Raw genomic sequence first — 120,660 nt, forward strand, 5'->3', positions numbered from 1 at the left:
CAGGTGTCCAGAGAGCAGTTTTTATCAAGTATAACTATCTCCAATTTATTTTTCAGCTGCTAGGAGACAGGTTCTTAAAAAAAAAAATCCTAGAAATACAAAAATGCTTAAAAACTGTATGCTTCACTGGCTCTAGAATGGGTGGCACGTGGAGTGGTTGTCCTCGCTGGCAGTGAGGCTCACATTTTAAAGTAGTTCGTGTGAGTTCTCTCCACTTGGTGTCAGGATAGAGACTGCTCTGACATGCATTCACCCAGAGGAGTGTCTTAACAGGGAGCGGGCATAAAGCCAAGAGCCTTCCTTTGGCTGCCTCATTCATTACCTGATTGTGGTTAAAACATGTCAAATAACTTTAAAATGCATTTTCTGTGACAGAACTTACACCAGCTCCTTTTATCCTCTTGGTGTTCCTTCTCTTATTCCTTGAACAGAGTCTTTCCTCAATGGCATGTGCCCACTTCTTCTAACTTTGGCAAACCCTCTAGATCTTAGAATTTAGTGATAAAGATAAAAGCTCCCTTTCCCAAATAACAAGTTGTAGTCAATTTTAGGAGGAACTGCTCAGACACCACTTTCCTCTGCCCAAATGTTTAGACATCCCTCAGTCTGGAAAAGATTATCCAAACCAGGGCTTATATCACCTTACAATTCCACTCTGCTTTCCAAACATAGCACAAGACATGATTACTCTATCCAAGGTAGACTAGACAGACAAAGGATATGAGATAGCAGAACAAGTAATGGAAATATGATTTCTTCTCTTGCCTTGCTCCCAGCTGGTGAGTTTTCACCTGGATCAGTCCCCTGGCCTAAGTCAGGCCCGGCTGTCTGGTTTGCAGTGCCAGGTAAGGCAGGTGGTAAGACCAAGCACAGGCTGGAGAGGTGGAGGACAAGGCCATCCCAGTAGCACCTTGGATTTATGCTGTGAAGTGATTGTTAACCAAAGAATACCAGGTCAAAAATACAAAGCCCTAGTCAAACCAGCCACCTGAACAGCAGGAGTTATTAGTAGAGGAGCAGCAGATAAAGGAATATTATAATAAGAACATGCTGTGACAAAACATCAATATTGTAATAAAGCATCATAAGGATAAAAATCACAGAAAGGCAGGTCTGAGCAGGACTTCAGGAAGACAGATACATCTCACTTCTGCCTGGAGGCAGGGATAGTGGCTCCTGTTCACACATCACCCTGTGTGCAGGACCAACTCACCCTAGCAGCCTTCCCAGGCAACTCACCCCAGTGCTCTGCTGCCCTGGAGGGGTTTCCACAGTGTCTAATTAGATTTCCATAATTTAAGCCAAAGGCAGGCATAAGCAGATAAAGGGCCTTCCAAGGGTCAGACTGAGAGTTTCTTGCCCACTCTGCAGGGGCTGAAGGGGGCATCCAATGGAGGATCAGTGGAGTTTATCTCTTTTTCCCTGCTCATCATGTCTTCCTTGCCCTCTAGTCCTGTGTCCAGCTTTCCGCCAGCTTGCCCCAGCTTGCTGTCCACTGCAAATGTAAAAAACTGTCCTTGGACTTTGCATTATTTATGGAAATGCTGTTTGGGACAGACTCATGAGAGGTTTTTTGCATCACATCATACCGTGAGTAACTAAGAAAAGTTTTGAGCAGACACACATCCATCTTTTCATATTTTATTGTAGCCCAGGTGTTCCTATCTTGTGTATAGTGACACCACATGACACAGTACCCGAAGTCACACTTATACACCAACACATACAGCATCTGCACCTTCTCTCTTGTTCATCTACCAGGTTTATCACCTCATTGCAGCAGGTCAGATGAGTCTGACAGCTCTGTTCTTTGCTGAGTCTCTGCTGGATGTTTCTCATACTCCTTCTCTACATGTTTGCAAAAATTTTGGTGATTCCAAAGCTTCCAATGATAGAATTAACAATGAATGGAAAATTTCTTCCTAGCTCTTCTTTCTCTCTTTGTCTTAAAGATTTGTGCTCTGCTTTGCCTTGCCTAACCTTTGAAAACCTCTCTGTGGTCTGCTGCTGTGTAAATCAGTGATTCACCTGTACCTTGTGCATTTCTGACGTTCCTTGGTGAAGTACCCAGCAAGGGAGGCAAAAGTGACTGAGGGAGAGAGCAGCTTCCATGAAAGCAGGCTCTGAGTAAATTACAGCTGAATTAGGTGGAAAAGAGATGCTTGAAGGAAGGTACAGTAGCAGTACAAGAATTATGAATGGCATAGAAATAAATAAGTGCAAGAGAGACATGGGCATAGTGGATGTAGTCCAGCAAAGAGCAACAAGGATGATGAAGGAACCGTGGCACTTCTGTGAGCAAAGACTGAGAGAGCTGGGTCTCATCAATGTGTAAAAATACCCACAGGAATGTTGTAAAGAGGTTATAATCAGACTTTTTTAGTGGTGCCCAGTGCCAGGACCAGGGGCAGTGGGCACAAACAGAAACACAGGAGGTTCCCTCTGAATATCAGGAAACAGTTTTTTTCTCAGGGAGGTTGTGGACTTTCCATCCTTGGAGTAATTCCAAAGCCATCTAGACATGGTCCTGGGAAACAGGCTCTAGGTGGTCCTGCCTGAGCAGGGTGGTTAGAGCAGATGACCTGCAGAGCCCCTTCTGGCCTCAACCAGTCTGAGATTCTGTGAAAGAGGGAAAGGCTTAAAACAGCCCAAAGGAAGTATGTCTTCACTCAGCATACAATTCCATTGTGCAGCTTGCTGCCACAGAATGTCCAGGGTGCCAAAAGTATGAATGGGCTCAAAAAGTGATTAGAAAACATCATGGGAGAAAGGTCTATGAAGGGCTCTCAAACTTGATGATGCAGATAAACCTTCTGGCTCACAAAGGGAAATGGGATCATGTACTAGAGGGAACAGCAGTTGTAATTGTCTATGTATTTTCTTTACAGTCATCTACTGGAGAGGACACTAGGAGCTCTTAAACTTTGCAATAATCCAATGTGGTCCTCCTTGTCTTAGGTCAACAGTGACTAACCAGAAGAAAAAAAAACCAAACCACCCTTTCCTTTCTTCATCTCCTCTCCCACAGCTTTAGCTGCTGGATTTCAGCAGATATGAATCAGATGGTGACTGTTGTGTTCCTTTTGTTCTGTAAATTATTAAAACAGAACATTTCACACTTGCTTTGTGGCCCAGCAGAGAAATGCTACATTTTCCCATTGGCAAATCCTAAGGTGGAATTTCTGGCTATGGAGAAAGTGAGATCAGGGAGAGAAAAACTATCCCAACAGAGGAACATATGCAGACTACTTTTCTGTCTCTCCCGTGCTTGGCATATCTTCTCCCCATTTTCCATTTCCTCATCTTTCCTCTCTTTTCCACCTCCTCCCCACCCCACTGGCATTTTTTTCTGCCTGCTGCTTAAAGATGATTTAATTGAATATCAGAAAAAAAGGAAGCAGACAGAATAAAAAATGCGAGGTGAAAGCCCCCAGCACAGAAAGCCCTGGGCAGAGTAATGAGAATGTGATGAAATGGAAAAATAACGTGGGAGTGGGGGGTATGAACCTCACTCTGCCAAAACTGAGATGAATATGTACAGGAGATGCAATATATCAGTGGAAACCCCTAGGACCTCACATTCCCTGACAGCCGACCAGAGGAGGATTTAGCTGGTGTGCTATTTATAAGTGCACCCTGGGCATGGTCAGCTGCTGGAGGAGGTTCCCCACAACAGCAGCTTGCAGGAAATACTGCTTTGGTGATACTGTCTGCCTGGGGAATAAACACGCCCAGAAATGAAATCCCATTGGATATAAAAGGGAAGGAAAGAAAAAGCCCTGGTCCCTGCCCTGTTTCTTCCCACTGCTTCAGAACCATCCAGCTGTTTTTTCTTTCTTGTCCTGACCTCATCTCATACTGGAGCAAATCCAGGGAGCGAGTACTCTGCTTAGCTGTCTTCTGCCAGAAACCAAAGAGGTCAAGTTATTAGAGAAAAATGAAAGCTCTTTGGCAGAACTGGAAAAACAGATGTGCAGAGATATTTCTGCTGCCTCCAAATACAATGCTGCCTATGAAATGTGTATCAGAGGCGATCTGATAAATGTGCGCAGTTGTCAGGGTAGAAATCTTAACAGTGGCTAATTATTTAGCAGGATGGGTTCCTTTGGGGCTCCAAGTTTACTGGAGCTGAGTTTACTGGCTGCCAGTTTACAAGATTACTTGAAAACTTCCTGCAGATGTGATTTAGAAAGTGGTGCTCCAATGCTACAAGAGGTTCTACCTCTGCCTAGTAGCTAGAAGTCTCTGCAGGGCAGGAAAAGCCTGTAGCTATCAAGAAGAGAGAGGGTATTCTCCACCTGAGATATGGTAAGAACATCTTTTATGTCAAAGGCTTTGTGGCTTTTATTTACTAAATTTGCCTGGGTGGAAGTTTCTATGCAGTATATTCATATTTCTTGATTCAGCTCTTCCTGTGGTCTCCGCATTGCAGGGCAGCTATTTGTGCCATCCCCAGAGGTGGTGTTAAAGGGGCTGGACCCCTCAGTCTGCCCATCAGCCACTGTTAAAAGCAGCAGAGGCTGCAAGAAGTGGAATTGTGTGCAGGCATTTGGGGTTGCAGTGTCAGGCAGAGCGGGACAATTATTTGTTTGCTTGCAGCATTTGGAATCTGTGGGATTACACGCATGGATGGCTGCAAATGTAATGGGCATCAATGCCCGTGTGCGCTCGGGGTTTGGGATGGCTGCATCCCTGCTGCAGGGCCTCAGGGGTCCAGCCCCAGGTCTGTCAGTAGCAATTGCTCACAGCTCCCCAGCCAGCAGGTGTTTGGGATGCAGCAGGGATGCTGAGCAACGCAGGGGGCTGTTAAGGACCAAGCTATGGTGGCACTGGAAATGCTTCTCCCTTCCCATGTAGCTCACCAAAATGCTTGGGATATCCATGAGAGGTGTTTGTTTTCCCTAGCAGGGTATAAGAGACATGAGATGTGGATAATGCATGTGTCCTGGGTCCATGGCTACCAGGGAGAAGCAGGAGGGAGGCAGTAAAAAGAGATGGTACTGTCTTATCCTGAAAAGAGATATCGCTGTCATATCATATCTGCTGACCTTACAACTGGAGTTCTGAAGGCACTTGGTCCTGGAGCAGGTTAGAACCAAAAGGGGTGAAAAACGAACTTCTTTCCTGCCCCAAATTCCTCAGAATGACATAAAGCAAACAAACAAACACACAAAGTATTAAAATACTGGAGCTATTCCCAAATTGACCAAACAATAAATTTTAATAAAATATATAAACAAATTACTAAGTACATATGAAATTTATTAAAATATTGGAGCTGCAAAGAGAGAAGCTTGGGTGGCAGTTGCCTTGCCCTCCTGGGCCGACACAGCTCCCCAGAAGTTATCAGATGTATCAAATCACAAGGGGTTAGAGAACTCCCTCTCCAATCGGCCATCCTTTGTGGCCACTTAACAGTTTATCAAATCAAAATGGAATTGAACAGGAAAAAGGATTTTGAAAATCACGTGGAAATGCACACCAGAAAATGAATAACATGAGAGAAAATTGAAACCATACTTCAGGAGAAAAAAGGAGTCTTTTCCTTGGGAATCTAACAGCATGGTTCAGCAGGTCTTTGCAAGTCTACTGAAAGACAGGCTGGCAGATAATTTTTTTTCTTGATATATTTGTTCTTCTAGCACAAAAATCACCACTGATCACTTTCACTGGGTGAAAGGGGAGCACAAACCCTGGGGCCAGAATGAGAAACAAAAATAAGCCCTTGAAGAGGCTGGATCTGCTGGGCCAAGGGCAGTACAGCCAGATTGCGCCCAGGCCCCCATAACACAGACTGGGAAGCAGAATAACCAAAATAATGTGTCTCATTTTGCCCAACCAAATGATCCAGTTGGAACATGAAAAAATGTAGTGCTTGAATTGCCACTTTGAAGTGGACTCAGTGGGCTCACTGGACAGCAGTGCCCTCATCCCACTTCATGTGGCACAGCGAACAGGCACTGAACAAGCAAGGGCAAAATTTCACCTTCATTTTAAAATTGAACTGGTTTGTGCTTCACCTGTGCTCATAAGCAATGCTAACCTCTCTGTGGGAGGTAGGAAAATCTGAAAAATCCAAGGCAAATTCCTCTTGGGGACTGAGGTGTCTAACACTATTGTCAAGATTCTCCATGACTTTGCAGAGGATTTAGACATTCAAAAACCTGAATTTGGGCTTAATCTTCTCCCACACACTCAGGGCATATGCAGATGACAAAGGAACAGAAAATCTATGTCTAATCCAAGTCTGGTACTCTAAGCCTGTAGTTTTTCTCCTGAAGTGGTCAATAATGTGATGGCTCCCCTTCCCCCACCTCAAAAAGCAGCATATTTGCAATTCAGTGCTCCCCTGTTTGAGCATAACCCCAGCCTGTATTAGGTGACTTCATGGAGACAGGTAAAAGATGTTTACTTTCAAAGCTTCAGAGAGACATTGCAGCATCTGACTGGCACCTCGCCTTGCACACAGGCATGGAGGGAAGGGCACCTCTGAGGATGCCCAGCTCACATGGCAAACGTCATTCTGGGGTAACTTCTGTCATGGGAGATCCTCAGATGCAGGAAATGCTCAGATGCAAGAACTGAGGAACCTGATTTCACCACCAAATATTTTATCCTTCTTTGCCTGTTCCCATATCCTATAGCTTCCCTCTGTCTTGCATCTGAGCAAAACTCAAACTCTGAGCAAAGCTGGGTTTTGTGATGCAAAAAAGTAATGCCTCAGGCTGCTGTGAACCCCAGCACTCTTTCGGTGCCTGGAGCTGCTGGGAGCCCTCTCTGCATCCATCCAGTCCTGTGGCCGTGGCACTGGGCCAGGTCCTCTCTTGCTGTGCCCCTTTATGGGGCTGTGGTGACAGTGAGTGGTTTCTTCAGCCTGTTGCTGCATTTCTTCCTACCTGTCTTTATCCATTTGGCACAGTATTGAGGAGGAAGAAGTCACCTATCAGTCCCTGGGAGAAAGAAGTACAAATACAATAGACAATCCTGGCATCACTGGGCAGCTTGCTGGACTGAAAGAGATTGAAGCACTGAGATGGGGAAACCCAAGCAGTGTCCTGGCAGTGCCACTCATCCCAAAAGATGCTTACCCTATGGGGCAGTGCTGGGAATAGAGTGTGCTGGGACTGCTCAACCCAGCCTGTGCCCACATCATGGCTGCAGGGATGTGAATGAAGTGCTGTGCAAACACCAGAGCAGCTCTTCTGCCATGTCCCCTCTGCCAAACCCTTGGCAGGAGGGCTGGAGTGGTCTGGGGAGATGGAGCAGTGGGTCACTCCAGCCCTAATGAACGCTCATCCCGTGGAGCTGGTGTGCCAAACCACAAAGACGTGTGATGGAGCAGGTGGGCAGCAGGGCAAGGGGCCGCGCTCAGGAATGTGGCGCTGTGTTTAGGAACGAAATGATATCCCTAGTCAGTCCCCGACGGCCATCGACTCCTCCATGCTCAAGGAGAAGCTAGAGCTCCGGGAGACGAGGAGGATGCCCAGGGTTAATTCACGGGCTTGGGACGCGGCGTAACCCCCACCAACTGTCCCGCAAGGGACCAGGGAGTCTGTGGCGGTCTCTAGGTCGGGATTTAGATGCCCAGCATCCCCAGACATGAAGCGGGGCAGCCGTGCTGCCACACAGGTTCACCCCGGGCGTACCCTGGTGCCTTCAGTGGCTCCAACCTGGGGTGCGAGGCTTCCCAGAACGTGCCTCCCCCTATCCCCGGCAGGAGGGGCGAGAGGGGCGGGCAGCGGCCGCCCCACGCCGGGAGGTGCCTGGACCGCCCCGGACCCGCCCCGTCGGCTGCCCCCGCCCCCGGCTGTGCCCGCCCCGGCCCGGCCCGCGGCGGCCGGCGGAGCGCGCCCGGCGGCGGCGGGGAGCGGCGCGGATGGCAGCCGTGCTGCCGGGGACGGCGGGGCGCGGAGCCGGAGGTAATGGCGGGGGAGGGAGACGGTGGCCGTGTGTCCCCGCTCGGCTGCGTGTCCGTGCGTACATGTGCGCGCACACGTCTGTCTGTCTGTCTGTCTGTGCATGGGGGTGCGGGTGCCCGTGTCCACGTGTGTGCGGGGGATCGCGCCGGGGTGTGCGGGGGTGCCGCGGCGGGATGTCGCTTCTCATGCCCACCCGTGAGTGCTGCCGTGCCCCGCCGTCCTCCCGGCAGGATGCGGGGAGGCCTGGGCAGCCTTCCGCCGGCTCCCGGACCCGGCGCGCCCCGCTGCTGCCCCTGGCTGCCCCGCAGGCGGTGCGGGAGCGGGGCCGGGGCCGCGCTGAGCCGCCCGACGCTCCGGCAGACCCGAGCCGCCGGCCCGGCGGGCGCCGCTGCTCCCGCTCCTCCGCTCCCGGAGTCCTCCCCGGGAGTCTTCCCCGCTCCGGGAGGGCAGAGCAGCGCGGGGCGCGCCCCGAAACAGCCCCGGTGGGAGCGGGGTGTCCGCAGTGTATTCTGACGGAGGAACACGCCGGGGTCCGGCGCTCCCGGGAAGAGCGAAGCGCCGGCCGGGAGCGCGGGGAATGTTTCCAGCGGCGCTCGGAGCGGCCGCTGCCGTTTCCGCAGCAGCGATCGCAGCGTCCCCGCGGTCCCCAGCGCCGGGCTGTCACTCGGAGCGGCCCCGGAGCACCCACCGGGGACACCGGCCCCGTCCCGTCCCGTCCCGTCCCGCGGGTACGTGGGGCGGCAGCGCCGGCCGCAGGGGACACGCAGGAGGGGCCTCCCACGCCGGGAGAGCGCTTTCTCACGTTGTTGTTGCAGGAGGATGGTGAGGGGGAACTTTTTTTATATTTAACCTTCCTACCCATGCAGGGAACAAAGATAAACTCTGGTTAAAAAAAAAAAAAAAATCAGCATTGAAAGCAAAAAAAACCCCAAAACCCACGACGTGAATTTAACCCGAATCCTTCTGCCAGGTTTTGTGATTCATAGCTTTAAGTACAGGAAGGTCGCTGCTTGGGCTTTTTCCTCTTTCGATGGAAAGAGTTTTTTTTCTCTTTCCTGGTGCTGTGCGAGCATCCCGGGAGCTGTGGGCAGCTGCCGCCAGAGACAAGGATCTGGTGGCTTAGGGTCTGCAAGGCCCTTCTTGTGCATCCACTGAGTTCAGGTTATGCCTTTTTATGTATAGAAATAAGCCTAAAAGCTCCCAGAGAGAAGAGTGGCAGTGAGCATGAGTGCTGTGAATTTTCCTGAGCACAGCTAGCTGGCAGTGCCATTCCTGCTAACAGGTGTGCATGTATATAGCTATATATATAGATACTAAATATATGTACAGGTGTGTTTATGTATTTTTATGTATTTACATAGCTATAGACATATATGGCTGCATATATTGTATATAAATAAAATACAGACCATGTGTATATATTTACTTTTATACATATATATGTCTATATATATGCAGTCATTTCTAATGGCCAGAAAAGCTTTTCCAAGGATTCTATAAATACCTTATGAAAAATGTCCAAGTGGTGAGGGCAGGGAATATTGGGTTGGCAAGAGCCTGTAGTAAAACCCCCTCTGAGGCTGTGCTGAGTGCATGGCATGGCCCTGCATGAAGGGTCTGTGTCCTGCCCAGCCTTCCTCATCCCCAGCCACAACTGGAGCAGTGGTGTGAGGGAATGAATTCAGGAAGGCTGGTTTTGGGTTGTTAAATGGGGGAGGTATGTGCCCCACAGTGCTGCTGGGGCTGGCCTTCCTAGTTTCCCCAGGCTGTGTGGGGCCACTGGGACACCGCCAATCACCTGCATGTCCGTTCTCATTTGTCCTGATGTCCTGTTCTCCCTGTCAATGTTTGGCAGGGGAAACTTTGCTTTCCCTCTTCTTTTGGAAAGCAGTCAGCTGCTGGAGGAGGGCAGCTTCAATCCAAAGAGGCATGTGTGGCCTCTCCTAAGTCCAGATATCTGCAGGATTGGTGACAGGCCTGAGGGCAGTTTCCAAGTCCTGGCCTCCCACAGCGATCTGGACCAAGCCCTCTGCGCATCAGTGCCTGGATGGAGGGATGGATGCGTGCATACAACTCTGGTGCTCCTTGCAAGAGCTCCTCTATGAAGAAACGCCAGCACAGAGCCAAAGGCTTTGCATTTCTCCTGCAAAGACACACCTAAGGGGGTTGGAAGGGATCCCAGCAGCAGCCTGGGGAGGGTCAGGCGCAACCAGACTCTTCTGGTTTCAGGATTATGCGGAGATGTTACTGCTGACCATTGCAGCTTTCCTTCAGGAAAGAGTCCACGGTGCCTTTTTTTCTCACTGATAGGCATGTAACTTGCTTTAAAGGCCAGGTCTGGTATAAATGTTATTTGGTGCTAAGGCAGGAGTGTGTGCCCTGTGCAGCCTTCTTGTCCTGGAAACCATTAGGAGGACAGCTGCATACTTGGATTTTCACACACAGACTATCTGCTAATGTAATAGTCCCAGTGGAAAGTTTAGTGCTCGGGAATATTTTGTGGATTTGAGAAAAATCCCAGGAGGATTTTTGGCTTCATATAGCAATTGCTTTTTGGCAGCTTTGGGATAGATGTAATCTGGTCCTCATTTGTGTCCTGAATTTTTAAATGGAACGGCCTGCCTTCCACTCAGGGCAGAAGTAGAAATAGATGGAAGTAGAAAATAATAGTAACAAGAACAGCATTACCTCTAAAAAAAATTCTTCGGGCAAGTTTTCTGTCCAAATGCTGCATTTAGGAAATGTATGTGTCCATTTTTGGTCATTTTAGTGACTTTTTGAGTAGGTGAGATGCTACTGTGGGTGTAAATTTCAGGTGGATCTGTAGAAGCCAGTGAAACTGCCCAAGGTTTGGATTGGTGCATGCGAGAGCAGAGTTTGGCCACACAGTCAGGTGTATCCCATTAGCAGCAGGAGGTCCTGCAGCATTTGCTGGCTTCCAGTGGCCTTGTCCAGGTCAGATGTGTCCCACCACGGTGTGTGGCTGTGGTTTTCCTGCTTCATGTCTGTCCCATATCTTGAAGTTGTAGCATGTCATGTTTGTGCAAAGCAGGCAATGGCAGCCAGCGTGTGTCAAGGCAGCACCAGCTGAGGAGAGGGGCCATCTACAGGGGCATGCCCCATCTCAAGGACACGTAGCATGGGGTTAAATAATTGGGCAGCACTTGGGATTATCTTCTCTGACCATGTTGGTTAACACAAATATAAATGTGCTTCAGACAACAGTAACTCCAGTGATCAAGTCTCAGGCTGGAAAATAATGACATTGTTAATTTCATTTCATGAATGATTTAAGGATTTTAAATGCTTTTAGTGAAATTCCTCCCTGTGACGGCTACCTGGGACAGACAGAAGGTCCCTGCTAGTGACATGTCCCATTCCCTGGGATGTGTCCTGCTTGTGACCAGCAACATTTTGAAGCTGGCTTTGGTATGATGATGGCTCCACACCAGTGGCTGTTGCTGTGATTTTCCCTGTTTTAAATCTGAGCTGAGCCATCTGGGAGCAAGAACTACAGGCAATTATCTTGTTAGCACTTCTACGTATAATACCTTTATTAAATTTCTGCATTTTAAAAGTGGCTGAATATAAATTGCATGTAATGTTTTAATAATGGAAGGATCATAATTGTAATATAAATTCTGGTGGGAAGAAGGTTTAATTTCTTTTTGCTTTAATATATGACACTTAAGAGTTGGGCAAAGACTCTGCTTAGTGTAGGGTTATCTTAGTGAAGAACGAGCAGTTCTTCACACAGATCAAGTGAAGAACTGTAGATCCCTAGGATTGTTTGTTGCTTGTGTTAAAAAAATGGAAACACTCTAGAAATCCATACGATAGAGTTCAATGCCCGCCTTTTCAGTTAGAGAGTACTGTACAGCCTTTGTACTATTTTTGTTCTGTCCTTATCCCAGGCTCCTTTGTACACTGCAAGCTTGTGGGAATGACTCAGGGAGAAAGCTATTTAACCTAAAGGACACCACTGGCAAAAAAAAACAACATAGATGGATAAAGAGCAATGTCTGTGACTGTGAGTGGGAACCAAGAGGAATATTTGTGTGTGTCTGAGGAAGAGAGATCCCAAAACCTCCTCCAAATGGGATGAAAAAAAATTCCTCTTCTTCAGGATGCTGTTCTTTCAGTTCAAGAGAGGAATTTTATAACTTAGTTGCTTGAAGTAATAAGGAACTACGACTGAATGATCCACAGACCTAGGTCCTATTTCACTTCTGGTTAATTAATGGAAGGGCTTAAATATCGGAGTGACACGGATCATGCCAGTGCTTTTCTGTAATGTGATCATTTTTAAAGGCAGTAAGTACAGCAAAATTTATCATGGCTTAAACTCCTGCTCTACAAGTGTCTTGTCTGTAAGTTGTAGCTGATTGATGATTTTGCTTTTTTCCCCCAGTGGGAAAAGATTTCCTTACCTAAGAATTTATGTGATGCATTTTTATCTTGGAGGGTTTTTTATTGCTTGGAAATCAGAATTTATAGTGTAGTGAAAATGTCTGCAGACAGTTGCTGGGCTGACAAGTTGTGTGGCTGTAGCAGAAGTGTTGTCTCACTTGCAAGCTCCATGTCAGCCTTTGTATTTCATTCTTTTACTGGGAGTTTCTTCCCCTACTTTCAGCTCTGAATAATACTTACCCTTTCATCTCAGAGCAGCGATGCTGACATGAGCTGTCATTGTGCCACTGGCACTTTGATCAAAGCAGGAGTTTCAATTATTGATTCAATTCTTCGAATAAATTTGGGCTGGATGTATTTGTAGACTCAGTGTTATAGCTGCAAAGGCAAATGTGTCACTTATATATGGAGAGACCTTAAAAATGCACATATTTTTGCAAAGCCTAGCACAGCTTCCTAAGGAATATGCATCTTTTCCTTCATCAGGTTAATGCCCAGGTAATGTTTGGCACCTGGAGGTGTGATGAGAATACTCTGCCTGTATTCTGCCTGTCTTCTGGGGTGTGCCTGGGTCAGGGAGGAAAAACTAGCGTGTTATTCTAGCATTATAAAACCTGTTACCATCTGAGATGAAAGAGTGGTGATGGGCACTGTTTGCCCCTACATGCCACACACCTGATTTCCATCGGGAAGGCGGGGAAGTGCGGGCATCCGAGGGGATCTCCCGGGGAGGCAGGCTTGGCTCCACTCTTGCCTGTATATCCATCTGATCTCATGCCAGGTTTGGGAGCTGCTTTCCAAGCACATTTGCTTTGCTTCTCTCATAGGCTTTATTCTCCCCTGCTTTGGTTTTTGCTGAAGGGAAGCGTATATGAAAATAAGCATGTGAGGCTGAAGTTTCATGGAGAATGTTCATCCTTGTAGGCAGTTAAATTTGGACGTGTTAGCACAATTCTTTGGGAGAGACGGGGTTTGGCTGGCTTCATTGCCTAGTCCCATTAGTCTTGCTTGTGCTTTTTTGGACAATGCACTTTCTGGAGAGTGAAATGACAGTACCAAGAATGGGTGACTCCAGAAACTCTTCTTGAGCAGGGGAATAGCACAGCGTGGGTCCTGGAGCTGATACTGGGATGATGATCTCTTTCCCCAGAGCGATGAGTTGAGGAGGCGTAGCTCGGTCTGATAATCCTGCCAGGCACAGGGGTGCAGCTTCTCTCGCTTTCATGTGGGAAATGAGAGGTGCTGCTCACTCACATCTGGTGTGCATTATGCATGTTGGATTTTTGTCCTGCAAGATATTGCTCTGCTCCAGTGGAAATGATACTAGTGATGCTTGTTCAGTCCTCGCAGGGCTCAGGAGCCCTGGCAGTGGATGCAAGGTTCCCAGGCAGAATTATGGGGTGTGAGGATGAGTCAGCCACCCCCGAAGTGACCTAGAAAACTTGTGCATTGACTGGGGAGCTGCTGATGGGAAACAATCACCAGTGGCTGCCTGAGACTCTGCACTTCCTTGGAGCTGTGGCTGCAAAAGAATCCCAGTGCTGTTGTAGGTACCAAAATCATCCCTTGTGACATTGTTAGGAGTCCAATTTTTACACTTAAACCAATAAGCGAGACATGCGAGTTATTTTTTTCTGTGCCAAAGGAAACTCAAATCTTCCTCCCAGCTTTGGGAGAGTGGCATGGCTGTGTGGCTGGGGTATGGCAATCCCTGCTCTCAAGACCGGGCTAATGCTTAGGGGAGAAAGTAGGGTTCACAGGTCAGGATGCACATGGAGGGGTGTCCAGCCTTGCAGAGGGTCCCTGTCACCCACTGTGGGGACCGATTGGTGCACCCTGGGCTATTCATGGCACAGCCTTTGTGTAGCCCCCCGGACCATGGAGTGCTTTACTTGTTCTATTGTTATTTCCCTTAAATTATTCTCTACCTTTTTGACCTGAAATTTTTATGCAGCGGCAGGGCAGAGAAAATATTTTAAATGTCAAATAAGGTATTTATCCTCCTTTTTGGCACAGCTGTGATACAGAAGGACAGATGTGGTCTTGGAAATGATGTAATTTTTCTCCTGTCATTTCTTAACTTCCCTTACATACTGTTGCAGGGTTTATAGGAGAGTGTAAAGCCTCCTTACTTTTTAATTTCAGATGATTGCTTAGGATCATATTTGAAACACCTCAGTCTCCTTTGAACCACTCGGTCAGTAGAGTACAGATTGAAAGAGAAATTTTTGAAAGTCAGCTCTGTGGTTTTGTTTGGCTGGGTGGCTTTTGGGTGGTAGAAGAGGAGTCATACATGCCAGCAGCATGGGCTGTGCTGCAGGCAGCCACATTATGTTACCTGGGTGGCCAGTGGGTGTGATGCAGAAACTCATTACCTGGGCTCTGCCTTGAGGTGTTGCCTCTAAATAACAGCAAGCTGTGTTTTCACAACTGGCATCTTCCAGTGTTTTGCTGAAGATGAGAGTAGTATTACAGTTTGGCTGTAAGAAAACCATCTTCTCTGACTGTTTTTGTAAATTTGTTTCTTGGGGATGCTCTTACTGCTTTAAAAACATGGCTTTCCTCTCATGTCCCAGCAATGAGCTTCCTATGTGGTTTGCTTTAGATCCTTTTCAAAACCAAACTGAAGCCACATCAGAAACAGGAAATATTTAAGTGTTGCTCCACTGTCTCTGGGTCCTGGCTGACTGTCTGGTGTTAATCTTAGCAACTGATTCATTTGAATAGTTCTGAATCTACGAATGAATTGCACTGCTGTGCAGTAACCTCCAGGATAATACATCTGCTTCTGTACAGTGGAATGCATGCTTATCTAAAAATAAAGGAAAACAAATGAATTGGTGTCAGGCAGTCCCTTAGATGTAGGAGAGTTGGTAGAGATGCAGAAATGAAGGTCTGGAGCAGCTGCCCAATTTTGCAAGGACTGAACTGGGCCAGAAATATGCTCTTGTCTTATAGAGATGGCTGTAAGAGACACTAGATACATGGCAACTGAAGGCATGATGTCTGTGGACTGGGTTGCATCCTGGCATTCTGGGCCTGGCTTTGAGAGGGCGAGAGCAGAGGGCACAGCACAGCTGGCAGCTGCCTGCAGGCACCTACAGGCATGATGAGGTCAGTTCTTCTTGGCAGTGGCTGTCACAAAACATGGGGCAGCAGCTGCAGCACCTGTGGTTTGTGGCTTGTTTGGGCTAGATATGGGTAAAAAGCCATTCCCCAGGGACGCGCCCCTGGCAGGGTGATGATCTTCATTCTAGGTTGCTCTCAACTGGCTTCTTAACTCCTGGCTGCTGGGCACCACTGCTCTGGCACTAGGAATCATTATTGGGATGAAAATTGCTCTTTTGGTGACCACTGTAGAGGAATGAGGAGGTCTAGGAAAGGAGCAAGTCCCTAACCATTGGATGGGTGCCTTGCACCATGTCAGAGCTGGATGTAATAAAGCCTTTCCCTGCAGAGAGGAGAGCTGGGATTTGGAAGGGTCCCGTGACAGCAAGTGGAGAAAGAAATGCGACTTGTGCCTTGCTCCAAATGGCTTGTGAGGTTCCACTAAGCTTTCAAGTAGTGCCTTATTGCCCATGATCTGGATTGTGGCTGTGTGCCAAGCACTGATCTATTGGCAGCTGTTTTCTGTGTTACACAGAAACTGATTTTCTGTGTCAGTTACAGCTGACATTTTATTAAAACCTACTGTGAATGAACATAAAATATTATTACATCATTTTTAATATCATAAAACATCATGACATCATTTTATGATGATAAAACATCAACATGGCTACAGCACAGTCCAGTAGTTTCTGCCTGGATTGGGGCTACTTGATTTTGACTGTGATTAACGGAGATCAGAAACTGAGCAGTTTGGCAGATGCTGGCATTTACCAGTCCTGATTTTAGTAGAGTATTGCTCTGCCACAACAACCAGGGACAAGTTGTTAGGTGAGAATTTCTGCTCCTGTTAAAGAAAAAAACATGTCTTTGTTCTCCATCTTGCAAAATTTGAAACCATGACCCAAGGGTGCCTACAGACTCGAAATGCAATTTTACTAACAGTTTATTTCTTTTGAATTCTCTTTGGTGAGTGGTGGGGCCAAGCCAGTATCTGCTGGCTGCCCATGTTGCCTGTAATGCTTGAAAGCTGCTTGTCTTATTCTTTGGGTGTGCAGGTTTTCTTTGCTTCACCCCAATCTACTTTTTATTCATAGAATAAGCTTGGGTTTGAAGTGCACTGGTTGCATACAGGATTCCAAATTCCAAGGCAGGACTGTGTGTGTGGAGGAGCAACGAAGGGTGTTTTTAATCCTATTCTCTACCAGAATAGGCCAATAATTTTGGAAATTAGTGTACTTGAGATTTTTCTTGGGTCTGTGTCAGCATCAGCACAATTTATAGACCAGTCTCCTATGCTTGTTTTCACGTACATATATGGCTTAGATCTACTCAAGCAAGCAATCTTTCCCTCTTGCTTTCTAAATATAGATAACTGCCATACACATTCATGCATAATATGAATGGTAAAGTGATGAATTCATTAACATTTTGCAGAAATGCCTATTTCCTCTCCTCTTGGCACAGAAGAAAATAGTATCTTCGTGCCTGTAGAAATGACAGGCTGGATCCTACCCCCCCTTGTCATCCCCCTGCTGCCTTGCTCCATGCAGTTGCATGGGGCTGGTGATGACCTGTGTAATATATGCAGGAAGCATGCAGTTAACTGAGCACAAACCAGGCAGTCAGGATTAATAAATCCAGGTCATTCATGGATGGCTGTTTTTCCTGCAGAGTGGGGTGCTGTGGATCCCTGTTCTTGTGGGCTTCCTGCCCCACAAGGATGGCCAGATGCGTCACCAATGCCATTTTGAGCAGTCTGCCTCCTGCTCAAGCAAGTCCTGGGCAGTGGCTGGAGGTTGATGACCATTTCCTTAGCCCAAAACCTGTGACAGCTAGTGGGGTGAGTGGAGAGTGAGCCTGCTGCGTGCCTGTTGTGCCAGGGTACTTGCAGCCAGAAGATGCTCATTTCCAAAGTTTGAATCTCAAGAAGCCTCTCTTTACAAAATTAGTAAATTCTCAGAAAAATGAGAAAGTAAAAATCACAAAGGCATAGAACAATCCAGGTTGGAAGGGATCTCACAGAACATCTGGTCTAACCTTTTGAGGGAAGGAGACATTGTAGATGAGATTATCTAGGACAGTGTCTAATCGCATACTGAAAACCTCCAGTGATGGGGAGGATGCCACATCCCTGGGGAAGTTGTTCAGTGAGTGATTGTTTGCAGTGTAAAAAGTTTCATCCTTATGTCAAGATAAAACATCTCTTAGTGCAACTTGTGCTTGCTGCCCCTTCTCACTGTAGCTCCTTGTGAAAAGAGACCCTTTTTCCTCTCTGTAGCCCCCCTTTAAAAGCTGCAAGACTGTACTGAGAGGTCCCTCACAGCCTTCTCTTCTCTGGGGAAAAAGGACCAAATTCCTTCAGCCTTTTCTCTCAGAACAAGTTCTACAGCCCACTAATAATTTTGCAGCCCTCCTTTGGACCCTGTACAGTCTGTGTCTTCCTTGAATTGTAGGATTATGCCAATGTCATTTGTGGCTTGAAATATAGGGTCAAGCCAATGTCATTCCTAGTTTAACACTGCTGTGATGCGTTTTGTATCAGTTTGTTAGAACAAGCACCCCTGAGAACAGATTTAGGATGAGCCTTGTTTGCCAAGTTGCAAGCAGAAAAGGCCTTAATGCTGTGTAAGTGCTGCTTGGCAGAGACTAAAACATCCCTGTATTATCAACAATGTTTCCAGCACAAATCCAAAACATAGCCCCGCAGTAGCTACTGAGAAGAAAATTAACTCTGTCCTAGCCAAAACCAGTGCAGTGCAGCCATCAGTGTCTGTGGGATGCTGGGGGATGCAGCTCCTGTGCAGTTGGTCTGCAGCACAAATTCCCGTGGCCCTCCAGCTACATCCACTCCTTACCGTATTAAGAACATCTGGACAAAGTGATTTATAAACTCTCTCCCTTGATAGCACTGGTTGTATTTTCTGTCTCAGCAATTTTCTGTATTGCTGAACTATTACTCATGAGCAGATTTTGTGGTAAGACCTTTTCCAGACTATAGTCCTATTTAATGTGTGGCCGTGTCCTCACCTTTCCTTCTTTTTACCCACTCCCTTGTTCAGTTTTACTATGGCTCTGTTGATTTCATGTCTTGGGGCTATGCCTTGATTTGTGAGCTTGTGACTTTTCACTGTTAGCTCCTGCAAAACTTTCTTTGTACCTGGACTGAGCACCTTGTAGGCCAGGCTGGGTCAATGCATGAAACAGCACTGGTGACTTGGTGTTTTGCCTCTTGTTCCCCAGAGCTAATGTATTATTTGGGAAGTGCAGACTGAAGAGTTGGTTTGCTCACTGGCCTCAGAAGGGCTTCTCAGCACCTAGCCATGCTCAAGACTTTTTTTTGGACTACTGTCATAAGTCATGGCTTCACATTTTGTCATTCATGCAGTTTCTTTACTGGTATTCCGTTCTTCTTTCTTACAGGCTCCACATCTGTTTGTTACAAGCCTACCAGCCCAGTCCAGGTACTGGAAGACTCTGGCTTTCTCTACCAGGATCACCAGTTGTTTGCTGGCAGGCATGAAGTGTCCCCACTAACAGCTGAAGTGATCAGTGCCAAAGAAAAAGCTGGTAAGTGCATGGCCACACTTCTGTATGAAAGCGCTGCCTTTTCTTCCAGGTTTTTCCCAAAGTATAAATTGAGCAGTTTAAACCATTTACAAGTAATATTTAGAGAGTTGAGGGCCAGCTTTTCATTCTTCATAGAGTCAAAGTTACCTTTGACTTGTGTATTATGACCCACCATCACTTGTCACCTGTATTTGTGGAGGGTGCATCATTTCTGCTAGTGTTTTCAGGACATGGTTGCTTTTCAGTGTGCAGCTGGACCAATTTCCACGGCTCTTTTGCTGATGGAGCAAGACCATAGGCACTGTGGAAAGCTCACTGTGGTCAATCCTTCTGGACTTCAATAATAGGCAGTTTAAAGTACACCTCCCAGATAAAAGGATGATAACATGACTAGCATGGAAGTGGAAATCCTGATGTATTATAAAGAACTGCCTGGACTGTGTGATGTTGGCTTTATCCCCTTTCCTCAGGCTTTTCTCAGGCATTGTCTAACAGCCTAAACTGTATGCTTTCTGGTGTGTTAGGGAGACATTATTGCTTGTCTGTGAAAATGTCCAGTGTGATGAGGCTTCTGTGTGCTGTGATAACATGAACAAGGCAGCAAGAGTTTGCTGTAACTGCAGGGACATTTAAAGCAGCTGGATACTTGGCTGTTGAGCAGACAGGTAGATGGAAATGCACTGTGTGTCTGTGCATCTTCCTGCCTCAAACACCATCCCCAGGAGCTGACAGACTCTCTGAGAGCTGGTGGGCAGACTGCAACCCCAGTGAGTGAGGCTGGCAGGCAGATAACATTGTTTCAGGGAAAGCAGGAGAGGTGTATCTGCTAGGGCAGGTGTGGAATGAAACAGTCTGGGAATCTTCTCTCTCTCTTGAGCCACACAATCATCTTTAAGGCTTTGCCACAGAAATGTTAGCGGAAATGACCTCTTATCATTGTTAAGAGTCAAAGGCTTTTCTTTCCCTCTGGCATCTGGGTTGTATATAAGTTATCCCACAGCATGTGTAGTAACTGGTGAAACCTCAGGGAAATGACCAGACCTCAAGAGAAAGCTTGCTTTTAAACTGCTTTCAAATGTCAGGAAACATATGTAAGTCCTGACAAACTCCTCTGAACATTGGGAAAAGCAGGAGAGAGAAAGTTGCCAAGAGTGACCTCAAGAAACCAAACTGCAGAAAGCACCTCCTTCTTGCCTAGGGACATTGGAAGACTCTTCTCACTTTTGTCTGCACTGGAGTCTTTCAGAAACATTCCTCTGAGTTCAGACAGTGTTCAGATACACATCTTATAGCACTTTTGGGATGGAAGGAGGGCTCCAGGGGTCTCAGCCATGGTTAAATCACAGAATATGCTGAGTTGAAAGAGACCCTTTGGGATTATGAAGTCCAACTCCTGGCCCTGTGCAGGACAGCCCAAGAATCACACCATGTGCCTGAGAGCTTTGTCCAAATGCTTCTAGATGCTTAGCTCCAGGCAAGCTCCACTGCATATATAGTGCAAACATGGTGCCATTGACTCAAAATAACTTCGGTAGCCTGTGTTAGGGTTGTGTAGCTAATCTGTCTGTGCTTTTTTTTTAAATGCTGGCATTACATCTATAACCATAATATCTTCCTTGTAAAATCACAACAGCTATTATTGACTCCCTTAGAAATAGTGTTTTCATCCAGAAGGGAAATTGCCGTTTTAGAGGAAGATGCCAGAGCACAGATTATTCCCTGACCTTTAGGACCATTTCATTTTCAGTTCCATTTCACAGTTTTTCTGTGGCACATCTTACATTTTATTTTGTCATGGCACACATTTCCCTTACACCTTTGGCCATCAAAAATACAGCAGTTAGTGTTGCCCTGCAGGCTGCCTCTGTAAGTTGTGCAAGCCATCTCCAGGGAGAGGTCAAACACTGAAACAGGCTTCCTAGAGAAGTGGTCAATGCTCCAAGCCTGTCAGTGTTTAAAGAGGCATTTGGACAAGGCCCTTAATAAAATGCTTTATCTTATTGTGATGCTCTGAATTGGCCAAGCAGTGGGATGAGATAGCCATTGTAGGATCCTATCCTATCCTATCCTAACCTAACCATGTTAGAAAATACCAAATTTCCCTGTGACATGGAATGTCCCTTTTTGACTTAGAGGCAGATTCAGAGCTGTGGGCACTGGATGCATGGAATATTATGGAGGGGAAGGCCAGGGAGGGGACTGGAATGTGTTCCTAGGGGTCACTGCCAGACAGAATTAGGGTGTAGGGGTGGAGGATGAGCAGGGAGCAGTGTTCTACCTCCTTCGTTGGCTTCCAGCCACGTCCCCTGTACTGCCAGGGGAATCCTGGCAGAACACTGCCCATGGGCGTGCATCCTGGGCACGGGGTCACCGTTGTGGGATGTAGGAAGGGAAGAAACAGCAGGGGGAATTCGAGCTCCTGGACAGCTGAGCTAATGGGTGCCTTTCTCTCCCTGGCCAGCCGAGGAGACCCTCTGCACCCTGCGCCCGCCCAGCTTCCGCCGTGTGCCAGAGGCGGAGATGCGAGGGGCGGAGGAGGTGGCAGCCGGCACCGTCCTGCAGCGCCTGATCCAGGAGCGGCTGAGGTATGGCAACCCCAGCGAGAACATGAACCTGCTGGCCATCCAGCACCAGGCGACGGGCAGCGCCGGCCCCTCCAACAGCACTGCCAGCACTCTCTCTTCCGCAGAAAACCTTGCTCCCGAAGACCTGCCAATGGTCCAGCCGTCAGGGCGGCAGGAACCACAGGGGCAGGAGCACCAGGGGGACGGTGCTGCCATGGAGAAGCAGCCTCGGGCCCCGCAGCCCCCGCACAGCACCGAGGAGCTCCCCACCTACGAGGAGGCCAAGGCTCAGTCCCAGTTTTTCCGTGGCCAGCCCGCACCACCAGCCACTGCCGCCACACCGGGTTTTTATGGCTCCTCCAGCCAAAAGTCCAGGACGGAGGGGAGGCCTACGGTGAACCGGGCCAACAGCGGGCAGGCGCATAAGGATGAGGCGCTGAAGGAGCTGAAGCAGGGCCACGTCCGGTCGCTGAGCGAGAGGATCATGCAGCTCTCGCTGGAGAGGAACGGGGCCAAGCAGCACCCCCCAGCCCCAGGAGGTGGGAAGGGTTTCAAGGCAGCCCCACAACCCAGCAAGGCCGCGGACCCACGGGGCCCGCCTCCCGAGTACCCCTACAAAGGCAAGGCAGCAGCTCCAGGCAGCAAGGCGCAGGAGCACGGGCTCTTCTACGGCGAGCAATCGTCACAAGATGTCCTCAAGGCTGCCTACGCCGCCCCCCAGCCCGCCCGGGCAGAGCTGGCCCTCGTGCGCTACCAGCCGCCGCCAGAGTATGGGCTCAGCAGGTAATGGCCATTGGGGGGATCTGCGGGGTCACCAGGTCCTGCCCGGGTGTCAGGGGGGCTTGGGCCTCGTGTAGACACGGCCAGAGTGAGCTGTGGCCCCAGGCACACGGTGGGGACATCGCACCCTGCAGTGGGGACATAACGTCCTGTGGCCGGGATGGCAGGCCCGGCTGGTGGAGGCATCTGCATCTCCCAGAGGACTCTATAGAGCTTATATTCCACTATGTGCTACTTACATCTCCCCACAGAACTCACGTGGGGCTTTCACGGTACTGGGCCCCTCATGCCAGCCTCCCTGTGAGCACAAGTTTATTCCAAGCGCATTAAAAATAATCCAGTGTTTGCTGGCTGTGCGCTGAGCCCTGCGAGTGGTGCAGGTCCTACCTTCAGAGATGAGGTTGTGTGTTAAGGGCTCTTTTTCCATGTTGTACCTCAATGCAAGTGTTTGTCTGTGTCATCCCTGTCTCTTTGACCTCTCAGGCAGTTATTTTGTTGGGTTTGGAAGTCTGACGTTGTTTGGTGTGAATGTGAGCAGTTTCCATTTTGCAAGCTGCCTCATTGGGTCTTTACTGATCTCAGAATCCCCAGAGGTTTTGTTGGCGTCACTTTAAGTTGCACAGTTATTTTACCATAGCACAGGCACAAAGAAAAGGTGGTGCAACTGACCTGGCTCTTTCTGTCCAAAATGTGTAAGGCATGAAATGCAGGAGGGAATGCTCTGCTTTTCCATGTTTGCAGCAAAGATGGGTTTTGTGTTAAGACAGGTAGAAACTCAAAGTGTAGTTTCAGTGGCAGAGGCGAGGTGGCTGTGACAAGTGGCAGGCCTGCGCTGAGTCCTTCTACAGCTACATGTATGGCCATTGTGCAGAATTTATGCAATTTTTTCAGAGCAAGATGGTATTTTTAAGACCTCAGCAAAAATGCCTGTTTACGCAGAGAAAGACCTATGGAGATGTGAGGGCAACTGGGGCCATACTTTCCTGCAGTTGTTTGTGATGCTAACAAGCATCTCCAGCACCAAGCAGATTGATCCCCACAGAAAAGGAGCTGGTTTGGGTATTTTTATCACTCTTGGAAAATGCTGGTTCAATAGCCACAGAGTGTTCTGAGTCTGTGCAAGTGAGTGGAGCTGGATGCTGCATGCACTGCTTCAGCTAACTGGGAACATCAGTGGAGTCAAGTAGAAAACCCTTGGGGGCCACTTCCAAAGCTTTTCCCAGTTGCCTGATCAGCAAGGTTAATGCTGAGAAACCTCCTTGATCCAGTGCAGATTTCCATACCAGTCCTCAGCAAAGGCTGGATCACCCCAGCAGCTGTGGGGAGAAATCCACTGGCTCGTGATGGTGGTCACTGCTCGCTCCTGGTAAGGCAGCATCATTTACCCCCAAATCGCACTGCAGAGAGGATATCTACTACCCCTGTGTGCTTTCTTTGCATGGTGCTGGAGAAATCTCCCTCTTGTCAGGTCCTGGGGCACCAGGGGAAGGGATATGCTGTGCAGCAGAGGACTGGCAGCGTGACAGAGCAGAGCAGAGCCAAGTTTTGCACACTTACTAAAAAAATCTTCAGTGGTATCTTTCTTGCAACTCAGCAAGGGCCTTAATACTTGTCAGTCTGCTATCCCTGGCTATGCCAGCAAACTTGTACAGATGTAGGTTAGGGGGTTGGCATGGCTGGGCTTGTTTCACCAAATCAGGGTTTGCTCTAAGGTGTGTGGTGTTTCTTGAGCTTTATTTAAGGCAGTTCTGGATCCTTATGTACAGGTGGTCATTTGCAGGTCCTTCTTGGCTTCCTTCATATGCTGCTTGGATTTTGGGGAGGTTTTCTGTCAGTGAATGGGGGAACATCTGACTGTTTTCAGATGTCAGACAGTGAGCCTCTGGGTCTCAGCAAAGTGGTGGTCTTCATCCTCATCTCAGGCTTCTCTGTATTTTTTAACACAAGGATGTCAACTTTTCACTTTCCTTCGGCACACTGAAATATTCATTACCTTTTCTCAATTATTATGAACAGCTCTCACTAAAAACCAGGAAATAAACTCACTTGGTTTATTCTGTGCTTATCCCAGTTTATAACTGGTCCCAGGTCCTGTATGGTCCTGTCACCCAGGAAGATTTGGTTGACAAAAGCATTTTGGAGGTGACTTTAGTTCCTATGTGGTTATTCATCACTTGTCATTTCTCTATCTCAGCAGCTGTGCTCCAGTGCATCCTTGCATGCATCTTGGGCTGCATGACAGGATGGGCTTGCCCATGTCTGCGCTGCTTAAAATGCAATTTCATAAAGTGGTCTCTATGCCAAGTATTTCAGTCTTTGGAGAGGATAAAGACAGGTTACCTGTTCAGGAATGTCAGTCAGCCCTGTCTTTACTGGAGGATTTGCCTGGGCAGCAGTCACTGTCTGAGCCCTGCTGGAGGAGTTGGGTGCAGGGGGAGCACTGTGTTGCACTCCTGGGTTGTTCCCAAGCATAAACCTTCCTGTGAACCCTGCACTTGATCACTGCTTCTCCCCTTACCTGGGCTCTGGGGATGCTCACTGCCAGGCATCTGGCTGGCATGTTGGACTGTGACAAAAGAAGTTGAGATAGGGGACTGCCTGGTTTCATAAGGTTAACTAACAGTAGGGGTAGGGTTTGGAGAGGCTGGTTTTTCTGTTAGAGAAACAAGTGAGGTAAGGAATTTCAGCTTTCGTCTTATCAGGAGTGTCTTGGAAAGAAGCTGATGGAAACAGAACTTTGCTCATGGTCAGATGGGGATCTCATGTACCCCAGCATCTCCTTCGCTCTGTCTTGGTCATATCAGTTCCCCAGCCCATCCATCAGTGCAGGTTCATCCTCTGGACAGGGACCATGCGAGAGTCTTCTGTGTTCCACAAAAGAGGAGAAACACAGAGAGCATCGATCAGAAAAAGCACTCACAGGTACCAGGGATGGAAAAGACTTAAAGGGTCACTGAACCCCCACTTCCCCACTGTCCTTTGACAAGGGAAATTTGGCTGGAAATGGACTAATGCTGGCCAGGAGCTGTTGAAGGAAAATGGAATAACTATAGCTGCTGCTTAATTTCCTTTTTTGGTTTGACTTTTTGTTTTGCACAGAACTGGTTTTAAAGGAGACATTGCCTTTATAATCATTGGGGTGAAATCTTGAAATTTATTGTAAATTTCAAGATTATTAATTGGTGTTGTACTGAAGAAATCCTAGAGTCATATGATGTTGTAGTCTCAGCATTTTTATAAATTAGATTAGTGACTTCTGTTTTATGGACATCACAGTTGCAGACCAGAATTTGAACCTTGAAGCTTAAAGGACAAAACAACTGGAAGGCAAATAAAAATGAACCAGTATTTTTGTCTTTTAAAATGTCAGTATTTTTAAGCCAGTTGCTTGATGCTTGGGGCCCTGACTCACAACTTCTGAATGCTTTAAGTTAGCCAAGTATAATAATCTTTAGAAAACGTTTCCTTTCCTAGATGTGCAGCCATTATTGAATGGTGTCTTTGCTAACTTTCCTTAGGTGTAGGTTCAGAAAGTCACAGCTTGTTAGGTAAAAGGGCTTGGAACTAACCTAATTCAGTTTTTTGCACGATGCCATGAATTAATTCCAGTTTGTGAAACATTCAGTCCTGGTGAGTATAACAATTCCATCTGGAGAATCCATCACGGATTTTATAGCCTTGTTCCTCTAGCTAATTGCCATCACTGGCAAAGATCTCCATTTTAGTTTCAGCCTGTGTTTTCTAGTTTCCAGGGATTTTGCAAAATCTTTGTCAAATACAGTGAAGAGACCTGTGCTATCAGTTCTTTAATACATTTAACAGATGGAGCCCGGAGCCCTGTACTTATTTCACTATTGTCAAAATTCCTTTTTTTCACTGTGGAAAGCCAACCTGAACACTGGTTCAGTACCAGCTGGACCAGAGGCTAATCAGGTGTAGTAACACCTCTGATTTGACTCGTGTTCCTTGTTTACATAGCTCATTAACACTGGCAGTTGGCACCCTGGGATCTCCCCATACAGCTTGTTACCCAGTCAGGCATGTGAGAGTTGTCACAGCCCAGGATAGTATTTTCCACCCTTTCACTTTAGCTTGCTGTATTTATTCCTGGATGGATGAACTTGGACCAGCTCAAGTCAATATTGTATCTCCATGTCGTGCTTAAGCTGTGATCCAGATCACTCGGTGCAATGAATCCACTTCATTGATCCCACTGGCTCTTGTCAGATCCTGGTGTCTTTTATTCAGAATGATTTCTTTATCTGCACTATTAATAAAAAGTGTGTATAATGCAAATGAAGCCTTGAACTGGAAACTCTGCTTCTTACTGAGGGGAATTAATTTGTGGTACGTGCAGAAGACAATCATTTTCATTCTGATTTAATCCATGCATTTTCAAAATCAGCATGCAGAATCAATGAAAAGAATAAATCTGGGCTGTTTTTAAATACATCCCATTTTTTATGTGCCTCATAAAATTCCACCCTGCCAGGATGTAGAAGTCTATCATTAACTGCCGAAATAGTCTGCTGCTTTTCCAGTATTTGCGTATTTATTCCCTCACACATATTACTGCTGTTTTCAGACAACCTGTTGATAGTTACCGATTCAGCCATGTCTGTGGCTGCTGTCACGACACAAGGAGCTCGTTTTCTTCCCTGAGACAGCCCAGACAGGCGGGTTTGCTGGCACTGTGGATAAGCTGAAGGATGTTACACCCAAACTGACTTGTCCTGGCTTTTCTCTGGCAAGGATAGCCCAAGCATGAGCGTGGGTTGGAGGTTACACTTCCATCTGACAGTCCTGCAGAAGAGCTTTGCTTTGTATCCTTTCCTTCTGGTCTAATATGCCTTACATTAAAATAAATGAAAGTGAAATTAGGCTGTTTCCACAGCTTGGATGATGCCCTGTCATTTCTCCCTACCTTTCTCTATTATTATCCCAGCTGGTTCCTCTAGAAGTGCAGAGGTTCAGGAAGGTACCTTTTCTTTATGCTGAGAATCTGTTCTGAGTGTGGATCTGTTCTGAGTGTGGATCTCTGTGAGGAAATACAATATCCTGTCCCTCTCTACTATCAAGGGTATGTTTGATACAGCATATGTCTTTTTAGATTATCATTTTGCCCTGAGAATCTTCACACAATCGTGCCAAAGAAGCTGGGCCAAGTCTTTCCAGAACTAACAAATGTCACCAACAAAACAGTGAATTCAAGAGATGTGAGTCCAAGTCCACAGAGTGTTTTTTGAAACAAACACTGCAACTATTGCTGCAACTATTGCTGATTCCATCTATGAGGGCCATGTCTGGGCTTTGGCAAATGTTCTCCCATTTCTTTCTGTATCACCATTTAGTGATGGATCTATAATTGTGTTTCCTTGCACCATGACCATCAGACTGGGCTTCCTGACTTTGCCATGATCCTGTTTTCTTCTTGCATGGTCATAATACTGTTTCTTCCATGTTATTCCCAGTGAGACAGAATAGTGTTTGAAGTCTACTTCATGACTGCAGAAATCATAATGAAGTCAAGTAGACACCTGGTCTGAGGTGTATCCTGACTGAAGGCTCCCAGTCAATGGGCAGGAATAAGCACATTTGACACACTTTTTTACTCTCATTGTAAGGTAGAAGCCTAAGGCAACTTCAAAGAACTGCACCCCGGAAATGCCTTATTCTCATCGCTGACTCATCCAGAGCATCCACAGAAGATGCATGAAGTTGTGAGATAAAGTTCCTTGGGAGAGTCTTTGAAAGATGAAATAGGTCAGTCTGCCCTAGAGGCAAAGGAAGGCAGATCATTCAGAGAAAGATGAGCTAAATAGGTTAGAGGAGGGCATTTTAATTATGAATGTAAATGCCAGGGTGTGTTGGAAACAAAGTCCTTCCTCTACTGGCCCCTTTCCATCCCTGAAGAGAGGACAGCTTCACTGTACCTGTAGCAAGGCTGAGATGGAATTTCCTTTCCAGAACATTTACAGGCATTTTCATTTACTAATACTGCACTGCTTTATCCAACAACAACTCTGTTGTATTTATGATTTCCTGGTCATCAACAGCAAGTGGACTTTATCATTAATTTTCCTTTCCAGGTTTTTTATTTCTACATAAAGTTACAAATTCTCCCCAAATTTCTCTGTCTTGGTAATTCTTGCTCCCAGGTGGTCCAGTATCAGAGGACTATTAAGAACCATGCCTAAATTTGGGGGCTTGGGCAGCCCCAACATCTTGAGGAGTTTCTTATGAAAGTGAGGTCCATTGTCAAGTATTTTGCTGAAGACATTGTATTGCAAGCTATAGGTAGTAAGATATTATGCATGCTATATCTCTGAAAAGAAAGAGAGTGCTTGGTGACCTCAGCACAGTAGCCCTTGAAAGCCTCATGGCCTGCTGGTGCTTTTTATTCAAAAAGCTGTTTTCCTTAATTTTTTCTTCTCTTTTCCCTTCTTTACAATACATTGCAGAAGCTTATGGGGGCCCTATATCTACAATAATGCCAACAAAAAATATGTTTTCAATAGAAACGTAGCTGAAATATTGCAGCGATAGCCAAAACTCATAATGTTCCACTGTTGCATGCTTTTAAGAAGGATGATTGTTGACTAGAATGTTTGGCTGAAAGATTTTAACCTGCTCTAATGCAGAGTAAGAGCAACATTTAGAATACAGTAAAAGCATTGTGAGAATGTCATTCTTAACTAAGCCCAAAGGACCTCAGGATAATCCTGATTGCTGCGTTTCTTTGGAGCTTTACATGAGAATTTGGATAGTAGCTAAGCTGCTGTTATAACATTCCTATTTTTGCAAATGCTGATTTGTTAATGTGAATTGCTGTGTTTATTTTATTACGTATGTAATAAAATAGAGATTTTGCAGAGATTTTGCAGTTGGCTAAGTCAGAACTAAATTGGGACAGATTAAACAAGTAAAAAGAAAGTTAGAAACATTAATTTTATTGAATAGCTGTGCTTCAAGAGATATAAAGTCAGTTGTACCTGTTCAGTTTCTGAGCTGGAAAACGCTGGAGAATCTCTCCTGTGACCATGGCTGCTGAGACTCTGGTGGCTGGCAGCTGCTATAGGATATAAATCTTTAGGAGCTCAGAAAATAATTTGCAGTTCAAGAAAATAGAGATCTCTGTGGTCTTTCCTTCCTCTGTAGTGTAAAGCTAGACAGACTAAAGTGACAAGAAAAGATGAAATTGAGGAAAGGCTGAGATTTCCCAAAAGTACTGTGTCAAAAGTTCATGCAAGGGTCTAAAGGGTGTATCTATGGACAAAGATTGCTGTGCTTCATCATGAAAAAGAAAGATTGCTGTATCTCCACTGGTTTAGATTCAGAGATCAATTTAATTCCATTGCTCTACCCTATTCCCATAAAGAAGTGAGAAAATCTGTATCTGCAGCAAATCTTCCAAAATTTCTGCTTTCTACTAAGTGTATTTGTAGGAGTGTAACTGTATCCAGACAGTTGGGCTTTTACTTTCACAAAACCAGTGGTGTCTTTTCTTTTGGTAAAGACAAACAAGCTCACACTTAACTGAATTAACTGCTGTGGTAATATGTGTGAGCACGGACTGGCTGTCAGCAGCATTGAGGAGGTGTGGCGTGCTTGTCTTGAGTTCACATTCACTTGTGGAGCATCTTTTGCACTGTGTGACATCCCTCACTCATGATGTTATTTATTGTTTAGATTTTTGAGCAAAAGAATATTCAAGTCCCATGATGGGCATCAGGTCCCTTGCCAGGTTTGCACACTGGAGCACCAGAAGGAAAGGGGGATTGTGGGGATGGTGAGAACTATGTGATGGTGGGGATGGTGAGATCTATGCCCATGATCAGAGGGCTGGAGCACCTCTTCTGTGAAGACAGACTGAGAGTTGGAGTTGTTCAGCCTGGAGAAGAGAAGGCTCCAGAGAGATCTTACTGTAGCCTTCTAAAACTTAATGGGAACTTAAAGAAAGCTGGAGCAGGACAGTTCTACCAAGGCCTTTAGAGACGGGATAAAAGGAGATAGCTTTGAACTGGAAGAGGGTAGATTTAGATTAGACATAAGGAAGAAAGTTTTTATGCTGAGGGTGGTGAGGCACTGCAAGAGGTTGCCCAGAGAAGTTCTGGATGCTCTGTCACGGGAAGTGTTCAAGGCCAGGTTGTTTGGAGCCCCGAGAAGTCTCATATAGTGGAAGGTGTCTGAGCCTGTGGCAGGGTGGTTGGACTAGATGATTTTTAAAGATCATTTCCCACCCAAGCCATTCTGTGATTCTATTCATTCCTGTGTGTTTTGTTGTGAAGTGTCATACAGCACCTCCCTGGCTTCCTGTCTTTTATCCTCTTTCAGTAGACATTTAGCTCCTTAGTTATTAGCCTGCACCTCTGCCAGAGAACTAATATGCCTGGGACTGAGAGCAAACCCTTCTGGCCCTGGGAGCTGCCAGGGGGAATGGCCCCTCTCCTGTGCTCGTGAGCCGCACCCGTGGATGTTTAATTTCCAGGAGAGACACAGCCTTAGAGCATGTCTATGGTAGGCAGGTCAAAGCCATCTCAGTGTCAGACTGACCTCAGCACAGCTTTCCTCACTGCTGGCTGCATGAAGCTCTGCTGGGATCTTCTTCCCAGGAACACTGGTCTGTACTTCTGACCAAGTTAGCAGAGTACTTGTGTTCGGTTTTTCCTCCATTTCAGTACCTTTCTGTGCCAGAGTGGATGCATTGAACAAAGCTGGGATAAGAGTGTGGGACTGAGTGTGTGCTGTGTTGGGAGCCTGGAGATTTGCTTTCACTCTAGTTTGGACAGAAGATTAAGGCTGAATTGCTGGCTTTCTTTGCTGTCGTGTGGCTTGGCAGGGACAAGTTTGTTAGAGCAGTGCTGTTCATTTTCTAGGGCAGGATTTTAAAATTACCTTCACTTTTCAGCTTTGTTCTGCTGCAGTCAAACAAAGTGGTGGGTTATTGTCAGTAGAATTAGGCCAACACTGAAGGCTTTTGAAAGTCCTATTTTGAGAAGCTGTGTAGGTGCTAAAGACAACAGTAACCATAATTACTGTGTATTTATATAGCACAAAATTGTCTGTCTAAGAAAAAGCATTCATGGTTCTTTGAGGCCCAGTGGGGTAAATATGTGCATTCATTATGTCTTGTGCTGTGTGTAGGGTAAAGAAATAAAGGTAATGGTATCCACAGCAAGCCTAATAGCTTGTGGTTACATTAAAATACAAATCCAGAAGGTGCTTGATTGCAGACTTCAGGTGGGGTCCAGCAGCAAACTTATTTTCCAGCCAGACTGGGCCCTGACCCTGAGGTACCACATGGTGTGGGTTGAATCTCTTTAGCAAGATCAGTGTAGAAATTTCAGAACTTTGGCATCAGGGCTGAGAAGTGGCTCAGCCTGTGCACAGTGAGATTTTGCCTGGGACTGCTTCCCCTGGCTGAGGCTTTGAGGGCTGCCTGTGCAGTGGAGGGAGGGATGGAGATGGGTCGGGTGAGGGACTCTGATCCCAGCTGGCTGTCAGCTCCAGCCTTACCCTCACTGCTGAGACATCCTCCTGGATTATCTTCCAGCCACTGCAAATTATGATTTGAGTGTATTAAAAAGCTGCCTGCTGACAGCAAGCCTAGCTCACAAGCAGATCCACTACCAGCTCACTGCTTATTCTTCCGTGATACGAGTCCGGTGAGTGATAGATGCCCTTAATCGGGGAGTGACACAATGAGGTCTGCCACTGGAGGATGGCTTTCATGGCTCACTGTGATTGAATGGGGCTGTGCCTCCAGCAGTTCTGCAGCAGCACTTCCTCTTCTGCTTGCTAGAGCCACTCAGGGCTGCTGCTTTGCTCACATCACTTCCTCTTGCCTCCCAACTCAGCTGATCCACTGGTCTTGCTCTGGGCAGGGAGTGGTGTTCGAAGGGTGAGTAATACATCCCTTGTGTTTTCTTCAAGCCTGCCAGCTTATGCTTCTCAGCCATAGTGTTTGTGGGAAGGGGAGGCAGGAAAGGCTGGTGGCTGCTGAAGTATTAGCTGCACACCTAGGCAAAAACGCTGGTTTTGAGTCAGTGCTTCCTTTATGCACTCATAGCAGACATGTACGCCACTGTCAAGAGCAGGCAAGGAGACAATTTACCCAGTGTCTGCTGCAATTGTTGGCATTTAGGAGTCGTGACTGTCCAGTTAGAACACTATTAATGAACCAGGCAGTCACTAGGTGAAAGCCCCCGTACGCATTTCGAGGGCGTGCGGCTCTAACGCTTCCCCCATGTGTGCTTTCCCACAGCCGACAATGCCAGCCGCCCTTCCCGCCGCCGCCAGCCCAGCAGCACAGCCCCATGTCCTCGCAGGCCACTGCTGGCCCTCTGCTCCCAGGCTCCTTGCCCCCACTGCCGGCCCCCGTGGCTGCCCAGACCCCAACGCTGCCGGGCCAGCAGCTGACACCCGACGCCTTTGCCATCGTGGAGCGGGCGCAGCAGATGGTGGAGATGCTCTCCGAGGAGAACCACGTGCTGCGGCAGGAGCTGGAGGGCCACTACGAGAAGGCAGACAAGCTGCAGAAGGTAGGTGTAGAGATTGGGATGGTTATCCCTGGCCAGGATAACCATCTTGGTGCGTCTGTCTTTGGGCAGCTGTTTTTCATAGTTGCGTCACTGCAGTGGGGATGCACCAGTGGCCACTTCTAACCACTGCCTCTCCATGGTGGTTTCACAGTAGAGCCTTGTGGGCTCTACTGCCTTTAGGATGAAACAGAGCAGTCCATCAGATATCTCTCAAATAGGTATTTTCCCCTTCCATCTTCCATGCTGGCCTCACTGGAGCTTTCCCTGGAAGTCTCCCATGGGCAGTATGTTCCTGGTGCAGCAGGGTCCTGCACCATCTGCACAGGGGTTAGAGATGCAGGTGAGAACCATATGAAGAGCACGTTCTTATTTGTCCCAGGCAGTCTCGTCCACCACAATAAGCTCATGTGGTGCTCCACACTCTTTGGAAGTGTGACAGCCACCAGTGGGGTTGTCCATTGTTATGAAATTCATGAACTGGGTTGTCTTAAATGCTTTCAGTTACTGCTCCTTGAGTTTCTAAGAACTGATGTTAGACATCCATTTGAACATGTTGGTTCTAAAAGCACTGTCCCCTTATCTGAAAGAGCCATGTGATAAAGATTTTGCTTGAAACCCATTTTTCTAAGAGATCCTGCATGCTCTTTTCTATGAAAAATGCAGGTTTTTCCAGCGGAGAAGGGTGATGTCTTGCACACTGCCTGGGGTGAGAAGATGAAGAGTTGTTTCTAATGAAGTAGAAGTTGCTTAAAACTGAGGCTCACTGAAGGCAAATCAGAGATGCTCCCCAGATCTGCTGGCTTTGGGTCCTAAGAGCTCAGACCAAATAACTTACTTAGGACCCTGTACTACTATTTCATTTATGTCTTCCTACCACTTATACACAAATGAGCTTAGACTGCAGGTCTTTTCTCTCTGAATTTAGGAGTCTATATAGGAGCTCAATTTTTTTTGTATGCTGTGTGGATCAGGGAGACACCCTTCAGAGCAGAAGAAGCAGCTCTCAGAGACCATGTCCCAGCTTAGGGAGAAGCTTCTCCTTAGCTTTGGGAGAAATTTGTGACAATCTGTTCCAACAGATTAGGAAAAAAAAACAGATTAGGAAAAAGACCAAGTGTTTTGTGGCTGCTGTCCTTTCTGCCTCCTCTGCAACAAGATGAGTTGAGTTTATTCCCAGAATTTCCTAAACTTAGTTAAAAAAATTTCGCAGCAACGCTAACTATTCATGAAGAAATCTGCAATAACTTTATTACTGACTTCCTGTGGCCTTTGTGGGCAAAAAGAAATATTCCAGCTATTAATTTTACAAAAGCTGCATTGTTCAGTAAAAGGTATTTAAGTGTAATGCCCTATAAATATTCTGCTTTCTTTCACCCTCGGAAATGGTTCTCTCTTTATCTTGGATGCCCTGCAAGTCTATTGCATCAGGCACCCACAGAAAGGTATTCAAGCATGGGCTGAAGTCTTACTTCAGTCAATAAAGTGTGGACTTGAGTCCCATTGACTTTGGGGGAATGTAAGCGGAGTATTAAAGTGAAACACATACTCAAGTGCATTCTTTCTTCAGGAAACCAAATCTCTAACACATGCTATCCCTCCCATGCTGCTTTTGCTGTGTTTGAACACAAGGTCAGGGCAGGTCTTCCTCAGTTCCCACAAACATTACCTCTGAAAATGTGATTGAGTTAAATTATGTACTTTGGATGTGAAAACTCTTCCCTCTTGTTGCAAGTGGAAAGGTCAGGAATGAGTACTTCTTGTTTGTGGATAACAATTTTATTCTAGGTAGGATGACCTTCCCATCACTTTTATTCATTACAGAATAGGGGAAGAAGTTAGAGAAAGTCAGCCTGGGCATTTGTACAAACAGCTCAGTTCTGAGGGTTGTCACATTCTCAGTTGTGTGTGAACAGACTTTTTTCTAGAGAGGTACAAGGTGCTGATGAGTCTCTCTGCTGTTTGATGAGTTGCCTTTTTTTTTACCTAAAAAAATTGGAAGAGGAATTGTGTGCATTTAATTTTGAGCTTTTTGGATGATTTTCCCTTTTCTGAGTAGTGTTACCTGCTGAAGTTTAATTGCTAGGCTGGGCTGGCTCTTCCCCATGCCACATGTGTGGGTTGTTTGAGTGGGTTGGCTCCAGGAACTACCAGGCAGAGAAAAGGCTGAATTGTTTTTTTTTCCTCCATGGAAGAAGGAGAAGGAAATCCCAGAGCTGTTGAGAAACGCCAACACAATTTATGGCTGTTCTTCTGCTCTCCTTTAATTTTGTTCAGTGCTGATGGAGCACTTGCTACAGGAAGTTTTTGCCTCCAGGGCTGTAGGCGGTGTGGTGATGTGTTTTGGGAAATACCAGCATATAGAGGGCCAAGCAGAGTCCTTGTGGTAACCAGCTGCATTGGGCCAGACTGTTAGGCTGTGGAAAGCCACTTTTGTGCTGGCAAATCCGCTCTGCTGTGGTAGGAGCTGTCTGGAGAAAGCATCTTCTCCTGCAGATAGTGGCTCACCAGCTCCCTGAACAATTCAGAGAGAACCAAATTAAAGCATCTTGCTCAGGGCATTGTTCATATGCCTCTAAAGCACTGAAAGGCTGGAGGCATCAACCACCTCTCTAGAGAAAACTGTTCCAGGGTTTGACCACCCACTCAGTAAAGAAAGGCTTTCTCATGGCTAGTCTGAATCTCCCCACTTGTTTCAGCTTTTGTGCTTGTGAACAAGCTGGAAGCAGAAATTGGGGAAGGTAATCAGGTTTCCCCTTCATGGCTCTGCCAGGCTTTCTTGGTGCGTCGTTTGGAGGTGCTGCCTGCCCACAGGCTGTATCTTGACAGAGTGGCTCCAGCATTGTAGGAGGTGCAGGTCCAGGCTGCTGGAGCCTCACTGTGGGTTCCTACACACCCAGTGGGGTGACAGCTCCAGTGTCCCTGGAGCTTTCATTCTGCAAGTGCTGCAGCTGGAAAATCATGCCTGAAGCTTACTGAGAGGAACCTAGCTCTTTGGCAAGTGGCGGTGAGCTTGCACCCTGGCTTCAAAAATCATGAATCTGTCCCACCCATGACTCAAAAGACCAAAAAAGCACCAGATTTAGAAAGGTAAGTGGGAGGCCATGTGTGTCTTTTGGTTTTCCAGCCTGTGCACATTATCAAGCCTTTCTCCATAAACACAAGGGCCAGGCATGCAGGAACAGATTCCCACATCAGCATTGATCATCTCTGCAGCAATAATTTAACCAAAACTGTATCACTTAACATGATATTATCTTATTAAAAGAGTTGGATGGATTGAGCTAAACAGCAAAACTCTACTCAGGACTGTTCTTCTGTCAGTCTTTTGGGCTCAGGTCTTAAAATGCAAGTTCACCACTAAGGGATTCCTCTGCATACCTTGCCTGCAGTTTGCCAGATTTCAAGAAGGTGAAGTTAAGAAGATTAAAAACCCAAAACAATTAGTTCTGTTTGTTACAGAGAGTTCCTCTTGTATAAAGCAGTCTTCAGTCAAGGATGGAAAGGAATGGATCAGAGTAGTTTAAAAGTGACTGGAGGCCAGAGCTGAGTCTAAAATAGTGGCATTCAGAGCTCAGAGATAAGTTCTGGATCAGGGATCTGTTGAACAATAAATGTTGCCTCCTACACCCTTTCTAGGAGAGAATACAGCCCACACAAGTACACCATTTCTTGTTTTTTCTGCTCTTGGGTGGCATTAAAGCAGTCACCTTGGTCATAGACCAAAGGCAACCAAGCAGTTCCATCAAGTGTAGCCCACCTCAGGCTTTTTTTGGGAGCTGCCGGTGGGGTGTCCTGGGGTGTTGTGACATGGTGAGCTGCCCCACAGGGTGTTTATGGGGGTCCCCAGTGCAGGAGCCACCAGCATTGCTGGGGCTTCATGCCATTGTCTGACCGGGAGATCAATCATTGCAGAGTTGGTGGCTGGCGTGACACTGGACATGAGCATTGCCTGACCCCTTGTGTTATTGGAATGTGCTGGGCAAACACTGGAACAGGACACATTCCTGCAGGGCTTTAACAGGAACTCTCTCTCCTTTCAGTTTGAGATTGAGATTCAGAGGATTTCAGAAGCTTATGAAGGTTTGGTGAAGACCACCACTAAGAGGGAGTCCCTGGACAAAGCGATGAGAAACAAACTCGAAGGAGAAATTAGGAGACTTCATGACTTCAACAGGGATCTCCGTGGTACGTTACAGTTGCTTGTGGTTTTTTTCCCCCTTTGGTTGACATGGTGTTTCACTAACAAGCTCCAGAGCAGCAGGCTTTAGAGGAGTGGCTTCACACAATATGTAGATACACATCATGAGAAATAAGGCCCTGCTCATTGGCATTAGACAAAACTGCTGTCACCCTCCTGGTGGCAAAAATACCTTCTGGCAAAGTGTAAGAATCGGCTCCAGATGGTGCCTTTGTGTTTAACACTTGAAAATATGGATTTGACAGTGAGGCCACCAGTCACAGTATCCTGTTGTCTCAAACTGAGACACCTGCCCACTCCTAAAGAGCTAAAGAGCAAATTGTAATGTAGAACAGTGCTGTGTTACCCATAAATCTCCAAGATCAATGCCTTCACAGGTCAGTAGCCAGTATCAAAGGTTATCTCTTTTTTTAAAAACTTAAATTTGAGGGTGTATCCTTTTGAGAAAGTTACCCAACATATCCTCCATTTCCTATCACCCATCCAGGTTCCTTATGGGGTGTACTTGGGTACTCACTGCTCCTGCAGTGAGTTGCCTTTTTCAAGCTGACTTATATTTTTTGCAATGGTGTAAGTGGGACACATTGTCTTTTTGAAGGGGGGAAGTTTCTGAAGGCAGGACCTTTCCAGGGGAAGCTGTCCTTGGCTGCAGAAAATGCCTTCTTTCCCAGGGCATCCCCAAGGAGTGGTGTCATTGGGCTGGGGGCTCCTGTTCCCCAGGATGTCTTGCTGCACCAGGGGCAGCTCTTCACTGCAGGAAAGCAGCCATCTCCTTACACAGTTGGGTAATTCAGATTGCAAATGCCTTGTGCATTTTGAGTAGTGTGAGACATGATTGCCTGGGCATGTCAGCTGTGAATGGCAGAGACTTTCTTCCAGTTTCTGTGAATCTGAATAACACAGCTTCATGGAAGAGGTCAAAGGCCTCATCTTTTATGTATGTGTCAGCCTCCATTTTAATATCCTCCTTCAGAGAGTCTATTTATACTTCTCTGCTGGCATGCATCTTATTTTCTTGGTTGGCCTACAATTTCATATACATATATTTATACTTGAAGTATTTCCTGTTTTTTGCAGAACGACTGGAGACAGCCAATAGGCAGCTGGCCAGCCGAGACTTCGATGGGCATGAGGATAAGGCAACAGAGGGCCTTTATGCCACTCAGAGTGAGTACTGTGCTGATCTGTTTGGAAGATGCAGATATATATATATATATATATATATATATATATGCATATATACATGCACACATATATACATAGTGGAGTGGAGGTGAATACTTTGCTATTAATTGTTATTCTGCTTGTGGCTTGGTTTTACTCAGCTTATTCATCACACAGTCTTGTTTAAGCTGCAGACTGGATTGTTTGGGGTAGGGTTTTTTCCCTCTGAGCACCAGAACCAAGCAGTGGGAGTTCATGGTAACACAACTTAGCTTATTTTTGATAAATATTTATCTGAAATTGTGAAGTGTTGCTTGCAGAGATAATCTCTAAAGATGCATGTTTTTAGAGAAGCCAGATTCTTCTCTTGGCTGGGAGAAGCTCAGAACGAGTTCTGCTGACTAGTTATCAGTGCCATGTTTGACTAACAGCAGAAAGAGCAGAGCTCAACCATGCTTTTTGCCAAGGACTGAAATGACAAAGATTTGTCAAAGTGACAAAGAAGCAAGAGCTTCTATGCTACGGAAGCATGCATTCCCAATGCATGGTAGGCTCCCATAATGACTGGCCTTAGTGCTGCTGATTTCCTTGCCATGCACTGATGTGTGTGTGACCATCCAACCTGAGCAGCTGGATGATGTGTGTGGCTTCTTTTGTATCCTAAGCATCTTCAGCATGCTTCCAGAAGGGCTTGGCCCTGCTGGCCAAGCTGTGCAGTATCTTGTGAGCTGAAATCCCAGTGAAGGTCATTGCTGCGTACAGCTCATCCTTCTGTTTTATCACATCAAGAGCTTCCTTGGAAGATGAACTGCAACTGCAGTGCAGAACCATCCACTTCCATTAGCATTGCAGAGTTTGGTACTATTCCACATGCCTTACCACCAGCCCTGCAATGTCCAGCAGTTGCTCCAAATGCTGGAGAGCCTTCTCCTGGCTCCCACCAGCAGCAATGATGCCAGCACAGCTGATTGTTTGGTACACATGTGCACAAACCAGAAGAGAATCTAGTGATCTTTTCCATGACCTGTTAGCTTTGTTGTATTAGCAAATGGCATAAAGGTGTGCAGATACTGCTGCAAATGCAATGGGATGATCTCTTAAGGAAATGGCATTGCTGTATAAATCTTGTCATCCTCGGGAAGAGTTCAGATGGGATAAGCTGCTCAGTAGAAATTAGAGACTGGGATCTGCTCTCTTCACGTAGAGACAGCCTGGCAGCGTTGCCATATGCTATTAGCTACAAGGAAGAGTTAAATCCCCAGGATGGACTCGGTTTGAGTTCTTTTCCAATACATAAACATGCTCTGTGCTTCTGCTGATAAATATCTAGCAGTGAAACTTTGTGCTGTGCACTCAGCATATTGCTGCAATCAATTCACAGCTTACAAACAAATATAGCTTTTTGGATCCTGTCACGTAAGAAGGTCTGGATGCTTGGAGTGTCTCCTGGCTAGGCCAGTGAGCTAAATGTTACTAATGCAATGCAGAGTGCTTCCAAGAATAGAAAAATGGGCACATGTAAAGCAGGTCCTCTTCAGTCATGTTCTTTGGGCTGCTGGGATATGCACAGTACTGACCTCGATATCAGGGTGTCTGCCTAACAAACACCCCTCTCAGAGTCCATAAAAGGATCTGCTTGGAAATCCTCTGTTGCTGACTGCATTTATACTCTGATGTTTGTGTGTGTCTGAGTCTTCCACTGGGACAGACTGTGACTGGGGTTCGACTGTACCTCACTGCTGACCTGAGGGTTTTTGCAAGCACAGTTTGTATCTTCCTCATGTATTTTAATAGGATGCACAGCCAGAAAACTGAGAAGAAGGAAACTGAGTTTTAGCTGCTTTAAATACACTGAGATTGAAATAGTCATTTTAGAAGAAGAGAAAAAGGTTAGTTGTGAAGGTGATGTTTTGGTTTTATTCTGAAGAGTAGCAGGTTATTAAGTAAATGCAGGTTAGTGAATGCAAATCTAAATTTTCATTAGGAAAGCAAAAGCAGATTTCTAGTCCCTATGTTTTTGGAAGACAGTTGGGAAACATGACCCAAGTTATATAAGAAGATTCCAACATCCATAGTTTCCTAAAAGTTGTCATATTTAAGCCACTCTGGTGATGAGCTGAAGAAAGATAAGATTATTGAGGCTGGTAATACTGCATAGCAATTTTTTTATGGTAAAACTCCAGTATTGGGAAAGACTCCCAGAAAAAGAAATCTGGCAAGGAAGGATGTTCAAGATTCCTCTCAGAGCTTTCCATTAGCAGTACAGCAGTGCAGAGCAGTCATGCGTTCTGAGATGGAGACTGCAGGTGACAAAAAATCTTATTCTTTGCAATTATAATAGACAAAGCCAGGCCACATGCCTCTGAGTATTGAGTGCTAGGCAGGGCTGGACAATACTCACACCATATTAGTTAAAAGATAATTATGTGATGTTTTGTCAGGGAAAAGGGTTTTTTTAGGGAAAGCCATGAAGCAGCAACTGATGGGAGACATATAGGCCCATACAGGCAAGAGAAGAGACACTTAGGAGGAGGCTGAGAGATGCTGTGGAAAGGAAGAGGCAGGAAGATTGAGGATGGTTTCAAGGACATAGGGCTGAGAGAAAGCTTACAATGCAGCTTATTATCCTCATATCTTGGAAAAAATATGTTTTGGTGGAGTGTGAGAATTCTGTCTGTTTTTTTGGGATTTCTGAACTATGGGAGCACTGTTTTTTCAGGTGTCTGAGAAAGATTGAGGTCTGTTCCCATCCACATGGCTCCACATCTGTTAGTGGGGATACATGGACAGTTTTAGCAGGGTGTTGATAAAGACTTTTGCTTTGTGGGAATGTTCAGTTCATGTGCCATGAATTTGTGCATATAGCTCTGTCCCAAATATCCCAGGCAAAGAAAGGTTCCCATTTCCAGACCGGAAATAATCAGGAAATAATCTGCATTGCTGCTCTAGGCCTCCTTTGGCCCAGCTTTGTCAGCATCAAACCACAGCTGCAGAGGACTGAGTGAGGCTTGGGCAGATGGACAGATGGACAGCAGTTCTGCTGCTCTTCTGCAGGGAAATGTCTGGGCCTGGCAACCTGAGTCTATTTAATTTGTAGAGAATGTAGTAAAGCTGTGGAAAACCTTCTCCTGTTTGGCTGCTTGGTATAAATACTGATTGATTTCTTTTACTTATTATTATGGGGTGGATACCAGCTGCTGAGAGGTCTTTGGAGCAGGCAACAAAGTCCTGTCCTCATTTCAGGTTCCTTCTGACAGTCAGTCTGGGGAGGCTGTTGGAGCATGAGGGCCCATCCTGCACTTGATATCCCCTGTCTCACAGCCATGGCTGTTTGGGAAGGTTGGGCCACCGGAGTTGGTTGGGACACAGCTTGATCTAGGTGAGCAGGAGAGGTGACTCTTGTGCCCCATCCTGATACATCAGCTGGTCCAAGGGTGACTGGCAGCAGCTACCATGGTGTACACCTGTGACCAGGGATGGCAGATGACAGAGCTCCTCCACACACTTGCCATGTCAGGAGCTGCAAGAGTGATGACAGGCTAAAGAAATCCCTCAGGTTTCACTGAGGAAAGGCATGGTCACTGGAAGGCATCTGTGGAATTAACAGCTGTGAGTGAAGAGCCACCACTGGGAAATGAAAACCTGCATAAGAGAAATTATTGGGAGCTCTGCAAGGGTTGTGCTATGGGAACCACTTTTGTTTGCAGAAAGTCTTCTGCAGCCAAATTAGTCTCCAGTTGCTGTAACTTGATATATTTTCTTCTGCCAGCAGTGGTCATTTTGTAGTAGCAAGGACTGTTGCCACTCTGCAGCATCAGAGCAAGGCAAAAATCAGCTTGGGATGTATTGAGATGGTCAAATAAGTTGATACTCGGGTGTAATGTGTGCTAAGGTGGGAGTCACATCTGAGTTACACTGAGTCTGTGTCATCTCATGCCTGTATCTTTTTGTCTAAAGTTTCCATTTCGAAGCAGATTCAAGACTTGTCTACTTTTGATGCACTTGCCCAGCCTGACAAGTGAGAAAGCCTGTTTGAGAAGTACTGAAGCAGCCTTCTTGCTTCATCCTCTTTCCTGTACCCAGCTGAAATACAAGTGTAATATCCATGGTGTGTGGAGGTACAACAGTCAGAGGCAGTCTGTAGAAAACTGTGAGATTACAACTGTGAGCTGCAACAGTGAAGCCTTTTGGGAGCTGTTCTGTAATGGGGTATGGCAATGACCCAGCAGAACACAGAAATAGTTATTAATTAGAGTCCTTTAGTTGAAAAGGTGTATGCAAGAGTAGTGTAGTAAAACAGTGTTTTTAGACCTTAAGGATACTTTGTTTGCACTTGAAGAGAATTTAAGGTATGTTCAACTAAGTCCTTCATCACTAAAAATTAATGCAAGTAAAGAACTTATAAAATGTGTGTCTAGAATTTTGCAGGATGAAGCTGACACAGAGAAATGTTGAGAGCTGTTCAGGAGATTGTTCTTGCTAGCTTTCTAGTGGTGATTATTTTGTGTATTTGTGTATAATTAGTCCTCTTGGCAATATAGAAAGCACAGTGCAACAGGGTAGGCTGAGGACTTCAACTTCCACGAATGGAAACTGAAAATGAAGATCCCAAGTCCTGTTTTGCTATGTTATCCCCATGTGTAATGTGAAACATGGGTTTCAAATCCAGAGCAGAGCATGTGTGGTCCCAGCATGAGGTGGTGGAGTGGAGGGCTGAAATTGCATTCGTCTTCCAGCTTCCTCACCCTCTAATGACATTAGCTCACTGATAATTTGCCCAGATTTACACTTTTCTACAATAGATACTAATGTTCCTACTGGCTAATCTGATTGAAGTAAATATTTTTGCATTGAAGGAAGAGATCTGCATGTCTGATATAAAATCCCATGCCAACAAGGGAAGAGGAAGGCCACCATCATACCAAGATGGCTCATGGTGGCAGTCAGTGGTGCAGTGTCCACAGCACTCACTGGACTTTGCCTGTGGGCTTTGCAGTGACCAGCATGATGATATTGCTGCCAGCAGTTTTTATGAGGTGCTGAGTTCCTCCTGGTAGGATAAATGAGAAGATGGGTGGGTGGGTTTGGGCTCACCTCGTCCACGTTTGCCTTGTACATATGGCTCAGCTTGTGTCCATCTCACCTCACTGCAGGCACCTGCTGATGGTGTGTGAATTAAACCTGTTCTCATCCCACCTCACACTAAGGAAGAATGTGGCCCTGCTGGGGGTAGTTCAGGTCTAAAATGGAATGACTTTGGCCATGAGAAGTTTTCTGACCCTGCTTGGGGGAAGGTGGATGGTTGGGCTTCCAGCTTGAGTGGCCACATTTGGGTGGCGTGGGCTGGGTGTTTGGGGCAGGTTTCCCACGTTTCAGTGTTTTTGAAACAACTTTTCACTTCAGTTAAAAAATAATAAATTATGTAATGCTATGTTTTAAAAATCAAAAATCAAAACAACATTTAATTGATGCCAAATAAATTTTTGGAGGAAATTTTCCTTCCTGAAGGTTTTCCAAGTATCTATTTTTGTTGTCATTCAGAACAAAGGCCAAATTTTGAAATTTCAGATGTTTCAGAAACCTCGATCCCCTGCTCACTTCAGTCATTAACTGTTTGTGTTCTGACATCAGGATCCAGTGATTGGCCTGTGACTCTTGTGTTCCCAGAAATGGCTTCTCAGCACTGTCAGGGCAGAAGCAGATGGAGCCAAGCATTTCCCCACACAGCTTGCCAGAAAAGTCAATTTGTTGCTGAAGACAAAGACGTGAGCAGAGCAGACTGAATTTAGCCAGTTGTTTATTTTTTTAATGTTGTTTTAAATCTTACCCAAAAAGGGATGATTTTTCAGCAGAGAGGTTATCTACATGCTTTAGTCTCATAATGCTTAACAGAAGGGGAGCACTGGTCACTGGATCCTTAAATCCTACAGGTCTGGAAGGTCACCCAGGGCCCCCATAGGCCTGAAATGGCTCCCACAGCCTCCCTTTTCTTTGCATGGGCAGAGGATGTGGGTACAGAGGCTTCCTATCATATTCTTTGTTACTGTTTTCCCCTTTTTCCATTTTCAGGCTGTCCAGCACAGATTTGTGTTTACTATTTGGCTTCTTCAATTTTCTGTGTGTCCTGATCTCCATCTTTGCAAATAAAAAGCTTGAGGCACAGCACAGCCCACATCCATGGAGCTGAGGTTTCTTGTCCATTACAGAAGGCAGCAGAATTGAAGCTGGCAGCTCTCAGCAGCTCTTGATGTAGGGTGTTGTGTAAAAAAGGGGTACCTGGTGCAAGCCAACATGTTTCTGGGGGATGTGCTAGCAGTTCAGCAGAATGGAAAGCTGTGAGGCAGTGCTGGGGGCCACAAGCTCTGCTGGTGCAGATGCAGCCCAAGCTGCCCCTGGTCTCTGCTGCTGGTGTAAGGCTGGGCACTGAGGGGTTGAGCCCTGGCAGTAGAAGCTCCTTGCCTGCTGTGTCTCAGCACTGTGTCATAAAGGCCCTGCTCGCTGCTGCTTTTCATAATTTCTGTTCTTCTAGGGAGGTGACAGCTTTCCTCTAGTGTGTGGTCTGGGGCCTGTGAGCTGTCCTCATGGCGTGGCTCTTGTTCTTGTCTTTCTTTCAGACAAAGAGAACTTGAAGGAGAAGGAAAAGTTGGAGATGGAGCTGGCAGCTGTGCGTTCAGCCAATGAGGACCAGCGGAGGCACATTGAAATCCTTGACCAGGCCCTAAACAATGCACAAGCCAAGGTTATTAAGCTGGAAGAGGAGGTGAGGCATGGACAATATTTCTGTGCTCTGAGGATACACATGGCTCATGGTTAGACCTTCTCCACCAAGTCCTGATTCTCTTCTACCCACAGAGTGCTAGGTCTTCCTGTTTCCCTTGCACTTGCCCTTTTATAGAGAAAATGTGTAGTTACACAATACTGAGCCAAACAAGCCAGCAAAGGAGACCATAATTGTGTCTAGAGCAAAGCCTTCAACATCCAACCAGGAACAAGATTAAATTCAACTAGCTGGTGGCTGAGGTAATGGTAGGATTTAACAGAAAAATGGAATAAAAAACTGACTACTCACTGGCCTGGGACTGTGATAGAGACATGTGGTGTTAGTGCATCCCATTTCTCATCAAAGAGTACCAGGAAGCTTTTGAGATGCACACAGCAGTGCAGGACTTGGTGACTTCACATCTTAAAATATCTGGCTGATCTGGCTGGAAGCAGACTGACTGACCAGGATTTAGAGCTGCAGGTTTTATTTGAGAGCTGAAGAGAACCTATCATACTGTGAGACCCAAGAAGTGCAAAAATCCCAATAAGTAATCATATGAGCCTGATAGTGAAAATAGGTATTCAGAGAGGAAGCGAAATCCCAGGCACAGGTGCTCTTTAAACTGACAGACAGAGCAATACCTAGTAGTTGGAAGCTGAAACTAGACAAATTCATAGTGGAAATAATGTTCAGTTTTAACTATATCTAAGAATGACATTATCAGTTCTCCATTACTGGTGAAGAAAATCTCAATTTATTGAATTCCTTAAGGACCTTCAAATCAGGAGGTGTGGATCTAGTAACTGGTTGAAAGTCAGTGCATGGTAGCAGATTGGGTAAAACTGTCAAAACAGGCCCTTTTGACCTTTCAGACCCCTAAAATCTCTGTCCCTGGGACCAACAGAGAGAGAGTGTTTTATGGGAAGTAAAAGGAACCTGATCTTTACTGCCTAAGTGGCCAGGTCGTTGGTGACAGGAAGGCTAGATGACCCTCTGCCCTAGCAGATTAGGTAGAGGTTCAGACTCTGGCACAGACTGTTGGCAGGATCTTGGGCAGCTCTGCTCCCCTTCCCAGCCTCATTTTCCACCTCCTCCCTCCCCAGGGCTGGCAAGGGGAGCGGGGATGCAAGGGGTCTTGTGGGGAGCAGAGAAAGCCTTTCTCAAATACTTGCAATTAACTTAAGTGCCATTCATTGTCTTGGAAAGGTGAAGGGAGAATTGACCTCTGTGATTTTTGTATGTTTTTTATTGACAGTAAAATGACAATGACAGACTCCCTGTCAGGCTAAACCAATGGTTACTTTGAGTCTGGAAGATTTAAAGTGCTATATGTGAGTGCTGAAGACATTGCTGGTTTATACCTGACCAAAATAGCCTATTCAGACTGCCTGTTTAGAAATACTTTAAAAACTCCATTTCCTTGGATGGATGCACTCAGGAGCAAGAAGAGGATCACATTAAGTTAACTGCTCCTTTGTTAGTTAGACTAAAGCCTGCTCACCATCTGGGTGTATTTGGGGCAGTCCCTTTGGGGTAACTGCAGGAGCCATCATATCTTTAATCTGTACATAATTCACTTGACAGTCTTTGGCTGAAAGGCAACCTGAGGTTTTCTATTTGCATTTCATTACAAAGGGCTGAATAAAGGAATGGTTTGGGTGGCAATGCCTGCTTCTACACTCATGGCATCATGGAGGGGATGGGAAGAAGTAGTGTTTAGCTTGTGTCTGGTCCACAGACTGTCAGTGTGGTACTGGCAGGTAACATTGACTTGCTGAGTAGAGACTAGTGAAGGCAGAAGCATTTATACAGTGATCTCCAGGCAGGTGGTTCAAGAACCTACCTTGTGCCTGCTGTGTTGTATGTTTGCAGCCTTAGGGCTCTAAGACCTTGGCAGTAGTCAGGTTTTAGTCTAGTCATTCAACAGAAATGTAAATGTGCCTCTGCTGGATCCTGGATTGTGGACTGGTAGAGCTGAGCAGAGGTTAGATGTTCCCTTCTAGGGAGCTCCTAATCTGCCTAGGGCATGGCAGGAGTTATGGGGGTGGTAAATTCCTGCCTGGGGCACAGTAGGTGTTACAGAGGTGGTAAACTCCTGCCCTGGGCATGGTAGGTCTTAGAGGTGACATATGAGAGTGATGCCTTGGTATTTGCCAGAGTATATCAGAGTCCTTATCATGTTGATCTGGTACCTTTTAACTTCTTTGTTCTGTCTAGGGGCAGCTCAAATGAATTTTAGTCCAGCTGTGTGTTTTAATTGTTCAAGGCAGTGTCAGGCAGCTTGGGTGAAGTGCAGTTAATCTGAGGCTGCCAGCACGTGCCCAAGCTCCAGCACTCACTTTCCCTTTTGTCCTCTTTTCATGGCTGAATCCGAGCACCTTTTCAACAGTCTCCAGTGTTTCTGGATCTTATTTAGACACATGCAGAAGATAAGCTGCAGTGTTAAACCTTCATTTTAAGCCAGGGATTTTTACTATAGTTTGGAATATATTGAGGAAAACACAAATTCAGTCAAATCAAAATGACTGTTATTATTGTTAACAGAGCTCTAGCTCATACACTGCTTTGTAAATCTGCCCAGATTTCTTCTACCAGCAGCATGTAATTAACAGCATTTTAAATCAAGCCTTGAGAAATAAGCAGTAGCGAGTAAGTTGAATTAACATAAGATAGTGTTCTATATAAATCTGCATTATCCTTGAGTGCCTGCTAGTAGAAGGATTTAATTCAAAATGTGTAGGTGGTATTATTACCACATGTCATTTAGCAGACTGCTACTGGAATCATGTGTCTGTTCCATGCTTTGAATAGAAAACTGAATAATTGGAGAGGGCTCAGAAAGCAGCTGTACAATTTATTTGGGGTCCAGAAGCTGTTCTTTGCTGGGAAGAATTAAAGGGAAAAGTTGTTTGAGCTTCAGTCTGTGCACATGAACATGAATCACTGAATGGTTATGATTAGAAGGGACTACAGTGGGTCTTCTGGTCCACCCTCCCTGCTCAAGCAGTGTCATCCTAGAGCACATGGCACAGGATTGTGTCCAGATGGTTCTTGATTATCTGCAGTGAGGGAGGTTCCACAGCCTCTCTGGTCAATCTGTTCCAGTGCTCGGTCACCCACATAGTAAAGAACCCTCAGGTCCTTCTCTGCAGAGCTGGTTTCCAGCAGGTCAGCCCCCATCCTGTACTGGAGTATGGGCTTATTTCTCCCCAGGTGCAGTAGAAGTAGACAATATCCACTGCTCTCCCTTTATCCATCCAGGGATGGATGAAGAAGGAATTGCTGAAGAGAGATTAAACATTTCTATTTAACATAAGAGGAAATAATGAGATGCAGTGTTTGGAGACTGAAGCCTAGCAAATCAGGCTGAATATAAAGAGTTAAGAGTAATTAACACTGAAACAATCTACTTAGAGTGACAGTGGATTCTCCATCCCTTACAGTCTTTCATTCAAATCTCATATCTGTAGAATGCAATTGTTCAAACTGGAGTTACATTTCTAGCACAGATATTTTTCCAAGACCCACTCATCTTTACTCAGATTTATTTGCTTGGATGATCTCCTTTTAGCCTTAGCTCTTCTTCATCTTTATTTTCCTAATCCCTGGGACAAGGGCAGTGTTCAGGCAAGTTTGCTGATCTGGTGAAGAAGTGAATTGTTTAATTAAATGCTTCTTGCTCTGGTAGATCACAGTTTGGAAACAGAACAAGAAGTAATTTGCTTAAATTGCATAAGAGAAAGCCAGATTAGGCATTAGGGTAAAAGTTTTCTGGCAGTAAAGGAAAATAAACTGTGAAGTAGTTTGCAGGGATGGGTCGTGTAATTCCTACCCCTGAGTGATTTTGTAAACAGCTTATAGAGATATGTGCCAGGTTTTATGTACAGTTGATCCTACCATGTAGCAGGAGGATGGATTGGTACCTCTCCAGTTGCCATCCAGTTTTGGGGGTTTTTTGAGTCTGTGTGTCTGTAAGGTGTTGGAACTTAGCATCCCATGTCTCTGATTTTAGCCATCCTTCCCTTATGGATCCATGCTTCACTGGCAACCCAAATTAATTTGGATTACAACATTTTATACTTTGTGTTTTAAATGCATTGGTGATTTTTTTTTTTTTTTGTTTATCAATCTACATGCAGACTAGAAAAGTCAGAATTGGCTTGAGAACCTCCCTATAAACTTATGAATGTCTATGAGAACTGTCTTGTTGCATATCTCACGCAAAATTGTTTTTGAAGGCAGTGGTGGGCACGTGAGCATTGCCTCAGCCACAAGGGCAGAGGTGTGTGAGTGTGAACCCTGGGGTCTAGAGGGTGCTCCAAAGCCAAGTTGTGGCTGCTGTGATACAGATGGACCCTGCAGCATTTGGCAGGACATGGGAGAGCAAATGAGGTCTGCTGCCAAAGAGAGACCCTGGGGGAGCTCCCTATCCCTCTCTGGGATGCTGGTGTGGCTGGAGGTGACACAAACACCTTCCTACTGCCAAAATAGCACTTTCAGCAAGAAGCCTCTGCTGTGTGGGTCTTGCCAAGTCGTGAGCTCCTAAGGAATGCAGTCTTCATACTGCTGCCAGAGACTAGTGGGGTTTATAATCTCATTAATTTTCAGGGAAAGCCCAGGGAGCTGTAAGCATTACCCTAGATTGCAGCAGGGCTAAGGAGGTCACTCTGCCAGTTGTTGGTGCCAGGCATAAGGGAGGTTTGTTTAGGCCAAACTATGCTTTTACTGTTAGCAAGCCTGTATTTCACTTCCCCTGTGACATGGATGGATTTAGGGTGACAGAAGAGGAATTTTTACCCCTTTTGGGGTATGCTGCTTGAGCAATCTCTGGCCGTAAAACTCTGCATTGCAAAACCCTTGTGTCATGTTTAGCCCTTCAGTAATTGCATTATAAATGTAAAGGGGGCCTGGCTTTAGCTGCCAGGACATCCCATCTACAGATCACCATGGACAAGCCTGTGAGCACAATAGAGTAGGTGGGAGTGCTTCTGGCTGCTGGCACGCTACTTGTTCCACCTGTGCTGAGCAAATATGCAGGAGTGAAGAAAGAACCTCTCTGTCTGGGTGCAGGCAGTGTGCTGAGTGTCAGCAGTCAATAAAACCCACGGGGACTCCTCTTAACTGGGTTTGTCCTGCGTATTTGCCCAAAGAGTGTCCACCAACATCAGAGCTCTTGCTTAGAAATGGCCTGGGGGGTTCATGGTTAGCAGATCCTCAGTGGGTGGAAGATCTGGGGCAGCATTCCTTCCAAAAAGGGTAGCTGTGTCCCAGCAATGCCTGCTGTGCATATTCCCTGCCCGTCAAAGACACCATCCTTTCCCTAGAGGAACTCTTGGAAGCAAATGACCAAAGCCATGCTCAAGCTCAGTGTGTGCCTGAAGAGGCCCGGGGTGGGGTACAGTGCCCTGCAGCCTGCTGACCCCTGTGCCCCACAGCTGCGCAGGAAGCAGGCCTACGTGGAGAAGGTGGAGAAGCTGCAGCAGGCGCTGACACAGCTGCAGGCAGCCTGTGAGAAGAGGGAGCAGATGGAGCGGCGGCTGCGCACACGCCTGGAGAGAGAGCTGGACTCGCTGAGGATGCAGCAGGTGAGCACAGGGTGATATGGGCAGGACCCCAGCACTTTGGTGTTGATTTGAACTGAGGTGGTCACTTGCAGCCCTGCCAGGTGATACCTTGTCTTTGGATTGGGTTGTTGGGCTTTCCTCCTAAACCATTCCTTTGGATCATTGATCACTGGAAGCGTTAAAGATAATGTTGGATGGGCCTTTGAACTCATGAAGTTTTCCCTGCCCATGACAGGAGGGATGGATTTAGATGATCTCTGAAGGTCCCTGGCAACCCAAATCATTCTATGATTCTTATTCCTGATCTTCAGCAGAGGGTGGGGCCATTCTGCTGTGGGGCTCTGGATACAGTTGAACCCTGCCTGCTGCTGAGCTGAGATGTCCTGGCTCCCTTGCCCAAGGGCAGGCAGGGGAAAATGTCCTTCCGTATTTCTCTCTCTAGCAATTGTGCACAAACCGGCTCCACACAGAAGGAAGAGAGGAAAGGTGCGGTACATGTGAGATTCACCCCAAAAATTTTAGCTGATGTTTCATTGAAAAGGCCAAGTGGGATGATGTGGGATCTGGTAGGAGCAAGATTTAGGCCCATATTTGTTCTGTGCAAAGCTTGATGTGTGTGGTTCACAGAAGCTTCAACCTACAACAGATCTGGACCCAAGTGATATCATCTTCAGACAATAAATTATTTATATATCAGTCCAGTCCAGAATGGGCTAGGAGTATAGTTTTGAATTTCTGTATGTGTCCCCTTGTTTTTCAGCAGCCTTGTGTCCTTAGAGGGGTATTGCTATGCTTGTATTTTGTGCAGTTATAACACCTTTGTTATAACACCTTCATCCCTACGTCACAAAGGCCAGTCATCTTGGAAAGGAAAAAAAAAGAGGAGGTTGCAGGGAGAATTTCCAGGCTGCAGCCTGCACCAAATGCCAAATACATGGGCATTGGCCCTGGAGGAGAGTGAGCAGATATGCTAAATGTATCAAACTGCGGCCTGGGGAAAAAGCAGCAACATAAGCAAAGCATGATGCTCCTGGAACTCTTGAAACTCTTGAAGCGCTCACCCATATCTGTCATCGCACGCATCTGCTACTATAACCTTTCCTTGTTTATAAGCCATTAGTGGACACCAAAGCAGCTGTTACACAGAGCTTGTGCTGCCAGATAGCAGAGGGGCTGATCCTGCTGGCAGGATGCCATTGGGAAATAGCTCTACGGTCAGGGTCAGTGTCAGGAGTTTGCAGAGTCATGAAGCAGCCAGACCTGAGAGCATCCCTTTCCTTCTGGCAGTCCCAGGGCAGGGCAGGTCCCCCAGCACCCTGCCCAAGGTATCACTCTGCTGCTGCTCCCTGCAGACCCTTCTCATTCATCTCTACTATTTCTTGCTGCCATAGAAGTGTTTTAAGTCTTTCTTGCCCAGTCCACCACAGGCTTGGTGTTCAAATCTTCTTAGTTCCCCCTCAGCCAGCTCTCTTCCAGTTTAACAAAGGAATTACGTAGAACATAATATGCTAATACCATTTGAGAAAAGAACATCTAAGAAAAATTAAAATTCAAGTGAATGTAAAACTAGAACCAAGGCTGAGACAGATTGATATATTAAGTAACAGGGATGGACTATTGCTGAAATCCTTGTCTTGCGAGTTCAGGCTATGTCTGTTCCTTTTGGCAGAAAATTCTTCTGTAATTTACAGATTGTTTATTTTTAAATTTTTTTTTAGTACTGTAATTAGCAATTGGTTGTTGGGTTGGCATAATTTTCAAATGCCTGCACCCATTCCATCTAGTCAGTTTTAAGAGGAAAGATACTCTTAACTTCTTGTCTCACCTGTAAGCTTTGGGAGAAAGCTTTGGGGTATTTTTACTATTTTTATCTATACTATTTGTTTATGAGCCACAATGTTGCAGAGACTCACTTTACTTCAAAATACCCCAGCTTTTTGTTTCAGAGCTGTCTTCTCTGAGTAATCAAAGTTATAGCTACTGAAACATTTTCTCATTGCAGAGAAAAAAGGTGATTTTCTTTTCTCATTTTTACCAGAGTGAGCAGAAGGGACCCAGCACACAAAGAGACAGTGAGCCAGAATCTCTTCTGTCCCTGGCTTGCTGGTAGCTGAGTCCAAATGGCAAATCTTCCTTATCACTGACACACTAATTGGGAACAATAAACAAGCCCTTCCAGTCAGCACTGCAGGCTCAGTGTGCAGGGCTGGCAGATGTTTTGACTCAGAAGATTACAAGCTCTTGTGATGTCCCAGGATACCATTTGTAAATCAGGACCACACTTCCAAAATACTACCTTCCTGACAGAGGTATGACAATATTTTTGCAGGAGCAGAGTCACAGCCATTGTTCCCAATGGCTGCTCCATACTGCATTTCCAGAAAGCATCTTCCAAACATGTTGTTACTGCATCAGAGGCAAAGGCTGCAGCCCTTTCCTGGTATCTCTAGTTTCAGTGGTACAGCTGTGCCAGTGGAACCTCAAGGTGCAGCGTGAATGAGAAGCCAGTGCTCCTGAGACATAGTTTCCTCTTTAGCACAATACCATTCACCATGGAGTGTAACAAATCTCTTGCATTTTTTAAAAATTAATTTATTTCTACTGTGTTCTCCCAGAGCTTCATGCCTCTCCCCTCATTGTGCACTCATCCCTCTGCTGAGCCAAGGACTGGATCTCCCTCTGCCTCCCTATCAGCAGTGAGAGGAGCTCAGGGTAGCTACCCATGCTGCTTAGGTGACTTAAATTAAAGTGCTGTAACTGGGTGGAATAAATCCTGCCTGGACAAGCACTTTTCTTGCAGCATAGATGGAAAGAGTTGTGCACCCATTGCTGCTTGTCAGCATCCCATGGGAGCCACCCCACAGGTGCCTGGGAATCTTCTGCCCCTCTAGTTAGAGCGTTAGCTGTTACACCACGGAAAGCATCCCCTGAGGGCACAAGAGAACTAATGTGCCAGAAGGGACAAGCTTAAATGCATGGCTGGGATATTTTCCCAGCTGCTGTTTTAAACAGGGTACATGTAACTGGGTCACAAGGTGCTTTTTTTCAGCTTTAATATATAAACCCTCTGGTAATAACTGCCTGTTCATACTTAGCACTGCCCAGCCATGGGCATGAAGTCCCAGCAAGAAGAATGTATTTTAAAGCTTCATTGCTTCTTTTCCTATCAACTTTTTTTTCTACTTTTTCCCTTGGCTTGGGTTATCCCAGGAAATCTCTACACATCCAGGGTAGCTGCAATATCCCTGCTTCTGTCAGCATGGTCTGGGGAAGCCTGTGCTAGGGTTGCACATATGGTCAATGTGCCAGTTCTCCTGCAAGCTAAGGGATTTAGCCTGGGATTTCCACCTGCCCCTGTCAAAAGACATGGAGGTGTCTTTGAATGTGCCAGAAAACTGAGGAAAAAAGGGTCAGCTTGGTGGGGCATGAATATCTGTCACTGTCACTGTTTCCACTGGCAGAGGCAGGGCAGCTACCAGGCAAGCAGCCTTCCAGAGCATAATGCCCCGGCCCTCATGGAGCTGGTGCGGGAGAAGGAGGAGAGGATCCTGGCCTTGGAAGCTGACATGACCAAGTGGGAGCAGAAGTACCTGGAGGAGAGTACGATCCGGCACTTTGCCATGAACGCTGCAGCCACAGCTGCCACAGAGAGGTAAGATGGCCTTGCTGCAAGCAGGCAGCTCTGTTCACATGGACAGCATGGCAAAATAGTACAGAATGGGTGCTCTCTTAAGGCTGGATGTTGCTTGCCTTGCCCTGCTGAGTCACACTGCCTGGGTTAATGCACTTCTTCTGGGTGTCATGCCAGTGAGATAGAATAGTTGCTTGAGACAGGATTCATCCTTCTGACTGGGTCCAAAGGCATATCAAATCTAGGCATCAGATTGAAGCAATGGCCTCTGGGAGTCTGAAGGTGCCAAATTACACAGCACAGGTAAGGCAGCTCCTCCCAGTACCCTGGCGGAGGGAGCAGGGACGTGGTATATAGCTGCACCCATCCCATGGCCTGCAACAAGATTGTTTAACCTCGTTTTAAAAACATGTAGTAAGGGAAATTTTATTGCCTAAATAACCCTTTTCACCACTTCACTAATCTTCCAACTAAAATGTTTTTCTTGATAGCTAAGCTAAACTTCTTCACTGCCAATTATCTGCATTGATTCTTGTCCTTCCCAGGCATACAGGATGAACAAATGACCACTGTTGATGTTTAAACAGCCTTGTAAATATAGGAAGACAGATATTCCCTGTTCTATTTTCCCTGGTCTGAACTAGCTTCCTCCCCTCAGCCATTCCTGACATGCCTTCGTGTAAACCCTTTCCCTTTCACATTGTGTATGTCTGGATATCTGTCTCCAGTTTGTCTGTGTCAAAGCGTGGTGTCCAAAAGTACAAAAGGCAGTGACACTTCCCAGTGATCAGGAGGATGGGATACTTAACTTCTCAACCCAGTTTCTTAGGAACCAAATCCCCAGGAAACATCCTAAAGTGAGTTTTCCCTTTGAAATGTGTTTAGATATGTGACTCAGGATGGACGTTCCTTTTGCACTCCAGTCTAGGCAGCAATTACTGCGCTGTTTTTCAACTTCCAAAGCGTAGAGCTTTGTTACTGGTTCATGATGTAGTCTTGTTGACTGGGATCTTGGTGCGTGGGTCCCTCTGATGTGTGACCCTGTCCTTCTGGGTGGCTGTTATCCCTCTGTGGGTCACCCATGATTCCAGCATGCTCTCTGTTCCTTTAACCCAGTTAAATAAATTGCATTAATGACCCAGCCCAAGCTGAGAGTAGCCTGCTACAGGATGTCCCGATGCCAGGTAGCCATCTGCTTGATGGACAGCATTCCTGGCTTGCTCTTTGAACATGGGTTTGGGGTTTTCTTTGCAAGTTTCAATGTCACTTGCAAAAGGCAGCTTCACAGTGTCAGGAGCCTGACTGACCGTGGTGAACCCTTTGCCAGGGATGCCTCGGCCCCGAGCCACTCGCACAACGGCAGCTACGGCGAGACGGCGCTGGAGGTGCGGGGCTGGCAGGAGGAGGAGGAGATCGTGCAAGCCAACCGCCGCTGCCAGGACATGGAGTACACGTAAGGGATATGCCTTGCCATTCCTGCTTCTTGTGGGGTTGGGGCTGGGTGCAGATAAACCAGGATGCCCTTCTGTTCCTTCCGACGTGCCTGGAAAGGATGGGCTTGGCTTCACTTTGACTTAGTTTTGCTCTTCAGCATTCAAACAGGGATTAAAGAATTGTTGTCATAACTTCCTCCCTACCTTCCTGTTAAGCCTTCTGTGGCAAACCCAACATTTTTACAAAGCAGAGGCTGTTCCACTATTAAAAGTAGTCTGGCATGCAAGGACACAAATTTGCAGACACTTTTATAAAAAAGGTGTATTTGTTGCTGTGAAAAATACCAGTGATTGTTTTTACTGGGTTTGGGTTTTGTTTTTCAGTCACAGATGCAAGGTAATCCTGCTTCCAAGGAAGTAGTGGAGTTTTGCCACTGCCTTCATTAATATAGATTAACATCTTGTGTTTAAATTGTTCATTAAATGTGTGATGATGAAAACTAATGCTTTCACTGCTTCACAAAATGCAAGTGCATTGTATTATATATTGTATGGCACAGTCAGGCTAGTAGTTTGACTGTCAAAGTGTACAGATTTTTGAAAAACATAGTTTTGTAGTTGTTCAGTATGATTTGGTGCTAATCATTCCTGGAGAAGAGTTTGGATAATCTCATTTTTTTTAGTGATTTGAGAGTCTTTAGGGTCTGTAGCAAGCTTTACCCACCTCTGAACACCATTGTGCTGATTGTTTTTGCAGCAGTGAGGGAGAAGGAAGAGCCCAGACCACCTCTTAGAGAAACCAAAAGGAACTCACTTCAGCAGGTCTTTTTACCCCAGCTGACAACAGACCTGAATCCTGCGGTTAACTCAGTCTGCCAAAGCATAGTTTCCAGATTTGGCCCTAGTGCATTACAGGGGTGAAAATTGCCTATGTGTTTGTATTGTAAATGTAGCAATGTGCAGCCTGGTCAGGATACTGCTCCTGCTGGGTTAGTAAAACCATAGCATAGATGGGTGCAGTTAACCTTGCAGAAAGGTTTTGGCTTAATAGCTAGAAATGCTGTCTGTTTTGAAGTGCATGGTTGTTCTTGGAGGAACTGCTGGGAGCTGTCTTGCCCAAGTATCCAAAAGCAGAGAGGACAGAGCAGCAGGGCATCTGCCTGGGGACCTTCCTGCTGCCTCTAGGTGTGGAGACCTGCCCATATGAATGTTTTTTCCATTCCTGTAAGCAGAGCATTCATATTTTGGCAGAATAAAGAATCTCCACGCCAAAATAATTGAGAAGGATGCTATGATCAAGGTCCTTCAGCAGCGGTCGCGGAAGGACCCTGGCAAAGCTGACAGCGCCAGCCTGCGGCCGGCTCGCTCCGTGCCCTCCATCGCTGCTGCTGCTGGCGCGCACTCGCGCCAGACCTCGCTCACCAGCAACCAGATAGCTGAGGAGAGGAAGGAGGAAAAGCTCTGGAAGGGAAGCATAGGTGAGTTCTGCTTTTGCTTTAGTTCATCCATCACTTCATGCTAATCCTTCTGCTTGAGCTTAGCCAAAGTGCCTTGGCACACATTGCCCTGACAGCTCATTTCCAGAGCACTTTCTGTGGGCAGGATGTGTGTCCTTGTGCTTGAGTAAAAAAAACCCACTAATTCTTTAACCTTGCACTGTATCTTAATTACATTTTAAATCATATTAAATCATTCTGCACTGATTATAGAAAGCCATAGTTGAGGGAAGGCCTCCTAGATACAAGCACAAATGTTTGTAACTTTATGGGAGTAAATAACAAATTTGGGCTAGAAATAAAGCCTGAATAAAGTTAATCAAGAGGGTGAGAATCCCTTTGGATAGGACAGCATGATGTGATGTGGCAGATAAATGGGAAAATCAGTGCCAGACTGCCTGTTGTGTGGGATCACATAGGATGGGGGTGTGGAGGTGTGCAAGGCAGTGTTGGAAGTAAGTGCCACTGGGATGGGTGTGGACGAGGCAGGGAGGGGAAGCTGCTTTCAAAAAGCTGATTTAGGAAAGTACCATGTGGATGCCAGAAAAAGCAGCATCAAGGGGAAAAACTAAGCCAAACGAAATGACTGGAGCCATACCCAGCATCTTGTAGCTCCGGGGTGGGATGGGGGACAGCACATGCATTTGAGCCAGGATGTGACTGACCTCTCTGTGTTTTCAGGGCTGCTCTTGGGAAAGGAGCACCATGACCACCCATCAGGCCCCTCTCTGCCTCCTCCTTTGCCGTCCTTGTCCTGCATGCCCATCCCAGTGCCGGCAGCCTCCCACGCAAAGACAGGCAGCAAAGACAGCAGCACCCAGACGGACAAAACCGCGGAGCTCTTCTGGCCAGCCACTGCCTCCTTCCCCGGCCGGGGACGCCTGGGTGCCACCCCGTCACACAGCCCAGCCCCACGGCCCCTGGGGACACGAGTGGCCAGCGAGAAACTGGGTGAGCTCTGCCAGATCCCTGTCAGTGCAAAATGTCAGCATCCCTCCCCCCAGGAGTATCAGCAATCCCCAGAGACACATCAGTATTAATGGGGGCAAGGTGTGGGTATGTAATGCTGCCACAGTTTGTAAGGTATGGTGGAGGTTTCTTCAGGGAAACTAAAATTATAGAGAGAGAACTTTCTAGGGCTGCCCAGGGTGGCTTTGCAGAGCTTTGTGCTCAGCAGCTTCTGTAAAGCTCCGTTCGTCTGTGGCACGCTAGATATTTATGCTGCTAGATATAAAATTTAGAATTTCACACCTTGAAAACTCTCCCCACCTGCTCAAAATCTCCTCTTTTTTTTCAACTGAAACCATGGTTGGTTAAACCACCATTTTCTCCCTAATTTTTAAAGAAAAGCTGGGGGCAATAGTAAGGAGAAAGTGGAGATCTTTTTTATTTAGGAGGGGTGAAGAAGTACAATTTTAGTTATTTTTGAAGGGTGGAAACTGCTGGTTTGCAGTCCTAGCAGAGGAGACATTTATTTTATGCATGTTATTTTGAAAGAGTCTGTTTCTTATACATTCATCTCCTCTCAAAAGCAAGTTTTCCCTGTAAAAACATGCTATGTATCATTAAAAGGGCTGACTATCACAGACCTATATGGTCTTTAGCATCCCTTCCAACCCAGACTATTCTATGGTTTTAGCTAAAGAGAGTCTTTGATGTGTATCGCTTAAATACCACCTCGGGGTCTGTGCACACCGACACACCTGCTGTCGTTGTGTGGGGAATTCAGCATCACACGTTCTTAGTGTCCTAAACAAATATGGCTTTCAGTATGTAGGGTGTACAGGTAATACATGCCCCACCCTCAAGGAATGGGTTGGTATTTGCTTTGAACAACTTGAATTTGGACTGAAGACCAACTTCCCCTTCTTTCCATTGCAGAGAACTCCAGCCACGGGAAGCTGCCTGACAGCAAAGGCAGAGTGAGCAGCCTGCTCCACAAGCCTGAGTTTCCAGACACAGACATGATGGAAGTCCTCATCTGAGCAGAGGACAGCATCTCTGGGGTTTTGTGTGTGTACAGCCAGGCCCAAGATGGTCCTCGGTGTGCCAACCTTGAAAACTAACCCTGAGAGTGTGAAAAAAGACAAAGTTTATTCCCAAATTGAAGCTAGAGTCTGACACATTGAGACTTTTCACCAGGCGAGGAGTCAAGAGCACTGAAGAGGAGTGATGAAATGAACGTCTGACATTTTCTGAACTGAAGGGGTCATTGAAAATGGAAAGTGGTGTGAGAAGGGGAGTGTTGAGGAAAAAGTAAACTGTGTTTTCTGGCATAAAGAGAAAGTAGTGAAGTTACAGACTGGTTGCACGCTGCTACTCTGTTTTCCTGCCTCAGCAACCAGGACAGGGAGTGAAATCCTGTCTCTTTGGAGGCCAGAGAAAGTTTCTGAATAATCCAGGAAAAACTTGCATCTTCCTCCATATCAATGCATTTCTCAAAGGTTTCAGTCTCAAAAATTTCACTTCTTAATTTTTGTGAATAATTGGTCTGTAGATGTACACGGCAGGTTCTTGTAAGTATTTGTTTGAAGTAGCATTGGTGTGGCTTTCCTGGGCAGGCAGGTCAGGTGCCTCTTTCCTGGCTGGACAAGTGTTTCTCTTGGAGCTGAATTTACAGTACAAATATTCATGTCTTGCAACCTCAGAGCTTGCTGAGACTTCTTTTTTTGATAGGAGCAGTTGTTGGCTGGAATTCTCCTGGTGGATGAATGCCGAAGGGGGAGGGGGGACCCTGCTGAAGCAAACCCTGTTGTAACCATAGGAAAGTTTCAGGAGGGAAAGTTAGGGGAGGATCCCAGCAGCTCCCTAAATGGCTGTGAGTTATAGAGTTCCCTCAGAGGAGAGCTGCATGGATTTGTTTTTAGAGGAGTTAAGCTGGGTTGCCATGTGAGATCAGAAGATACCTCTTTCTGGGCACTGGTTCATCGTATTTGAAGAATCAGTGTATTTGTGGTAAGAACAAGATTTTTCCTTACTTTCAATTCTTATAGCCAAATCCTAGCTTCTTTGAGCATACCAACCTGCTGTTCAAGCTGTTGTGGGACTAGACATTAAGGAGTGCAGGAGCAGGCAGGGAAGGGTTTAACTGCAAAGCAGTATGTGAGCATCATGGGTTTTCTGTGCTGAGCTGCGGTTTCTTTTCACCTTATTTTACCCAGGGTGGAACATTTCTTATTTTCAGCCTTGAATTCAGTCCCTGAATTCAGTAGGAGGCAGCCAGCTCACCCACTGTGTTACTCGTGGCTTCGTGCACTGCACATGCCGATGGGGAAATTTTCCTCTGCGAGGCATTTCTGTATTGGCTTTGCAGTTCCTGCTTGTGGTGCACTCTAAGGAGAGCTTGACTTTGGGAAAAGGAGCAATGGGATTTAATGTGAAGCTACCCAGAGTGGAAAAGTGATGGGTGCTAGAAGTAATCGTGCACTCAGGGCTGGCTCGAGGTCACCTCTTCCCGTAGGTGACAAATCAGAGCCCTTGACTGTTGAGAACACCAGACATTTTAAACTCTGCTTTTGCCAAAAACTGAAGCCCTTGTGAACTCAAAGCCTTCACAGGCCAGAGCCTTGTGCTCAGTACTGCCTGGCTGATACCTTTTGTTTTTAAAAAGAACAAAATTGCTATGGTAAAGCTATGCACTTATTTTTGCGTGTACTTAGAATTAGATGTATGTTGTTGTCACCCTCTTTCTGAGTTTCACACTTGTTAAACAAAGTAGTGGTAGGTAGGTTGTGCAGGAAGCAAACTGTGTGTTTCAAGTATTAGCAGCTTTGCATTGTGAAACCAAAGGTGTAAAACCCTTGGAAGATGTTATGCAGCTTAATATATGCCTTGTAAGATAATTTTTTCCCCTCTAAAGTTAATTTAAAGGTTGTAATTGTTTGCATAAAAGCCGGGACCGTGTGTGACATCACCAATGACCCACTTTCGTGGCTCTTCCTCGAGCATCTGGGGTAGGAATGGGGCAAGAGAAATACAAATCAAGGGAATACAAGTAAAATGTTGGTGAATTTTTAATGGCATCACTTTTTATCCAAGAAATAAGGATTCCCAGGTGTTGGAAGTCCCTAAGCATTTTTTTACCAGCTGTAATATTTCTTTTGCTGAAACTCTTCGGTAAATTGTGTGCAGGCAGACAGTGAGGTGTCCAGGAGAAACAGTGCTGGATCAGCATGGATCAGCTCTCAGTTATGTTTGGTAGTGGTTCAGCTCGATTTCTCCAAGTCAGCTAGAGTACAGCACTCTTCCTTGGGGACACCACAGTCTCTCCAGGTGCTGCTATCCAAAGCTGGCTTTACACTTGATGCTGCCCCAGATATAGGAAACTGTTAGAGACAGTGTCTATGCAACAGCTGAAATAAACCAAATTCTCACCAATTCTGTTGAGCTCAAGAGATGTTAGTTTTCCTGGAGGGAAGGTCTGGAGGAGTGGTGTGTCTCCCTCCAGCCCAAGCACTAGCAGGACTTGGATGGAGTACTACTGCCATATGTCAGCCCCGCTGAGCAGAGCGGCCCAGCTCCATTTGTGCTGGCTTTCCCAGCTCTTTGAACTGTTTTGTGTTTTTGGGAAACTGTGCTGTAGCCATTCCAGGTGATGTCAGTGGTAACTAGTTGTAAAATACCGTCATTTTTTATTGCTGTTGGTTGTATAGAGAAGTTTGTGTACAGTGTTTTACAGCTGGAGGGTTATTTGTACATAGGGGGGGAAATGAAGGATGTTATGTGTCACCCCCAGCAAATGTTGATATTGTTGGTCAGCCAAAGATTTCTTATTCTTTGCTGTTTAAATTTGTGCCTTACTATTGTAGATAATAAATGTATAAACATGTTTATTTTCTCACTTTTCCAGTGTGAATACATTCAGTGCTCCAGAAGAAAGAACTTAAAAAAAATTCTTGAGGCTTTGCAAACAATGTGTTAGGACTAAGAGGGGATTCCTCAGGGACTTTTAAGGTTGCATCTTCTCCATTTTTCATAGGTGTTAATGAAAGGCCCCACAGCAGCTGACACCAGTAGGTGTATGTGGGCATGAAATCTGTGGGTCTCCAAGGCAGAGGATCAAACTGGGAGCTTGCCCAAGCAAGAAGAGCATGATTTTAGAGATGATCAAGAAGAGATATGATTTTAGTGAGATTGTCTTCACTGGAAGGAAATGAGAGGGGAAACTTAATGAGATACTTTGATGAAGATATTAATATTTTTTAGGCCTATGTTCCTGCTAAGCATAGAACTCACACTGATTTTTTTTTTAATTTTATTTTTTCTTGAGGGTCTGGGGCTTCTTTATTTGACAGATGTTGGATCAGTGTGAGTGAGGTACCTAAATATTTTTCATATCTAGATGTTCTTGAATTATACACTCTGCTCAGTAAGGAATAAAGATCAGATCCCATTTCATGCTGTAGTGCTGGCAAGGGGAATGCTCCAGCCTGGTGGAAATATTGTTCCTATGTTTGTTTATGCAACTGAAATAAATGGGGGGAAGGGAGCAAAAGTGAGCCAAGTGTCTGGCTCTGAGTTAGGGAGGTTTGCTCAGCAGGCTCTCACATGCTCTTGAAAGTGTCTGTTAAAAAATTCCTGAATCAGGTCCCAGCGAGCTGCAGGCATGAAAGGCATGAATGCCACTAAGGGCCTCTCTCTCCTATGAGTTCTCTGCCTGTCCCAACCTTCTCTCCCCAGATCCTTGCACAATTGAAAAGAAACAACCTGTCCAGAGCAGGAGTGTGTTAGCAAAGATCCAGGGGGGTTGCAGAAGCTTGAGGAGAAGTTTGCTTGACCCAGATCCCAGCACCCTGTGTTCCTCATGCAAGCACAGGTCAGCCTGACCCATCAGATCACTCCATCTTCAAGATATGGCAGCTGGCAGTATTTTTTGTGCCAAGAACAAAAGTTTGGTGATTGCTGAGATTGTGGCTTTTTGACTTCCTTCAAGTCAAGATTTGACAGTTAAATTTCGCATGTATCTTGTTTTTCAAGATACATGCCAAAAAGATGGAAGAAAAGGAAACTAACAGAGGCCAAACCAATATAAGGATGGGAAAAGCCTCATGGCCAGCTGTGTTCAGGTACAACAAGGAGGGGGCTTATTCCATTTTTGGGTTGTGTCTTCACCAGAGATGCTCTGGCCAAAAACTAGAATGTCAGTGTAACACTGTCTGCAAGTTAAATATATTTTGCATATTAATGTCAGGAATAAACATGCAAAGAAGCAAACTTCCAGAGTCAGTTTGATTAAACATTAAAGTTCATTATTCCAAAAGTAAGTAACAGACCTGCATTGTGTAAAGAAGGAGCTCAGAAGAGCTAAAAATATTAGCAAGATTGCCATTAAGAAGCATTCAAAAATCTAGTCCCATCCAAAATGACAGGACCTTTACAGGATTCACTTGGATTCCGTGCACTGTGCAGCTGTGTCATCTCTTCTGTGCTGGTTTGTTACCATTTTCAGGGCTTTTCTCCTCCCAAAGTTTGAGAGGGGCAAACATACAAACAGCAGCGAGGTGCATTCTTGGGAAAAAGCTGTGATTTCACACATCTTTAAATACCCTCTGGGTCTCAACTTATAATACATTGCAGTGAAAAGTAAAAAGTTCAGATCTCACTCCCTGGCAGGAAGGATGCTGCCACGATCCTGCTTGTCATCAGGATCCCCTGTCTGGGGCCTGGATGCAGTCCAACAAACCGGGCTGGTCTTGAGCACCCCGCTGTGTTCCTCGACCACTGTGGGTCAGGTAAGTCAGCCTGAAGGTGGTGACCCCCCTCTCTGCAAACCAAAGCAAGTGGGGAAAGCAGGGCACAGTGTCCACAGCGCAGTCCCACCTGAGGGAGGGGCCAAAACACGAGCAGCTGCAGTCGTGCTGCTGTGATTAATGTTCATCCAGACCTTAAGCTGCAGCCTCGAAGCCTCGTAAAACCAAACACGAGTGCCCAGCATTCCTGAGCTATAAAAGGCCCAGGAATTCATTGACTCGAGGTATGAAGACCACAAGCTATTTTCTTTCATACCGACCACTTCAGCTTTAGATGAACAAAGTATCAGTGTGCATATTTTCCAGAGTAACCCTGCATGGCCCTGCTGCAGTCCAGAACCCAATCCTGTGCCAGTACCCTCCAGTCTGACACAAAGCAGGGCAGCAACTAAGAGATGAGCCCCAGGTCTGTGTTGGCCCCCATCCTGTGAGAGGCTGAAGACCTGCAGCAAAGTTTAGTGCTGAAAGGGAACTTTTTTCCCCAGTACCACATGATGAGGCAGCGATGGAGCTTTTGGCAAGCTAAACAGGAGGATGACAGTGCTACAACCTTTGAGGAAGTCATACACCTGACCTGACCATTGTGATGGCTTCTCCAGCTGCTTGGTGGACTCTTTGACTCCTTGTTCGTGGCTCCCCTGGTGCCTGTGTGCCCTGTGTCCGTGGAGAGCCCGTGACCCTCCAGGCATGTGAAGCTTCCTCCAGGACAGCTGGGCTCAGAATGAGAAGAGGGGACTGTGATGGCAGCTGACATCCCTCTGCTGGTCCCTGGTTTGGGCCTTGAGCAGCCCAGGTAGGGAAATACTGCTGGGAGGAAGCTCCAGAAGGAAGAAAGGTATTGTAAGGTGTGAAGAGGTGGAGGCCCTCTTGCTTGGCCAGTTACTTGGAGCATTTTTAAGATGACCCTTTCTGGTAGGCTTGCTATTAAAACTGCAATGCAATTTGGTGTGCAAAAAAATTGCTTCTTGGTGCAAATCCCATCTGAATTCATAGAAGGAACCTTAAAAACCACATGTAGTTCCAACACCCCTGCCCTGGGCAGTGACACCTTCTGTGAGACCGAGTTGCTCAAAGCCCCATCCAACCTGGCCTTGAAGGTTTCCAGGAATAGGGCATCCACAACTTCTCTGGGCAGCCTGTGCCACTGTCTCACCATCCTCACAATGCAGAATTCCTTCCTTATGTCCAATCTAAACTTTTCTTCTGTAAAGCCATTACCCCTTGTCCCATCACTACATGCCCTTGTAAAAGCTCCCTTTCTGGCTTTCTTGTAGTATCCTTCTTGCAGCTCTGGCTTTCATCCTCTCAATGCACATCCTTCCCTGCTCTGCTGCACCCTTTCACCCTGCTGCCTCCCACATCTTTTTCCAGCTCAACCCTGCCAGAAACAGGCAGTGAAAGCCCAGGCAGTCAGGTTCTCATGTGCCACCAGTTTTACTGTTCAGTTTTAAGACTGAGCAGCTTAAGAGGTATGAGCTACCCTCATCTAGGTGCTTGTACAGTGCCTTGCACAGTGGGGCCATGTGTGGTAGCCCCAAATCATACTCTCAAGCTGTAAATAAGGATATTTGTTGATCATTATTATCTGCATGCCAGCTCTGTGCACCTCTGCTTTTAAAATGAAATCATTGTACACATTCCTCAAGCCTAAATCTGGTGCACAGGTCAGAGCCCTTTCAGTTAAGGTGTTAAATAATGCCTTATCCCCACCACAGGGCTTTTTTTAGATGGCTGAGCCTTTCTTTTCAGATGCCATGAGTGCCTTATCGTGTTACCCAGATGGCTGTGTGTGCTGGCTCTTCTGCCTGCAGGGCTCTGAAGCCTCACCCGACCCCGAACAGGACTGCAGCACCAGCCTACATTATCCCTGTCCCCATCCACCACTCCTGTGCCATTCCCCGGAGCCATGGGCCAACTCCTGGGCAAAGCCAGCTGGCACAGGGCGTCTGCGTGGGAACCACTCCCTCTGCTGGCTCATCCCGCCTGCTCTTACCCTGGCACTTAAACTGGGAGGGCTCTGGGATGGGGGTTTTGGTCTGCACGGTGAGTCCAGCATGTGATGATGATGCTAATACCATTAGTACAATAGTTACAGTAATTATAGTAGCAGCAGTAGTAGATGAAGAGAGAGCAAGAGGGATAAAACTAAGCCAGACTAGGAGGAACCTGATCTAGTTGAAGATGTCCACTGTCATTGCATGGGAGTTGGACTAGATGGCCTTCAAAAATTGATTGCAATCAAAACCATCCTATGATAAAGCTATAAATAAAAAATAAGAATAGGAATCAGAAAAACAAAATAAGAAAAAACAGGAATAGGAATAAGCACAATAAAAATTTGGTTCATTATAGGGAGCAATAAAATTAAGAAGAGAAGAAGAAGAAGGAGAAAAATAAATCTGGTCACCTCTAGTGGCAGAAGAAAGTTTGAATACAAAGAATTTGATTCTAGAGTGAGCTAGACTTTCATGTTAAGGGAAATTTTTCTGTTATCCCCCAGTGACCCCTGGCTGTGACCAGGTCTGTTCAAATGTAGAACTTTCCAGGTAAAAAAGCTTGACCTAAGCATGGTGCTTTGAGCTTGCAGCAAGAAAATGGGATTGTGTGATCGTGGGAACTGGGTCTGCATTTGAACACTAATTTATTTCACAGCCCCTGGGTGTGACAGTTCTCTGTGCATCATCCAGTTGAACTGTTCGGACCCAAAACAGCTACCACAGACCAGGTTCATTTCCATTTTAGAGAGGAATTTCATACACCCCTTTAGAGCAAACATTTCCTAGCACTCCACAGCCTGCACCCCACCCATGTCAGCTTTCTCCTTGGATCTTTCACCAGCAGCAAGATTTTTCCCATGTGAAAAACATGCTTGAAGTTGGGCTTGAAGTAGAAGAGACTTTTCTCTCAGCCCTGTCCCTAACCCTAGGCCTAAGCTTAAGCCTAAGCCTAACCCTAATGGCAGCTTGGCACTGAGGCAGAAGTTCTCACTGCCACAGGTGTACAGATTAAAAAGTGTTGAGCTGGCAACGCAGCACACTGCCCTGATGCCCTTGCACTGCTTTTCCCAGTGCCAGTGTCCCTGGAGCTGCAGGCTCTGCAGCAATCTGAACCCTAACCCAAGCCCTAGTGGCAGCTTATTGCTGCGGCTGCTGCCGAGATCCACATGACCATGGCTAGATTCAAAAAGGATACAGTGAGCAGTATGGGTACCCTGCTGTGACAAAACCCCTTTATTTCATGAAAGTAAACAAAATCTAGAGATTTCAATGAAAATTATTTCATTATTTTAGCTTCACTTTGATGCACTTCCTTTCTTCCAATCCCATTCCATTGTTTTCACTTAATTCCTTCATGAAAATTCTTCATTTATTGAAATTATTTATTTGAAATGTCAAGATTTCATTTCATGAAATAAGTGAAATGAGGAATCAAGAAATGACATGAAATAAAAAGATAGCAAAGGAAATAAAATGCCACAAAATGAAATTGAAAAAAATGTGTTCTGGCCTACTGAATGCTGGATGAAAAAACCTCAAAAAGACCAAGGCCTGGACCCACTTCCCCATTTCCAGAAGCTGGTTTTGCTGAAGACCCAGTGCTTGTCCCACTGTGTCCTTCATGCTCCCACTCCACTGTCCCCAGAGCATCTCCACTCTGTTTCTGCTGCATTGGCCAAGAAAACTTGTGGCGAGTTTTCGGCTTCCTGACAAATGTCTTTTCTTAGGAAGAGCAGCTTCTGTGTTTGTCCGTAATGATGCCATTCAGCATCAAACCACCCCTCCTATGCCCAGCCAACACCTTGGGTTTGGAGATGATTTCTCAGACACTCAGTTATTCACTCTCCCTGCAGCTGCCAGGGGCAGCTTATCCTACCAGACTCCCTGCACTTGGCAGGAAAATACATAGCTGACTCTTAGGATGTCCAGGATATTAAAAAACCTCTTTGGTTTATTGATATTTTCACTCTAGAGATTGTATTTCACTTAAAAAAACCCAAAACCAAACCAAACCAAAACAAAAAAGAATTCCAGGTATTTAGAAACATCTTGGTCTTGCTCTCCCATTTACAACAGCAAGGACCAAGACTAACTCCACCACAGGCAGCAGTAAAACACTGGGATAAAACCAGAGCAATGCCAGTCATAGGACTGACATCTCAGAGCACTGGTTTTTTGAGCATTCTAGGACAGAAATTAGAGCTTTAAAATCTTCCAGCTCCCTGTCAGATGGCTCTTAACTGACCACAATCTCAGATGTTGCTCAGCATTTCCCACAGACACCGAGTCCTTTGGAAAGCCTGGCTGAAAGACAGGCCCCTGAACTGGTTCTCTAAGGAGCACCTGTCTGTGCTGACTCTGGAACTCGTTCTTTGGGGCAGCTGAAACAAGTGCTGCTGAGCCCTGGAGAGCACACAAAGAGTCCACCTGGGCCCACTTAGTGAGCTATCACCTCTTTGCCTAAAGCACATTGCAGGAGTGGGAAGAGCTTCTTTCTGTCCTTGTTACTCCCCTCATCTTTCCTGCTTACCCCTCACACTCCTTCTGATCTATTCCCTATAGATCTCAAGATCTATTCCCTTTACTTAATTTCACCATTTTATTATCTTTTTTCTGCATCTGCCAGTTCTGCACTGTGTTTCCCACCAGCTGAGTGCAGTCCAAACACCCTCCAGGTCTTCTGTGAAATCCTGCCTCACATTCCCTTGTACCAAGGCACTTTGTGGCATCGCTCCATTTTCTTGCAACACACTCACTCCAGTTCTCAGATTTGATACTCTTGGCAAGGAGTAATTACTGGGGGGGAGAAAAGGGATGAAATTAAGAAACAAATCCACTCCAAACCAACAACTGCTGAAGAGAAGCCAGCAAGGCTACAGCAGTAAGGAATGGAGAAACTTTATCCATGCATGCTCCCATTTGCAATCAGCAATTGCCAGTAGCTTTCTATTAAAAGGAAGAGTAAAATCAAAAATATTTCTGATACATATCACTGCTAATTGATGAAAAATACTGACTTTGAAAATGTGGAATTTTAATGAAATCTTCATGCCAAAGGCATTCTCCCTCTGGATCCAGACATGCTCTCATGCTCTGAAGCTACAGCTGAGCTAAGAGACACCTCAGCAGCCAAAGCAATGTCCCAAGCTCCATCCTCCTGCAGGAGTCTGACCTGGCAAGTGTGAACTTCCCCAAGTGACCAATGCTGAGCACTTCTCCTGCTATCCCCTGCCTTGAGCACATTAACTCTGAACTTCTGCATCTCTTGTGACCACCTTATGCTCTAAGGAGGGTCCTTGTCTTGCTCCAAGTGGTTCAGCACCACAAGGGTAAACTATATCCACTTCCACCAGGATCAGAGCTGGGATGCCAGCACCCTGTTCTCTCCTAAGATCCAGGATTGGGACTGGAAGAGTTTACATGCCTAGGCCACTCCTGTAAATTCACAAAAGTTGAAGTAGAGCCAAAACCTGAACCCTGCTTCCCTCCCATCTCAGGGCAGGGCTAAAATCATTGCCTCATCCCTTTGCTTCGTGCCCAACTCCATGAATACAACAAGTTTTGCAACACAAGTCCATCAAGAGCAATAAAATTCAGGCCCACCATCTTGGCTGCAAAGAGACTCCAGAGCCCTGGTAACAATCCCCTGCTCTAAAGCCCACAAAACACCATCTGGCTTTTATTCTATATTGGAACAAATGGTAGAAAGGTATATTACATAAAGAAGGAGTTTTAGTTGCTTTTATTTTAAAAATTATTTGGCCCCAGAATTTTCTAAAATTATTCATTCTCTCACCTGAAAAGAGGATGCATTGAAAGAGAGAATATACATTTTTAAAAGCATGCAAGAATTAAAATATGAGGTGGGCATAAAACAGCTAGAGATTTCAACATCTATGAATAAATTCTATAGTTCTCAGAAAACATGATTTATTGTTGTTACCATCAGCTTACCTATGCTCCAAATGAAATTAATTCAGCAAAGTTTCAAACTGCAAAGAAGTTCCAATGAAGTCTTACCTTCTAAAATAAATCATAATGCTGCACTACCCAAAACAAGTGTTGCAGTGAGAAATGTGATGAATCCATCTATTGCTAGGAGGAGTAATTGGGGAAGTTGGTTTAAGACAGTCCTTTCAGGGGTGCAAGTGACAGTTCTTATCACCAGAAGAAAGAAACCAAATTTCTTACCAAAGAAACCCCACTTATTCCCAAAAGACTCCAATTTCTTCCACTCTGTGTTTGGTGTTGACAACCTTTGTTGCTGCCTGGTTTCACCACCAATCCCAACCACCCATGTGCCACCAACTTCAACTGGGCAGCCCCAAAAAAGAGACCAGCCACAAGGGACCCCATCTGAAAGTAAGCAGACTAACTGGCAGATGTATCCTTCACCCTCATCCAACTCAAATTCAGCTTGTTCTCCTAGTGCAGGAAAACATAACCATCTTTCACTGGAGAAAGCCCAACTGCTTGAAATCCCATCCACTAAAACAACTCAGAAAAAACCAGAAATAGCCCAATTTCTTAACAGGAGTATTTCTGAGACAAGAGCTGGTTGAAGTAGCAGATTTGTAAGTAATGCATCACCAAAGGGAGAAGAGCTCAATACTCAGCATCCAAATACAGCTTTTTGTGGGACTGAACACCCTGTTTTCATTCTGCCCTTCACTCTTGAGTGCTGAGCATTTAAGCTCTTCAGAATACAGCCTGCTTTACAGCCTCCATTTCTACAAAAATTATCATAACAGATACCCATTGTGGTCTTTCAAATGATACTCTTGTATGCAATTTAGAAATAATCTTTTCCTATGCAGCTGATACTGATTTCAACAGAGAGCAATCAGATTTCTCTGTTCCATTCTTTCACTGTTTCATTCTGTACAGCACTTCTTACCTCTACTTCAGAATGTGTTTCTTAGGCTTGGTGGCAAACTGGGATTTGGATTAGGAGACATAATTTGTTTAGATATATATGACCCTTTCTTCTCATTAGAGCTGGACTAGACACATTAGAATTCCAAGCAATTTTGTGCTTATTTTTTTTGTCTGGTTTTGTTTTATAATGAAAGTTCCTCACTTGTAATTTCAAGTTTTGGTAAAATCAGTGACTTAAAGGTTCTGGTCCTGAGCTACTGGCCAGATGCTACAAATGGGAAAGAAAACTACTACACAACCTTTGGTATATTCCAACTCTGAACTAAAGCAATTTAAAACTAGACAGTCACTATTTAATTTTTCCCCACCAGACACAGTATTATTGTCATTCTTGAGTTGCATCCCCTGATACACCCATCTATGCCAAGAAAACAAAGTCAAGTCTGAGATACAGAAAAGCCAACCTGTCTGACCTCAGTCCAAGGAGGAAAGCAGCACAAAGGTAATATCTATCTGTGATTGAACAACATAAGAATTCAATGTGTTGGGGTTTTTTTGTTTGCCTTTTTTTTTTTTTAATTTACTTCAAATGAGTGACTGGGGCATGTACAGAAGTATTACTTTTTTTTCTGCTTATCCACAATTCAAACAGAGAGCTCAGAGAAGCCTTTCTTAGGGAAACGTGAATTTTCCAGATGTGCCCATTTATGCTCTGCTTGTACTGTATCTTGGGACATGCAGTGTGGTAGCAAGGCTGTATTTGCTTCTATCACTAGATATGATGTTTTAGTCTGCCTTGGTAAGGAAGATACAGCTGAACTCACAACAAAACTCACAACAAGACTTTGTTTCCTTGGAAGAAGCTTCCCAAAATTTTTCTTCCAAACAGGCATGACAAAATCAGACAGGGAGTTTTGGTTTTGAATAACAACTAATTAAACTCCCTTCTAGAAGCTGACAGGAGATGGAATGAGGATGGAATGAAAACATGGATGAAAACATTTCTGTGGGTACTTCCTTTCCCTCCTCCTGAATCTGTATCGCAGAGTACTATGCCATGAGAAAGAAAGAAAATCAAAGAAGCACCTACATGTGATTCTGACTTTCCTTACAAAACCAAAAGAGCTTCACACTCCAACTAGCCCTGGCTGCAGATATGAATAAACACTTGAGTCTGAAGCACTTTCTGAGCATCAGCACATCCCTTCAAGGCTTGCATCCTAGATTTCTTTGAAGTGAAACACTTGAAGGCAACAACCCCCATGCATTTGATGCTTTGACCTTGTGTTCAGATCTCTCCTCCAGCATGAAAGACTTTCAGGTATTTGTATTGTAGAGAGCAATTTCAGCACCTCAGTGGGAATTGATACCTGCCTGGCTGAAAAGAGACACTGGGCTGTCACCACAGCAGGCACCAGCTGGGCTGCCCATGAGACACTCCAAGGGAAACAGAGCAAGTACCAGATCACCCCTGCCCCAGGATTTTACTTCAAACAAAATACAAGTGAACAGAGAAACTGGAACTCACCAAAAAAGGTTTGGATGTTTTTTTTTTTTAGAAAAGAACTCCTTCCAAGCATTCATAGGATGCTTACCTGGTACCTGTAACAATGAGAAATCCTGAAAAATGCAGATGGCAATCCTGCTGGTTGTAGTGGGAAGCTGTAATATTCAGCCATGTACTTGAGGAAGACAAATAGACAATAAATGTTTTAGAACCCTGTATACACACAGCACAATTATTTCCACCTGCAGGACTACCATTAGGCTTTATTCCACATACTATTAATCCCTACAGAATTATAAAACATACTCCAGGAAAATTTGAAAGACAAGGCTTTGTAAAAAACCTTAGAAGTTTAACTGTTAGCCCCCATGGAAAACAGATCCTAGTTTTCAGTTGCAATGCTATTCCAAAGGTACCCATAAACAATAGGGAAACTGTTTATAAAGCAGACAGGCTTTGTCTATACCTACCAGTCATCACATAAATTCAGGTGTTTCTTACAAAAACACAGGATTGAACAATCCTGATTGCTGGGAACTGCAAAATAATGCCTTCCTTGAAATACTGAACATTAACTTTCTTCCACTTCACCTCCTGGAACAAGTTGCCTTTGCCAGGTCCACTGTCCTTGTTGAAAGCTATTTGTCATACTGAACAGGGGCTCCTGGAAAAAGAACTCTGCTGAGAGCAGAGGTGTAGAATGTCAATCTGATTTTTTTTTTAAGAACTCACAGTCACACTACAATTTTACAAAAACAAATTACCTGCTTACTTTTCCTGGATGCGTGCAAGAAGGACAGTAGAAAATTAAATATCAATATTGAAATCACTTCCCTGACAAAAAAATCAAAGAGCACTTCAGATTTTCCAGTACTAGTAAAGAAAGTTCCATAATTAATGATACAAAACCCACCAAAAGGTAAGATTTGAGATTCCTTAATTAGCATATTGTGTTGGTGTATTGCTGAGTCTTCAGATTGTGGGTCAGCCTACACTCAGGAGGCTAAAATACAAAAGTTTTGCGGGAGAACATCAGAGGTAGGAGCTGCAAATTCTGTGATGGAGCTGAAAAAAAATGCCAACAAAAACCCTCAAATGAAGCTGCAGCCTGGAGCTCTAAAGTCCCTACAGATCTTTCTCTAGAACCTGTGAGGGAGGGAACTACTGGAAGAAATGACCCAGCACAGCTTTGAGTCATGCCTCAATTTAAGGAAGGGATGCTCCTGCAGGTGTGCAGAACAGCTGCCTGCATGCCTGTGGAAGACCTCATTCAACCCCAGCCATCTGACTTCTCTGAAGTTATTTTTTCCAAGAAAAATTACATTACTTCAGGAACACAAATGATGGTCACTTTTGCACATGTGCTTTTCCATGAGGGCATTGAACTGGCATTCCATCTGTCTCCCCATCCAATAAGACTGTGCTCACTCACTTTGGCACAGCAATTATATTTCAGAATACTGTGAGATCAATGTATTTTTTTGCTGTTGCCATGACAACTATGTTGCTAGGTTGGACCTGAAGCAGCAGCTGGATTCTCCACTACCAGGCCCTGACAAGTACAGCCCTTAACTTTTTTTCTTCCCACCTTCTAAACATGTTGCCAATATACCAAGATGTTAGTCACTTTATATTAAGAGACTTACAAACTACACCCATTTTTCTGCTTCCCAAGAATAATTTCTACCGTGAGGCATGCAGCAGAAATAACACAAACACATATTCCTCCAGTAGCTCACATGACCCCAAGCATGCTGAAAACCTCATTTCCAAGTAAAGGCGGGTATGAGCTGCTGGCATTAGTAAGCTATGCATAGCTTAGTGAAAGGGTGGCAAATACAGCTAAAGCTAAGGAAAGCTTTTACAGGACACCAGTCAAACAGAAATCTGGAACGCTGTGCTCTACATTTACTCTCTTAAGAAAATTAGGCAAGCTTTCAAATTAAGAAAATTAGGCAAGCTTTCAAATTAAGAAATTGAAAATAATACTAAGAAACAGCATCTGTGAGAATAACTCAACTGAGCATAACACAGGCAAGGAAAAGGGCAAGAATTTTACATAAATACATCTGAGTTCTGCCACTGTGACCTCCTAGGCAGGGAGGTAACTAATCCATTTTGAAAATGTTATGTTCCTATCCAGTGCATCACTTGGCTAAAATTTCATATGCAACTGAGATGACAGGAGAACAGAAAAAAAATAAACCTTTCACATTTTAGCTTTTTTTGCAGTCATTGCTATTTTTTACCATCCTAAGTGTTACACAGACATTAGAGGAGTAAACAAAGTGAACTATGGTATCTTGGTATCTCTTGTTTGATAAAAGCACTTGCAAGTTTCTGACAATTCTATTACCACCATTAAAGGGCACACACAGACTGAAAAAAGAAACTAAAAAACGATGATTGACTAAGTTTCTAACTAGCTTTTATGAGGAAGTCCAGTTTGCTACAGAAAATATAGTTCTTTTCAGCTCACACTGCTTCCCATACTCAGCTCTTCCTCACCTTTGATTAATACTGACATCTATCTAAGTTGTGTAACTTACAAACCATCATCACTACAAATACAGGGGATTTTGGAAAGCAATTTAAATGATCAGCAGTATTTATTGCAAATCAGCTTCTCTCTTTTACCATTTACAGGTGGACAGCAAAACTAAACAAACATGAAGAAAAAAAAAACATCCATGAGACAAAACTGGTTTAATTAAAACTGTAAAGGAAAACAATATGCAGGAATAAAAAACTCCAGATACATAGCACTGATTAATTATGAAGCTGTTGCTGATCTTGGAAAAGCATTTGCGAATCCATGACCAAACATTCAGCCTTAAATTCTGAGGGCAAGGGAGGGAACAGCCACAACCTACCAAGTCCTTCTTCACTACTGCACATAAAACTGTACTACTTGATATATTTTTCCATGAACTTTTTGTGAAACTCTGATCGTAGAGTATCATTGACAAATCTTTTGTCCTTTTTTGTTTCGTCTATCCCCTTGGCACAGTTCTTGAAGACAACATCATCATCCCACCTGAAAACAGAAGTTTTTAATTTCAGTAAGCTTGCATGAAAATTAAGTGAAATATACAAAAACATATAAATGGAGTTTGACCCTCTTACAGAACAACTAGTCATTAGGATTAGATTTTAGTCTTTCAGAAAAGATGATCTATTTTTCTACCCCAAGCCATCTCCTACACACTTGTGACAAGATCTGAGGAAGGAAACAGAAACCAGCTACAGTGCTAGCACTTTCTGACTCTGAACAGTGAGAGTCAGCAAGGGGATGGGTGTCACTGAACAGACTGCACAGTACCTCCTTTTAACTTTGAAGTTTGCCTGAGGCTGTGCTGGCCCAGTGAGGTTCAGCAGTGGGTTACCACTCAGGATGTTCTCCATTCGAATCCTCTCTTCTTCGGCCTTTTGCTCTTGTTCCTGAGAACCAGAAATGGATATATTATTTTTCTAGGCCACTTTTCTCCTCTAGTTGGTAGAGATACACATTATTTAGCTTTGAACATTCACACAGATGGAGCTTTAATTCTTAGCTCAGATTTTTCAGAGTGTTTGGCACTTGCATATGAGGAGATTAAGGACAGAAGCAGAGATACTCTACAGAGCTTGACTTTGCTAATAAACTGTCAAACTAGCAACACTCATATCGGCTCTACTTAGCTCTGATGCACCATCAAATATTCAGGTAAATTCTAGCTTTACCACATACATATTTATTATATTAAAAACTCTTTATCCTCATGAGAAAAGACAACACATCATAAAATATTCAGCAGGCAGAAGAAAACATACAGCATATTGAAACTTCTTTATTTTCAGCAGCTGTTTGGATTTTACAACTACAACTTCCCTAGGGACCAATTAAAAAGAATATTGAGAGCCTCACCACAGTGAAATGAACAGAGGATGTCATAAGACTATTTAAGAGTTTCAATATTAAGAAGCAGACAAATTTTCTTGTCCTTGTACTGTCAAATGCATATAACTCAAGCCTAAGTGAAGCAATGCACTACAAGTAACACAAAGTAATTTCACTGCCCACACTTTCAAACTCTATTAGCACATCTAGTGACTTAAATGTTTTCAGACTTCAAAATTAATGTTTAATATTAATTTTACATATTTTTCCACAAGCTTCCACAAATGTTGCAGGGAGTGTTCTTTGATGAAAGAACTAGCAAGGAAAGAAAGTAATTCTTTAAATTAGGATGACTAAGTAGGTTTCCTACTCTGAATTATGGTGTGAAGACACTGGTTAAAAAATGAACTGAAACCTCATTAGCACTGCAGGAGAATCAAACCATGGCTTTTAAAAATTATATAAATTAAAAACAAAGAGATTATGAGGTCAGGGTTTTTCCCCAGGCTGGGGAAAAAAAAAAAAAACCTGAAGAAAATTAATTGCTGAGAACTTCTACAGGATGTCAAGAGAGGAAGCAGTTTCCTTGCTGTTGGATTATACAAGGTTTAAATGCGAAACTTGAAGCTGACGCTAGCAGAGTTCCCTAGCTTCAAACATTTAATCAATACTAAGTTATTTATTATTACCTTAGATTTACTATATTTTTCCATTAAATTGATCAGATATGTGAAATTTTGGATGGGTGCCCTGTCTCTTGAAGTCTTTAGGGCTGGACAGAGTTAGGCTGTTAAGTGTTAGGCTGGACTGAGCTCTGAGCAACCTGGTCTAGTGGAAGGTGTCCATGTGCACAGCAAGGGGGTTGGAAGGAGATGACCTTTAAGGTCCCTTCCAACCCAAATCATTCTGTGATTCTATGAAATTTTCTTTTTAAATACCTCAGCTTTCTTAAGAACGTGGATTTAATGTACACACAAATAGCAGATGATGCACGGTCACTGGTAAAGATTTTACTTTTCAAAATCTACTCAAGTTTTATTATGAAAAAACACCTACCATTACACTGCTTCTCACAAAATCTAGAACCAGCTGCAATTAACTGCTAGTGGGATGGGAAAAGCTCCCCAGATAGGAGTAAATCCCATTTACTGCAGTCTGTTGCCATGTGTTCCCACCAGAAGTCCAGGAGCCCTCAGATGGGTACATTGCTCAAAAGCAAAGCACAGCTTCAGGACAAGCCCTGTAATGCCCTTATTAAAATATATGCCTTGGAAAAACTTGCTCTTTCCTGCTACTGTATCCATGGAGCTTTAACACAAACCACAACAATTAGAAGGTATTAACACAAATCAATTGAGGTTTTGAATTTTCAAACAGCTCTAAATCTAAAATTTGCAGTCCAACTTCTGTTATTATCACCCCAGTAAGTAAGGAAACGTGGAGAACAAAAATATTTGATATGGAACAGCAATTTCCTCCCATGTTAGAAATATAAACTCAAATTATACTTTTCACTGTGGATCAGAGACAAGAAACGTATGCAGCTGCTTAAGCACGGAATGCCAGCCTTTGATTTACCATCTTCTTTCCACATAACATGGAACAGCCAAGAGCCATGAAATCCCATTTACTGCAGTCTGTTGCCATGTGTTCCCACCAGAAGTCCAGCAGCCCTCAGATTGTTGTACAGCACATGCATGCAAAGCACTGCTTTGAAACCAAGCAAAATCCTGGATACTGGAACAAGCAAAAACCCAGTACTGATCTTCAGGTACCTCCCAGGAGGTGATCAGGTACTCCTAATGACCATTAGCAAATTTACAGCTGGATGCAAGCCTGTGAAGTTTTCTCTGTGTTGTCCAAAATGAGGTGGGCTCTGCACCACTAACTTTAATCTTCAGTGCTCCATTAAAAGTGAGGCTTTGAAAACACAACAGGCCAGGAAAAAACACTGAGAGCAAATGAAAAGGCTACAAACCAAAAAATTCCTAATCAAGAGAAGGCAGCACTACTAAGACCATTGTAAGAAATTAATAGTCCTCTATTGAAAAATGGCTCTGTGGAGAGAACTTGTTCCAAGCTTCTATATGCAAACAGATGCAGCAGTTTCTCTTTTTGGTGCTGGAGTCCAGGTGAACTCTTCTGAAGGTGGCAGGTACAGCATGGCACAGTCTTATCCTCCAAGACATTAACTTCAGCCACCATCCAAAGTCACTGAACCTGTGCATCATGCATTACCTTATCTGAGGCAGACATTACTAATTTGGTTTGGGTTTTTATGATGCATGAAAATGCATCCACACACCGCTGACATGCAGAGAACTACAATGCATTTCACATACAATTTTTTTAGTGGTCAAAAACCAACTGGAGTCAGCCAGCACCTCTTCAGGAGGAACTGCAGTTCCTCCTGCCTCCCTTTCCCCATTTCAGATTTAATCTCATCAATTCCTACAAAGCTGACAATTCCAGCACTCTCCACCATGCATGAAGAGAAGCAAAAAGCACTCAGTCATTTGAATGGGAAATATTCAGAATCATGAGAGAAAGATAAAGCCAATATTAAGAATCATAAAAAATAGGCATACAGTTCTCCCATGTACTTCCTACACACAGATGCACATTCTAATTTTCTATACCAAGATTTCAAAAAAGGCATGTTACACATCACCCTAACCTTTATCTGCTTTGACATAAGCCACATGATATCCTTCAGCCTCAATCAGTCTGACATAGTTTGATTTCTAATAACAAAGAAAAGCATTAAGTGACAAAATGTGGTGATAGAAAAAAAAAACCAAAGCTGAAATAACACTTTTAAGAAGTACTACAAGCACTAGTGTAAGACTAAAAGAGGGATTTAGCTCTGGATTAAGACACCAACAGCTAGACATGGTCCCATAGGCACCTGAGCTCACATCTTGGCAGATGTGAGTGCACAGGATACAAGAGGGAGCCAAGACTGCTTTTAGTGCTCACACTAAATTACTGCTCACACTAAATTATGACACAGGAGACCAACTACACTCTAGGCTCTACTGACTGCATCTCCACTGCACCACCATGCAGGCTACGAGACACAACTTTTACATTGGCCCCAACAACTTGGCCTTTTGTGCTCAACTGAATTCTGTCTACAGCTGATTATTGCTAGCAAAAAAACTGCATTGACTTAAGTCAACTACAGTTGCAGGGGACTGGGAAGTGGCAGATAAAACAAGTGGTAGAGGCAATCTTGGGAATTTCTTTCCTTGGCATATCTGTTTCTGACTGCAAAGGAAAGAAAAACATCGTTACCATGTTTATTTTGAGCATATCCTACCCTTAGCATAGAGCAAGATTACTTTTACAGAAAGTGCTGAAATTCCCCAAATGACTCCATTGTATATAAGTTAGTTATCCTACTCAGTTTTTATAGATGTCGAGCAGCTTAAAGAAAACCTGAAATACCCAATCTCACCAAAGACTGAAAAAAAGTTTAAAAATATAAATTGCATAACCTGATTTAAATGCTAATTTTTGAATAACAAACTATGACAGCACTGCCTTTAGCAGCAGGGAATGAAATTCAAGAATGCATAGACACACCCTGTTATCTGACCCTGTGCAAGTAACTAACTGTGCAACACAGAGATTCAAATAATTAATTGGAACTTCAAAAACAAAGAGCACCAAGTAATCACAATGGCAGTGTCCACACACAGCTTTGTTGTGATTTTGTCCACAAGGAAAGGGATGTTATCACCAGTTCTTGTCAAGGTTTAAGTGTTCCTGGTATGTCTCAAACACTGAATGAAGAAACATACTCTGCCATGTGCTTTTGCCTCTTGGCTGAAATTTTCTTAATCACTGATTTGATCTTCTAGTTTTAGTCAGACCCTTGAGATTTAAAGTGAAAATGTTAAAAGCTATCAAGACTCATTTTCTGATGTTTTATTTGAAACCCTGTGACATGGCTAAAACAGGGGGCAGAGCTAAGATTTAGTCTGACCACCAGTAAAGTAATATATTCAGTTACAGAGAAACTTGGTGAAATAAAACTGTTAGAAAACAAACTGAAAACTTCTTCTGCTCTCAGCTAAGCAAAGAACGACTGGATATTAAAACAGGTTTGCCAGAACTGCACACATACATTCAGCTGCTCACTGGTTTGAAGTTTCTTTTTATTACTTCAACTTACTTTCTAAGGAAGCACTTGAAATCTGAAAAACAAGAGCACTGTAAAGCTTAATTTAGAATATTGAAATGTTTCCTGAAACCTATCCGTGGATGGTTAACGCAGACACCAATTTAGTGTATGTATAGTATTATACAGACCTAGAATAATTCCACAGAAAGGGCATTCAAAACTAGAATTTCCCGGTCAGCTTAGTGTCTACTAGAAACAATCCGAGATTGCAATTGTAGAGGAAACATCAAGAGGACTCCCATGCTCAAACAATTTTTAAAAAACATTCATAGTATTTATTTAATAATTCTACATAACTTCAGGGAATAAAGCATTTTGAGACGTTAACAAGCTTTGAAAGGAACTGGTTATTTGACTGACAGGCTATTAGAATCTCTTAATATTAATATTGTCAAAATTAGATTTAGAGGATTTCTATGGAAATTGGTGTTGCCCATAAGGGAAGTTAACAGAGAACAGGACACCACATAAAAAGCAGACTCTCATATTTTGTTTTTAACAGCTGTTTCAGCACAGATACATTTGGAAAGTTGCCTTTAATGGCAACTTAAATAAGTTAACTTTGGTGTCTATTATTTAAGTTGCCATTAAAGGAGAACTTTAATGGCAACTTAAATAATGGACACCAAAGTTATGAGTGAAGACTATTAACAAAAATACAGTTTACTCTAAATGAAGTCTCAGAAGTAATCAAAATAACTGAAGTATAAGAGAAAAAAATCTACATTGGGCACAGGTTTGGGATATATTACAGTAGTTTACCCACTTAACCTTGTTAAGACCCTGGGATGTTCCAAGAAGATGACAAGAAGAGACACATTAATCTGTCTGTGTAACAATGGGGTTAGAGAATGATGATCAGTGTGAAGAGAGAACAGGTATTCACTCCACAGTTTCTCTTTGCCTGGCCACTGGCTTATCCATGTTGTCTACTGTGGACAGCAGCATTTCAGCAGGTAAAGCATTTCTGTACATGGATTTCGATTAACAGCAACTGCACAGCTAAGACTTTACATGAGATGCTATCCTGAAGTCATCTGAATTATTAATACAAGGTTACTTACAAAATTAGGTCTAAATTATGGCTTGCAGTACATAGTAACATGAAATAACATGCACCTTAATGGAAAAGGATTTTATGTAAAATAACTCCAAAAAGCTTAGCCAGCAACATCTTATTCCAAAGCTGCGGAAAACAAGGCATAACCTAAACGGATTGCAGACTAAAGTGAACAAACAGAAGACTTCTTTCCAAAGATGACCCTTACTCCTAAAGACTCTTTCCAAGGCTGTGGCCCACTCTGGCTTTTACTTTTTCCATCAAAATAGTCTTAGTTTCCTTTTCCTCAAAAAACCACAAGAAAATAAAATTCCAGGTACCTGTAGAGCACCCTCTATTTATTGAAGATGCCAATTTTAAAGAGAGACTAGCTGGGAACACTGTAGGTCTAGATTCTGACTGTGCAATAGTGGGCACTATTGCAAATACATAACACAATTTTATTCACTATGCATGCAGCACTGGACATTACAAGCCCTGCTGCTGGGTGAGAGAACATCCATGAAAGTAACATACAATACCTGTAAGAGACAGCAAAACAAAATAAGAGCTATCCCAAATACTTTGTGGCTTTTAGCACCATCTAGTGACAAAATGAGAATTTCAGAGAGATTATAATATTCCTACTTTCCAGGCATGATAAAAGAAGCAAGCACTTAGTTATCTGAGCTGCAATTTACTATTATTTTCCTAATGCAAGTTTTCTACACTGAAATGTGACAAGTTAAGCTGCCTAATCTTGATGCATAACTCCAACTATCAAGCAAAGTGGAAAATCCACACAGACCTACAATTTCATTTTAAGCACTGTGCAAGGACAAGTGAAGTCAAAATCTTTCCTACACATGGCTAAACTTAATTTGTAGTTTAGTACATTTCGCATAGAAATACATGGTCGAATTGCTGACAGTGTTTTTAAGTAATTTTTACCATGCTGTTACTACAAAAGACAAATTCATTGCTTCATGCTGTACCTCAAATGCCTAGATAAAGACACAAGAGATGCTTTCAGACATCCTTTTAATGCAGAAAACCTCTCACAGGCCAGATGGGCAATCAAGTAGCAACACTCTTGTACAGCACAATTTCTGCAATGAAGCAGCATGGTACAGCTTTTAGCCTTGCATACTATTTAAGTGTAAAACTGCAGAGCTCACTTGTTTTACAGGCCTTCTGGATTCTAAAGGTAAATTTTTATATTGTTAGGCAAGAACAGGCTCACAACTACAATGCTGCCAACAGCAGTTACAACATTATTCTCTCCTAGCTGTTCCTAGTGTCTGCTGGAAGCTCAGCCCTGTTCACTGCCAGCTAAGCATTCATGAAAAACACTAACCTATGAATGTGTATGTTAACCTATAGGAAAGCTTACAAGTACAGAGGCACTAAAACATGACATTGTCAGACCAGACTTTAATTAGTCTCCTGATCAGTGTCTAATGTGTTTATTTAGCATGTTCTGAAAAAATACCTCAGATAAGTTTATACACAGGTGACAGGTGGGTTGGTTTTCTGACAGACTTTTTGATGGTTTGGGGTATTTGTTTTGTTTTATACTAATGGAGAGTATACTATAAAAACATAAAAAACCACTCCAGGTGAAGGAACCAAAGTTTCACAAAAGCACTAAAATTATTTAAGCCCTACTCAAAAACAGAAAGCGCTTAGTAAAAGCAGATGAGGGAATGCTGCACATACCCACTACTTCTGTTGCACCACCAGAGGAGAGTGTTTCAGCAGTGCAGATGAAATACCTGGACTCTAAACTCTGCTGCAATACAATAATGTTAGAACCAGTACCCAATACCAACCTAAAACCTGGTAAGTTTGACAACACAAACTACTCCCAGAAATTAGTCCAAACTCCAAAGTCCAATCAATAGTTAGGAATCTTGCTAATGCACTCCACACCAACAATCCCTCTTACACCAAGGACCACTAGCATAGGATTGAGTCCCACTCACAGGAAAACATTTGTAACTACAGGGACTTTCCTCCCCTTTCAAGGGCAGAACATGGTGTAGAGACAGAGATTATAGAGAGGTATGAAAGCTACATGTGAATGGAGTCTCCCAGTTCTGAAAAGATTACCGTCTTTTCTGTTTTGCAGAGACAATTTTCAAATTCATTTGCCTGTGTATAATCACATGAAAATAGTTCTGGTCTTACAGTTCAAACTGGAGCTCCTTGCAGCACCAAAGCTGTAAAAGGACAACTACTGTATAAAACCTGCAGCCATAAGAAGCAGCACCAAAAAGCACGCATTTTTATTTCATAAATTAAAATAGTATTTCTTGTTTCATAAAAGCTAGTTAACAAACTAAATTACACTGGATTTCATGCAGCTCACTAATGCCACTATATCCTTTGGTATAATAGCTGAGTGCAGAGGACTTACACATGAAATCAAGATTATCTTGACTCACTGCCTGTACAAAGTGTAGGAAAAGGAAATAAAATGTTTCAGTGAGTAAAACACTCAGTATGTCTTATATAGAAAACAAATTCTTAATAATTATTAGACAGAAGAACAAATCCATCATATCTGAGAGGAGGTTTGAACAGCACTTTGTTTACCAGTTCTCACTCATGCCAAGTACTTAAGGCACATCAGTTTTAACAGACATCAGTTCACAAAAAACAAGTACTTTTAAATATGTGAGATTTTACCTTTCGAGCTTGTTCTTCAGCTCGTTCTTTCTTGATTTTTTCCAGTTCAGCCAGAAGGGCTGCAGTGTCATCATCATCACTGTCTTCCAAGTCCTCATCTTCATCATCTTCCTAATAGTAACAAATGGAAAGCAAGAATCAGCTTGCTCATTTCATTTAATAAAAAATGGCCCCGGGCTGCCCAACTAAGGCTACAATTTGCTGCTGGCTGATTTCTGAAATACTTGGGTAGCAACAAATACAATACAAATAGGGTTTTTGCTCTTTTATAGTAAAGTCAAGAGAAAAATATGTTTATGCTTTTGGGATGACTGCAATTAAAAATGCTAGGTAACTGACGGACTCTAGAGACTAGGTGTCCTCAGTCACTCTTCAATCATTGTGATACAAGTCATTATGTGTGCCTGATTAACCTGTCCAGTACTGCTGGGATCAAAACCCACAGGATTAAAAAACCCAGAGCTTATTGTCAAGCCTTTGAGTTAACTCCTAGATGTCAGCAATAAGAAGCACAGTCAAAGGCAAGCACGGGTGCTTCCTGCAGACAGTCATTCGCAGCTATCTGAACAGTTCTACCCTTGGGGAATTCTTACTAAACCAGTGGTAATTCCCCATACTGCAAGTGGTATTTTCAGTTTCATGGATTTTTTGTGCTTTCCAGGAATACCATTACAGCATGGACCAGAATCCTCTGAACCACTCTGGACTTTCACCACAGTACAGAAGCTGTAAAAGGAAAATACGTTGGAAAATACTGTCTGAAATCTTTAGACAACCTAGAAGTACATATAGTATTAACAGCAAATCCTTAAGGCAGGGTAACAAAAGGGAAGAAGACAGAAAAGAAGATACATACATCAGTAAGAGGATCATCTGCATCAAGATTTGCAGCAGGAATCTGGTCTAGCCGAGGCTTCTTAGACACAGAAGATGATGTTGTATGTTCTATGGTGTAAAAGTAAAAACAAAAAGTGTCTAAGTCATGTAATTTAACAGCATCTAGTGTCAGAAAGCAAAAATCTTCACAATTTGTCTTGCATTAGAGTAAGAGAAACAAGCTTATGCTTACTTTCCCCTCACTTCTCAGTTTTAATGTCCATGTTAATTCCTCCCACTAGGAAGCCTCAAGAGCAGCAATAACATCCCAACACTCATAGTTTGGCCTCCAGAAGTTTTTTTAAGTCATTATTATTGACATTATTATTAATCAGAAAAAAAAATCCATAAAAAACAGAAGTGGAGAAATATCCTTATTACAAATATCCAGCTGGAGGGTTCCCATTTAGGATGATCCCAAAGCATTACTGTTGGCTAGTTTGGTCCAAACCACGTCTACTTTTTTCTGTGAATTTGAAAGCCATGCAATAGCTTCACAGCTAAACCCAAAGTCCAAGAGGCTGTACTTAAATACTAAAAATGAGTATTTCTCAAAAGGCTCTTCGATTTTGTTATTACTTCACCATATGTGAAAAGAATAGCATGCTTTCAAACAGATTTATTGTTACACTGGTGCTGTAACAGCAGAAAATGAATCATTACTCTTTCTCCTTCCTGTCTTGCTTGTCCAAGTACAAAAAAAAAGTCCTTTATTAGCTGTACACACTTGTTGCCAATTCATTACAATTAAACTGTATCAGCTGGGCACGCTTTTCTACGGGCTGGCCTAGATTTCTGCTAGCATGAAGCCAGCATGAAAGCCAGTGGACATTCCCTTGCAGGTCAATAGCTCTGAACTATCAGGCCAATACCTTAAATTCTACTCTCATGACATGCTGTCTGCAACTGCAAACTTCTTACAACACCACATTTCATGCAAGAGCAATGTTTCACAAAGGAGTTAAGATTTTTGTTTCTTAGTTTTTACCTCTGGTTGGTCTGTCTCTGTTCTTTTCTCTGGCAGCAACTCGTTCTCTCTCCTCCAACTCCCTTCTGAAATCACGGTTACGCACCTCTTCAGGAGCATCCTGAGTGGTCTGTCTAAAACAACAAACAGGAAGAAAGCCTGGAGTTTGACACTCTGCAGCTGGGGACAAGCTTTTCATGGAGGTCACTAAATCCTGGGCTGAACAGGTAAGGACAGGAACAAGAGCTGGGTTCCATGTACACATATGTTTATTCTCTCTTCAGCAGAGCCCTCCTGTGTGTGTATGCATTGCACACACAGACCTGCCACGCCACACACCCCTGCTCCTCCTGGTGGCTCTTGAATGGATGAAAAGACCCTGCTTAAACTCCTACAAAACTGGATGGTAACATCTGTCTGTATTTCATTAGGTTGAAATATTCTGTTCTCCAGTAGTCCAATCCCAGTGTCGTAGGAGACATCTACAAACATCATGGTCACCTTTCTTCATTGTTTTACCACCCAAAGTTGCTGCTGGAAACCCAATCTCTAAGGATTACAGGTAAAACCAAGACTAGAACATCCTTTTCATGAACCTTTTCTTCTCCCTGAGCACAGACCATGATCAATAATAAAAAGTTGGGACAACAGGCAAAACACCTTGTAAATACATGTGACCCCTCTTTTATACAACAACATACCAGTGAACTACACATATCTGAGCCACATTAAATTCCACCTAGAAGCTGCTGAAATTTTTGTGGATATCTTGAAAAGAACTAGTGAATAAAAACAAGCACCTCTCTCTGAACCCAGTGCTGGAAGTAAGAGTGCCTGCAAGAAACCCAGACGTGAGCCATTATAAACACACTGTGTGCACAGCCTGTCTTTATGATGAAGCCTTTAATTTGCTTTTGTAATTAAAAAACTGAATTTGGAATCCCTGTTAGAGCTGCAAAATCTCCCCAAACTCTGTGCCGTGCAAACAAGCATGAGTGAATTGAAACACTGGACTTTTCCTGCAGTGATGCAGACCTGGCAATTTAACACAGACAACTTTTTATTACATATTTGGGAGGAAGAAGAGAAGACACTTGATGCCCCCTCCATCTCTCCCTCTCACATAAAAGGAGGGATTTAAAACATGTATTGTATATTCCTGTCCCCACAGACTACTTCCAAAGCTACAGACTGGTGTTCCAAACCTCACTTTTTTCTACAAAACAAACCACCAGAAATATTCCCCATAACAACCAAACACATTTGGCAGCAATTTTTGTGTTGTTTGTTTTGGAAGTGTTTCTCCAAAACACTCAGCTCCCTTATGAATACATATTCTTGAAAATAAATACATGAATACATGTATTTATTATAAAATGTATAATGTATGTATGTATAATGTATAAAATGTATACATGTATGTATTATAAAATGAATACATATTCTTGAAAATAAAAGGGGGAGGAGGGAAGAGGTGGCAGGGTAAACATCTATACAAAAAAGAGCAAAAGTAAAACCTTACCAGATATTTCATTGACAAGTGTAACATTGATTAGATAAAATGAGCATTTTTATATTGACACATTTAATTTAAATTCTATCATACTGACTCTAGGTTTTATTTACTCTTTCAAAAAGAAAAAAAATTATTATGTATTTCAAACATAGGAAAATATTCCTGAGATCACATTATCTTTCTCACTGGTTAAAGAAATTTCTTCTCCCAGGACCTGAGTAAACCACCTGCAGCTTAACATCAGCTCTTCCAACACATCCCGCTACCTGAGTGCTATTCCATGGCTCCCTTGCCTCCTCTCAATGCCCTTACATATTTACCAAATACATGATGTGGTTTTCCAGCTTTCAAGATGTGCTCAACTTCATTTCTCTCATCCCAACCTGCTCTGCAAGTGACAGTACTCCATGTGGCTCAGCCACAATACCAACTTACTTTCCACTTCACTGCCCAAGAAGTTCAGTCTCCAATGTTCATCTTCCGATAATTCATGTACATAAACAGCAACAAATTATCACTAAAATTAAACCTCCCCAAATCACCTGCAATGCATTTGAACTCCCAGCTCTGCTTTTGAGACTTTCACTTTTAGCCCACTTGTTCAGCACTCCTGCACAATCTCTGGACCTTGCTCAGTGTCAAGCACATCAATACGTATTGAGAAAATTTTAAGACTACCACTCATAACAAAACAGTCATTCCCAGCCTGCTTTGCCCTGACACTCAAAAAATGATACTAACCTGTATTTGATTTTAGTATGAGAAGGAAGATCTCTGCTAGAATATTGTTTGGATAGCTGGCTTAAGTCTCCTTCACCTTTTCCTCTTCCTCCTCTTGCAGGTTCAAATGTTGGCCTGGCTGCTGTCGTCATCTTCACTCCTACAGAATCAAGGGATGAAACAAGTTGTTACTACAATTCACAGGTTAAGACACTCATTAGGACCTACTCTGCTCCTGGAACTGTAGAAGCAGTGACAAGGCCCAGTGGTAACACATAGCTGGTATACCAGCTGTCACTCAGCTCATGATCCTCAAAGTTTAAGTAGCATTTCATTGAGAGAATCTATTCTGGTTTCGCAACAGAGTCTTGTCCAATATGCTTGGGAAATGATACATGGACTCTAATTCAGTATGAAGCTACATTTGTAAAGTAAGTAACGCCAGCCAGGAACTGATCTCCCATCCTCAAAGCAAGCAGTACAGTCTGGTAATTAAACTCCTTCCCCTCCTGAAAAACCACCCTCAAGAACGACTGCCTACTGGGCTGAGCCCTTCATCACTCCCCAGAGCACTCCTGGCTCATAGAGACCACAGCATGCCTAGGATGATGCTGATCATTAACCACTCATGAACACCAGGCAACACAAACAAAGTGCAAAGAAAAAAAGCTTGGATAATGGGAAAAATTGTCACCAACTCTCCCCCAGAAACCGCAGGAACCCAGCACATCATAAAAACCAAACCGGCGGATGCCCAAATTTCTACTATCAGCTCTTCTGTGCATGAGAGTGAAACAGGCTCCAACCAGCCACAGGCACCCTGGGAGCACACACTGTGTTCAGCACTGCCTGACAGGCCCTGGAGACCCTGCAAGCCCAAACCAAACTTATTTTGTTAGTTTGTCACTCTGAATGAGACCACAAAATACCCAACTTCAGCATCAAAATGATAATATAATGTGTGGCTCAAAGTAACATCCCATCAGGCAGAACAGTTACTGCCACTGAATTACTACTCAAAAAACAAAATTAACAGAGGGAAACATCTTTAAAAAGAAGTGAGATGGTAACTAGCCTTGGCTTGTTTAATCAAGGACAGCTGTCACTTTTCAGTGATGCTGTACCAGTCAGCTGAAGATCAGTGAGCTATTTTAGATCTCTTGGCACACATTCTGCCAGACCCATGATTCAAGAAAGTCACTTGTTCCCATAACTTATCTGTGCTAATTATGTGTAATAGGGGGATCCATGAAATCAGGTGAAGAACAAGATCTGGCGTGGCTGCAGTAGTTTCAGGAAGCATCTGGAAAGCATCCCTGCTTCTCTTAGGTTACAGAATTAACCAGGTTGGAAAAGACCTCTGAGTTGAGTTCAACCTGTGACTGAATATAGCCTTGTCAACTAGACCAGGGCACTAAGTGCCAAAATCCAGTCTTTCCTTAAACACCTCGAGGGATAACGGCACCACTACCCTTGGGCAGCTCATTCCAATGTCCAATCACTCCTTCGGTGAAGAAATTCTTCCTAATGCCCAACCCAAACCCCCGCTGGCACAACTTCAGGTCACTTCCTCTTGTCCTGGGACAAGACGCCAACCAGCTGGCTCCAGCCTCCTTCCAGGTACTTGTAGAAAGCGATGAAGTTCCCCTGAGCCTCCTCTTCTCCAGGATAAACAACAGCAGCTGCCCCAGCCGCTCCTCACAGGACTAAGTCAGTCTAGATTCAATTTGGCCTTCAAAGACCCAGACTCAACCTTAAACCTCTCGGATTTCAGAAATACCTGAAGAAGCCTCTTTAGCACTACCAGGAGCTGTCGGCCAAGAGGGAATGACCGAGCTCGGCCTACAGCCGGATTGCCTTGGCCTTGCCGGGCTGAGCCCTGACCGGGGGATCCAAATCGCAGCGTCAGGCCCGGCCGCAGCCCGGCCCCTCGCCAAGCCCGCCTCCCCCCCGACCCCCCCTGCCCCAGAGCCGTCTTTGCACCTTCAGACCCCTCCCGCAGCCTCCCTGCCGCTTTCCCGGGCACTCACAGCGCAGCCTCTTCCGCCCTGCACAGCCGAACCCTACACCTCCACCATAACTCCGCCAGGCACCCACAATGCCCCGCGGCGGGCCACAGACGCGGGAGCGCTGACCATAGAGACGGGCATAGAGAGCGCGTCCGCCATGATGGGGGCCGGAAGTGCTGGAGCGGCAGCGCCGCCTGGGTGGTCATGGCGGCTGCGCTGCGGGGTCAGGGTCGGGAGGGATGGGGTTAGGAGAAAGGAGGGCTGGTAGCCTTGGGCAGATAACAGGGGAGGATAGAAACAATGGCAGGCGGAGGAGAAGGGAGTACCTTAGGCATTCTCTTTATGCGACGGGGTGTATTAGGAACATCAGCCTAACTCTGACTGTAAGGTAGCAAGTCACGTCTGACTTGTCCCTGCCCTCCTTGCAAAGAAGTCCTTTACATGGTGTAGATGTTTATACGATAGATTTAGATTGGCTGTAAGGAAGACGTCTTTTACTGTGACAGTGTTGAGGCTGTGAAAAACTCCTATCACTTGTTTTTAAAATTTTAAAAGTTCAATAGTAATAAAATTATTATAAAATAGTAATACAATTAGAGTAATAATAATTTGGACAATTTGAATTAGGACAATATGAGACAATAGAGACAAAGAGTTACGGACGTCTGGGTACCTTTTCCTGGGCAGCACGAGCCAGAAAAAGGACCCACGTTAACAAAGGATTAACCCTTAAAAACGATGGCCTGTTGCCTATTCATACACTTCATACATGATGCATAAATTCCCCTCAAATACAGGATTCTGTCTGGTCATCGTCAACTTCTTCCTCTGAATCCTAACAGTGCCTTTGAGGCAGGAAGAAGTTAGTTTCCTCTGATAAGAGGGCAATAAATTCTTTTTCTCTGAAAGATTCAGGTGTCCTGTGGCTGCTATCTCACTGAGAGTCCTTTCTTTAAAAAAAGTATCCTACATAGCATAGTTTCTATTTTAACATTTTTTATAACCTAAAACCATATTCAACACACTACTTAAGAGAATTAATACAGCATTACTTTCTAACACAGCACGTATAATATTCATTTTAATATTTGCAAAAAGCCAATCATAAAATACGCATTTTTCACAAGGCGCTGGAACAGGGTGCACAGGGAAGCCGAGGATGCTCCATCCATGGAAGCATCCAGGGCCAGGCTGGACGGGGCTTTAAGCCATTCAGGGGGGTTAGAACCAGATGCTCTTTAAGGTCCCTTCCATCCCAAAGTGTTCTGTGATTCTATAATCATTGCTGTCTGTGTAAAGAAGCCAAAGCACGAATGACGATCACTAAGGAATTAAATTCCCCCTCTTAAAATGCAGCTCCCTCCTTGTGTTTATTGCTCCTTTTAGATGCACTTTATTGTCAAGTTTCTGTGAATCCACACTTAGGCATGTGAAGTAAAAGGCTGTCTGATGTACCTACAGATGGGCACAGAAACATTTTCCCGAGTGCTGGACATCCAAAATGCAATTTAGGAGAGAGCCCACAAGAGGTCCCACAGATATTGCTGTCCAGGGAGTTACAGCAACCATGGCAATTGCACCCTTTGCCTTAACGAGCCGTCAGAGAAAGCACTTGGAAGAACTGGGTCTTTAGTATAGAAAGAAAACAAATATTTTAAGCAAGTTAAGCTTTGCTCTGAAGTTGAATAAATAGTGGCAGTAATTACTGTGTCACGTCTGCAGAGTGACACCTGTCAATAACCAAGTATCCAGCATTGCATTTTCTCATCTGCAAGCCTCTATCAGCACCCTGTGAAATGGGTTTATGATTTTTTTTCCACTACAAGCAGTTTAAACTCAAGATCAAACCTTGCAGAGAAGTCTGGCTTTGGGAAATTTGTGTTGTTGGGCTACAGCTCACAGCAGCCTGAACTGAGTGCATCATTCTGCTCTGGTGGTGTTACCCCTAGATTACGGATCTGTGGATTTTAAATCAAGAGGCACTGACTGTTATGCTGATTTGACTGTAATGGTGCAGCAGATTGTCATGTTTTGCTCAGTAACATGTCCTGAAGGCAGTGCCTACTGTCCAGTTGTAATATCCATCTGGCAGAAGGTATCAAGTCTTGATTAAAGACCTCCAGAACTGAAGGGACCTCTCCTGCTCTTGGCTTAGAGGAAAAGGCGAGCATTCCATTGTGAGTTAAAAACTGCCACAGTCCCTGCTCTGAACAGATTGGAACTTTTCAAACAGTAAAGGAATGGCTTTGTCTCTTTGGCCAAAATTGTTCCCCAGGGAGCTTCCCTTCCCGCAGATTGTGTGTACCAAGATGTGTTTTATGGTGAAGGGCTTGATTTCCTTAGAAGACTTGAGGACTAAAGAAGGATATTGGTGGAGGTGCCTGAGCCCAGACTCCTAAAAATACAAAGTCAGTTTTGTTGCAGAAGCACCTAACCTTCACAGGTCCACAACTTCTGGGTTTAAAGATCTCAAATCACACAGAGTTGTTCCCAATCTTGAACTTGTTTGGGTTTAGTTTAGGAGTAAGAAGTTTAGCACCATATTGTCTCCGAGCCTAACAATAATAGCTGGTCTGTTCTCCAGCTCAAGTGCTCAGAGAGCCTTCATCCAGTAATTATTCCCAGAGCATGTCCGCACTCATCAATATCACCATCAGCTTCTCAGTCCCTCTGGGTCACATCACAGAGCTCCTTCCCAAGCAGGGCTCACCCTACACATGGAGAATTATTGCCCCACCAGGCAGGCTTTGACATTTAGGGACATTCTCTGTGTGTTTTTGACTAGCCAAGCCTAAGGGAAGGGATTAAAGATCCACCAAAGTGCAGGGATCTAGAAGGGGACATCACTCAGGTTCAGTGGTAAAGGTGGCAAGTGTGAATTCCTGTGTTCCTGGATTCTGCATTGAAATGTCATCAGATAATGTAAACAAGTAGACAATAACAAACCCCCAGATCTTCCCCCTTCCCATGGCTGCTCCAGTCTTTGCTGAGCAATTTGGCTGTGGCAATGCTTAGAAAGGTATTGTGTGCTGCATGGAAAACATGAAAAGCAGAAGTCACCACTTCCCTTGATCATTTCCTACAGTGATTAATTATCCTCACAGTTTAAAACTACACCTTATTTTTAATTTCAGTTGTCTTTGTTTCCAACCATGGGTGCCTTTTGTGCCTTTCTCTGGTAATTTTAAAAGCCTGTGTTCTCACTAGGTATTTATACTTTGTAATCTAGTCTTGCTGCTGCCTGGGCTCTTCTAGTCTTGGGATTGTTTTCTTCCTCACACCAATTATTTGAGGGCTTTTTCTTGCTCTCTATCCAATCCATCAACAACAAAAATATAAAAACTTTTTCAGCATCAGCTCCATCAATGTGAACTAGAGAGATGTAATCACTTTCCTACCACAGTTTTCTATGTAGCTGTTTATCTGAGGATCACGCTGGCCTTTTTACCCACACCACTGCACTGGGAGCTTGAATCCAGGAATATGTCCATGGTGACTCTTGAATCCTTCTCAGAGTTGTCATTTTCTGGATTAGAAAATTCCATGTAGTCTTTGAGCTGCAATAAATAAACATATTTGGTTGTGTTACAGGCATCGGTCTTAAAAATAAATCCTTTCCTGGTGTCACTGGCATAGCCTCTTAGTGTCCCAAATCCTTTATGGTACCTTACACATTCTCAGTACAGTTTTGTATTTGCTTGTGGATCACACCAGGAGACCAACATTCTTTGGTTATCCCAGTGCTTTAGAATGTAGGTCTCACCAAAGTGCTGGTCCTTCTCTGAGATCATGGCAAGACTGAAAAAGCCATTGTGTCCTGACAGAGAACAAAAACATTCTAAAAACCTTGTGCCTGTCTGGAGTCTTGTTAATGTTTTTCTCATCTACTTCTTGGCATGTAGTGTTATGAAGATTGTTTATGTCCCTAATGGACTTTAAAAACTCCCTTTTAGCCTTGCCAGTGTAGGGATTTTTTCCTGTTTCCTGTGTAATTTTTCTGTTCTTGAAATCTTTCAATGTATATTCTTTGGGTTTTGGTTCCCCTTTCTTGCATCTCTAGCATTCCTCTTACTTACTGATTTTCACGGATTTTTTTTCTGAATCCAGAATGGCATTTAGTTGAAGCAATTGTAATTCCTGAGTTTTCATGTCTCCCACTGTAGGCTGTCTTCTTCCCACCCTTAAAGTACAGCAGAACAATGTGCAATCTCCTCTTTCAAAGCAGTGCTCTGAAGGTGAGCATTTTCCCCAGCAGGGCAGAGGTTCAGTGCTGGAATGGAAATCTCCCAGCTTGAATTTTTCCCTTGCCTCCCCTTTCTTGAGAGAGCCTGTTTTTGGCCATCTGAGGCACAGCTTGCATGGCTGATCAGCAATAAATTGTAAATCCTGTTTCTGCTTTGGAGTGGCCACAGCACCACAGCACCGTTTCCTCCCTCAGGACGCTGTGTGCTTTGAAGGTTTGTGTCTCCTGCTAGGAAACAGATATAGAAGGGCACAGGGGATTGTCAAGAGTGGAAATTTGGTGCAGGAATGCTCAGCATCCAAACCAGCCTTAAAAGAAGTTCGTGGGAAGTTGCTGTTTCCTTGATTGGAAAAAGAATAGAAGCTGGGCAAGGCTGTGACTCAGCCAGTGAGTCAGCAGGGGCTGCTTTGCGATGTTGTGTTCTTTTGCTCTCCGCCACACCTTCCCTGCTGCCTGCCATGGGACAGTAAAGGCCATTTACTGCTGCTTCTCTTTGCTCACAAAGTCATTCCAGCCTGTAACCTCTGCCCTGACTCCTCCCACTGCACCATCTCTCCAACTCTCTGCTTCTTTGCTCCATTCCATTCCATTCCCTGGGCTTCTGGGATTTTTGTGCCTTCAGTACTCCAGTCATGGGTGCATTTAGCAGCTGCAGACTCTTGCTTTGCAGCAACAGAGACGTGACGTAGATTGTGACCTATTCACCACAGAGGGAAAATCCCAGGAATGAACAGGAATTCCCTGGAAGAAAAGACACAGGATGAGGAGCTGATCTGGATCCTCCTGGGGCAGCGATGACCTGCATCAGACACCGCAGACTGTGGTTCCTCAGCCAGCCGTTAAACGAGCCAGACCAGTGCTGCAGGTCCAACACACTGGGTTTTGAATACATCTTCTGTCAATTGTTTCTTCTCTGTCTGCTTCCCCACAGCATGGCTCTCCGCTGAGATCCCAGTGATTTTCCAACGTGAGACGTGATGTCAGCCAAAAGGCACTCAGGGACTTGGGGAAGGGAGGGCGCTGCAGGAAGGAGTGGCGCCCCAAGACACACACAGCTAATGCTTCCTGGACTCACGGTCTTGGATGCATGCTCAGCTCCATGGAAGCTCTCTTGTTTCTACTGAAGGGATTTTTTTTTAGCTTGGACAAAGCAAATAATTTTAGCCATGCACTATTTACACCCAGGCAAGCAGCCAGGACATACCTCTGTCTATGGTGGCATCCACTGTTAAGCAAAAGTGCCCTACTGTTTTATTTATTAACCAAACATTTCTAATAGTCAAGCTAATTTTATCCTTTCCTTAATGCTGGCTGACAATGACTCAGTGTGACTGGGAGGAGTCTCAGGAGCACGGTGCCCAGATTTTGAATACTGGTGTTATAGGAGGGAGGGGCTGGCTGTCCATGTACCACAGTAACTCTGGCTTTGAACCTGCTCATTTTACCTCTCCCTTTGTGTAGGTGTGGAATAAAGCAACCAGTGAAGTAATTCACAAGTGAATTTGTTAGGCAGGGTGGATGGAGATGACCTTGTCCCTGTAAGAGTCAGCTGCAGCTATAACTTTTAGCAATAACATCAGGAGCTGGTACACATACTTCTCTGGAAGTTTTTTAATGTTTTAATGCTTTATCTATATTTTCTGTCTGAATCAGTCCTCAGTTTATGTGCATCTCTCCCTTAGCTTTAGGCTTACTCTCATACCACTCCAGGTAAGTGAGATATCTAGTCTAGGCAAATCTTTAGGGCCATTTATCTGTTCAGTGGAGAGTGACAGGTTCCTCACCTCAAGAGAGGTGATTCACTCCCTTGCTTGAGCAATTCCAGAAAATCCTACTCTATATTTCATTAGTAATTTACAAAGCAACTAGAAGATGTGGAGTTTACAATGTAAAACTATCTAAAAAGATGAGGTTAAGTTAAATGAGATCCTTCTGGATTCAAAATTTCAGTTACTGAAAGCTTCAAGATGCAGGTAAGTACTTCTTGTAAACAGGGCTCTAAGGAATAGAGAGCCCAGTGTGGAAGCACAGAATCTTTTAATTTGTCTTCAGTCTCCAAACCAGGAATACAAGGAAGAGTTTATAAGAAAAGTGAAACAGCTCTATGTCATCCTGACCAAGTTAAAACACAATTCAGGTTCCTTTCCAGTAACATCTCAGTAGTGCAGTCCTCAAACCAATTGAAAGAAGGTCAGTCATAGGATCAATTTCTACTACCTGCAAAGATGCCACACAAATATAATATGTGTTCCTACTAAGAGGATTCTAGCTGGTATTAGCCAGCAGTGAGTTCTCTTAACCACTGTGATAACCTTTAGTTATTCTTAGTTATCCTTTATTTACTGAACTAGCACACTGAGTAAAGGGTTTGGCCAGTAATGAGGCCTCTCGGGCTTTGAAAGAGTTTTAATCAGCCACATTGTTTCTTTCAGACGTGGGCAGAAGTGAGTTTATTCTGATTCAGATGGAAACAAAGAACAAGAGCTTGAAAAACAATGAAATCCCCACAAGTGGGATCAAGCAGGTTGTTTTTCTTTTAGTTCTTGATTGCAAATTCACAGTATTTTAGCTGCTGGGGCTTCAAGGGAGCCTTTTGCTTTTGTGGAACTAAGTCAGTGCAGAGGGCTGGCACTCAGGAAACTCTTATTTTCTTCCTAGCACTGCCCCTAGCCAGGGGACCTTGATAAAGTCACCCCTCTTTCCAAGTCTTGTGCATTTCCCTTTTTTTTAAATCACAAATAATGGACCAATGGATAAATAATGGCTTTTGCCCTGCAACTTGTAGATGTAATGTCCCATTTAAGTGCAGGCTCTGAAATTTTATTTCCCATATTGCAAAGCCCACAGGGCTTTGACATTTAATTTTACCATCCAAACCATCACCTCTATTTGAGCAAGACTTGTGAACTGAGTCCTGTTGTGGGACTCAGACTAAGGATAAAGCAGGCTTGTCTTACAAGATCAGTAACCCTGACTTAAGCCACTTACAGATTACACCAGCCTGGCAAAACTTGTTCCCTTCCTGGGTTTTAATCTCTGTTTTGTGATTTGTGCAGAAAGACAGGAGGGGTTCACTTGAAGTTTGAGTGGTTAATACTGGTTAGGAGTATGAAAACACGATTAGCAGAATTGGTTGGTTCAGGATTTCTGGTGGCCAGTTGTTTCAGCTGAACATGGAGCTCCACCATGGGTGTAAGCAGGAGGCCTTTTGAATGGGGCATTGCATGCTCCCCTGAAGACTTGGGACACACCAAGAAGGTGTGTATGCTGCAAATGCCTCTGCAGACGTGCCTCATCTTGGCAAGACACTGCCTGTTTCTGTATCATTGCTATTGAGGATTAGTAATTGCATCCAAGCTTTGCATTTCCCTCCCTTTCCCTGATCTCCTTGTCCAGTTGCCTGTCATGAGCATGGTGAAAGCAGCCACATCTCTGTCCCTGTAAAAACATGCACAGTGAGCAGCTTGACCTCATTGCTCCTATCCAGAACTATCTTACTGTGCCCCTAATGACTTGGCTTTGCTATCCGTGGAGGTAAAAATTTAGGCAGGAATAGAGGGAGGAGTCCTGGTCCTGTGCAAGGTGCTGCATCCCGCTGGTGGGGAGTCCCACCCACCAGTGCACGGCAGCTTGTGAGTGGCTGTGGAGGGAAGACCGATAGAGCTGGTGCCTGTGGGGGTAGGGCTCGCACAGGAATGTTTGGCGTGTGATGAATGTGCCTCACTGTTTACATCTCTCCCCCCTTCAAGTTTTCTTTGCGCTGGACCCTGCCTACTCCAGCAACTCCAGCTCCTGCAGTGTTTACCAGGTATGAGCTTGGTAGTTCATGCTTCAAAGCACTTCCCATCAGGTGTAAGGATGCTCAGTTAGGAACACGTGGAGCAGTTACACAGGCCTTGTGCTGGAGGGAGGTTAGAAGGCTGTGGTGCTCTCAAGGGAGTTCTGGCTCCTTTGGCTGCTGCACACAGGAGATTGAGAGCACCATGTCCTAGCACAGGCACAGGCGCTGCTGCTCAGAGGCACTGTAAGCAGAGTGGTCCAGGCTGCACTGTGAGACTCTTGCTCTTGTGCTTTCGCTACAGAACTAAAGGGCAGAAGGTGATTCTCCTTCTGACTCTTTGTGCAAAGTTCACTGGCAAGCAGCCCAGGGCAGCAGAACAGTGACTCCTGTCATTGGCTCTTGCAGGGGTCAGACACTTGAGGCCAAACCTCCTCTGCCTCCTGACGGAAAAAAGATCTAAACCTCAATTTCCTAGATGCTGAACTAGCTTGACAGAGGCAGACAAAGTTACCTTGAGCTTGAGAGAGACAGACAAAGTTACCTTTCCTCAGGGGCTATGGGTTTTGCACTTGTAATTTAACCTGCAATCCCAACAGCCACCTGTTTGTTTAGAGGTCTAATTTGAGGCCAGTACTTCCTTCCACCCTGCTGTCAGCATGACTAAAAGCACTGCTGCTTTTTATTTTAGAGGAAATACCCTGTCCTGGCTGTCATGCACCAACGCTATTCTGTGAACTCTCAGGGCAGGATCTGAGCCCTATATTCATGGTAGTGACAGGATCCTGGTACTGGTGATTGTGTTTTTCACATCTGAATTTTTCCCTAGGCAGTACTGGCCAAGAAGCAACATATGTGGAAAATATGATACTACATTTGTGCCTAGAGCAGTTGCTATATATATTTCAGTAGCAAGCCAAGGCCTGAAACGAGAATGGAGAAAGAGCTGCTCACTCTTCTCTCATACAGCCAACGCACTTAATTTTTCATGAACTAAGTCTCTGTGGTGGCAGGAGTACATTAGATCCTGCCTGAGGTTTGTCTGACCAGCTGGCTATGGAGATCCTGGGTTCACTTTAAAGCTGGTGCAGAGACAGAGGCACATCTGGAGGTGCCGCCTTGTCCTCGCCTGGCCGTGTAGAGTGATGCAAGTCAGAGCCTTGTGGTGCCTGCCTCTCTGCTTTGGCTGTTGGGATGAGTGGGCTCCATAGGGGCATCTCCACTGCCAATCTGAGTGGCACAGAGGGTGCTGGAGCTGGGGGGCAGCTGAAACCTCAGAGCCATCCATCAGGTCTGGCCAAATCTTTAATGCAGAACATCTCACTCCTCCTACCACTCCTTGGTTCCAAAACACAGTGCTGTTTCTGGAGACAGGCAGTCCTGGGTGTGGTTACTATCTTGCCTCTTGATTAGAGGTTCTGGATCCCGCCAGCAGGTTTAGCTTTCTCAAGGGCTATGGCTTTCTCCTTCCCTCTTTTGAAGATGATGCAAGCCTAACAAGCCTGTACTTCTAATTTTCTTCCCACTCACCAGTCTTTTGTCAATGCAGACTGTCAGGAGCTCTCTCACGCTTTGTTTTGGGCAGCATGCAGCACAGCAAGCTCTCAGCGTTGACTGAATCACACTGCACTTTTGAAAATATAAAATAAAACAAATAGTAAAAAAAATCAATATTAATACCTAGAAGAAAAGCATGTAAGTGGATAACTTCCCTGTCCAAAACAGATTTAAAGTGTGGAAGAACTGTTGTGGCTCTGACTAATTGACAATCTGTAAAACAAAGGCCATTACAGTTGAAACATCATCTCTTTTTTTTTCAGCTGTTATCATGTTAAAAAGCACCTCCTAATTTAAAGAATGGACATACTGGAGCTTTCAGCACATCTCTAAATAGCTCATTTTGACAGATAATCATTTGCACTATTAAAAACATTGCCTTATACTGCTAATCTACATCCATCCTGCTTTTGCTGTCTAGCATGGGATTGTCATTGTGCTTCTTTTAGACAGTCTGAAGATTAACAGAGATTTCTTGGGTATGAAGACTGTGATAAAATGCCAAAGGAAGCAGCATTTGGATTTTATTAATTTTATTCAGTATTTCTGCAATGCATTTATACTTCATGATGCATGGTTCATTTATACTTTACAAGGTGCCTGTCAGACTTCCACTGTGCAAATTTTTGTACAAAATGAGAATATGTCTCTGTCCTAATGGTGTTACCATCCATAGAGCAATGTGGCTTCACTCTTCCCAGTTGTCACGTTTTCCTCTGATTGTACATTGTGGACAAGCTCCTCTATAATGTTTTGTTTAAAACTTCCCGCTCTTTTTCTCTTCTGAATTCAACTGCGACACCACTTCAGGGCATCCACTGTCTGCTGTGAGTGGACACTGAGTCTGGACAGGAGAAAATGCAAGTAAAGAAGCAGAGGAGCCATATCAGCATCCTTGGCAGTCTGAGGTAGTTCGTGGCCTCTCCCAGGCCACCCTTGCTAGTGAGCATCATGGCAGAGCTGAGCAACAAAGCAGCACTGCCAATGGAGGGCCATTCCTCACCAGCACCAGGGACACCGTGGGGAAGGTATGTAGACAAAAGGCAGCAGAGATTGGCATTAAAACCTCATTTTAGGTGGGACTCAAAATCCCAAAAATGTGTTTTTAAGCTCTTCCCTAGAGTTCGTTATCCTTCTGCCCACCCCCTCCCCTTGCCCTTCAATCTCTTAGTTACAATAGGAAAATTGTTTCCCTCTTGCTTTTCCCTGTAGCTCAGCACTGGGCTCCCTTCCCAGAGCAAGTTTTTAAACTGATTTTAAAAAGAGACTGTTTCCCCATGAGACAGTGAGGAGGCAGATGTGCTCTCTGACATGCCATGGCATGTCTGCTGGCACTGCTGTGCTCCAAGTCCAAGCTTGGTATGCCTACTGAAACAAATGGTGTCTCTCTGATGAGACTGCTCACCCTTGGAGACACTGTCTTCTTCCTCTTCTTCTCAGGAGAAAGAGATAGTCATATACAGCACTTGAGTCTCACAGAGGCCATGATAGGAGACTGGAGATCCAGCCTGGAAAAATATTTGGAGTCAAGAATGTTTTGAAAAGCTAGGGTAGAGGGGTCAAGCATGTGAGGGGACAGATTTTCTATTTGTAGCAAATCCAGTGTCAGTCGTGTGAACAGAGACAGGGCTGGAGAAGCAGTGTGGGAAAGCAGACAGACAAGCCTGGCAGCTTCTTAATGGCTAGAGAGTTTGGATGCTGACATGCTTTTCATGTTTGTTTTTGTTTGTTTGTTATTCTTCCTTTTGAGACATTGTTCTTGATGCTTGTTCTTGGTCCTGCTCTTGACCCTTGGAGAACAGGAACACTGCTCATCTATGGCAGGTCAATGAAGATGGATGTAAACTTTTAATTTTCCTTTCCCCCTGTTCCTCCTCATATTTTCTCTTCATTTTCTTATCACAAGAGACTTTCCTCAGATTTCTCTCATCATCTCACTTGACCTGTCACAACCTGCCTCCTGGGTTTCCTCACACCTATTTCCATTTGTTTTCCTTCTTCACCTTTTCTTAGCACCCTAGATTTTCAGGAATGCAGATCCTCCTCCACTCTAATTTTTGCCCAATATCTTCCTTTTCCTGCTGGTCAATGCCATTTTTTGGATCCTTACCTCTTTTCTTCCCTTCTCCCCTCCAGCCTCTCTTAATTTTCCCCAACACGCTTTACCTCTGTCATGCCTTGCAAACTCTGTGTCTATACAGTTTGTTGTCTACAGTCTCTCTTCTCTCCCACAACCTCTGCCTGCCACTGAGTGATCAGCTTCCTCATGAGGGGAAGAGGAGGGGCAGGCACTGACCTTTTCTCTGTGGTGACCAATGACAAGACCCAAGGGATTGGCCTGAAGCTGTGTCAGGGGAGGTTTGGGTTGGATATCAGGAAAAGGTTCTTCACCCAGAGGGTGGTTGGGCACTGGAACAGGCTCCCCAGGGAACAGGGCCACAGCCCCAAGCCTGACAGAGTTCAAGAAGGGTTTGGACAATGATCTCAGGCACATGGTGTGACTCTTGGGGCGTCCTGTGCAGGGCCAGGAGTTGCACTTGATGTGTGTCCCTTCCAACTGGAGATACTCTGTGATTCTATGATCACTTTTCTCACGTATCCCTTTGGCCACATCACTCTGCATCCTCCCTGGGTTCCCTCTGCTCCATCACATGAAACATCAGGTTCTTGCCTGCACTGTTGACACTGCTCAGCTTATTGCACTGTCACTCCTTGATGGGTTTGGAGAAGGCAGCCCCAGGTCCCAGGGCCACACTGCTGACACCACCAGCTCACACTGCCCATTGCCAACCCAATGTGTAGTTTGCCGAAGCTCTTCTGCTCACATCAACAGCCTTAGGGCTGTTTTGAATCTGATCTTAATAGTCCTTTTGGCATCAGCTCCTATAGGCATCGCTCACTATCACAGCTTATAGGCATCACTCCCTGTAATGCCTATCAAAGTGTCTGATAGCAGATAAGCTACTGCAGCACCAGGTCATCAAAACCTCTGGCCAACTCCATCTCACTGTGAGCCCTCTGTCTATGGTCCCTTGGCTGAGAATGTAACCTTCCTGGGGCAGGGCAGTCCTTTTGTCTTTATCTTTTCAGCATGATGAGTGCCACAGCACAATGACGGCACGAGTCTCTGTAGTAATAGTGATGTTAGCAAGAGAAAAAAATACACAGCTCTGTGTTCAAGGGTCACAACAGCTATCTTAAATGAGATAGAAACTGGACAGGCACCTTGTTTGGACAGAAAATCGAACTGGGAGCAGAGGAGTGGAACTCCATGCTGGCTTTCAACTGATGCTCCTCATGGGAGGTGAGAACCTGAAGCTCCTGCTCTTCAGGATGAGTCAGGTGTATCTGTTTGCTGGTAAATGCAGATCTCAATTGGCAGACAGACCCCAGCCTCACACCCTGAAAGGAAAGAACTCCTCAGAGTTTCTCAAAAGCCCATAAAAGCCCTTCAGGCTCAGAAGACAACTTGGGGCTGTACATTTGATGAGTCAGAGTTGCTGCTTTGAGGCAAGGGGTTGATTCACAGGTGTAGGACAGAGGCAGGATGTTTCCTGGTGGAAATCATTGATCTGTTCAGTGTGCTAGTGCCTGCTGTCATGCACATCTTCAGGCACCTCATGCTGCTTTTTCATTGGATTGGGACCATGCCCATCCTGAGGTAATGCATGTCAGCCTTGAAGTGGGGTGTTCAAATTCATTGTCTGACCTAGCTTTGCCTGGTAGTAGAGCTTACCAGGCTTATGAAAATATTTTCTTCTGCTGCCCAGGTGATTGCAAGTCTGGGATCAGCAAAGCACCTAACAGCAAAGGTTCAGCTTCAGTTCTTGATTTTCCAGGAGCCTTTTTACATCCAGGAAAATGAAATTTTATGTCTGTTCTTTCCTTTCCATCACCTTTCCTGAACATGACTAACTCTTTCTGGTAGGGCTGGGTGACCAGTCATCTGCCTGGACCAAACCCAAGCCCATTTACTACATTTCCTGTTGTTCCCCAGCCTGTCCAGCCTGCCTCTGTCTCCCTTAGCTGATATCACCACACCAAGAAGCGTTGACGTATTTCCTTGTCTTGATACTTCCAGAAGTCATCCCTGAGTAGAGGAATGATAGTCATACAGTGTGGTCTATTTTTAGCCTTTCACAGACTCCTTCTCTGCCCTTGGGCAGGCTCACCACCTTTAACCACTCACTGTTCCACTTCATCATTTTCAGTATGGACATAATCCTATCTTGTCTTCAAAGCTCTTGTCGGATGATAGTACTTGGGAGTTTTTTTTTGCTTGGAAATTGTATTATAAAAGGGACTTGTGCCCTATTGGGATCAAGGATTTTTAAAAATTGTTGGCAACACAGCTTATGACATCTCACTTCTTGGGTGGGAAAATGCTACCTTTTCTTGACTCCAAGGTACTGCTCTGTAATCTCCTTTCCGTCTCCACTATTTTGAAAACATTAATTTTCCCAGTCACTGAAGGAATACTGCTTTTACCCAGCAGTAGCCAAGGTATCATAGGCAGCAGTTTATTGGGTGGATGGTTACTCTGCTGAACATAAACTCAGGGGAGCAGCTTCATTTCCTTTTTTTTGCCAGTTCCATAGGTTTGGCCAAAACGTTCTGTGGTGGATGCTGATTAGGGGTACGTGATCTGAGGGTCCTCAGCCTTCTGCCTGTTCTTAATCTCTTCTGAGAGAGGGTCTCTCAAGATGAGGTGATGCTGGAGGGTTTTGAATTCCCCATACAGCGCCAGGAGAGATGGGAGCTGAATGCCTTTCCCAAGTATCTAAGCAGCATTTGGCTGGCAGCAATAGTGACGACAGACACCCCAAAAAGGGACAAAGGGGGCTCCCAGCAGCTCCAGTGTTGCCACCTCTCTTCTATCTCTCCCTCTCCTTTGGCCAGGCTCACAGCCGGAGAGAGGACAGCTAATACTTTCTTTGGGGTGGTGGAATCTGACTTTGCAGCATCCCCTCTGACAGCCTCAGGAACATTTCTGGCTGTGTCAGCCAAAATTCCTGCCGGGGACTGCTGCAATGCAGCACACCACACCCCCAGCCTGGACAGCCGGTGCCGCTGCTCAGCTCCAGCCCTGCCGCCGCCCCGGGCGTCCCTCCTGCTGCTCGCGTCGCCCGAGAGCCCCGATGATTGCGGGTTGCCGGGCATCCCCTCCCGCGGGCAGCCGCCGTCCGTCCGTCCGTCCGCAGCGTGTGTCAGAGCACCTCGCGCGCGTTCCGTGCCCCAACGCGCCGCCTGCAGAACGCGCTGCCGCCCGCAGGGACCGGCCGCGGTTTCGGATTTCATTCGCCTCGCACGCTACACCCGGATTCCAGACGCCTCCTGGCCTGGCTGCTGCATGGACTCTGAGCGCAGGTCCCCTGCCGTACCCAGCGGAGGCACACGGCGCTTCCCTCGGCTCCAGGGAGTGCACCATGAAGACGTCAATTGTATTCTTGCTTTGCATCTCGGTTTTCCCAGGCTTTTCCCAGGGCAGAGTTGTTAGAAAGGATGAAACTGGTTTTGCCGAGTGTAACGTGTTCTTCTCTGGACAAGTCCCACCCGAAGGATTTACGGAGCCGTTCCACGTGAAAATCTGTCAGCAGTACAACAAAGAGCCACGCTTTGCAACCCTCTACAGTACTAAGGACAAAATCCCTCTTTATTCAGCTTTTAAGTTTACAAAGCCAGCTCAAAGTGAGGAGGAGAACTGGCTGGTTGAACCGCAGGTAAGGCAGCTTTTCCTTTGCTGAAAAGTGACTCTTCCTGGAGAACGTTTCCTCTGGGGTGAAGCTGGGACTAGAATTTGGCAGAGGAGGCAGGAGCTCTGCTTGTTGAACTTCTGTTGGTATGAATTTAGCATGAGCAGAACTTATTTTTGTGCTTGGAACTGAGCAAACAAATAGTTTCTTGTCCCAGGGAGCTTGTAATGAAAACGGAGAGGCTGCTGCATGAAAGTGCAGTGCCAGGGGAGAGGAAAGCCCTCTCTGACACCAGTGATGTGTTTGTCCTGCCCAGCCAGCTCTTGAGGGCAGGGAGAGCTGCTGGTGGGTTAAGCATCGCAGTGTCAAGTTCAAGTTTGTTCTGATGCCAGTATGATCACAGTGTTGATAGGGACTCTTTAGCTTCACTGAGCAGAGATAAAGCATCCATTTGTGGTTCACCAAGTTGATGCTGCAGCTTTTCAGTGTGTCCCAGTGTTGCAGACTGAGGTAGGAAAATGAGCTGCTGTGTTGTGGGGCGTGCAGGTTTCAGTCGGGCCAGAAATATGCAGTATAAAATGAACTTTTCCAGAGCCTCAATTACTTTTGTCTTCCCTGTCACTAGGCATGTTTAAGCAAGGCCTTCAGGCTGTTCGATTTAATGGAAATCCTTTAAAAACTGGTGGTGCTGTAAGAAAACTTCAACTCTTCTCCCTCCCCCCCCCTCATGTTTTAGATTTTTCAGCAGTGATAAAGACGAATATTGTAGCAACATCAGGCTACCCCATCTGTTGAGCTCAGGAGAGATTATCAGTGTGCAATGTGCTTTGTTAGGGCAGGAATGGCTGCAGTGTCAGAGCAGTGTGTTGGGAGTGTGGCCCTCAGCTACTGGATGTTGCCACAATCCAGTGGGGTGAAGCTCACCCCTCTGCCAGGAGAATGCTATGCTTATTTCTCTCATGTGTGGTGATGAGATACTAAGGCCACGAGGCCACAGGCATTGAAGACAGGAGATATTAAATGGTTATCTTAGCCTGGACTGTCTTCTGGCTCTCTGGGCTGGGTTTTGAGTTGCAGGAGTTTCTAAAGGCCTTTTGATCTGAGCTCCTTCCACTTCACAGGTAAGCTGTGGGAGCTTGCCCTTTTAAAACAGAGGAAACTTTTTGCAGAATCTGTCATTACTGAGTTGTGGAAGGGTGGCAAATTTTTAAAGTGCAAAGGGGACCTAGGCTGGCAGAATCTTTGGTCAGTACCATGGAGGCAGCAAGGTAAAGCAGCAGAGATGAGATCCTTTCCCATTTGCCTTGGCCAGTGACACCCTTCATCACCCCTAGCCCCCATATCTCCTCCTGCTTCTTGTGGTCCAGCTCTCCCAACCTTCCTAGGTAGGCTCAGGAGCTGTTCCTGCCGCGGAACAGTGGCCAGCTCCCCCCCATCACCCTGTAACTTTGGTTCCCCTGGACCTCCCTTGAGCTGGCTTCTCTGCCCTTCCTGCTCCATCCTTTTGACCCCTCATCTTGTCTTGGTTTCTGCCAGCACTCCAGAGCCCCAAACGGTGTGTGTCCTGTCACCAAAACCTTCTGTGGCCTAAGAAATAATAGGGCAGGTGCTGCATTTGATCTGGCTTCTCCAGAGCAGCCTCACAGGTTGACAGTAGCTCTTAGTTGACACTAATGGGTCTCCTTCATCCAGAAGTGAAATGCAGATGTCTCAGAGGCAGGAGTTAGGAACTCTGCATTTCCCTGGAGTAACCTCTGACTGAGACAGAGAAGTACTAGGACAAAAAACCAAAAAAAAAAAAAAAACCCACAAAAACCCACAAACCAAAACTGCAGAAGAATATGTAATGGGAGAAATCAAGAATATGAAAAATTCCTATAACTCAAGAAATAAGTGCATACAGCCCTCTCAGACACTGCCACTTGGAGGAGAGAGTGGGGAAGAGCTTTCACACCCATTGTGTGTGTTCTACCAAGGCTAGGTCAGCTGGCTGCTGAAGGGAGCCCTTAGCAGCACCTGCTCTGCAGCACAGCCCAGTGAGCTCATATTACCGATTTTCTGGGTAATCTCCTTGCCAAGACAGGCATAGCTGGGTAGGGGCTGGCTCAGCTGCACAGTGGCATGTGCTTGCTCATGGAGATGCAGACACACAGCAAACGGAAAGAAATCACTATACAAACACGCTCAGCACTCCAGTGAGGGCCTCAAAGTTGTCATATGCTTTTTTTTTGGGATAATGATGTAAGCGGTGAAGGCACCATCTCACTCCCTCCTCAGGAATGTCTGCCAGAGAAACAAATGCCAAATGTAGCACAGAGGCAGTAATTGGGTGAGAAGTGTGAGGAATGTCAGTGCCACCCACCGCAGATTGGCAGCTGGAAACAATGAATTAATTCAGCAATTAGTGAAAAATTAAAGAGCGGGAAGGGTAGGCTGATGAGCAGGGTACTGATGGGACTCCCCCAGGCACAGGTCTGAAAACCTGCTCTGCCACAGATTTCCTGGGGGTTGTGAGCAAGTCACTCAGATGTCTTTTACCTCACTCCATTTTGGTTGTCTGGAAATCTCTGTTTGATTCTTTCTGTAGCTTAGAGAGAGACAGAAAACTCCGGAGTTGCTTTTTCCATCCTAATTTATGAGGGGCTGGATGAATTACCTTGTGTTTTCATTTGGTTAATGGCTACTGCCAGGCAGACAACCAAGGTGAGATTCTTGCCCAGCTATAGTGCAGTTACCTCTGAGCTGCTCCTGCAATCTCTCTTGGTAGAGTCAAGAGAACAGGCACTTCTAGAGCCACTGGTGAAGGTCCTACTGCAGAAACTTCAGTGTAAGGCTCAGTGTGCCTCTTCCCTGAGGTATGAATCCCAGCTAAGGTTGATCAAACATTTCCACTTCAATCAAAGGTGCAAAGGTGTCTGAGGAAGTAGTGGTGGGACAGGGAAGCTGAAGTTCAGGGATCCTACATAGCAGGGTGGGGAAGGTGGGGGGTGGCAGTGTCCTGCCTTGTCAAATGACCAAACTCAATGGAAGCTGCCTGCCCTAATAACTGTGTGTTGCCATACTTTTAATCCCCCTCTGCCTCCCTCCCTTCTGTCAAACTGCACCCTCCACTTAGTGACACCCATCAATATTGTTATGTGCTAACATCCATACAGGCTGCAGGCACATTAGTTGTTTTTAAACCCCCATTCTATGATAGGGAGTTTACCTGTCTGCTTAGATTTTGCCCTGAGCTCTTCCAGGTTGTTTGGACAGGTGGCTTCATGGCTGACTCCATGAACACAGGTATGTTTTGGGGTGACACAAGCCAGAAGCTTTTTGAAGCAGGGAGGAGGGGTATCTTGCAATGCAGATTAGATGCAGTGCTGAGACAGCCTGCCTTTGGGATTGAGCTGGAGGAGGCATGGAAACCTCAGGTACACATTAGTTATGACAAACCATAATAGGAATTATTATAAGCATAATTAGGTGATGTCAGAGCCTGACACATGAGCAGCATACAGTTGCATTTTTGTCATATTCTTTTTTAATTGCACCCAAACAATCTTGATGGTAAGTGCAAAGGCCTGCAACTGGACAGGTAACCAGGGACATATTTTCTTGATAGGATCCTCAAGGTTTGCATGCAGCAACTCATAGGGAGAGTTTGTTTTGCTTCGTGTAGGTTGGTAATTCCTGCCAGGAGGCAGAGCTGATCCATTTTAGGTCTGTGTCCTTGTAGATTGGCAGCACTCACCATGGGAGTGAGATGGGATGAGTGTCTCTGAGAGGGTGTCAAACTCCAAAGGGTCATAGCACTGAGGACAGTTCCCGGACACAGCCTCACATCTATGCCCAATCCCCCTCACCTCTTCCATGCTATTTAACACACTGGGTGCATCCCTTGTCCCATGGCACACCGTCACCTCATCAGAAGGGGAGAATGGCAAGGGAAGGGGGGGCAGGAAGAGACAGTGATTTTGTGGAATGCAAAATGTCTGGCCTCATCAGCCAGCTGCAGCCTGTTGTTTGGGGTCACTGAGCAAGAGGAGCAGAATAAGGCAGCAAAAGTGCAGAATAAGTCTTTTTAAGTGGTGCATTTGGAAAAAGCTGTGACTTGTGCATCAGCACATGGGACTCACCATGATCATCCCTCCTGAAGCAATAAGCACCAGATACTTCAAAAAAAAAGCAAGAAACCTCCTTAGCAGGAGGTGGGGTAATGCAGCCTTCTGCAATGGCCAGGCTTGGCACTGTGACCAGGCTTGGAGCAGAGGGAGCCCTGCGCCTTGACTGCAGGGGTTTGGCTGGTGCAGGAGGCCAGCCAGAGCTCAGCTCCCAGGCAAGGGTGATGGACAGTTGCTGACACTGGCCCTTTCACCCTGACAGGCTTGTGCAGAGCTGTGAGGAGGTGATGTGCCATTAAGAGGATGCAAACGCTATGTAAGGTTGCAAGGACATAGTTGGGTATCTGTCCAAGTGCACTACAGGGTGGTCAGGAGACAAGGATGGATGACCTGGCAGTGATTCAAGGTAGACTATGAGCTGTCTGTCATAGGTGTCTCCAAAGTGCATATTATATAGTGCAGTAAACAATTTATGGGCCAGGGGCAAAGGCAGAAGGTTTAATTGGGCCAGCACAGTGCGGGGACCTGAGGGCCGCACCCTCTGAAAAAGAGACTACAGAAGGCAGTGACTGCCAGAGATCATCTGCTACCCCTGAACTTCTAGCAACATGTTCACCCTCTAATTTGAGGGACAAAATGACAATTTGGCACAGCCCTCTGGAGCGGCTGCAGGCAGTGTCAGTAAGAATGACTATGGATCAGACAGAGCTGTGGTCACCTGAGAAGGACCTGAACACACCCTGACATTTAGTGCTTCTCCTCCCACTGCTCTTTACCTCCCCTGCCCACTCCCTTCCCTCGTGCATGGCTCCAGGACAAATTCCCACTGCAGTAATTGCTACCTCTGGCTCCACTGCACGGGAGCCACAGACACAAGCAGGTAGCACAGATTCCATCGAGGGCCTTGGGTGATGGCACCCTCACCCATGTTATGCCAGGTGGTCATTAAGGATGAGGTTCAGACTGTTAATGATGTGAGGATCAGGTTACTGATGACCAGCCCTGCAACAGCCCTAGGAGCTCACTGCTGTGTCTCCTGTTCAAGGTGGGGTAGCTCAGGTCATCTGACATGATGTCTGGTTTCATTCTTGCTTCTTAGACAATAAGCAGTGAAAGGTAAATGCCTTCTCTAGACATCTTATACACCATGGCTTGCTTGGTTTTTGTTTTTTGTTTGGTTTTTTTTTTTTTCTTTCCCCATGACTTGGATTTGATAGTTCAGAGGGGCTTAAGTTAAACCATGGTTAAGTTCTTAAGTGAACTGCAGGTACCACCAAAGTAGGAGGTGAAAACATGACCCTAAATCTAGCCATCTATTGGTGTTAAAAATCTCTTCTAGGACAAATTACAAGTCAAGGCTTGGTATGTGGTGCCTGGTGAGACTTTTAAGTCTGTGCTGTGCTGTATACCAGGCTGAGAGCTGCAAATATCCTTTGGAGCCTAACCCAATGTGTTTGTCAGAGAAGCTGAGTAGAGAATACACTCCTCTGAAGCACTTCAAGGAAGGTAATGAGAGGATGCAGGATATAATCCAAGGCACAGCATGTACTAATAGTGCTAATGAAAAGTACATGTGAGGGCTCATTTTACACATTGTTTTCTAGGAAGGTGAATTGCATGCAGTAATGTTTCTCTCTACTCTTTCAGATAGATGATCCAGAAAATGACTTGCATGAAATGGTGCATGAAGCTGATATTGGTGGCACTGTGGCCAACCTTGGTGCAAATCAAGCCCTGACCTCAGACTACGTGGGCTCTGGCTATGAGAGAGGCCTTCTCAATCCCAGTTTTCTCAATGAGAAGGATTTCCAGATGGCCACTTACACACTCACGAATGCTGTCCCTCTGAGCCCGGCTCTGAGCAAAAGCTGGCACAGAGACATTGGGAAGGTAGTAGAGCAAGCTCTGATCCCTCACTGTTCCAAGATGGATCATCTATATCTCCTTGCAGGTGCAGTTCCTTCCCGTGTCCAAGTTAAAGGCAAGGTGTCGGTGCCAGAGAGCCTCTGGCTGGCAGCCTGCTGTGATGCTTCAGAGGGATGGTCCTTGGGACTAGTAAAAAAAACCAATGATGAAAACAGCTTGGCAGACCTCACAGTGAGAGAGCTGGAGAAGCAGCTTCTACCAGGAGTTCACTTGTTCAAGGGCAACTGTGGGAAAGACAAACAAAGCCAGAAGAAAAGAGAAGCAGTATTGCAAGCTGTCAGTCAGATCCGCTCTGGAGAGCAAGTAGGAACAAATAACGACCAGGAGACCAAAGAGAATGGCTTGGTGAGAAGAGTGGCTGGCATCATTGCTACCCCTTTCATCAAACTTCTGGAACTCCTCATCTACATCTTTGTGGAACTGGTGAAATTTGTGTTTTATTTTCTGTGGCTTGTTGTAAAGCGAGTTGTTGGCACAATTCTGGGTGGAGTCTGCAGCCTGTGGAATGGGATGGTGTCCTACCTTAAAGCCATCAGCATGGTGCTCATCAGCATCCCCTATGATGTTGGGAGGGTCATCATCAACATCTTCCTGGGCTTCCTGCAAATTGTTCAAGATGTGATGTCCCTCACCTACAGGATCCTGAGCATCCCCGTGGGATTCGTCCTTCACCTTGCTGCTTTCCCTTACCACTCCATCTGTGCCATTCCCTCTGTCCTTCAGGACATGGCCACTGGGATCGTGGGCACCTTCTCGCTGGTCATGGATGCCACGGCCGCGGTTCTGCATGGCTTTCATTACCTGGCTTGGCACATCCTCAAACGGTTTGTGCCTAAAGGCTCTTCTGGGGACTGAGAGGAACAGAAACCAAGGCTGCAGATACATGGAATAAAGGAGGAGTGGGGCAATGCTTTAAGATACGTGGCCAAACGCTGTCAATTTCATTCTGGTATTTATTGTAGTGACATTAATAATAATGAACTGACTGGGGAATAACAAGGAGGGCCAAGGCGATGTCACTCGGGGCCGCCACCACTGTAACTAGAGTTCTGTCTGCTGTAAAATGTTCGGGTTTTATCGGTGCAGGCCACAAAGTTTCTGTGATTTGCAGGTGTCAAGAGGCTTCCTCTGGGAAATGCACACTAAATGTGGTATGAGGTAATTTCCTTCTGGCTATGATGACACTGAGACTTATGCAGTGGCAGTAAGCTCTGCAGAAGCCCAGCCCTTCCGAGGAGCAGGTGGTGGTGGTTAGGGAGGACATGAGTTACAGAGGGTTACTGGGACTTGATGAAAGGAGAGGGAGGCAAGAGTGCAAGGACTTGGGGTGGGAAACAGCAGGGAGCAGAGTGGCATGGGGCAAGGTCCTGCTATTGACTGCATTGCTCATTTCTCTGATGTCCCACTGGTGGAGGGGGTGCAGCTGGGTATATCTCATAGTCTTCGGGCCTTTCCAATCTAAAATTGCATGGATCTTGCTGCAAGGAAGGACCCACTTCCCATTTTTTTTGCATGGTGGGAAAGCATTTTTCCTTAGCCATACCAAGGTTGTTTTCCCCCAACCCTTCCTTGCTGTCTGGTGACCACTGATGGTCTGAGCCCTGAATCTTCAAGATGTGGTGTTCTCTGAAGGTCTAAACCCACTAATACCTTAGCCCTGAAGCCCTCGTGTCTGCTTCAATTCCCAGCAGATCTGGGAGCCACACTTTTGGATTCAAATCTGTTGCAAACTGCCTTGTCTCCCTTGAGAGCTGACTGCTCCTGAAGCACACAGGGGACTATGGACTATCAGGTGGGAGGAGAGGCAGGAGGGATCCTGGGCTGCAGCACTTGTTTTGCTGGGTGAAGATCCACACACAAAGAGATACTTTAATGTCAGAGGCAGAACCAACTCCTCTTCTGCACTGCACATCCTCTCTGCTCACTCTTCACCCCTTCTTCCCTCTGCCAGCATGAGTCATGTCCCCCAACATCTGTGAAATTGGAGCTGGGGCACATGTCAGGGCTTTGCAGGGGACCAGCAAGTGTTTGCAGCCAGATGAGGGTCATAGAGACGTCTGCCACTGCTGGAGAAGGCACAGGAGTGCTGCCCTTCCCTGGGGCTCAGCAAGGGGCTTTGGATCTCTTGGTGCAGTTGCCTGCAGGAGGGAGGCTTCCTGTCTCAGCAGCATTTACTTTGGTGGGACTCCACGAGGTGTTTGGGAGTCCTACATACATGGTTCCTTCCTTTCACACCCATCTGTGTCTCTCCCTCCAGCGCCAGCTTGGTGTGGACCCCTGACCTACTGTAGCATCCCATAATGAGTCCCAGGAGTGAGCAAGCTGGTGCTGCCATCCCAGTAGTGCTGTGTTGGTGGTGGCCTGTCCTGGGTTGAAGAGAACTCAGTTACTAACATGACAGCTTTGCCTCTCTGCATCGTGCAGCAAGGCTGAGCTGGCGTGGATGGATTCAGAGGGAAAAGGAGATTTGGCTGGTTCATGATGGGACAGAGTTGTTTCTTTAGCTCAGGGGCTGTGTTCAATGCAACCAGATGTGTGTGCACATCCCAGCCCAGCACACCCTGGCCAGGTGGCACCCTGTTCAGCAGTGATGCAAATGGCAAAGCTGGGGCTGCCAACAATGGTGATGAAGTGGGGAAACAGTGGCATGAGTGGAAAGAGAGGATGACTCCTTGCCTCGCCCTTCATGGGCCACTGCTGTTTCATGGAGAAAGAGAGGCTGCAAGCAGAGCTGGCTTTGTTCAAAAGGAAAAACAGCTTTTGGATGCCAGTATGGGTTGCAGTTGGGTAAAGTCAGTGACATTTTGCTATAGGAATGTTGGGTGCGAGGGGCAAAGTCACAGCTCCTAACAGGCAGAGAGCAGCCAGTGGATGCTCTCCAAACTGAACTTTGCATGTCTGCCCACTCAACATGCCTGGTCTGCTGTCAAGACAGATGTGGAGCTGATTTCCCACTCCCTCATGAGACCCTGTCTTAATCCTGGTACTCCTCAAGGGCTACGTGGCAGCTGTCAAGGTAGGAAAGAAGCCAGCTCAAGCCCCAGGGGATGCTAGGGTGGGGTGACAGGATCCCCAGCAGCCTCTGAAGGCAGGTGTGAAGGTGGCAGCTCTCAACTGCAGCCCAAGCATTGGGGAGAAGGGGTAGCTGCCCCCCACAGCTGTCTTGCACCTTCTGTGTGACCTTGTTTCTGGCCCATTTTAGCTGCATGGCACTGCACAGCAGCCAGCCATGCACTTCCTGGGGCTCTTCCCTACACCCGAGCCCAGCAGCCCCTGTATCCCAGGTCCACCAGCATCTCCAGGGCAGCTCTGCGGTCACAGTGACATGGGGGCTCATGTGCTGATAAGCAGCAGAGCTGAGGCACCTCAGGAGGTCTGCACTGTCAGTTTGCCACCATCACTGGTACCCCACCTAGCTCAGGCCAGCATGTCTCTGCTGCAGCCATGACTTCTGGCAGCAAGTGGACTGTCCTTGAAATCCAGGGTGCTGCAGCTCTATAGGATTTGGGCAAAGGTGCAACAGTATTATTAAAATTGTCTTAACATGCTCAGATTTCAAATGCTAAGAACAGTAACTGGCATGGGGCATTTCTCTTCTGTGCTGCATGTCTGAGCAGGCAGTGGGAAGTCTGCCTTGAACATCAAGCAATTATCACAGAACAAGCAACATCCTGCAAAAAAACACTGTTTGAGATTCTTCTTATTTAGGCATGATTTATGGCTCCTGAGCTTTACTCTATCCTTGGAAACGTATGGCTTCAACAAAATAAAATGACTTTTCCTAAGAGGGGCTGGTATCATTTTTTGTCACAGAAATGCAAATGAGATAACAACCTAGGGTGTCCTGACTAATCAAGAAAACAGCAGCAACACAGTTTTTCCTTGTAACAGCTTGACATCTGATATTAATGGCTCTTTTGTGCTTTTTAAACACCTTTCCTCTCTCAAAGCGCTCTAAGATTCAATTAATTAAGCTACAGAATAAGTAGGTAAAAGCTGAGGTGTTGCAGGCAGTATGACTGTGTGTGTGCCAGGAGAGGGGATTGTTTTATTCTTGTGAGATGCAGTGAGATGCACCTGGAGTGCAGCATGATAGCCAGTTTCATACAGAAATCACAGCACAGCAGCACAGTTCTTAGCTCACAGGGAGAAACTCCCTCTTGTGCAGTGCTGGTCCCTGGACTGGCTTTGTCACAACTTCCTTACCTTCTCTAACAGGGGTAATTATGTTCCACTGAAGGTATGGAGGTCCTGTGATGAGTAAACCAGATGCTGGCACCTCCCTTTTGCAGGTACCTCTCTTTGGGCAGATGAACCCCTGCAGCTGAGTGTATCTGTCTCAAGTCTGCAGGGACTGGTGAGGCACTGGTACAGGTTGCCTGGAGAAGCTGTGGATGCCCCATCACTGGAAATGGTCAAGGTCAAGTTGGCAGGTTGGATGGGGCTTTGATCAACATGGTCTAGTGGAAGGTGTCCCTGCCTTAACCAGATCACTCTGAGCTTTGACACAGGGGTCTCTGCACCTCGAGGTGCCCCTTGTCTCTGCTGTATCCACCTTGGGGCTGGGCACCCATAAAGGCAGAGGGACTCAGTAGCCCTGCAGGACAGCCCCTCAGGCCCTCTGGGTCACACCTCTGCTACCAGTGCACGTTTTGAAGCTGCTCACCTTGCATGGAGCTCCATCAGCAGCTCTGTCCCTCCCTCTGGTCAGGGAGCTGCTCCTGTTCAGCAGGGAACTGAGCCATGCTTGCTCACAGGTTATCTCTCCAGTGTAGCCAGTGCCAGAAAATGGAACAGGTATTGGATAATAAATACCAGTGTAACTCGTTTGGCCAGGAGGAATTGTCTGGGAGCAAGGAGTGTGAGGTGTGTCCAGGGTGTGTGTGTATTAGTGAGGTTGCAATACTGTGCGTTTGGCATGGGATGATTTCTCTTTGCTGCACAGACTCCTGGGCTCTTGGACTCACTTTGGTGGATCTCACACTGGGTAACATCTGTTATTGATTTCCACACAACTGGTGTTTCCAGCCAGGCAGAAACGCCTAAAGACTTTCCAATGGTGTTAGTGTTACAGCTGGTTGGAAAATCTCCAAGGAATTATATTCTGTCAGAATGGGGTGATTTATCATACAGTGTTCTTTTCATGGCAAATTACCATTTTTAGTGGAAAATAGTTTTCAAGTCCAGGTTGGAACAAGGACAGGAAACATCCAAGAGCAGCCCAGGGTCTGGATTAGCAGTTTGGATGTTGACATTCAGCACCCACTCCTGCCTAACAGCAGGTTTGGCATGTGAACGTGGCTCTTTCTGTCTCAGAGGCATATCCTTCAGCCATGGCCCATCTTAGCACATGTGTGATTTTATTCCATTTGTAAGGGTGAAAAAACCCTGTCTCCTTCCCAGAAATACTGAAATTGTGACAGTGTTCCTGGGAGGTAGAAGCCATTTTCTACTAAGCCAGCAGCAAAGTTGCCTGCAAAACTGAAGCACAGGCTTCAAATTCTTCTGCAGTATCATCTTTATTAATAAGTTGATGTTTTAATCTAATTTAACATGGTGAAGAATGGACATCTGGAGCAGATGTCACTGTGTGACTTTTCCAAATCCCCAGTATCTGCTGGTAGGAGATGGTTATGGACCAATGCCAGGAGCTGCAGCAGGTGGGCAGGACTGTGCTCGTGAGCAGGGGAGGATATATGGGAGAAGAACATCAGACTAAATAAAAGGAAGAAAATTCCTTTTAAATGAAGGTAAATTACAATGAGTAAAACCCTGGTACATGTTGTCCAGAGAGGTAGTAGGTGCCACAGCCCTGGAAACATTCAAGATTAGGCTGGATGGGACTCTGAGCAACCCGATGTGGTTGAAGACGTCCCAGTGAGCTATGTGGCCCTTAAAGGTCCCTTCCAACCCAAGCATTCCATGACTCTGTGAAACCAAAAGGCCAGCAGCTAAACAGTGAACAGTAAGGGCTGAGAAATGGTCTCTGCTTGATCCGACGCCGACCAGCTGCTGATGTGAGTGAAGCAGCTCCAGAGGGATGATACAATAGACTCATGGATACATCACTTTCTGGATTTAGGCCATCTAAATGTAGCCATTTAAAATTTCTTCTCTGCAGGCACAGGGGTCCCTGTGTTCAGTATAAATGTGTCACATGGCTTTCACTTGGGCCCCTCAGCTGGACGCCTGAAGCTGGGACCAGTGAAGCTTGGCTGGGACTGGGGGCTGATGGGGCTTGTCCCATCACCCTTGAAGACCTTGGAGGTGTCCATTGACATGGTTCACCCAGATGATGGTACGGGTGGGATGGTGTTTCCCACAGCCCCTTGGAAGGGGTTAATAAATCCTTCCATGCAGGTAGGACTAATATCAGGGCCTGATGCCTCCTGAGTGCTGCTGGACATGACCTGCAGTGCTTGCAGCCACATTTAGGTGGTGGTGGGGGGGTTATGTGTGGCCCTGTTGAAACAGATGGGATTAACCACAGTGTTCACCTCAACCACACAGCTTGGCCTGACCTGTGTGGAATGAAACCAGCTCCCAAAGAACTTGGCCCAATTTTTTTGAGTTCATGGAAAACATGTGCATTTGTGGGTTGGATGAGTTCATCCCTCACCCTCAGGCATCTGCAGGAAGTACACCTTTGCACTGGATGTGACAGCCTGCATTTGAAAACACCCCTACACCTACAAAAATGAGATGAGTGTCTGATGTAGGGCGAGGGGCTGCCTTCCCAGGGATCTGTGAGGGCACAGAGCCCATGGCTGCAGAAGAGGCTTGAATGGTAACAGTGGCTGTCCTGGTGTCAGAGGGGTGCAAATCTGAGGCTCATCACCACAGCAGCTGAGGATGACTACTCAGACAGAATCATTAAGGTTGGCAGAGACCTCTAAGATCATCGAGTCCTACACAGCACTACCAAATGCACCCCTAAACTGTGTCTCCAAGTGCCACATCCACATGTTCCTTGAACTCTTCCAAGGTGGTGATTCACAATTCCCTAAGCAGTCTGCTCCAATGCCTGACCATTCTTTTATTAAACAAATTTTTCCTAATCTCCAAACTAAACTTCCCGTGGTGCAACCTGGGGCCATTTCTCTTGTCCTGTCACTTGCTACCTGGGAGAAGAGACCGATCTGCTCCTGGCTACAATCAACTTTCATGTGTGATCAAAGACAAGTGAACAGGCTCAGGCTCCAGTGATGAAGGATAATTTTGTTCATTCCCAGATCCTGTAATACTTCAGATCATGCCCCCATTCCCAACCCAAGGGAGGCTCGGTGGTGTAGGATCTATCTGGGAACCTGGTCCCTGTTCTTTATTTCTCTGAGGGGTTTATTCAGAATCTCATTCTTTCTCCATCTCCATCGCCCATTTCCAGCTGTGAACAGATGCAGGTGTTCAACACTGAGCACATTCCCACAACGTGTCCTGCTGGCACTGCTGGGGCCTCTGTGGACACGGCACTGAGGCTTTGGACCTCTGTGGTTGTGGGGATTTGCCCTCAGGTCCACTAATTAGAGCTGGTAATGAAGCCTCCAATGGAACCATTCCTGTTCCTGTTTTTCACAAAAAATGTATTTTTGTTGTTTTGTTTTTTCATCACGAAAAAAAAGAAAGAAAAAGCCTAGGGGTTAGCAATCTAATACCATGTTTTCAGCTGATATTTTCAGCATCACTACTGTATTGCAGATGTGAGCTGCAGTTTCACCTTCTGCGAGCTGAACTCTGCATCCCAATCGCATTTCCCCTGACATGGAGGGTGGAGGCGGATCAGAGTCCCCAGGAGATGACTCAGGGCAGATGTCACCCTCTGGTGGAGTCTCTGCCTCTCTCCATGCATTGCAGAGGGAGCCAAGAGAGAGTGGCTAGGTAATTTTGCAAAGCAAATTAAACGCCTGTGTTTAGGCAGCACCACCTCCCCAGCCCAGCCCTGCTGGTGCTTTCAGGGACATAAGTCAGCAGGGCAGAGGTGGTCTGGGCTGAAGCTAAGCCCCCCTCCACGGGGCTGCACATTGTGGCAGCAAACTGCTGGGGAACTCCTTCCTGAGCAAGTCAGCACTGAATGTTGCAGGTCACTGCTGAAAAACTTCTGTTTTGACTGCAATCACATTTTGTTGCATTTGCTGTATCTAGTTTTTGGCTATGTTTTATTGCTGGGATATACAGACACTCTGAACACCAGCCCTAGGCAGGAGAAGGAGGAGAAGAAGGGCTTCCCTTCTGCAAAAGCACTTTCCTGCAGTCAGAAAGGTTCCAGTTTTGCTCCAAGGGAAAAAACATGGAAGATGAGGAGGGTTTTAATTTAGCAGGGAATACAAATGCAGTGATCATCTTCCTTATATATTGAAAAGCTTACAAAAAAACAATGATGTTTACGTGAGCTCACTGGCAAGATGAATGATGTTATTTAAAATCTATGTAATTCCAGCTTGGGTTTGTAGAGCCTCTGGTCCTCTGCCCAGGTGCCTCACCAGATAACTCCATCATGATCCAACTAAAAGCTTCTGGGGGGAGTTTTCATGACCCCACATTGCATAAAATTTGGTCTAATTAAGGGTGTAGTGCAGAAATGAAGTGGTGCAGGTGGGTGCACTTCAGTTTATGTACACTTGGGAGAGCAGATCCACCGATGGCTCTGTGCAGGGGTCTGGGGCTGGTCACCATTTCTCCCCCATGCTATGGCATGAGGAGATGGGAAGAAGCAAAGGAGACCCCAGCAGAAGTGGAAATCCAGCCCTACAGCTGTGGGCTTGCTTGGGCCATGACTGGGGCAGCCAGTCTCCATGGGCAGTGGCACACCACTCTGCTGGCTACCCTGGAATGCTCGTGGCTTCTTGGCTCCAGCCGGGAGCTGGGGGTGTCCACACTCCAGACTGATGGCCTTGGGGCACACCAGGGTGTCCCCCTGTGCTCCGTCAGGAGGGAGGAACCTGGTGAGGCTTGGGGTCAGCCCAGCCAGGTGTCTCCCCAGGGATGTGCTGCCCGTGCAGGGCTGCCTACCTTTATCTCAGCCATGGTCCTTTGCCAGGTCCCAGGGACATCCCACAGCTGTCACCATGGGCTGCAGGGAGATTGTCCCACAGCCACTCAGTGTGGGCACATGAGCATCCATCCCTGTGGTGTCCAGAGTGGGCACAGGGGGCAGGGGATAGATGGCAGCAGAGTGGTGGCCTGGGAGGATGGGCAAGGAGA

The 120,660-nt window shown here is 45.3% G+C and overlaps 3 protein-coding genes across 3 annotated transcripts; 2 read left to right on the top strand and 1 right to left on the bottom strand.

Moving 5' to 3' along the window:
* Positions 1-7,845: 7,845 nt before the first annotated feature.
* AMOTL1 (angiomotin like 1) lies at positions 7,846-61,978 on the top strand. Its single transcript, XM_066544714.1, has 13 exons — positions 7,846-7,919; positions 18,861-19,007; positions 21,469-22,354; positions 32,616-32,892; positions 36,933-37,077; positions 38,168-38,257; positions 44,869-45,014; positions 50,453-50,602; positions 54,043-54,233; positions 55,540-55,665; positions 56,897-57,123; positions 57,823-58,092; positions 59,023-61,978. Exons 1-13 carry the CDS (start codon positions 7,877-7,879, stop codon positions 59,124-59,126), a joined length of 2,802 nt encoding a protein of 933 aa, XP_066400811.1. The 5' UTR covers positions 7,846-7,876; the 3' UTR covers positions 59,127-61,978.
* Positions 61,979-74,862: 12,884 nt separating this feature from the next.
* Positions 74,863-90,300, bottom strand: CWC15 (CWC15 spliceosome associated protein homolog). Its single transcript, XM_066570597.1, has 7 exons — positions 90,181-90,300; positions 88,172-88,310; positions 85,936-86,048; positions 84,928-85,016; positions 84,072-84,182; positions 75,595-75,713; positions 74,863-75,309 (listed from the first exon to the last, which is right to left on the bottom strand). Exons 2-7 carry the CDS (start codon positions 88,300-88,302, stop codon positions 75,180-75,182), a joined length of 693 nt encoding a protein of 230 aa, XP_066426694.1. The 5' UTR covers positions 88,303-88,310; positions 90,181-90,300; the 3' UTR covers positions 74,863-75,179.
* Positions 90,301-104,910: 14,610 nt separating this feature from the next.
* Positions 104,911-115,247, top strand: ENDOD1 (endonuclease domain containing 1). The gene is made up of 2 exons (XM_066544715.1): positions 104,911-105,457; positions 111,184-115,247. The coding sequence occupies exons 1-2, from the start codon at positions 105,164-105,166 to the stop codon at positions 112,315-112,317; spliced, it is 1,428 nt and encodes a 475-aa protein (XP_066400812.1). The 5' UTR covers positions 104,911-105,163; the 3' UTR covers positions 112,318-115,247.
* The last annotated feature ends 5,413 nt before the right edge of the window (positions 115,248-120,660 follow it).

The sequence above is a fragment of the Molothrus aeneus genome, chromosome 2, assembly GCF_037042795.1.
Source record: "Molothrus aeneus isolate 106 chromosome 2, BPBGC_Maene_1.0, whole genome shotgun sequence".
NCBI lineage: Eukaryota > Metazoa > Chordata > Aves > Passeriformes > Icteridae > Molothrus > Molothrus aeneus.

Excerpts from the sequence above, each read along its gene's own strand:
- AMOTL1 (XM_066544714.1), top strand. The coding sequence starts at position 7,877 with ATGGCAGCCGTGCTGCCGGGGACGGCGGGGCGCGGAGCCGGAG. Across the intron at positions 22,355-32,615 it reads CCAGAGTATGGGCTCAGCAG|CCGACAATGCCAGCCGCCCT; the intron begins GTAATGGCCATT and ends GCTTTCCCACAG. Across the intron at positions 37,078-38,167 it reads CTTCAACAGGGATCTCCGTG|AACGACTGGAGACAGCCAAT; the intron begins GTACGTTACAGT and ends TGTTTTTTGCAG.
- CWC15 (XM_066570597.1), bottom strand. The coding sequence starts at position 88,302 with ATGACGACAGCAGCCAGGCCAACATTTGAACCTGCAAGAGGAGGAAGA. Across the intron at positions 86,049-88,171 it reads CATACTAAAATCAAATACAG|ACAGACCACTCAGGATGCTC; the intron begins GTTAGTATCATT and ends TTGTTGTTTTAG. Across the intron at positions 75,714-84,071 it reads CTGAAGAACAAGCTCGAAAG|GAACAAGAGCAAAAGGCCGA; the intron begins GTAAAATCTCAC and ends TCTGGTTCTCAG.
- ENDOD1 (XM_066544715.1), top strand. The coding sequence starts at position 105,164 with ATGAAGACGTCAATTGTATTCTTGCTTTGCATCTCGGTTTTCCCAGGC. Across the intron at positions 105,458-111,183 it reads ACTGGCTGGTTGAACCGCAG|ATAGATGATCCAGAAAATGA; the intron begins GTAAGGCAGCTT and ends CTACTCTTTCAG.